Genomic DNA, 144,179 nt, shown 5'->3' with positions numbered 1-144,179 from the left:
GCGGGGAGCGGGCAGTCGGTTCTGCCGCTCTCCTGGGCAGCGCGGTCCTCTTATCTGTGGGTGCCCGTCCTAGGGGCCTCGCTTCCCCCAGGGGACTCGCCTTCTCTCTCCCCAAGGGGTTCTCTCCTCCTCTTTCCCAGGGAGTACTTCTACAGGGACCCTCTTCGGGCACTCTCTGGAGACCCCTCCCCCATTCCCAGTTCCTGCACTGTCTCCTCTCCCCTTTCCCCCTGCAGGCCCAAAGGCTTTGGTAAGGGGGGCAGCTGAGTTGTGGTATACTGTTTTCCTCCTATTATTATTATTATTATTGAAACAGTCACCGAGCTGCTGAGGAGCCGGGCGCCCCCTCTTTCTTGAAAAGGGCATAAGTCTGGGCTCCAAGCCTGGACCTGGAAGCCCTTATCCCCAACCCCTAGTCTCAGCGTTTTGTGAATTTAATTTTGGCGGGAGGGAACGTGGATTGAGAGGAAAGAGAGAGGCCAAGATAATTTGTAACTAGAGTCCATTCCCCCCTTTTTCCTTTTTTAAACAAACATACATACAAAAAAATAAATAAATCTGAGGCGACGGAGGCCGAAAGCAGAGTCCGGATCAGAAAAAAACGCAGTAAGAACTTTTAGAAGCAATAAAAGGCAAAAAATACTACTACCAATAATAAAAAGACACAAATATCTATGCAAGGAGGTTCTGACTGAGCCTAGCGGCCCGGCCCGGCCCCGGAATGCCCCTCCGGGCCCGCGGGCCGCGCCGCCCAAGCGCGGATCTGTGCACTTTGGTGAAGTGGGGGCCGGCGCTGCCCCCTCCCCTCCCCAGGTTCTTACAATCAGAGACTCCGAGATTTGGGGCCCCAGTGCCACTGCCCTCCCCCGCCCTGTCCCCGTTGTGCGTCATGCTGTTTTTTAAAAATCTGTTTCCAAATTTGTATGGAATGGCAAACTGTTGGGGGGTCGGTTTGGGGAGGGAGGGTTTGCATGAAAGACACACACGCACACCACACCGCACGCACACGCAGGCCCAGAGCTGGCGTCGGGGGGCAGAGGGAGGAGAGCTCGCTGCCCCCCAACCCCCCTCAGGCAACTCTATCCCTTCCCGGGACAAGGGTGGAGACCCAGACCTGAAGGCAGCCCCGCCTCTGCCCGACTGTGCCTCTTTGGGCCTCAGGCGCCCGGCGATTTCTGGTGGCTGGAGAGGGAGTTTTTGTCCTAGGCATCCTCCTGGCTCTGGCTGACAGGTGGGCAGGGAGAGGGCTGGGGACTCCTTCTGGAGGTTTCCCAAAATAAAAGGGGCAAAAGGAGAACCTCTCCCCACCGGAGGCAGGAGATCAGACATCCAAACACACGATGCAAAAATGCAAACCCACAGGCGAAACACCCACACACTCACACGCAATTTTACCTTCCTCTTGTAGCGAAGATGAAACTCCCGTCGGACACCCGAAGTGCATTGCGTGTTTCTGTTCAGTTTAATGACGATTAATAAATATTTATGTAAATGAGATGCAAAGCCGGACCGGTTTTTCACGGTGGCCTCGTTTCATTCCGGGCATTGAGCTGGGATTCAACGTGATGAAAAAACAGTCAATGACTGTGTGGTGGCCAGGTAGAGGAACCCTGGAAATTCCTGGGTAGGATTCCCACACTACAAACCCCCTCACACCCACCCACTGGGCACCGAAACAGCTGCACTTGCTGCCCCTCACAGACCTTACACAGACTTACAAACGCCCCCCAGCACAAAGCATTGCGCTAATCTCATTACACTCCTTCAGTTCCCCAACATGCACACGCACCTCTTTTGAAAACAAAATATCTTTTCATCACTGAAAAATAACTAAGATGAGAGCAGTTAGTCATTTTACAATCTTTTGCCCACTGTTGCAAAACACAAACAAACAAACAAACGAGTGTGTAGAACTCAAGAGACAACCATTTGAGCCAGACAGGGATGCTTGTAAACAGAAAAACTATCAGGTTATGAGGATGAAATATTAATGGAAGAAGTCTTTCCAGTCTTAAATTTAAAATTTCAGTGGACTCAAGGGAATCAGCCATTTTCAGCCTCAAGAATATTGAAATTTGTAGAGGTGTTGATGAAGTTGATGGAACACCCCCGGAGTTCTGTAAGGGGGCCTGAGTCTAGGAGCTCACCAGGTAGATAGAGTGGAGCTTGACATAGCCACTAGCTTCCCCTGACCAGACAGCGAGAAGCTTTCTGATACACACCGGGACAACCCCTTTCCTGCCTGGTGCTGCTCCCGGTAAAAGGAAGCCCTCAGGCAGACGGCCCAAGCCACTTCCTCCTCTCAGGCAAGGTAACCTCAGGGTTCTCTGTCTCTGAGCCTCAGGAGCAGAAGCTGCTCTGAACTGACTTCCTCCGCAAAGAACAGCACCCCCCCCCACTCCAATCCAGACACCAGTGCTCACTGGACTATTTGGATAGGGGTCTAAGTCCCAAACACCGGCCATCCCAAAGCCTGAACACACTTAGGAGTGCCACAACGGGCCTGTTTCTGACTCTGCTTATTTAAATTATTTTTTCAAAAACACTTCTGCTCGTTTTAGAGCTGAAATGGAGGTTGTAGTGTTGAGTTTGGGGCTTGAAGTCAGGCATACTGAGGCTTTTAAAGGTTGGCCCCAAGACCCCAAAATGAAAGCACCCTGACAAAGGAGGAAAGGGAAAGGCGCTTGAAGGACTCACTAGGCGCTTGAAGGACTCACTAGGCGCGAAAGGGTCCATCGGATTATACTCTGTGACCTTGAACTCCGCGGCTCGCATAAAAGACCAACCCGAGAAGGCCGGAGGCGGAGCTGGGACCGGGCCGGGAGCTGTCCACTCCCCGGTGCTGACTCCCGTCCAGCCTCTCGCTGTCCCACCCCAGAGGGAGGCCGAGCTTCCCTGGCCCCGGGGAGCGCCACACAGCGTGAGGCCCCTTCCCAATGTCCGGTATGCTGGAATTCTGGAAAGAATTCTCCCACAGTTTTTGGAGAATTTCACTGGAATCCTTTCAAAATTACACCTCCTTCTCTGGAATTCTCATAGGATTGCTTCTCTCTACCGTGATATTTAGAAATGGGCCTTTCGTTCTGAGGATTCACCCCTGTCGGTGGTCTAAGGGTGGGTGTCTTATAGACCTCGAAATCATCCCTGCTTTGGGAGAGAAAGAAATCGGTTCACCTTCAAGCTCCCTCATTTCTTACATGGAGTATGGACCAAAGTGATCATCTCAGACCCAAATCTGAAGGAGTCAGATCTGTTCATGGCATGGGGCATGGCCTGGCAGGAAATGGGAGAGAAAAGGAACTCAGTACACATCCAGAGGCCTGAGTCTTATCCTGCTCTAAGAACAAGGTTAATTGGGTTTCTCTCTAAAAGCTAGTTTTCCAGAGCCTGCTCTGAAGTCCCAGTCCAGGCAGGATTCAAGTGGCTTGGGACCAGAGGCAAAAGATCCCTCTACTTGGCTCCCCTGGGCAGACCACAGACTCCAGAGCTCTTCACTCTTCCGGCTCCTCCAAGCAGCTTGATTCTGTTTTTTAAGCCGGATTCCAGCCCACTCCCAAGGATGCTGATGACTCTAGGGCCACTGTGTCTGCGGTTGTTACTTTTGGGGAGGGGTCACTTTGGGGAGAGGATCCCTAGTGCCTCCGCTTCCTGCGAATCCATCGTACTCACAAGCTGCCCCTTTCCCAATTACTGACCCTTCCCCCACACTCTGCTCTCTAGATACGATTTGTCCTCCCATTGCCCCCCTCCCCAACACTCAGCTTCCCTGGTGAGATGGCGAGGTGAGCAGGAGAAGAAGATGCACGCCGACACGAGGCCCCAAACTCCCCCTCGTAGGTCGTTTCCTCTCCCGCTTGTGCGCGCACAGACAGTGAAACTCCAGGAACAGAAGGACGTGTGCGTGTTGGGGCGGGGGCCGGGTGGGGGTGAGAAAGGGGTCGGAGCAGTGGGAGGGAGAGGGCGAGGGGAAAAGTTGCCAAGAGGACACCCTCCTCGCGCCTTAACCTGAGCAAAGGAATCTCCAAGCAGGAACTAGTCGGTTCGGCTCAGCTCCTGGGGCTGGAGCTGAGATCAGTCTGGAGGGTGTCCTCCCCTTGGTTTTATCACCCCTGTTCAAAGTTCAGAGTTTGGAAGCGACTGAGAAATAGAAGTGTCTCTGTGTTCAGGTCATTTGTATATCAGGGGAAAAAGAGAGGAAAGCACTGCTGATTGTCTCCTCTCTGTTTAACCCTATTCCACCCAGGATCTGAACACTGACCCTCCCCCCCACCCAGTGAACCCCTAGCTCTGGTTTTATCACCCGAAGGGATAGCTCAAGAAATCACTGAGTACAATCTAGGGAAACTGAGCCCCACTGGCATCAGAGACAGGGAAGTCCTGACTCTCCCTAGATTCCGCTGGCTTGTATTTACTTTTCTCTTCTTCCCTTTTATGGGAAGTCCACAAGCTGGGGGATGCAAGGATCTTTCACAGAAGTCAGAGATTTCATTCCCTCTTGGGCAACTTTGCTTCCTCCTCTTCCCCAGAATCTTTAACCTGAAGTTACCTGCTCCTTGGAGAAATCTGTTGATTTGAGGGAACATTGGGACTGAGGGATAGTTCTAGATTCCACAGTTTAATTCTCAAGGAAGGTGGGAAGAAAGAGACAATGGAGGCCAGGCCTGACCAGCCTTGGTCTTGACCTCCACTCTCAGGTTCACCATGTGACAACAGGGGTCAGCCCAGTATTCCTGCCCCTATGTGCTCAAAGGAGAAAGCTTTTTCTTTTGCTGAGATGTGGGAGGGGGCAAATGGGCTCAGCCATCACAACAGGCTTCTCAGCTCACAGCCCAAGACATGGTCACTTTTGTTTCTTTAGTACTGGGTGCCCAGGCACTGGCCACACAGGCCCGTGATGACCTGGGGTGTGAAAATAACCTAAAACACTGCTGCTTTTCCAGATCCTAAAGTGGCTTCTGCCTTTCTATTCCACATTCATTTAAAATTCTGGACCAAGTTTTCCAATTTGAGAAACAGTAAGAAAAGGTGCAGACACCTTGGGAGGGTCATTTTGCTCTCTGAAGTTTTCTCCACCCTAAAGCACTAGGGTAGGAGCTCCTCACTTGTTCCGGAGTGTCAGCCTGAGAAGGCCCTGACCAAGTCTGGGCTCACAAGCAAGAAGGCAACCGTTTCCTGTGGGCAGATGCCAAGGGATGGGAAACTCAGCCCCTTAGTGTAGGGAGAGGAAGCTGGGGTGCTCAGAGGGGGAGACAGCCAGGGAACCCCAGAGATGTTGGCTGTGCCAAGGGAGCTGGGACACTGCGTTGGGTGGAGATGCTGCCCAGATGCGCGCCTGGGTGTGGCTCTGGCGCCACCAGCTTGCCTGCCTGCTCCAGCGCAGGAACCCGGCACAGTCTCCCAGGGTTGACTGAGGCTGCACGGTTCCACGGCCGAGTGTATGCCTGTTGTTCCGTTTTTCGAACCTTTCTGGGCTTCTCTCCACCTCTGTCTGCGTCTCATTCCTCTTTTCGAAATTAATTGAATTAGGAACGGGTCTTTCTGGGGCGCTTCCGCTTCTCGCCTGAGGCTGCAGCTAGCCAGGAGGCCAAGGCTGAGAGGTCAGGTCCCGCCAGGGCCGAGAGAGCCCCCGAGCCCCTTTGGGGACCCGCGTGCCAGTTCCTACCCTCAGCCAAGTCTTCGCCAAGGGCACAGCTGGGCGGGGTCTGGGCAGTCCGCCCGGCTTGGGACATCTGTTCTCGCCAGAGTCGCATTAAAGGCGAGAGGTGGGGGTGGTGGGGGCTCAGAACCAACCCCTCAATCCCAGTCGATACCTGCTTTTTCGACCGCAGGCGGCGGCAGCAGGGGACACTGGACTCATAGAGTTTTTTTCTTTCCCCTTGGGAAATGCGAGCGAATCGTGAGGGGCAAGTGCGGATTTCTCTTTTCCTTCACCTCTCCTGCTTCTTAATCAGATGCCACATCTGGCCTCACTCCTGGAGGGCAACAGGGCACTCCGGCCTCTCGGGAGTTGCCCGGGAATCCCCGGAGGCGCCGGCGCCCAGGATACCACCGGCCGGCCGGGTGCGGAACGGATCCCGCTTGCAGCGAACTAGCGTTCGGCTGGGCTCTGAGGCAGAGGCCGGGGCGCGGCGCGGGGGGTGGGTTAAAAACAACTCAATTAAAACATCGAAAACATTTGGATTTATACTGGGGGGAGGGATGTGCTTTTTTTTTTTTAAATCTGAGAACCACACAGCCCCTAAACAAAACCAAACAAAATCCTTAACTACTGATCATTTTGTAGAAAAAGACAGAAAAATTCCTCAGACACTTCTCCCTTGATGCTTCCACGAGAAAAATTCCCGACTGGCCAAGCCCGGCGCCTGGACACCTCTTTACTACCCCAGCGCCCTGGCGACAAGCCCAGGTCGCCCCCTGCCCACCCTTCGCCCGAGCGTTGGTGCCAGTCTGTGCCACTCAGCCGGTGCCCAGTGCCCGGTGCCAGGCGCGGGGGGGAAAGCGGGGAGGAGTCGAGGCTCCAGCTTAAATTCCATGGCATCTGTTCATTATTATACAGTGAGGATTTTTATATGGACAGCTAAATTAAAGACAGATTTTTGCCAGAATTGCAGATCCCATAAAAATGATGACACAGGATGGGGGCTTTTTCTTTAAAAAAGAAAGAAAGATTAAAAAACACAGTCTAACAAACCACAACCCAAACCTGTGCCCTCTCCTCCAACATCGTGGAGTTTCTTTGCCCCCTTTGCCTGCCTTCTCTTCTTCCACCAGCATGAGCTGCCCCAGGAGAACCAAACCCCAGTGGCTCTTCATGCCCATCCTGCTCGCAGACGCCCAGTGACCAACCAGCTTGCTCCCACAGCCGCCGGGGTAAGGGTGGAGGGAAGACAGGCAGAGGTGGGATAGCCAGGTCAGATGTGGAGGGTCAGGATGGGAACTGTTGCTGGGAAAGAGTGCCAGAAAGGGGAGGAGTCAGTTGATCTGACCTTTCCACCTTCCTCATTCAAAGGGCACGCTGCATTTTGGGCTGGTTGCCAAGGTTGGGCTTTGTCTGGTGAGTACCAGACATGTGGGGTCCTCCATTCCAGGGCACCAGACAGAGCCCAGGTCTCCCCTCTTTAATGGGGAAGGTGATCCACGGATTGGGCACTGGACACAAATTGCCCTGGAGCCGGAGTTCTGGAATTTTGAATTTCAGCATTTCTAGAAGGCTGGAACCTACACCTTGGTGATCTTCTAGAACTTGCAGGGATTTAGAAATTCTGAGTCCTGGGTTAGGACCCAGACTTCCCAGACTCGCTTGGCTCTGGTTGCACTGACTCTAGCTGCCGTGTCCTGGAGTTCGGATATGCTGCTGGGGCCCTGGGGGAGACTGGGAAAGTCTAAGGAGGGGAGGAAAACCAGCCGAGGATGCGAGGGGTGAGGACCACTCCCCGGAGTTCAGACGGGTCCCCCCAAATTAGTGGGAGCCTTTCTCATTTCTCTTTCATTCATTTTTTTTTTCAGGGAAGAAAAATAAATACCCGTGGAGTTCTGTGTCCTCCAGACAATCGTGCTGTCTGTGTCTGTGTCCGTCTGTAACTGTCTGTGTGGCTGTCTGCTCATCTCCCTCAGATTTGGAGCTGACAGAATTCATATCAGAAGAGTGAGCGCAGGGACATCTGTGTGCAGAATGACTGTGCCTACTCGAACCTGCCAATCGCTCCTGGCACGAGCTGGGTAACAAATGCCTGTTACCTCGGAATGCTGGCGGGTGGGGGTGGGGTGGGGGAGGGCGCCTGGCACCACCCGGCTGCCAAGCCCTGCCAAGGCCCCCTCCTGCCCTCAGCGGGCCCCGCCCCCTTCCCTGAGTTGAGGGTCCACGGAATTGGATTGCTCATTAATTAGCAGTGATTAGAAAATTTGGGTGTCTCTCAGCCCGGGCCGGCCGGCTTCCTCGGCCTCCCTAACCTCGAGCCCCGCTCCCCTCCTGCCCTTTCTCCACGTTCTCCGGATTAACTCCGGGTTTCCACTGAGGGCAGGCAGGCGGCCAGCTGGGGATGGGGTGGCTCACGGAATGCAGAGAAAGGGGTCTCTGGAGGGAAGAATTCCGCCGAAGTTGCCAGGAGGAGTTTCCGTCGCGAAGTGTGAGGTTCTGTGGGGAGGGGGTTTGCATAGACGCGGCTGGGCGGTGGGGTGGGGTAGAGAGACCGTAGATCGAGGACGGAGGACCGAAGAGAGACAGGGCTGGGGAGATGCGGCAGGAGGGAAGGAACCGAGAGGCCGGGCAGCGCCGACCCGGTTCCCTCGGCGCCGGGAGTCTCCGAGACTCCGCCCAGCCTGCGGCCGCGACCCCGAGGGCCTCCGCCGCCCCCGGGCCCAGGCCTCCGGCCGCGCTCCCCGATCCATCAGCCGGTTCTGCTGTCGGAGGTGGGGGAAGGGAGGGCGCCACAGCCGGTGCCAGCTTGGGGTGGGGGGTATTGCGAGGAGGGGCGGAGAGCACATCGAAAATTCCGAGACATCTGTTCACCCACGGAGGAGACACCGGGCGCAAGAAGGCTGGGCGCCCCCACCCCGCCGGCTCTGCCCGCGGTTCCAGGGGCAAGGGCGGGACTCCCGTCCCCACCTCACTCCCCACCAACCTCAGCCAAGCCCCCTACCCCCAGCTATCAAAGCTGGCCTGCAGAGCGGGGAGGAGGGGGCGCCAAGCTTGGGATCAGACTGGGGCTGTGGAATTCAGGAGCTGCCGTCCTACTGGGGGGTCCCCAGAAGGGGAGAGTCAGGGACCAGGGGAGGGCTGAGAAGGGGGGAGATCCTGAAAAGGAGACGCGTCTGTCAGAATAGATCTCCACAGAGCACACACAGACCCCCCTCCCCCGCCCCCCCCACACACTCGGATATGGATGCTCCCATTCCTGAAAAAACACAAAACTGGCCCCCTTCACACTCAATCACTTATACGCATTCAAGCAGTTTTACAGATATTTGGTCTGTGCTGGGGCTGGGCTAGATACTAGGGATACACCTTCTTACCCACCGGAAGCTGTGAGCACATTCAGATACTCAAGTGCACAGGCCCAGTGCTGCTCTGACATTCACACAGATTCTTAGTGGGAGGGGCACCTGGAGGGAGGAGGTTCCAGGGGCAGCACCATCCTCCTCCTCATAAGCAGCTTTCCCAGGGGAAGCCAGGACAGGGTCTAGGAGCCCCAAAGCTGGGTGGGCTTGGGGGTTCCAGACTCACTGATGACAGGCACTTGTCATCTTACCTACTCCTTATTGGCAAGAGTCCCTGCACCCAAATTTTCCCTGAGCCAGCTCCAACCCCATTTCCTATCAAACCTTGAGGACCACCTCTCTCTTTTCCTGCTTTGGCCTGGCACCTGCCCCTCCTCCAGGGCTGCCCTCACTGGGCCGACAGAGGCCAGGCCTCTCAGCTGGGAAATGTCCATGTGGTTGCTACTTAAAAACTGATTTATGAGGCCGTGGCGGCGGCGGAGGCTTGGCCTGCAGTCCTGGTAGTAATCAAGGGCATATGCCCATCTCGCCTGGCACTGCCCAGCTTGTGAGCCCAGCCCTGGCCTCTGCTCTCCTGCTGAGAAGGGAAAAACATGAAAGATATCAAGTCTTCTCTCTTTTCAAGTCATCTCTCTCCTCCTCCACTCTCTTCCTTTTCCTCCTCCTCCTCTTCCTCTTCTTCCCTTCCCTCTCTCCCTCCTCCCTTCATCCCTCCTCCTTCCCTCCCTCCCTCTCTCTTCCTTCTCTCCCAAGTGGCACGGACCAGCCTGTGTGCCGGGCTGGCGCTCACAGCTGCAGCCCATCTGCTATGATTGAATGATGACAGTGATGAGACAGGAGCTGGGGGGAATGAGAGGACATGGGGGCTGCCCTGCTACCCCTCATCCCTCCTTGTGCCAGCCCCCACAAGCTTTCTTGACCTCCAGAATGAGAGCATCCATTTGGCCCGTGAAGGGTGGGGAAATCCCGCCCCTCTCGGTAGTGAGGAAATCCCTTTTCCCCCAACTAGATTCCTGAGAAGAAAAAGGGAGACAAGAAAGAAGCAGAAGTGTAGGTAGAAAAAAGGCAAAGGGGTCAGGGTTGGAAGAGCAGTCTGGAAGAAATGCTCCACATATCCACATTCAAACAGGCTTAAACAGGGCGGGGGCACCAGCACTGAGGAGGGTGGAGTGCTGAGGCTCCAACCTGGGCAGAGAGGCACTGATGTAGGTCCGGAGTCCAGATTTTTCAGGAATCCAGGAAAACATCCTCAATGGCCATCAATGAGCACTCTGTTCCCAAGACCATGAGGTTCCCCCCTGGACCCCAGAAAAAAATCCTGGCTCCTTCTCTTCAGGAGTAAAGCTGAATAGCTGGAAATATCACAGTCTTCCACAATGCCTAAAGTTTGGACCTGAGACTGTAGCAAGAAGGTCTAGTCAAATATGAAAGATTTCTCAACTGATCCTAGTATGAAACCAACATACAACGACAACACGGAAACTAACATATATTTGGAGTCTATTGTGTATCAGTAACTGACAAGCATACATGAGCTGACAATCATCTCAACCACCCTATGAGGTTGGGACTCTTGTTATACGACAATAAGGACACTGGGCCACATAGGCCCAGATTTTACCCTAGCTTCTGCTTCTTTTCCTTTGATAGGAAAAAAGAAACAATAATTAAGTCCAAAAATTTTAGGAATACAGCATCCTTTCTTTCCCACTTACTCCTCTCCTTCTGCCTTTCTTCTTCCTCTGTCTGCTCCTCACCCTCAGTGAAGTATCCACTCTCCAGTGAATATCCACACATGTGGTTTTCTCTTCCTGCCACTAGTGCGAATAGGTGTAAATACTCCCAAGGAGGCACCTGCTCTTCCCATCCCACCCACGGGGAAACCACAGAGGCAGATTTGATTGCCTCTGACTCCACCCACCCTCTTTGCTAGGGCAGCTGCTCCTCACATCCATAGTCCTGGTCCATGGGGTATTTCTGCTTGAAGCCCTGGGTGAAGGACGCCATTGTGAACAGCTGCAGGACCAGGCTGGACTTCCAGTCTAATCTGGGCCCCTGGGAAGCTTGAGGGAAGCAATTTGCTCCACCTGGCATACTTCCCCTGACCTTTCCCTGTACACTGGAGTCTGTCTGGGTCATTCACGCCCTCTTTCATTTCTGCCATCAGCATCTCCACCCTCCCCCTTCCTCTTTCTCCAATCTCTATGCTTTTTCCTTCCTTCCTTCATCCTTCTGTCCATATTCACAATTCTTTCTCTTCCCCTCTTTTTTCTCTCTCTCATCTTCTCCTTCATTCTCTCTTGCCTAGATTATATGGTAAACATTTTGGCCCTTGAAATCCTTCCCTTCCAATCAGGAACCTGGACATTATTTGTGTGCCATAAATTTCATGACTAAGATGCTGCCGGTGGGAGATCCATTCTTACTAGACAATTCCACTAGAGGGAAGTTTTTATCTCTTGAGAGGGAGATAGGAACCCATAAGCCAATCTTGTGGATAAGCATTAAGCAGTCACTAAATCCCTGCAATCCCCAGAACAAATCCAGATCAACATTGTTGTCCACTTGCCCAACACAAATTGGGATAAGGAATCATGTAGGGAGCTATTTGCAGGGTCATTATTGGCTTTCCCTGGGGTCTTTCTCCTTCCTATACTGCTTTATGATCCTCCAGGGCAAGAAGGCACCCTGAAAAGGACAAGTTGAGGTCAGAATAAACCACGCATCCTGGATCCCTCACATGTCATTGCGCTTCTACCAAACTCTTCTCATTCTTGGCCCTGAAAGGCAAAGACAGATAAATACTTGAGCCTGATACTGCACTTGGGCAGGAATGGGGAGGCTGGGATCACCTTATGTTTATCATCTCCCTCTCCTAATCCCAGCGTTCACAATACTTTGGTTCCCCTGGTATCTTCTAAACTACCTCTGTCTCTTTCTCCCTTTCCCCTTATCGATGAATTTCTCTCTCCCTTCTTTTCTCTCTCCTCCATTTTTTCTTCTGGTCCATTTCCATCTCTTCTTTCTGTAAGGAGGTCAGTCCGGTTTCAGCACCACGGACAGAGGCCCAGGGTGGGTTTGCCTGACCTGGGCCAGAGCCCAGAGGGTCTACTTCTGCCTGCTGGGATCTGTGCAAGTGGCGACTGCCCACGAGTTTCTTTCAGGGCGCGCGCGCGTGCATGCGTGTGTGCGTGTGACCGTGCCCAAGCCTGTGTGAACGCCTGTGTCTGTGCCTCTCTGGGGCACACGCTTGTGGGCGTCTCCGGGTGCATCTGTGTGTTTGTATCTGTCTGTGCTGTGTCCCCGCCTGCTCCCTGTGTCCCTGGCTGAGAAAGGGGACGGGATGGGGACGCTCCGTTCTGGAGGTGGGGGAGGCAGCGGGTGGCTTGCTATCCCAGCCGGGCCTGGGGGCGTCATCCTTGCCCAGACGTGCGCCAGGCACCATGTGGCATGTGTGCCAGCCGGCACAGGCTGAGGGCACTCTGCCCGGCAATGGGGGGAGGTGGAGGGGGGAAGCAGGGAGCTGGAGACAAGCAAGAAGAGGTGGGGAACGGAGCCCAGAACTCAACTCTGGGGCCAGGCCCTTTCCGTCCTGCATGAACTCCACTCACAGTTACAGGAGTGAAGAAATGTACAAATTATTTGCCTTCATGAGTGCCTAGAGATCCAGATAACCATCTCACACACATATATCCTGAAGCAAACGCACGGGAGGCAAAGCTTTTCTCGCTTGCACACATGTGCATATCCCCTGGCCCTTTTAGTACCAGGTCCTATACAAAGGCACACAAACTCCTTAGCCATTCTCAGCAGGAGGAGGCAAGAACCACCTCTTTGTGTCAAGAACGGGACCCCTCATCATGTAGGTGGGCACTTCCTTCCAGCGACACCAGGCAGTCACTATTAGTGTCTGGGAGCTCCTATAGCAGCTGCTCCTCCCCCAACAAATGGTGCCCTGGGGTTGTCATCAAGGGCACCTGCCCTCTGCACCCAGGTGAGTCTGGGAGGATAATGCTGCTTCTGTGCTTCAGCTGGGACAGAATGAGTGAGAGGGAGGGGAAAGACATCCAAATGGCAACTCCTTCCCATCAGTCATGCAGTCCTCATCCCCCTCCGAGAGGCTGGTGCATTGGAGACAGTCCTTGATGACTCATCTTGATTTCAATACTAACTGGCTCTGTGACCCTGGGCAGGTTATTTCTCAGTGAGATTTAAATGTGACAGTTTATGTAAAAGGCTTAGCTCAAGAGAGCTGTCACTAAGTGGTCACTGTCAGTATTATTATATTAATACTATGGTTAAGCCAGATTGGTTGAAATAATGTAGCTAAAGCTTCCAGCACAGCGTCTGACCCTTAGTGGGTGTTCAATGAATACAAATATAGTATGGATTTAGTGGCAGAATTTGAGGAATTTAGGTAGTTAAAGGGAATTGAGAATGACAGTATTCTCTCTCCAAACTTGAGAGGCATGCACTCCCAAAGCACAGCAGGAGGAATGGAAGTTAGACCTGCAGAGAGGCTGAAGGGCAAGCTAGGAAGCAAAGGAGTAGGGTAGTGAGAGGGAATCCCCTTGTTGTGGGGCACCCAGATCTCTGCCCTTCCTAGATTTTCAGAAGCCTCTAGAGGGTCTCCATTCCAAGTCTGAATCCATTGTCCATGTGCCTTCCTTCTTGTTTCTTCTCTTAGCTTCACTGTCAGTTGATGACACCACCCAGTTAGTTGCTCAAGCCAGAATCCTGAATCCTGAGGTAATCCTTGAGTTCTCCTTACCTCTCAATCTCCATAGACTCTCACCAAGAACCACTGATGGACCCAAAGTCCAGATTCTTCTCTTCTTCTTCAGTGCTTTCTTGCTAAGCCAGGTCACATCACTTCTCATCTGAGTCTCTGCTCCTGTCTCCCACCTTGCCCCACTGCACTCTAATTTCCCAGAGCAGCTAGGGTAATCTTTTAAAAACATAAGCTGGGCCTTCTCCTCCTTGTCTTAAATTCTGCAGTAGCTTCAAAGCTCAGAGGGTAAAGAATCTGCCTGTAATGCAGGAGACCTGGGTTTGATCCCTGGGTTGGGAAGATTCCCTGGAGAAGGAAATGGTACTCCACTCCAATATTCCTGCCTGGAGAACCCCATGGGCAGAGAAGCCTGGTAGGCTATATAGTCCATGGGGTTGCAAGAGTGGGACATGAGTAAATCACTGCCACCAACTTTCTTAGCACATAGAATAAAATCCAAACTCCTTATGTGCTGGGTCTGGTCCCTGGTCCCCTTCCCGTGTTGTTTTCTGCCTCTCCCTCTTCATGCTCCAGCCCCATTGGCCTTTCTTTTCACTCTGCAAGCACTGGAAAGGTCACTTTCCCACCCTAGGGTCTGGGCTGCTTTCTTGGCCTCATCCATCTCCTTGCCTCCTTTCCACTCTTTTTTGGACCGGCTCCTTTTCACCCTTCAAGTCTCAATCTGTCCCCTCACTCACAAGAAAAACTTTTTTGGAACTTTATCCAAAATGGTGCCCTGGCTATTCTCTAGTTCAGCATCCTGTTATTTCCTTTGCAGCACTTAACTCTTGACTTGGTTTTTGCCTGTTTCTCCTGTTGGCATGTAAACTCTCTGAGGGCAGGCTGGACTGAAGTATCTGTTCTGATCCCATGGGAAACTCTGGGCAGAGCATGTAATAGGTATTTAGCCAATGAGTTTGAATGGTTGAACTGATGAGGGCTTTGACATCTTCAAAGTGGGCAGGGAGGGTAAGCAGGTCCTATAGCCTGAGCTCCAGCCTGCCCCATTAGGGGCCTGCTTCATTAGGGGTCTGTCTCATTTCTCTTTCTTTCTCTCAGGGGACCTGTCTGCTGGCAGCCTCCTAATTATATTTTACTTGACTATAAATCTTTTTGTTAAATGTAATTGAAAAATACACCTTTCGAATCATCACATTAACCTAGCATCCACTCTGAGGCAGTAATTAAAGGCTTTCGAGGATCTCCCACTGGCTTGGGAAGAACTGGCTCAGAGAGCATCCTCTGCCAATCCCAAATGTGTCAGCATCAACCCTCCTGCTCCCAGAGAAGGTGGAAGCGCAGGACACACACTGCCCTCAGTTTAGTTTCAGGGGGCCTGAGGTCTGCAGCACTCCTCCTCCTCATTCTCTCCTGGGCTCCTGGCTCAGAGCTGTATCAGGTGAGGAAGGAAAGGGAAAGAGAAGGAACAAATGCTCTCCCAGTACCTTAAACGAGTCAGGTCCCAATCCATCTTTGCAGCTCCCTGAAGACAGGCTGAGAAAACTGATGCTGTGGAAGGCTCTGCAATACGGTAGGGATACAGTCCAAATTAAAAGGCCAAGTTCTTAGAACCTAACTCATAATATTGCCTCCTTTCAGAGTCCTGGTGGTGCCTTTTGTCTAGCCCCTCTCCCTTTCCAGGACTCTAGTTCCTCACCTGTTCTGGTTTCCTAAACCCCAAACTCTGGAGTCATCCTTGACAACGCCCTTTTACACCCCCATCTGATTCAACAGCAAATCTGTCTGCTCTGCCTTCAAAATAAATCCAGAATCTGAGCGCCTCTCATCTCCCCTCTGCTACCACCCTGGGCCAAGCTGCCATCCCCTCTCTCCTGGATGTGTACAGCTTCTGTCCTTGGTCTCCTTCAGTCTATTTTTGGTGTAGCAGCCAGAGTGATTGTTTTCTTTTTTAACTGAAAGACAGTTGTGTACAATATTACAATAGTTTCAAAGAATAGCATTAAAAAAAAAAAAAGAAGCTTTAGGGAATCTGTTGGTCCTGTGGTTAGGACTCCATGCTTTCACTGGAGGGTGCCCCAGTTCCACTGCTGGTCTGGTCTGAGAATTAAGATCCTGAACAAACCAAATAACAGCTTTATGAAGGTATGATTCACTTACTTAAAAGTATGCAAGTCAATAGTTTTTTAGTACATTAACAGAGCTATGTGACCACCACCACAATCAATTTTGGACATTTTCACCACTCCTTAAAGAAACCTATACCCATTAGCAGGCACTCCCCATTTCCCACCTAGGCAACCAAAATAGAACATCACCTTCTCTAAGAAACTTTTCCTAGCTCCCCACACCCAAAACCGCACCTCCTTTCCCTTTCTTTCTTCTTTGCTTTGCTCTTCCTTTAGGGTGCATTGCCACCTAAAGCACTACATATGTTACACATTTATTTTGTTCATTGTCGAGTTTCCCCACTCCACATCATACACAAGGTCCCAGTGGGTGAGGGCCTTATTTATAGTAGCACTCCCAGCACCTAGGACCAGGTACATAGCACTCAGTAAACAAATGTTACATGAGTGAATGAGCTCAATGATTCAGGTGTTGAGATCAGGAATTTCGAAAGTGTCATCCATTCTCTCTAGGGGCTGGCAGTGAAGACTCATCCAAAAAAAAAAAAAGACTCACTGGGGCCAGCTCTTGGTGACTGGATTTCTCTTTCTCCTCCCTCTTCCTTGCCTCCTTTTCTTTCCTGCCTCAGACGCTATTCCCTCCACCCTCTGGGCAATTAACACAAACTCCCTAAACTGTAGATTTGAACTTCCTCCTCCTCTCTTTCTGCTCTGACCAATCCCTGGCTCTTCCCTATCTCAGTCTTCAGACTCAATCCTGGAGAATATCAAATGGACAGTCTTTGGCAGGCTGTTGGGAGAATAGTCGGCCTCCATTGCTTGAGTCTTTCAAGAGGGATGAACCCTCCAGTAAGTGTTCACTTACTGTGCACACAACTTGGGCCAGGCCCTGAGTTGAGAGCTTTGGAGCAATGCTTTCAGATAGAACTTTCTGCAATGATGGAAATGCTCTATTTCTTTTTCTTAAAATTTATTTCAAAAAAAAATTTATTTCAAGCATAGTTAATTTATAATTATGTGTTAATTTCTGTGTATAGCAAAGTGATTGCTCAGTTATGGTTTATCACAGGATATTGAATAGAGTTCCGTGTACTATATGGTAGGACCTTGTTGGTTATCTATTCAATATATAATAGTTTGCACCTGCTAATCCCAAACTCCTGTGCCAGCCCTCCCCCACCCTCTTTCCCCACTGGCAACCATATCTGTTCGCAGTGTCTATGAATCTATTTTGTAGATAAGCTCATTTGTATAATATTTTAGATTCCCCATATAAGTGACATCATATGATATTTGTCTTTCTCTTTATGACTTATACTTCACTTAGTGTGATCATCTCTAGGTCCATCCATGCCGCTGCAAATGGCATTATTTTATTTTTTTTCTTATGGGTGAGTAGTATTCCACTGTATACATGTACCACATCATCTTTATCCATTCATCTGTCGATGGACATTTAGGTTTCTTCCCATGTGTTGGCTATCGTACATGGTGCTGCTGTGAACGTAGGGGTGCATGTATCTTGTCAAATTATCATTTAGTCTGGATTTATGGCCAGGAGTGGGATTGCTGGATCAAATGGTAACTCTATTTTTAGTTTTTAAAGGAATCTCCATACTGTTTTCCATAGTCGTTATACCAATTTACATTCCCACAAACACCCTTTTCTCTATACCCTCTCCAGCCTTTGTTAGGAAACGTTCTTTCTTTGTTCTGTTCAATATGGTAGTCACCAGGCTCTTTGAGATTATTAACCACTTTAAATGTGGCTAAATGTGACTGAGGAAACAAATTTTCAATTAAATTAAATTTAATTTATTTTTAAAAAAACCTAAAGACCCGTTTTTTTCTAATTTTTTTTATGGTCCATTTTTTAAAGTCTTTATTGAATGTGTTACAATATTGCTTTGGTTTTATGTTTTGGCTTTTTACCCATGAGGCATGTAGGAGCTTAGCTCCCTGACCAGGGATCGAACCCCCATCCCCTGTGCTGGGAGGCGAAGTCTTAACCACAGAATCACCAGGGAAGTCCCATAAATTTTATTTAATTTTAATTCATTTAAGTTTAAATAGTCACATGTGGCTAGTGGCTTCCAGTTGGGATTAAGCAGGTTATTTCATTTAATCTTTACAATTATCTTGAGGGATAGCTATGGACGTCTCAATTTTACAGATGAAGAGTAGCTGAAAGTGGGTGGTGTGGTGGTGGTGGCGGTTTAGTTGCTCGGTCGTGTCCAACTATTGCAACCCCATGGACTGTAGCCCGCCAGGCTCCTCCGTCCATGGGATGGATTCTCCAGGCAAGAATACTGGAGTGGGGTGCCATTTCCTTCTCCAGAGGATCTTCCCAACCCAGGGATCAAACCCGGGTCTCCTGCATTGCATGCAGGTTCTTTATCAAGTGAGCTATAAGGGAAGTCCCACACTGGGGGGACCTACCCTTCAATCTAGATCACCTTTTCATAACCTCACCCCCGACCATAGCATTTACTATCTTCTAATATTAATATTGGAGAAGGCAATGGCACCCCACTCCAGTACTCTTGCCTGGAAAATCCCATGGACGGAGGAGCCCCTTGGGCTACAGTCCATGGGGTTGCTAAGAGGTGAACACGACTGAGCAACTTCACTTTCACGTTTCACTTTCATGCATTGGAGAAGGAAATGGCAACCCACTCCAGTGTTCTTGCCTTGAGAATCCCAGGGACAGGGGAGCCTGGTGGGCTGCCGTCTATGGGACCGCCCAGAGTTGGACACGACTGAAGCGACTTCGCAGCAGCTTAGCAGCAATATTAATATTAGAATGGCAAATCACTCCAATTTTCCTGCCTCGAGAACCCCATAAACAGTATGAAAAGGCAAAAAGATATGACACCAGAAGATGAGCACCGGCAGGTTGGTGGGTAACCAATACACTACTGAGGAAGAGTGGAGAAATAGCTCCAGAAAGAATGAAGAGGCAGAGCCAAAGCAGCAATGACGCTCAGCTGCAGATGTGTCTGGTGGTGAAAATAAAATCTGATGCTGTCAAGAACAACATTGCATAGGAACCTGGAATGTTAGGTCCACGAATCAAGGTAAATTGCACGTGGTCAAGCAGGAGATGGCAAGACTGAACATCAACATCTTAGGAACCAGTGGACTAAAATGGATGGGAATGGACAAATTTAATTCAGATGACCATTTTGTCTACTGCTGGGGCAAGAATCCCTTAGAAGAAACGAAGTAGCCCTCATAGTCAACAGAAGAGTCCAAAATGCAGTACTTGGGTACAATCTCAAAAACGATAGAATGATCTTGGTTCTTTTCCAAGGCAAACCATTCAGCATCACAGTAATTCAAGTCTATGCCCCAACCACTAATGCTGAAGAAGCTGAAGTTGAATGGTTCTATGAATCAGATCTACAAGACCTTATAGAATTTAACACACAAAAAAGATGTCCTTTTCATCATAGGGGACTGGAACGCAAAAGTAGGAAGTCAAGAGATACCTGGAATAACAGGCAACTTTGGCCTTGGAGTACAAAATGAAGCAGGGCAAAGGCTAAGAGAGTTTTGCCAAGAGAACACACTGGTCATAGCAAACTCTCTCTTCCAACAACATAAGAGATGACTCTACACATGGATATCATCAGATGGTCTTTACCGAAATCACATTGATTATATTCTTTGAGGCTGAAGATGGAGAAGCTGTATACAGTTAGTAAAAACAAGATCAGGAGCTGACTGTGGCTCAGATCATGAGCTCCTTAATGCAAAATTCAGGCTTAAATTGAAAAAAGTAATGGAAACTATTAGTAAATCATGTATGACCTAAATCAAATCCTTTATGATTATGCAGTGGAGGTGACAAATAGATTCAAAGGATTAGATCTGGTAGACACAGTGCCTGAAGAATTATGGATGGAGTTTTGTGACATTGTTCAGGAGGCAGTGACCAAAACCAACCCAAAGAAAAAGAAATGCAAGAAGGCAAGTGGTTTTCTTAGGAGGCCTTACAAATAGCTGAGAAAAGAAGAGAAGCAAAGGGCAAAGAAGAAAGGAAAAGATATACCCAACTGAATGCAGAGTTCCAGAGAACAGCAAGGAGAGATAAGAAAGACAAGTGAACAATGTAAAGAAATAGAGAAAGACAATAGAATGGGAAAGTCTAGAGATCTCTTCAAGAAAATAGGAGATACCAGTGGAACATTTCATGCAAAGATGGGCACAATAAAGGACAGAAATGGCAGGAACCTAACAGAAGCAGAAGATATTAAGAAGAGATGGTAAGAATATATAGAACTATACTAAAAAGGGCTTAGTGACCTGGATAATCACGATGGGGTAATCACTCATTTAGAGCCAGACATCCTGGAGTGTGAAGTCAAGTGGGTCTTAGGAAACATTACTATGAACAAAGTGGAGGTGATGGAATTCCAGCTGAGCTATTTCAGATCTATAAGATGATGCTGTTAAAGTGCTGCACTCAATATGTCAGCAAATTTGGAAAACTCAGCACTGGCCACAGGACTGGAAAAGGTCAGTTTTTATTCCAATCCTAAAGAAAGGCAATGCCAAAGAATGTTCAAACTACTGTACAATTGCACTCATTTCACATGCGGCAAGGTAATGATCAAAATCCTTCAAGGTAGGCTTCACCAGTTATGTGAACCAAGAACTTCCAGATGTACAAGCTGGATTTAGAAAATGCAGAGGAACCAGAGATCAAATTGCCAACTCCCACTGGATTATAGACAAAGCGGGGAAATTCCAGGAAAGCCTTTGACTGTGAGGATCACAACAAGCTGTGGAAAATTCTTGAAGAGATCAGAATACCAGACCACCTTACCTGTCTCCTGAGAAATCGATATGCAGGTCAAGAAGCAATAGTTAGAACCGGACATGGACTTTGAACAACAGACTAGTTCAAAATTGGGAAAGGAGTATGTCAAGGTTGTATATTGTTACTCTGCTTATTTAACTTCTATGCAGAGTACATCATGCAAAACGCTGGGCTGGAAGAATCCCAAGCTGCAATCAAGATTGCCAGGAGAAATATCAACAACCACAGATATGCAGATGATACAACTCTAATGGCTGAAAGGAAGGAAGAACTAAAGAGCCTCTTGATGAGGGTGAAAGAGGAGGTTGAAAAAGCTGGCTTAAAACTCAACATTTAAAAAAATGAAGATCATGGCATCCAGTCCCATCACTTCATGGCAAAGATGAGGAAAAAGTGGAAACAGTGACAGATTTTATTTTCTTAGGATCCAAAATCACTGTGGACGGTGACTGCAGCCATGAAATTAAAAGACACTTGCTCCTTGGAAGAAAACTATGACAAACTTAGTGTATTAAAAAGCAGAGACATCACATTGCCTACAAAGGTCTGTATAGTCAAAGCTATAATTTTTCTTGTAGTCATGTATGGATGTGAGAGTTGGACCATAACGAAGGCTGAGTGCTGAAGAACTGATGCTTTCAAATTGTGGTGCTAGAGAAGACTCTTGAGAGTTCCTTGAACAGCAAGGCGATCACACCAGTCAATCCTAAAGGAAATAAATTATTAATATTCATTGGAAGGACTGATACTGAAGCTCCAATACTTTGGCTACCAGATGCAAAGAGCTGACTCATTGGAAAAGACCCTGATGTTGGCAAAGACTGAGGGCAGGAGAAAAAGGGGGCAACACAGAATGAGATGGTTGGATGGCATCATTGACTCAACAGACATGAGTTTGAGCAAATTACAGGAGATGGTAAAGGACAGGGAAGCCTGGCATGCTGCAGTCCATGGAGTCACAAAGAGTCGGACATGACTTAGGGACTGAACAACAGCAATATTAACATGAATATTATTTACTAATATATTATGCCTGTCTCCTCAGCCAGAATATGTTACCTGAAGCAAGGATCTTTGTCTGAAATATCCCAGAGCTTCAGGAAGTACCTGGCACATGGCAGGATATCAGTGAAAATCTGTTGGATAAGTGAGCGCACCTGCTCCAGGTACTTCTGCCTCTGAAGGAGTAGGACTGGATTCTCACTGGAGCCCCTTTGCTTCCAAAGTCGGAGTTCTTTCCCTTGAAGTCATTCTCTCTCTCTCTCTATTATTATGTATTCATTTCAGCTACACTGGTCTTAGCTGCAGCTCACGGGAGATTCATTGTAGTACGATGGCCTCTTAGTTGCACCATGCTTGGGGGATCTAGCTCCCTGACCAGAGATGGAACCTGGTCCCCCCCGCACTGGGAGTGTGGTCTTACACACTGGACCACCAGGGAAGTCCTGCCATTTTCTCTTAAGTATTCTCTCCAGCTCCCTCCCAAAGTTCTCTTCCTTAGGGTGACCCTGGGCTGACCCAGGCGTTCCCTGCTCCTGTGATTTCTAGCCCAGGCAGAGACGTGGCTTCTTTTATATGCACTTGGCTATGATACCCATGAATTTTGCTAACTTTTTACCCAAATGCAGCAATCCTCCTCCCTCCAAGGCAGGAGTCTTGGATCTGTTTCTTAGGCTGTTGTGCCAGCAGGTCTCTCCTTTTTCTTTCTCCCTCATCAGAGACTGCTGCTGCTGCTGCTGCTGCTGCTGCTAAGTCGCTTCAGTCGTGTCCGACTCTGTGCGACCCCAGAGATGGCAGCCCACCAGGCTCCCCCATCCCTGGGATTCTCTAGGCAAGAACACTGGAATGGGTTGCCATTTCCTTCTCCAATGCATGAAAGTGAAGAGTGAAAGTGAAGTCGCTCAGTCGTGTCTGACTCTTAGCGACCCCATGGACTGCAGCCTTCCAGGCTCCTCCGTCCATGGGATTTTCCAGGCAAGAGTACTGGGGTGGGGTGCCATTGCCTTCTCCGTCAGACACTGCTACTCCTCCTGTTTGAGGAAGACGGGCTGGACCAGGTGGCCTGGTCATTTCTTCCTTTCAGTGGGATACCCTGGGAGCCTAGCCGCCTCCACCCCACCTCTGGGGATGCAGTGACGTGAAGGTACGTAGGTAGAATCTCCTCCATCCCCTGACTCCCACCCCAAGAGGAAGATGATGAGATATGTCCCCATGGCTGGATGCAGGGCCTCTTCTCTGAAACTGGCAACGGGTTATTCATGAGGCCTACTCTACTCTGACTCATTGGAAACAACCCTGCTGCTGGGAAAGATTGAGGGCAGGAGGAGAAGGGGGTGACAGAGGATGAGATGGTTGGATGGCATCATTGACTCAATGGACATGAGCACACTCTAGGAGAGAGTGAAGGACAGAGAAAAGCCTGACGTGCTGCAGTCCATGGGGTCGCAGAGTCAGACGTGACTGAGTGACTGAACAACAGTGACCCCATTAGGAGAGACAGAAGTTAGACAGCAGGAAGGACTTCCCAAAAGTTAGGAAATGAAGTAAAGGCATGAAGCCTCTTTCCCACTTAAGGCCTAAGAGAATTAAATGCATTCATCTCCTAGTATACCCTCTTGTACATCTTCCTGAATGGCCAGTCACAGGTAAAAATGGCTGCCAGCTCTCCCCTCAGAGCGCCAGAGCTCGTCCCTCTCCAGTTTCTCTTTTCTCCTCCTCCTCATCCCCTTTTCCACATCCCTCAGCTCAAGGCCGCTTGCTGGGATAAAACAGAGGGCCAGCTCCCTGTGTATCCCAGGGAACAGTAAGACATGTCAAGAGGGAAGAGATGACTTCTGACATGTGGCCCAAACACCTTCTGGGAGTGAGGTGGGAGGGCGTCAGGCCAGTCCTAGCTCTTCCAGATCATAGCTGTCTTGTCCAGAGAAGTTGGTCAATTTCTCTGAGCCTCAGCTTTCTCATCTGTAAAATGGGATTAACAGTATTAGCTCCATAGCCACAGCATTATATGAGTTGGACATGGCTCATGGGAAAGTTCCTGGCACAGAGTAGGCACTTAATTATAATCATTATTACTTAGGCTCCAAGAGGCCCTTGTCTTCTCCCCATCGATGAGGGGAGGCCTCCCCTTTCCCAACCTTGTTTTCCATTTAGACCAGAGCAACGATTTCCTTACTGGCTTCTCCACCTCTGGTCTCACTCTGTTCCAATCCAGTCTCTATACCCTGCCAGAATCCTTTTTCTAAAACTCAATCCAAACCCATCAATCCCTTCTGAAAATTCCTCTCAAGTTCCCCACTGCCTACCAGCACACAAGCAGCAGAGTGGATTAAGAGCGTGATCTCTGGGGCCAGACCTGGGGGATGGGGGTTGTTTGTTTATTTGTTTGTTTTTGGCTATGCTAGGTCTTCATTGTGGCATGCAGGCTTTCTCTAGCTACAGCGTGCAGGCTCAGTTGCCCTGCGGCGGGTGGGATCTTACCTCTCTGACTAGGGATCAAACCCACGTCCCCTGTAGAGGAAGCATGGAGTCCTAACTACTGGATCACCAGGGAAGTCTCAGAACTAGGTTTGCTGCTCAGCTCTGTTGCTTTCTAGCTGTGTCTCTTGGGCAAGTTATTTTTAATAACTCTGAGCCTCAGTTTACTCATCTTAAATATAAAATTACAGTACCTGCTTGAATGAAGAAACAAGGCAATAGGTATAAAGTGTTTGACCCACGGACGATGCTAACTCCACCTATTATAACAATATGAAAAAGTCGTAACTCCTAAGAATGGCACGCAAGGCTGTCTAAACCAGTTAGATAATAGGAAAGACTACCGGTTTATAGGGCAGGAATGTCATGATGAAGCAGCGGGTCTGCCTGTCCGACCTTGCTTCTCCCCATCCTCCCCACGCACCCCACGTTTCGACCTTGCTTCTCCCCATCCTCCCCACGCACCCCACCTTTCGGTTGGCAACTGCGCTACCCTCCCCCATGCTGAGGCTTCTTTCAGTGCCTTTGTCCCTGCTGCTCTGCTGTCTTGAATGCTCTTTCTCTCCTCACCTTCCTGGTAAACTCCTCCTCATCAGATAAGACCTCATTCAAGCCTACTGCCCTCTGCGAAGACTATCAAGGCCGCTGAGCAGGCTGGGTCATATTCTGGTGCTTCACCATTCTAGGCCTGACCTCTGCTCAGCACCGGGTTTAGAATCACATACTCCAGGACCAGGTTGCCTGGGTTGGAATTCTAGCTCTGTCACTTCTCAGCTGGGAGACCTCAGGCAACTTGCTTCACCTGTCTGGGCCTCAGTTTCCTGATCTGAAAAGTGGGGTAAGGATAGCAGTGCCTCTCTGATAATGGTGGGAGGAGCAAATGAGTTACTATGTATAAAGAATTTGCTCCCACATGTGGCAGAGTAAGTGCCCAGTAAGAGTAAGTTGTCCTAATTATTTTTCTAGCCTTTCTTGCTTTTCGGGGCAAGGCTTGGTCTACATGCGGGTCTCCCTCACTAGACTGTGAGCTCACAGGACAAAGGCAGGAAATGAATCATTGGCTGGTACAGAGTAGACATTTGGCACCTCCACTTGGATGGACAGTCATGAAGGCTCTCCTTCATCAAGAACTGTCTCGTTTGTCCCTTAGGGTAATTCTAAGCTGGGTACTAATATTCTTCCCATTTTACAGATGAGGAAATTGAGACCCAGAGGTAAATGCCTTGGAGCCCAAGTAAGTGAGAAGCAGCAGAGTCAAGATCCACTCTTGTACCCAGCTGACTCCAATCAACCCCTCCTTCTCCCACCCCTGAGCCTTAATTTCCTCATCTCTAAAATGGGGTGATAGCTATTCTTCCCATCTCTCAGGTTTATGGTGTGGGTCAACATAAGTAAATGTGAGATCTTGAGGAAAAATAGGTTGGGATCCCCGTTAGGAATGGGATAATGCTTTGTCTAGGATAAAAACAAGAACTTTTTAGGGGTGAAACTGAGGAGTAGCTGAGTCAAAAGGCCCCAAAGCCCCAATTCACCTCTCTGCCTAGGGTTTGTCTGGAGCGTGGGGCCAATTCAACAACCTGGGCCCACTGCCAGCCCCTCCACCCCTTCCCCCCAACCCACTGCCACCGGAAGACAATGGTGGGCAGGCCCAGCCTTTGTGAGAGAGGTCAGGCCAGTTAATCGTGGGCTGGGCTGGGGAGGGCCCGTAGTGGGGACGGGGAGAAGGGAGAGGGGTACTACTCGTGGGGACAGACAACAGAGGGTCTGTGAGGGTCGGAGGATGTGGGAGGCCACGCGCCTCAGGAGCAAAAGCTTGAAATAGGCTTTGGGGAGCGTTTCCTCCGAATGTAGATTTGAGCTCCTATTAAACTTGCCAAAAATTTGTGTTAGCTAATGGATTCTTAATTCTGTCTAAAATGAGAGAGGGAAAATTATGCCATTCATCTTGTATTGGTTTGAAATTACATCTGACACCTAATCGATCATACTGTGGAACATTAACTCTTTGGAAAAGACCCAACTTTTCCTCTCTCCCTCGCTTCCAGTGCTCTCCAGCCGCCCCCACCCTCAATCCCTTCCTTTGTATTTCATTAACTAAGCAAAGCTCTGGCTGTCTCTGGGGGTGAAGGGTGGGAGTCGGGGAAAGGGTTCATTTGAATCAAAGGAGATAAGCAGGCCCCCAATCTTTTGCCCAAGACCAGAACCCCAGCTTCTAACCTTCAAGTGACCTCCTCTATCTGCCTGCGTTTTCCTGTGTGTCCTGAGATCTGGAAACACGGAATGGAAAGCACTGGGGTGTGGGGTGACCTCAGAGCCACCTTGGGGGCACCAGGGAGAGGCAGGGAGCCAGGCAGAGCTGAGCAAGCACCTGGGGCTGGGGCAGGGGCCGTGGCAGGGGGCTCACCTGCGACTTGCCTGGCAGATGGGTGAGGAGGAGGAGGGCAGATGACAATAGATTTGCCTCTGGGGATCCTGATAAGCTGTGACTGAAAACCCCAACCCCAGACCTGCTTTTCCAGGAGGAGGACTTTCTGGCAGCAGGGAGAACCCACTGGAGGCCGACAGACCTGGGCTAGGATCCTGGCTTCACTGCTGATGAGCTGTGTGACCTTGGGCAAGTTACATAATGCCTCTGAGTCTCAGTTTCCTTCTCTGTCAGAGCAGGATAATAACACTGGCACAGGGCTTGGGTGGGGACTGGATGAGACAATGCAGGTAAAACAGGATGTTTTTACCTGGATTTTTTTACCCACCGCCTGGCACACAGTAGGTTCCCAATAAAGCCGACAGTCAGAATTCAGTTCACTTCTGCTTCCCCTCCTCCTTTCCCCATCCCCAGCCCCATCCTTCTCTCCCACCTCCAACTCCCCAGCCCCTCCCTCAGGCAGACACAGCACTGGGAAGCCAGGTCAGGTCAGGTCATAAGGACCAGTCAGTATCTCCTCCTAAGAGGACATCCAAAGGGGTCCCCAGGGCTCTGCAGGACTCCCAGACCTCTTCCTTCCCAGGCTCCTTTGTCTCCTCCAAAAGTTGCCGGGGTTGAGGCTTACACAGAGAGCTCTCTTAGCCATCCCCTCCCTGCCAGGAAGGTAAGGTCTCTTGAGGAAGGGGCTCTCTGGGCAGTGAGACCAGGAGGAGGGGCACTCCAGCTGGGAGAGAGCCACTTGCTTCTGCTCAGGCATCTCTGAACTCTGCCTGTGGACTCCCAAGAGCTCCTCCAAGGGTGTCCCTGATCCGGACACCCCATATTTATTGGGGCAGGGGTAGATTGGGTCAGGAGGGGGCTTGATCCCTCAAGAGGAAGGGAAGGCAAAGGGAGCCAGGTGGGTGTGAGAGAGGGGACGGGGCAGGACATGCCGCCACCTCTGTTCCCCAAGGGGTACCATGGCCTCTCCCTTCGGCTGACTTGGGCACTGTGGGAGGAGAAGGTTCCAGGCCCTTCCATGTCAAGGGGTAATCATGGAAGGAACATAGCATGCTGATGCTCCCTGGTGCAGGACAGCCTGGGGGGCTGAGATGCCTCTCTTGTGGAATCTGGGCTGTTGCTGGACCCTCTCAGTATAGACTTCACTCCTGTTACACACCCACAAATATCAGAATAAATAACTGTGCAGATTAAGGGCACAGGCTGCCTTAAGTGACAGTCAAGGTCACACAAGGACTCATTAGCTCCTGTCAGGTACCTGCTCCAAAGACAGGAAGAAATGGCCTAGAATTCCCTCACGTGCTTTTGGGCTCTGTGGAGGAGCACCAAGGCAGGGACCAAGAGGGACGGGGGAAATCTCATCCAGTGCCCTCATTCTACAGAGGAGGAACCTAGGACTCAGAAAGGGGGTACAGCTGGCCAGGGCCGCAGGGCGAGGCGGGCAGCTGAGGATGCGGGCCTCTGGCTCTCAGTCCACTGCTCTTCCCCACTCACATCACGAGTCTGAAGGGACATTTTCCGGGTCACTTGTCCAGCAGAACCTACACTGTTTCTGGGGAGTGGGCTGGGGCTTTGGGAGTTAGTGAGGACAGGGGCAGAGGGAGGCTTTCCCTGAAGAGTGGAGGGCAGAGGAGGCTGGGTGGGGGGTTCCTTAATTCCCTCTCCCACCCCAACACACACAAACACACAGAGGCAGAATTTTATTTCCAAATGTCCCTTCTCTGGGGAACTTGCTGTTTCCCAGGAGACGCCTGGTGGAGATGCCCCTTCCTGCCAGCCTCCCTGGCAGCCACTAGGCGGCTGTGGCTCCCTCTTCTGCCTAGAGACAACGACGAGGAGGCCACAGCAAGGGTCCCACGTGGTCTGTATTAATAGACAGTGAAGCCCAGGCCTATAAGCGCCGAGGATGGAGCGGTCCAGCCAGGGGCAGGTGGGCAGCTAGTCAGTAGGTAGACTGAGGAAGCAGCTCACAGGGCCACACTGATCAAGGCCCTGGACAGCCTGGCACACCTTGATACATGTGCTGACCTGTCTCTGGTCACCAGAACGGAAAAAAATCCTCCCTGACGTCTTTTTTTTTCCCCTAAACTGGGAATGTTTTTGACTGTGTTTTTACCTTGAATATGGAAGTAATACATGATTGTTATAGAAATAAGATTATCCCAATAAAACAAAATAAATAAAAGCTCCAGGCTCAAATTTCAGGATCTGTCTTTTCCTTTGAAGGAAGGCAAACAGCCTTTGGCTGAAGAGTCCAGGGCAAGAATCTGCTGTGTTTGGGAAGGATGGGGGAAGCATCATGACACTGTGGACTGCTGTATAAACTTGAAGTAACTACCTTTGTATTGGAGAGGCTGACATGTGTGTCTGTCTGTCTTCCCCCCAGATCAGCGGCTTCAGAGTAGAGCTCTTCCCATCCACTCTGTGTTACTCCCACACTCCCACCTGCTAGGTGCTGCAGTGTGGTCACCCAAGACATATGAACTGGAAGAATAAATTAATGAACTCACCGATAAGGAAACACCCTCAGAGATAGACACTGCATTGCTAGAGTGGCTCGGGTCAGGTTCACAAACGAGACTGCCACAGGTCTGGAAAAACTGGCCTCCAATCCTTCACCAGCTTCTTCTTTCCCAGGGCTGAGGAAAGCTAAAGGTTGGAGTATGAGTTCTTGCATAAGAGATATTCCAGTTTGGGCCCTGGGATAGGACAGGGCCCAGGCACTAGAGGGAGACTGTCATGGTTTGCAGGAAAGAGGCCCCACTCAGAGGCGTGGACAGCCTGGTGTGAATTTAGAAATTAAGTCTACACTGGATTAAGCTCCTCAGCAGGAAGATCTGACAAGCTTCTGGGCTGATGAATGCATCCATGTGCTGGGAAGGTGGTGCACCCTAGTTCCACAAGGACCCTTCTGGACCTTGCCCTGGGTACCTCTTCATTTGCTTTCTGCCATTCTTTATAATAGACTGGTAAATGTAAAGAGAGAGAAAGAAATTAAGTCCATACCATGCCAGTGAGGTGGAGAGAAGTTTTGCCCCTCCACCCTGACAAGGAAGTAGCTCTGGTTGGCATGTTCCAGGTGATCTTGCAATTAAAAAGGGATTTAAGCATAGGAGGTGGTGCTAGTGGTAAAAAACCTGCCTGCCAGTGCAGGGGATGTTAAGAGACACGGGTTCAAGGGAAACTTACCTCCTTCAAGGAGAAAGCAGGTATCCACCCAACACAGCAGCAGGGATGGGAAACCAGTCCTTCATGTCCTTTTCTCCTCCTTGCCAGAGAATTTAAGTAGGGTCTGGCCATCAATATATTATCCCATTCAGCCATCGATAACTGTCAGGGAAGTTTTAACCCCATTGGACAGATGAATAAACAAAGGCTAAGAAAGGTAAGGAAATGGCAACCCACTCCAGTGTTCTTGCCTGGAGAATCCCAGGGACGGGGGAGCCTGGTGAGCTGCGGTCTATGGGGTCGCACAGAGTCGGACACGGACACGACTGAAGCGACTTAGCAGCTTAGCAGCAAGAAAGGTAAAGTGACTTGTCCAAGTCACAAACCAAGTAGCTGAGCAAAGAAGACCCTCTAGTCTCAAGTTTGGCCCCCAGATGCTCTTTCCACTGAAGCCTCACCTCAGCACTTGGTTTCCTGGGGGCGAAGATTTCAGCCAGACCACCCCCTGCTAGATGTGGAAACAGGTCCTCTAGAGGCCCCTGGCCTTCCTTTGAGCTCAGATCCTTGAGTGTCCCGTGTGGTTTGTGCAGACCCTGTCCCCACTTCCCCTAAGAACAGTACGTAAGGCACCCAGGGAAATAGCTGATAAGGCATGTGCCGCCCTGTCTTGGCCCATGGATCAGTGCTCCTCGAAGATGTCACCTTTGCCATTTTGCCAAGGTTTGTTCTACCGAATTTCTCAGTCCATCACTGCGCTCCCTCCCCACCCAAACCATCTGTACCCTCCTGGGGAAGGGGCAAAACCTTTGCTGAGGGCAGCCCGGGAGGCCGGCGCGGCGTTGTTCGTTGCCCACAGAAGGCATCTTGGATCCCTGGACGGGAGTACAGAGCCGGACTCAGCTCCGCTCCTCGCCCTCCCCGCGCACCAGGGGGTAAAGGCCGGCCGGCTCTCCCTCCCCGCCCTGCCTGGCCTGTCGCAGCAGAGCACCGGCAGCCCGAGGAGCGACTGGGGGCAAAGGCCGGGGAAGGGGCCCACAGATGCCGCCTCGGCCCCCCTTCCTTGGCCGGGGCCCCCACGGTGTCGGAGAGCAGGAGGAATCAATCAGGATAATGAAGCCGCAGCCTGCCACGCACCGCGGGGGCACTGAAGAGCCGGGGCCGGTGCCAAGTCCGCCAGACGGTTCGGAGGAGCCGAGTCCTGCGCGGCCCGGCGGCGGCGGCGGCGGCGGCGGCGGCGGCGGCGGCGGCGGCGGCGGCGGCGGCGGCGGCGGCGAAGAAGAAGACGAAAGCCGGGAGTCGGCACGCGGAGGCCGGACGCAGCCCTGCGCAGGCCCCTGGCAACCGCGCCTTGGCAACCGGGACGCCCAAGAGAAATCTTAAAGCTGCAGCGCCTCTTTCCTCGCCGCCGCCGCCGCCGCCGCCTCCGCCTTCTGGATCCCAGGAGAAAGGGTCGTGCCCTTGGTGGTGGAAGTCAAGCTCTGTGCCTCTGGGAATTTGGGGGTCCGAATCATACCCTCATTAGTTTGTTTGTTAAATTTAAATCGAGCCTATGCGCCCAAGCACGGGCTAGACACTGGGGAGGGGAATGGGCAGTGATTAAAAATTGAACGAGGTTCTGCCAAGAGGAGTTCACAGTCTAGCGCGCAAGGCAGACCAGACTGGCTGAGGCGAGCAAAGCCTTGTGTTACCCAGGATGAAGGGCTTCGCTGGAGGGCTGAGGGGCTGTTACAAGATACTCTCACAGCACCTGCCTTGCTCCAAGCTATGGGCTAGCTGCTTTCTTGTTACCCACCCCCACCAGCTCTGTGAGATGGTATGATTGTCCTTACCGATCCCATTGTAAAGATGAAGAATTAGAGGCTCAGAGAGGTGAAGGGACTTAGCAAAAATCTCATTGTGCGTTTCGGACAATCTAGGACTGATTTACAGGACATCTTACCCTGGCCACTTTTCATTACATCATGATGTCTAGAAAGCTAGACTTGAGTGAGGACTTCCCCACACAAGTTGTGTAAGAAGCGAGGAGAATGGGTACCTGAAATCACAGATGGCTACTTCTCCCTTCTGCTTCCCACTACCCTGACCCTGTCTGCCCTGTCCTCATGGGTAGACCTGTGTGTGGGCAGAGGGCTAGAAGCAGTGACCTCCAGGTGTCCCTCTGGTTCTGTGATTTGATATTTCCTGCCTGAAGTCCAGGCATTGTGCCACCCCTCTGGGCAGCAGTAGTTGGCAGGGGGCTACAAACTGGGGGAGATTCCAGGCTTCTGAAACAAGGGGTCAGGGGTGATGGGGGAGGATTAAAGAGGAGGTAAAGGATCTTTGGCAAAAGAAAACCTGAGTCAATATCATTAGGAAGGCTGGGCCTCATCTTCCTGTCTCTTGCCCACCTATCTTTCTCTTTCTGCACATTCATTCAGGTAAGAAGTCTGTGCCAGGCCTGAGGTAGGCTCTGAAGCTGTTGGTGAGGCAAAAATCATGCTGTCTTTGGAGCCAAGCTCATCTGATTTTTTTTTAAAATTATTATTAACTATTAATAATTTATTTTCCTTTTGGCTGTGCTGGGTTTTTGTTGCTGCATGTGGACTTCCTCTTGTTGTGGTGCCCGGGCTGCTCATTGTGGTGGCCTCTCCTGTTGCGGAGCATGGGCTCGAGATGCACATGCTTCAGTAGTTATGCCACGTGGGGTCTAGAGCGCAGGCTCAGTAGTTATGGCACAGCAGCAAGACCAGGGACTGAACTTATGTCCCCTGCACTGGCATGCTGATTCTTAACCACTGGGCCCCCAGGGAAGAAGTGCAAGCCCCTCTGGTTTTAGAGCCTGCTCTGTCCAGTGATCAGCTATGTGAGTTTGGCCAGAGGACTCACTCTCTCTGAGCCTTATACAGTTTCCTTATCTGTGGAGTAGAGGCATTACTATCTACCTGTCATAGTACCTTCACCATGAGACCTAAATGCAGTGAGAAAAATGTCTGTCTGGGGTCTGGCGCGAGGCAAATGCTCGTCAAATGGCACATTGAAAGCCATCTTTGCTTATTTGGTAGTCTAAAGATGTGTCCCCATCCTAATCCCTCAATCCTGTGACTGTGAACATTACCTTATCTGGAAAAAGATAAGGTAACTTTTGCAACTGTGATTAATCTAAGAATCTTGAAATAGAGCATCCTGGATCATGTGGGTGGGCACTAATGCCACAGTGTCATTATAAGAGAGAGGCAGGGGAGACGACACACAGAGAGAGCAGAACGCAATGTGAGACAGAGGTGGAAACTGGAGTGATGTGCCCACAACCAAAGGGAGGCCAGCAGCCACTGGAAGCTGAAAGAACAGACTCTCCCTGAGAGCCTACAGAGATAGCTCAGTCCAGCTTCCACCTTGATTTTGGCCCAGTGGAACTGCTGTTGAACCACTGGCCTCCAGAAATGTAAGCGAATGCATTTCTCTTATAAGTCACCAGGGTTGTGGGAATTTGTTACAGCAGTCTGGGGAAACCAATACACTTGCATTGGAGATTCCTTCTTGAACAAAACCCAGTACCTGCCCTCTAGGAGTCACATTCTAGTGGGAAATGAGAGAAGTACACAATGCATAGGGATGCCCAGAGGGTGGAAGAGTAAGGTAGGTACGGCTGTTGCAGTTGGAGAAGTTACCCAGGTGAAGGGCTAAAGCAGGAAAGCATACAAACAGAGGAAGCGGTGTGGGTAAAGGCATGGGGTAGGAGAAAACATTGCCGTCAGGAAACTGCCCGCGTTTGGAGTGGCTGGTGCGTGGGGATGCGGGGGTGGCATGACAGAACTGCTGAGATGGGCGGCAGGGGTGAGAGAGCCAAGTAGCTTCCACCCCTGAATGGAATCAGCCCCTCTGTCCTGGACTGGCACTGGGCAGCAATCAGAGAACCCCAGACTGTCGGTAGTGGATAGAAGCCTTAGATTATCCAGTCCAGCCCTGCCATTTCATATGTAAGGAAAGTGAAGCCCAAAGAGAGAGTCCATCCAGGGAATAATCTAGAACAAGATGGCCACACTCTGGCCTCTCTCTCTCCTAGTGGCATCCAGGATCCTACTTCCCCAAACAGGGACTGAACCCATGCCCCCTGCAGCAGAAGAACAGAGTCCTAACCACTGGACCACCAGGGAAGTCCCACTCTGGCCTCTGTGGAGCCTGGGTGTCCCATGTCTGAGGGTCTCAGAGACACTGCCTGGTGGTCCCTCTATAGCCACGTCCAAAAAATCACAGACTCTTTGGTCTCTAAACAAAGAGGGGGTTATTTGCATGTAATTTACATGTTGCTAATTAGATGAGAGATGCAGATTCACTCAGCTCCTTCGCTTCATGTCCCCCTGTCCCATCTCACCCCTATTGAGTTCTTCACCCTCAACCATCTCTTGAACCTTAGTAACTTCTCCCATAATTCCAGTCCAGGCCCTCAAGTTCCCCTGTATTAAGTGCTTGGTCCTGCCTGGACAAAGGCAGGACCTGGCGCGTCTTTAGTATCTTCGGCCTGGGTGGAGGATCTTGGAGCATGTTGCAGTAGAAAGGGAGGTGATGGGTTTTTTCAGCTCGAGTTTTTCTCTGAGAATGGGGAGTGGTGAGCTCTGACTCCCTGTAGCCCAGGGGCCATCTAACTGGAGCTGTGGAGTGAGGAAGAAGGTGCTCCTTGGGGATCTGGTGGGCAGGTGCCAGCTGCATGCCCCAGGCCTGCCCCAAGCCTCTTGGCTGGCAGCCACACCAGCCCACAGAGGAGCTGGCTCCGTCTTTGAAGGAGGGGGGATCTTGGAGAAGGTCAGGGAGCATCCCTTGGCCTGGCGGCCTAACGTGGATAAGGTTGAGGTGACTGTGTGAGTTACTGTGGATCCTCCAATGGAGACAGCGCATCCAGATTCTGGGGCTGCCATAACCCAGTGCAGAATATCACGAGGCACTGCGTGAACTAAGCACAGTGTCTCCCTGAGGGTAGGCACTCAATAGAGGCTTTCTGATAATGGGGAGACAGGTCAGCAGGAAAGGGAGTCACAGAGAGGCATGGATTCTGTCTCCCTCACTTCCCATCTGCCCCCTCTTCCCTCTGAAACCAAGGCTATGCCTAGAACCTCTCTCAGATCTCTGAGAGAGGTGAGATCTCCAAGCCTGTCACTGGTGGTCACCAGAGAAGGCACCACGCTGCAGCCATGACAGGTACAGAGGATGAGCTCAGGTGCCCCCACCCCCATCCTGGCAGAGTTGCTGTGGGGCCGTGTCACCACTATGGCAGACTCAAGGTAGCTGCCAGGGGAATGTTAGTGCATTAGGATTCTTGGAAAAACCTGAGCCACAGCTCTGGCTAGCAACTTGCAAAAGCCAGCTTGCCCTGGTTAGAACAATGGACTGGATATGGGAAGAAGGACTCCTTGCACGTGTGAATGATTTTTCTCCTCAGATGCGTAATGTACAAGGTACGTGTGTAGGTGCTAGGTGACGTACAAGGTGTGTGTATAGGTGCCACAGGGAGACGCAGGAAGCATTCCGACCTGCATGCCTAGCTGTGCGTACATGTCCCAGGGTGCACAAGTGTATGCGGCATGTGAGTGTCTTCATGGGATGCCACCTTTCTCTCTGCTCTGCTCTGGGCCTTCACTTCTTGGTTTTTGGTAAAATGGGACATGAGGTAGGAATGCCAGTCTCACCGTCCCGAGCCCTGTTCCCTTGTGTAGAGGTTCTCTGCTTCCATTTGCCCATGACAGCAAGCAATGAATCCCTTCCCAGTCCTGATCAGGGGAAAGGGAAGTTTCCAGCTCCTTACTGGCCTAGATGACTCCACCTCATACCAATTCCTTCTTTGACTAGTGTGTCCAGTGACACTCCCTCATCTAGAGTCCAAATGAAGGGGAGAAGTGGGACGAAGTGAGGTGATGCTATGGGAGTGGGGGTAGGAAGGGTGGATCAGATACTGTTCGATTTTGCCTGGGTCCCTCTGGAGCACTGCTGCTCATTTAAAATTCCGATTTAAAGCTGAGCGGCTCTTTAAATTTCCACATTAGCATGCCGCCCTGATGCCAGGCCAAGATGTTGGGATGGATTTGGCAGGAACGCCTCCAACAGCGGCAAGCAGCAGCATTTGCCAGCAATAAAACAACGCATGAATAAAAGAAGGCTGGCTTGGCAGCAGCAGCAGCCCAGGTAGCTGAGTGAATCAAGGAGGGGCCCTTGCGTTCAGAGGCTCAGAGGCATGAAGGCCCGGGCAGGGTAAGCATGAGTGTAGGCCTCTGCAGCTGTGTTGGCCCTCATTCTCAATCTGTGCCTGCGGTGGAATCTGGGGTGAGGGCCCAGGCAGGATGGGGGTTCCTACCCTGTGCCTGTCTCACCACCTCCCCCTCCACAGGATTATCTTCTTGGAGGGGACAGATGTTGCTTCTGATGAGGACACAAGGACTTGGCCCATAGCCTGACTTGTCCTACTTCATTAGGAGCCAAGAGAACAGGTAGGGTCAGAGAGCAACACTGCCTAGAATGGCTTCCAGATCCATGACCCTGGGTGCCCGGTGCTGAGGGGCATGGTCAGGTTAAGGGGGCTGGGTGAGAGGCTGCCATGGGGACCAGGTATTGGTCCTGAGTTGGGTGGGAGAGATGCTCTGGGCTAGGTGATTGGCTAGAATGAGGAATGGCCTGGGAGAGCAAAGGGTTGCTGGGCTTGGTAACTCTAACTTTCTGCAGACTCAGGAATATTATTTGAGGTCAGATGGCAGGGGCAGCAAAGAGGTCAGATAAAGGCCTGGACTGAAAGCTGGCCACTCCTAGGGGCCATTTTGGCCACTCCTGCTTCCCAGGGTCTAGAGAGTTCAACTCCAGAGGACTTGAGGCTGTGGATCCTGTGTTCCTCTGTTCCAGTCACCTGGCTGAGGCTCACCACCAGCACCCCCGACCCCCGACATTGCAAGAACAAGCAGACTGTCCTGCTCTTATCATTCATCCCTGCCTTTTGGTCAAACCATCTGCTTCCCTGAAGCCCAGGGGAAGAAGACAGAGGGGTGGGAGCTGATGGTCTCTACAGTCTCAGCTAAGGCAGAAAAGAGAGGTTTTATGCAGAGTACCCTTCCCTGGTGGCACTCCTCCTTCCGTCATGAGTGACTTCTGGCCCCAACATCCAGAGACGTTGTTAGGACCCTGAATTCTTTTAGTGTCTAGAAAAGCTGGAGAGCAGATAGGCAGAGCCAGGTTCCGTCAGGGCAAGGGCCCCATATCCAGGACCTGCCCTGGCATGGCCTGGCCTGGCCTGATAGCTTTTTCCAGGGAGAATGAGGTACCTGGCCTCCCAGGCACCTTGCTGCCTGTTCCACCCATTGCAGGAGTCAGCTCTGGGTGGGGGAGTAGCTAGGAAGCTGAGTTTAGGCCAGAAAGCTTTTTGTCCTTTTGTCATTTTTTTTTTTCCCATTCATTCAACAAATATTTACTAAAGAGCTGCTTTATGCTAAGCACTGTGCTGGGCACTGGGAGCCACTGGTGAACACGGACACATATAGTCACTGTCCTTGTAGAACTTTCCATCTGGAGATGGAAATAGGATCATTATTCAAATGACTGCACCAATAAGTATGAAATAACTGTGCTAAATGCAATGAAAGAAGGATGTACAGTACATGAAAGTACATAATCGGGGGACTTGGCTGAGTCTGAGGAGTTGAGGATGAGCTTGCAAAGGAGACAGAGAAAGAGCAGCCAGAGCGGTGGGAGACTGGCACTGACATCACAGACTCAGAGGAGGAGGTGGTCAACTGTTCCGAGAGAGGCTGCGAGCTCGTAGGACACCTATTTGCCCTGACTCTTCACCTGCTAGTTGCGAGTACAGGTATGGAAAGGCACTGGCGTGGTGCCTGGCTCACAGTTGGCGTTCTGTAATGTTAGCTCCCTCTCCCCCCTCCCTAAGCTGAGCCTCCTTCCAGGGACCCCCGATTTCTGGAACAAAGGAACTGCCTTGGCTTAGCCTCCTCTGTCAACTCAGGCCCCAAGCCCCAGCCATCCAGTCCTCAGTGCGGGACTCTGGGTCTCTCCACATTAGCCTTTCCACATTAGCCACTTTACATAGTGCTCTCCCATCCCCCAACCCTTCTTCCTTTGCCCTGGTCTTCCATGAAGAGGGGCTGGGGTCTAGGTCTCTGAGAAAGATGGCATTCTGGCCCTGTGCTTCTGGGGCTGAGTCTGAGAAGAGAGTTGGAATCCTCAGCAGCTCTCAAAGCTGCCCGGGGTGAATCTGAGTGTCTTAGGTAGGGAGAGGGAGTAGTGGGGAGATGAGGAGGGGGGCTGCCCACCCAAGGCGGCGTAGAGCCCAGAGCCTTTTCCATTGCAGACACCCCATCTGTCTCCCACAGAAGGCTCGGGTTGGAGGAGGTGCCGAGAAGGGGGGTATAGAGGGTGAAATTGTACAGTCTGTAAGCGAGCACAATGGCAGGGGAAATGCTGACTGGGGATAAGCGTGGAGGGTCACAGTGGGGCACTGACAAGAAGAACTAGAGGTCAGAGGTTGGGAATGGAGGTGGGGGGAAAGGACACCATGTGCTACTCTCCTTCGATAGCTTTGCTTTTGATTTAAAGCTCCCTACCCCACCGAGGAGAGGGCAAAGAATCACACTTTTCTGGCCAACAAACTAAAGGTGTTCCTAAGCCCAGGACCAGGCTGGACTCATGATGCCTCCCTCTTCCCAGCAGTCAGACCTTTGCCAAACTTTAAAATAATATTTTAGTTAAATTTGATAGCTTCCAAGGTGTTTCCTTTCACATTACGACTTTAACTGATCCTGCTAAAGTCCAGGGAGGTAAACGTTATTTTTGATCTACAGATAAAGCAACAAGGAGTTTAAAAGATGGAGTGAATCACTTGGATCACAGGACAATAGGAGAGGGGACCTAAACGCAGGTTTCCTGACGCTACCTGCAGCCTCTAGGCCACTCTTGGGCCTTCCGTGCTCTTCATTTTTGCCCATTATTGTACTGTTTCCCCTGCCAGGACAAGTCTGCCAGGTTTTCTAGTGGAGAGCTCAGAAGATCATCCCTGAAAAACCCAGTTCTCACTGGACACACATCCACACGGCACCCTCTTCTTGGACACCAAAATCCAGACATTAGAAAACTGGACATCCCCAGAGGGATGACCCTGCCATATACGGAAATACAAGAGTGCTCTAGCTGGGATGTGGTGAGGATAGAGGGGCAGGGCAGGGTGTGGCAGGTCAGGAAACATCCATTCCAGGTCCTGAGTGGACCCCTGGGAGTCCCTTTGGACACCCCCTCCCCACATTCCAAGTCCTAAATACTATATTTTTTCCTCTCTCTATACTTAAGAGAATACGATCTCACAGCTTTCCTACCCACTCCCCTCTGTTCTCCTATTCTTCCTTGTTTGGAAGTTCTTCCTCAGGTGTAACTTTATAAAGCTGCAGCTTATTCCTTCTAAAACAGGTGCCAAGGGAACCCAAGACAGGGCTTCAGCTATTAAATATAAATAGACAAGGGAGGGAAACTGAATATAGAGACAGATATTATATCTCTCAGTCCCTGTGAGTTATTAGGAAGAAGGCACCAGTGGTTGCTAAGCAACAGGTCTCCATAGAGGACAAGGCACCTAGAGGAAAAAGGCACCTAGAGGAAAAAGCCTCCTTTGATGGAATATTGGGGTGAGAGGGTAGGGAAGGTGGGGTTGAAGGGCTATAGCCTGGCAGGCAGGTTTTCTGGGGAACCGTGGGTCTGTCCTCCAAGACCAGCCCTAGTCCCCAGGCCTTAGCAAACTCTGCCTGTATAGCCTTCAGGATTGGTGGAAGGAGGAAGGCCTCAGGCACTCCTCCCTTCCTGCCAGGAGGAGGGAACCTGGTTTCCATAGCAACCCAGAAACAATCCTGGCCTTACTTTGCTATGGCTTCTCTATAACCCCCTCACGGAGCAGCACCTCTCATACACCCCTTTCTCTGACCCCCAGCTTCTGATTTGAGAGGGGAGGGCACATAGGAACGTTATGGGTGGGGATGCCACAAAGCTGGTCACACTTGGTTTATTAAGTGACTTATTAAGACTCTAAAGGGGGGAGGGAGGTGGGAGGGGGGTTCATGTTTGGGAACACATGTAAGAATTAAAGATTTTAAAATTAAAAAAAAAATAATTGTAAAAAAAAAAAAAGACCCTAAAGGGGGAGTGACTTTTAGGAGAAAGGACCTCCAGGTGTCCTCTGACCCCTGCACCTCCGAAGAGGTTGAAAAAAGCAGGGGCAAATGGTGGCATCCGATGCAAATTCTGGGCCCAGCTTTCCTTTCTAAAGGGCAAGCACAGACTGGGGTTGGAGGTCAGGAAGAAAGAAAAGGCAGGGTCTTTTTTTTTGCCCCTTGGCCCCCCAGGCCCCCATCCTCCGAGACCTGAAGTCCACTGTCGTCAAGCCGGGAGAATGGAGATACAGAACATTAACGTATGTCAAGTATAAGTGAGTGGCACCGAGGGGCATAATCTGTTTTTCTAATATGACCACAAGCAGAGTGTTAGAAGAATTAGGCCGACAGCTGCTGGTTTTCCCCCTCCCTTCCTACCCCCCCCCACTCCTCGCGCTCCCTCTCCCTTCCTCCTCGGCGTTTGCACACACCAATGGCAGCCGAGCCCTGCTCGAGATTTCTCTTAATCTTCCTCCGCCATCCTGCGCTCTTTCCGCAGGCGGTGCTGCGAAGCCGGCAGAGCCCCGCGTCACACCTTACTGCTCTCTGAGATTGCTCCACAGAGAGCTCAAGGAGATGGCAATTCGGCGCTGATGCCGGCTGGCAGCAGTTGGGAGAGGGGAAGGAGAGAGGGAGAAAGGGGGGGGGGGGGGAAGTTGGCACGGATACCAAGTTTTTCCCTCGAGAGACATGGTTGGGGGGGCGGGAAGTGGAGAAGAAGGAAGAAAATGACACAGAGAAAAGGAAATAAGGGAAAAGAGGCAGAGGAAGAGAATATTAAAGTTCTCTCATTCACAAGTGGGCGTCCTTGGCCCACCTCACTCATGACCCTCTACAAATCATACCACCTAGTTGGGCTTCCCACATTTCTCTCTCTTCCCCTCAGCCAACCTGGAAGTCAAAGCGGCCTAGGCATGTTGTGTGTAGTGGTGCAAGCGTGTGTGTGTGTGTGTGCGTGTGTGTACGCCTGTATGTTGTCTCTGTTTTGGATCGCAGTAGAATGCAGTATGTAAATGAGATGGTTATTACCGCAATGTTCATCAAGCTGAGCCGAGAAGACATTAATAGCCTGATGAATATGCATGTGAATTTGTTAATTAAGTTAATTATTCTGCTGAAAATGCATTCGTCTTCCAAGGACATTTTCCCAATGATTTTTACATGCTCTAGCCATTAGTCATGCTATATTTTATCAGGGAAATGAGTTTGCTTAAGTTGTAAAAAAAAAAAAAAAAAGAGAGAGAGAGAGCAAGAAGAGAAATAGAGAAAGGAAGAGGGAAAAAATGAAAGAGGAAAGAGGAAAACGTGTTCAAGTTGAGTCGGAAGGCATCTGAGGCTAGCCTTAAGTTTGAGGCCCAGCTGGGCTTTTGAAGCCTGTGCTCGATTTATGGGTATCTAACTCTAAAATTTTTGCCCTTTTTTTTGATGAAACTTTTTTTTTTCCAGTGCCAAATTTCCAACACATTAATTAATTGTTGTAGCCAATTAACTGTAGTTGTGCAAATGAGTTTAGCACTAATTACCATGCAGTGCCTGTAATCACATAAAAAACTTGCTGAGAGAGAGAAAAGAGGAATGGGAAGGGAGTGGTGGCAGGAGAGGAGAGTACCTGGAGTGGAGGGGCAGCCAAGGGAAGGGCAGAAGCAGAGGTCTTGGGATTTCCTGGTTAGGTGCCATCTTGGCTTGAAGGGCAGGTGGCTGTTTCCACATTCCAGATCTCTGTAAAAAGTGGCCTCCTTTTGTCTAAGAACTTCTACCCAGGGAATTTCCTGACTGTCCAGTGGTTAGGACTCTATGCTTTCACAGCCAAGGGCCCAGGTTCAATCCCTGGTGGGGGAACTAAGGTCCTGTAAGCCTCACTGTGGAGCAAAATGACAAAAACAAACAAATTAAAAACAAAAACAAAAACCCCACCAACTTCCACCCCCAAAAAAGGTTTAGAATGGATATCTCTGATTATTTCAAGAATGCAAAGTACTCCTTATAAATTCTGAAGCCCTCAGTGTTTATCCCCCATGGGTGGAATTGTTGGATAAGGATGGAGGGTGTGTTGGAAGAAGATTTGCCATTTCTGATGGGCCAAGGGAGATGGAGAAGAATGATATGTGCTCTCAGCTTGGTTCCTGAGCTGTAAGTAGACAGGGAAAGTTGTTATAAGTCCACCACAGCCACTGGAATAGGCCAGGGGAGCAATGGTAACAGCAACTGTAAAAAAAAAAAAAAAATCCGGTCCCAGCAGGAGGTGGGAGGAGGCAGCCTTTGGCCAGACACAGCTCCCAGGAGGAAAGCCAAGCTTTCTCTCCTGAAAGCTGGCATCTCTGCCATTCATCACGTTTGGGCTGACTCTAGGTTTCCACCTGTCAGCTTCTGCCAGTGCCCAGAGGCTTAGGGATAGACCAAATGATTCTCTAGCTCCTTCTGACTTAGCTGTCCATGATTTGGAAAGAAACAGCAGTGGTAAAGGGAGGACTAAATGTGAACTGGCTTTTATTTTAGGCAGATAAAGACTTGTTTTTTTTTATTGAATGAGTGATGCTTGTAGTTGCCAAGGCCACTATGTACAGAGAAGAGGGGGAGAATTTTATTTCTTAGTTTCTTCCTTCTTGGACAGAGTCCTTATGATTTCCTCCTTCATGGCCTTGAGCCGCTCTTCATGGTGCTTGCGGGCTTCCTTGGTCTTCAACCTGTGGGCCTCAGCCTGGTCCACCAGAAGCTTCTTGTAAGCCTAGTCTGCCTTCAGCTTGCAGATATGATCCACAAGAATCTGCTTGGTTTTGAACATATTACCCTTCACTTTAAGGTACAGGCTGTGATACATGTAGTGGTCAATCGTCTTAGGTTCACAGTATCTTCTGAGAAGCCGGCACAGAATTCTCAGCTTCCTCATCCAGGTTACCTTCTCATCGGAGCACTGGCAGTACCCTTTCCCTTACCTGTGCCTATGTGCATCCCATTCCAGTGGGTCAAGGTGTCTTCCCAGCATCGGGCCTGGTAATGGACCATCATAGTCTTCCAGATCATCAGCCCATCTTTGATCAGCTTCTAGAACTGCTGATGTGAGGCGGCACTGGTGATTTCATTAGTCTTATTGGGGCCTAACCAGACCTTCTTTTTGCCACAGCAGAGGATGCTGAAGGCAATCCTCTTCTGAAGCCTGAACACACTTTTGGTTGCAGCCGCAGAGGCAAAATGATGAACTGGCGTTTTTTTATTTCACTCTGCTTCCCTCGTACCATGTCCCAGACACTGAGCCTGCCCAAGGTGTATGTGTCTGTGTGTAAATGACCTATAGTCCCCCACCACACTAAAAAAAAAAAAAAAAAATTAAAATGCTATTTCTCCTTTACTATTAAAATGCTCTTTCTGCCCTCCACCTGTCACCCCAGAATAGAAAGCTCACTTGTCATGGGACTCAAGTTTCCTCAGACCTCATCAGAGACACTCAACTTCACATTTCCAAGGACAGCCTTGGCTATTTATCCTCTGATACATACCCAAAGGCTGAGTTTTCCCTTTCCCATTCCAGGTCCCAGGTCTGTGGAAAGACTGCTCACAGGCTTCATCCACTTCAGCCTTGAAGTGTCAAAGGGGAAATGATTTCAAATGCACAAGCTATGTTGCCCCCTGCTTCAGGATATGGGCACTTGGCGTGATCAGTTGTGTCCCAGTCTTTGTGACCTGTGGAGTGTAGCCTGCCAGGGTCCTCTACCCATGGGATTTTCCAGACAAGAATACTGGGTTGGGTTGCCATTTCCTGCTTTAGGAATCCCAACCCAGGGACTGAACCTGCGTCTCTTGCATTTCCTGCATTGGCAGGCAGATTCTTTATCTTCATGACACTGCTCTTATAACCTATGAAGCAAAGTTAGCAGTGAAGACCTGACTGACCCAGGCTGCTCCAGTGTTCTTTCTGCCTCTGACATCTCTCTTTTGGTTCTGCCCACATTGTCTTCCCAGCAACCTCAGTCAAGGTCTGAGAAAGCCTGCTGTAGTAGAAAGAGCCCTATTGTCTTGAGTCCCAAGCTCTTCTTTTGCCATTTAACAGCATGTGAGCGTGGGATAATCACTTATGAGCCTCAATTTTCCCTGTCTATGAGATGGAAGTAATAGTAGGTGCCATGACTGAAGGGTTAAGAAACTTAATAATCATGAATATAAAACAACACTCAGGACACCAAGAATAGGCTTTTTCATTAGTTGCTAAGTGAGTACAAAGTCAGAGCACAAAGTGTTCCTTTTTTCAAAAAACTTTTAATTTTATTGGAGTATAGCTGATTTACAATGTTGTATCAGTATTCTTTAACAGACTAATGGTTAAACATGGTACATCTGTGGTACTTCCATATCTTGAAATAAAATAAACTACTGATATATTAAAAAACTCGGATGGATCTCCAGAGGATTATGCTGAATGAAAAAAATTCAATCCCCAAAAGTTACACAGTGTATGATTCCATTTTCAAATGACAAAATTTTAGAAGTGGAGGATATATTAGGGGTTGTCAAGGGTTAAGAAAGGGGTGACATAGAAGCGTGATCATTAAAATGGTAACATGAATCCTTGTGGTGCTGGAACTGTGGTAGCAGATTTAAGAATTTACAGAGGTAATAAAATTGCATAGAACTTAATATATACACATATACAGGTAAAACCAGGGAAATATGACTAAGACTGGTGGATTGAAATAATGGCAATATTCTGGTTGTGATGTTATGCTACAGTTTTACAAAATATTACTACTGGGTCAAAGTGGGCAAAATGTATAAGGGAACTCTCTGTATTATTTTTACAACTGCAATTACCTTAATTTTTAAAAAGGATATGATAGATTATTAATGTTTCTGCTGGGTATAGGAGAGAGAAGGGCCTGCCCTTGTGTTCCCACTGCAGAATTCCAAAGAGGAAGATTAAAAAATATTATTCTCATTGCATCAATAAAATGATTATAACTATGGGGAATGGGGTATTTGTATCTGTTGTACCAGTAATTCCACTCCCTTGAATTTACTTTAAAAATTACAGGAAGTTTTTCACAAGAAAAAAAGAATTCTGTAACTATTATGGTGATGGATGTTAACTAGACTCCCTGTGACGATAATTTTGCAATATATACAAATATTGAACCATTATGTTGTAACCTGAAACTAATAAAATGTTATATATCAATTCTACCTCAATAAAACATGAAAAAAAAACCCACAAAGTTTTATGTGGTAGGATGTTCATCATGGTATCATCTGTAACAGTACACATATCTAAATGATTAAAATAGTGGATGAGCTTTATAATTCATGACATATCCAGGTGATGACATAGTCTATAGACTTTAAACATACTTAAAAATATAATACACCAAGTACAATGCCAGGTAGTTCTTCATTTTACTGAGATGTTCTGGGTATTTAAAAGAGCTAATATAGGTAAACGCACTTACAAACTATAAAGTGCTTGGCAAGTGCTCTGTGTTGCTATCTTTTTATTTTGGCTGTGCTGCACAGCATGTAGGATCTTAGTTCCCTGACCAGGGATGGAACACACATGCCCCCTGCAGTAGAAGCATGGAGTCCTAACCACTGGACCACCAGGGATTTCCATTCCTGTGTTGTTATCTTACTGGCTGTCTCTCCCAGTTCCATTCTAGATGAAGTTGTACTTCCAGGCAGGATACCACCCGAGGAACTCCTAGCTGAAGTCATGGGTATGGGGAAACTGACTTCTTCTGGAGTGTGACTCAAAGAACTGGGGCTACTTCCTTTCCAGGAGACTGCCACCCTGTTTCAAATCATCAATAAAACTATAGACATTACCCCCAGCATTTGCACAAACTCACATTTGGCTATAATTCCAGGGGATGCTTAAGAGTCTTTGAAGAAATGTCAGCCCTGATGACTCTGAAAAAGTAGTAGACTCTACTGTATCAACCGCTAGTGACTGAGCACCTACTCAGTATCAGGCACTTTCTGAGGTACTTTACACATATTATTTCACTAAATTCTTTTCACCATCTTAAAAGGTTATCTGCATTTCACAGACAAGGAAACTAGGCCTAAAAGAGGTTAAGGGATTTACCAAGGTAGCACAGCTAGTAAACAGCAGCACTAGCATTGGAGCTCAAGGCTGTCAGCCCGTAAACTTACAATCTTACAAACTTAGACCACACATACTAGGTTTAGAACTGAGGAGGAAACTGCACTGAGGTACACGTCTGGAGGAGCCCCAGAAAATTACCCCTGTTCTTCCAGCGTCCCTTGGGTAAATACAGACTTAAAACCATCCAAGGCAAAAGGAAAGTCTCTAAAGAGAAGTAGGTCCATTCTGAAGTCTTATATCCCATGAGTAAGTTTTTCCATATATCTAACCTCTATCGTCTCTGCTAAAATCCTATCCCTTTACCTCTCTTGTTTCCAGTGGGGATGGTGAATATATGACATGACGCCCCTCCATGAAAGGTCCTGGGACCAGAGGGGATAGAGGAGTTTCTCTTTCCCCAGGACTGTTGAGGCCTTAGTTCCCTGGGATCTTCCCCAATGTATCAAACCAAACAATGAGCAGGAGAAAATGGATTAGGAAACTAGACCAAGGAGATGAGCTTGGAGGGTGGCCTGGGACTCCCTCAGAACCTTAGTGCTGGGCTCGGGTGAAGTTAAGGTGGGCTGTTTTGCCCACCAGGCTCAGCAGCCAGTTTCATGTTTGACATCTACTCAGCCGTGGAGGTCCAGCCAGCATCGTTCATGCCAGAGCCTCCTGTTTGACTCAGTATGACATCTCTATAGAAAGGAGGGGTCCGGGGGATTCTGCCACTCTGCATTTACTCCTCCTGTGTCAATACTACTTTGCTGTACTTGCTCAGGAGCAGCCAGTCCACTGGGGAGGGCGGCACTTAGAGATACCCAGGGAAGAGAATAATCTTGTGAGGAGAAGCCTGGGATCCTAAGACTTTTCTCTCAACATGACAGTCAGGAAGGAAACTGGGGCCTGAGTCCAGACATAGATTGGGAAGAAGAGGTGTCTTCCATCCCTCTGTCTTTCCTTCCCTCCTCCATGCACTATTCTACCCTGCTGGGACCTAGGCACGCCCACTGCTCACTTTGGCTTCCCTTGGCCCACCTCTCTTATGGACAGGAGAGAGTTAAAGAGATGGTATGGGCAAGCCATAAATTTCCCATCAGTGTGGGGAGGGGAGGACTGTTGGCAGGGAGGGGGGTAAGCTGGGGGGGGGGGTGGGGAGAGCTGGGAAAAAGCCAGGAGGTTGTCTCTAGGTAACAATAAACACTGCAAGCAAGGAGCAGCTGTTACACTTACTCTCCCTGCATCACAATGCTGAAATAACACTAATAAACCAGTGTGTCCAATGCACAGGCATATACACACTCAGGGCCAAATCCTGCTGTACCCCTAGAGCTGCCCTTTGCTTCAGGTCAGGGGCCTTGGTGCCAGTGGACATACTTATCTTGGCCTTGCTATACTTATGTGGAAGATGAGGACTGATGAGTCAGTCTCAGAGCCAGAGTGGCATTCTCAAAAGAAGGAGGGTTTCAGAGGCTGGGGATTCTGGGTTCAGAACTGGAGGGCTTTCACTGATGGGAAGAGGTCAAATGGGGTAAATCTTGGCTGGGAGTTGGGAGGAGCAGAGGAGAGTGACAGAGAAAAAAGTGTAGCAAACAGACAACTACTTACCGTGTCTTCTCAGACTGGAGGGCAGGAGGTAGCCAGAAGTGGAGTCAGCTAAATGGAGGTGGAAGTTGAAGGAGGGTTGAGGAGAAAGAAGGTTTAAGAGGTGGTATTGGGGAGTGATCCTTGTATCTCCTGAGGTTGAACTCCCCACACCTGCCTACACCCACCTGGTGGGCCAAGCCTCCCCCTTACAGCACCACTTTCGTAGCAGAGCCAGGTGATATGTCAGTTCAGTACAGGGTTGAGCTTTATTATGGGTGTTCCAGCAGGGGTCCCTGGGTTTCTGATGCTGCCAGGAGGAGCTGGGGGAGTGGAACTGGTCACATCTCCCTACACAAAGAGCAGCTGGCCTGTCCCTTTGTCCAGTCAAAACTGTCTCTGGATTCCAAGGAGCATCCCAGCAGAGGGGGCCCTCATCCCTGCTGGACAGCAGAGCTGCCATCAGTGACAAGAATAGAAATAGGCAAATGAAAACTTAGGTTCTCTCAGAGAACTCCCCTCCAATTCTTCTCTGAGGTTAGGAGGAGGATGCTTATTAAGTGTCTAGATACACTGGTATCCAAGATCCCTATTTCCTTTTGCTGAAACAGGGAGGCCCCTGGGACTGTGGTCTGGGGCATGGCTAGTTCTCCTGGTCCTCTTTCTGGCCCTGTGCTGCTGATGTGACCTTAAACATAGTATTTTATCATCCCCCTGATTCAGAAAGTCTGGAGAAGATGCACATCGGCTACTTGGCCTGTAAGGGAAGAGAAAATCAGCACCTTTGAAGACCACAGTTTCTGTTTCCAGCAAAGAAAGTATAAGACCAAGTGGTAATCCTTCCAGGTTCCGGTCTTAAAATAGTGTCCCTCTACTTAAAAAAAAATTTTTTGGGGGGTGTCAGCTGGGTGCCCAGAGCTGTGGCAGGCAAGAGAGGACAGGGAGCAGTAGCTGTGACTGCCCAGGAGTGCTGAGCTGCCCAGCACATTACCCTGTGTGTGTAGCCCAGGGACACAGTAGAGTAAGACTAGCCTCTCCTATCCTTTCCTCACTGAGAAGCCTCTCCCTGGGAATGCTCAGCATTCCCTGCCATCTTCTCTCCCTTTTCCCTCTCTTCTTTCTTAGCTGGGGTCTCTCCTTGCCCTACAATCCAGATGAGAGACCTCTATCCACAGAGCGCAGAGTTGGGGAGAAATGGGGCAAAAGGGAGTTCTAACAGGCCTGGATGCCTTCTCCTCTTATTGTTATGAGTCATCAGAACCTTGAGCTCAGCTGGGCTGCCAGCAGCCTTCTCCCTCCCTAGAGCCACTCCAGCCAGGCAGACAGGCACCTACAGGACCCAAGAGCCCACCATCTTCCTACTTCCAGGGCCACAGTCCCCTTCTTCATCCCTAGGAATCTGCACCACAGACACACTGAGATGAGTTAGAAAGAAGTGTGAGAGACCCCAACGTGTGCTCTGTGCTGTAGCAGAGAGCCAGCTGCCTGTACGGCAGAGCAGGATCACCAGCCAGGAAACCTGGCACAGCCTGGGCACAGAGCCTTGTCACCATGTGAGAGGGTGCGTGAGACAGGATGGGGTAAGGAGGCTTTTTCAGGAGCAGGCATCTCCTCCTGGCTCCCTCTCTGGTCACTGTCTCTTCTCCATGGCTTATCTCCCCAGGTATTGATGGACATCATGGCACTGCCACCTCTGAAATGTCTTCCTTCACCTCCTCCATGTCTTTGGGAGTTCTGCATGATAACCTTCGAGGTGTCAAGGTGGGAGGGTCAGACATCCAGCTCTCTTACCAACCAGTGGGACACACAGATGGAGAAGGAGGAAAGGAGCCCCAACAGAGTAAAAGTTAAACCTGGACCAACACAGAGTCCCTCAGCAACCCCTCTTCTCTAGAGTGCAGGGGATACTGGGTACTGCTACCTCTGCTTTCACTTACTTCAAGTCTATCCCTCTTTCCCAGCAAAAGCTCAGGGTTACTTCTGGATTCCAGAGCAGGCTCCAGGCTCTGACTCCAAGGCTGTAGATATCATACCCTTGGTTAAATATTGAGAGTGTGAGGCAGGGCTAGTGGAGATTGAGGGGAGGGAAGTCTTGTTCCTGAGAGAAACATCAAGAATCTATCAATAATTGAATGGTTTAAGGGCCTTTTAGCTCCTCCAGTATACCTCTAATCCTGGAGTAGGGGTAGACAAAGGGTGAGAAAGAAGGCCTTCAGAAAGCCTGACGCCTCTTGTCTTTCTCCACCGAATGCTCTTCTATTGCTCTGTTTCCCTAAATAAGAGCCATCTAATAAATCCCCTCAACAACACTCAGTACGAATAGCCTGCTTTAAGTTAGGTAGCAATACCCCACCCAAAGGTGGGACTATAGGCCTCAGTTTCCAAATTCCCCCTCTCTATATTCCCTCTTTCTGGCTTCTCCCTGACCTCCGCCACACCTCTTCCTGCAGGTTCTTGGAAGCAGGGGCAATGCAAGGCAGCCTTCTCATCTTGTTGGTAGTAGAAAGGGCAGAGAATCAGACAGCCAAGGAGATGGCCCTGAGGGTCTAAGAAAAGGGCAGAATGAGCCTGGGGGCACTTAGAAAGGCACATCTGGGTCTTTCCTAGGGACTTTGGGGATATTAAATGCTGAGTGTACTGAGATGAGAACATATTTCTGGGAGTACGGGATAAATGTTGGGGGCTTGGAGAGTGTGACAAAGTCTCTAAAACTCACACAGCTTTCCAAGCTCTCTGCCCATCCTTGTCCAGACCTCAACTTAGTCCCATGAAGCACAGAACAAACAATGTTGAATTTTTTTTTAATGTTGACTTTTTTTAAGGAAGGAAGGAGATGCCAGGAAATGCCCTCTTTGGCAACGTAGTGGACAAGTCACTTCTCTCCATAAGTCCTTCTTAACTCTAGCATCTGAACAGTGAAGGAGGTGGGGGTGGGGATAGCTGGAAACATGCCCCTCTCTCCAGTGTTCATCAATACCTTATAGAATTGGACGGGGCTTCACTAAGAGCTTTGGGCCATCAGTTCAGTTCAGTCGCTCCAACTCTTTGCGACCCCATGAATTGCAGCACACCAGGCCTCCCTGTCCATCACCAACTCCCGGAGTTCAGCCAAACTCACGTTCATCGAGTCAGTGATGCCATCCACCCATCTCATCCTCTGTCGTCCCCTTTTCCTCCGGCCCCCAATCCCTCCCAGCCTGAGTCTTTTCCAATGAGTCACCTCTTTGCATGAGGTGGCCAAAGTACTGGAGTTTCAGCTTTAGCATCATTCCTTCCAAAGAACACCCAGGGCTGATCTCCTGTAGAATGGACTGGTTGGATATCCTTGCAGTCCAAGGGACTCTCAAGAGTCTTCTCCAACACCACAGTTCAAAAGCATCAATTCTTCGGCACTCAGCTTTCTTCACAGTCCAACTCTCACATCCATACATGACCACTGGAAAAACCATAGCCTTGACTAGACGGACCTTTGTTGTCAAAGTATGGTGCTGCACAAATACAGGGGCATTTCTGACTCAGCTTTCAGGGCCTTAAGTTTTAATTCTCTCTTCTTGGCCTAGACATAGGACAAGACCACGCCTTGCTATATTTTGGGGCATAATTTTCTCTACCAGTTTTTACTGCAGCAGAAAAATTTGTCATAAGATCTCAGAAAAAGCTCAATATTTAGTCGCCATTGGGGAATCTATATCTTGGTTAAGGAACTGGGGAAGTTGATGTATTTCCTCCCCTGTGCCTTTTAGAATACAGTAAAAGCTCATGGGAGTGGGTAGTTCTGGAGGATCTGTCTCCATGAAAGCAAGGGAATGGAGATGCCTTCTGGAACAGACTGTATGAGGGAAATGTCCCCCCAGTAATGCACGCACCTTACTCCCTTAAGTTACTTTCAAAACTCAGGGGTCAGAGACAGGAGACTCCAAGAAACAGAAAATAATACGCTGCCAAACCTTTCCCCTTGACTTTGCTCCCAATACCCTACCTACCTACATTTTCTGGTGTTCCCAGGAATTCCCCAAATCCAGGAACAAAAGCAACTCCAGGACAAGATTCAACTGTTTCCCTTCTCTGGGTCTCCGTTTTCACATCTGTAAAACGAAAGGTTTGAAAAGATGAGCTCCAAGTTCTCTTCCTTACAACAGTAAGGGTCTATGATTCATATCCCAAGGCATCAGCCCTCATTTGCAAGTAATTTCCATGGCACTTATTTTATGTCTAAACGCACAGAAATATCTCTGAATCCTGCCCCTCTCCTCCCTCTCACCAGAGTCTCCGGGTCTTTGGTCCTTAGCTCTTATCTTCACCCTTCAAGGACCTCAAAGCTCTGTCCTCACCTTCCTTTCACAATTTTACAGCACTCACTGGGACAAGCTCAACTGCACAAAACTCGGGAACAAGAAAATAGCCTTACCTAATATTCCTGGCTGCAATATGGGGGCTCAGAACTGAGTCAACTGGTGAGGTTCCATCCTTTTTGAAGGTCCTGGCAATTGGGGGGAAATCCTAGTGCCTCTCCTCCTCCTCCACCTTGCTATTCTCCATGCCAGAACGCAAAGTGGCCAGTGATTGATGGGCCTGGGTTCCTGGTAACCGCACCCAGTGGCCCAATCCTCCTCCCCTACCCAATCTCTCCCCTGTCCCTATTCAGAGATCAGATTGTCTCATGTTGGTCCCTGAGGTCCCATTAATTAAAAATACATCCAATTAAATGGCAGGTGAAAACGTGCTATTGGAGCTCTCCACCCCCCCTGCCCCAGCTTGGTCCCCCCCACCCCCCTTTTAAGGCTCAGCTGTGCTTTGAGCTGAGAAAAAAAAAGAGAGAGAGAGGAAGAAAGAGGGAGAGAGAAGAGGAAGACATAGAGGTGGGGGTATGGGGGAAAGCTATTTGAACCTCTGCCAGGGTAGCATGTGCCAGCCTGGGAGGGTGGCACTGTGCCCTGGTGTCTAATTTCTGGAGGTGTGAGTAGGTTCAATCAGCTGGGTACCCACTTCCATTTCCCTTAAAGGGGCAGAGGGAAGTCAAAGGTTGCGGCTAGCTTTACTGCCCTCCTTCTGGGTTCGGTGAATGAAAGGTAGAAGTGTAAATGGTAGACGGCCCTTAAGACAGGGTATGATGTTCAGGGGTTGCAAGAGGCTGAGGCTTCTATTCTTGGTATACTGCTCTTCCCCAAACTGCAAAGAAGATAACGAGAAGCATGGTGGGACCCAGGTGGCAGGACATGGCAATGCTCCCAAGCCAGGCTGTACCTACCCCTGCCCACAGGAAAGCTGAGAAAAAAATGGAGGGAGGGAGGAAGAAAGGAGCCATGATTTGGGTGGGAGCAGACGAGTCAAATAGGATAAAATATACCAGCATGGACATTTGCGTGGGCAGCACCTTATAAGTAAGAGGCTCTGGAGGGACCTACTTGTTCTTTCTCTGTACAAAAAGAAGCAGAAGTAGTACAAAGTCACCTCAACCTGGCAGGCTGTGAGTAGGGCATCTTTTCTCCTTCACATTTATGGTGTCCCCAGCATTTTGTAAGGCATCTGTCCTGTCCTCCATCCCTCTAAACCCTTCCGGCCCCAAGCAAGGCAGAGTTAATAGGCACTGAGAGCTGTTGGGTGAGGAGCTACAAAAAAAGGAGTAACTAAAAGTGGCACTCAGAATCCAGGCAGTACTGGGAGTACCTGCCAACTGAGGGCCCCCTCCTGGCCTCCCTGGCAGTCTCAGTACCTCCTCACTTCACTTTAACGCTAATTGGAGATTTTAATCTGCGCCGCTGCTCTGCTCGGGGTGCTGGGGGGAGCGCCAGCTGTGCAGCAATTCCAGCAGCACCGACTGTTTAATCAAGCTGTCCTCCTGGGGAGGGACCCTCGGGCATGGGGGTAGGAGGGAGGAGGAGAACCTCTGTCATCTCCCTTAGCCTGTTCAGCATAGAAGGGCTTCCTGGAGACTGAGGACCAAATGTGGGAGACCTTATCCCCACAAGGGCTCCATGGCCCTTGGATCCTTAGTGGAGCCAATACACATATGGGAGCACCATGAGGCTTAAGGGCTGAAGCAGTCCCCATCCCATCCTGCTTTCTGACACCTTTTTTGGCACAGAGCCCCAGAGTGTCCTGGGTGTCCTTTTGGCACGCAGGCTGTAAGTATCTTTCAGATCATCTGAGCTCTGCAGGTTTGTGCTGGGAGAAGTGATGGGGGCATAGAAGGTTGAACTTTGCTACTCTCTCAGTCTTCTCAGTCTCTCCCTTTCTCTTAAGTGAGCTAACTCTTTAAGAGCTACTTCTCTTGAAACAATTATCATAAGAGACTTTTTTTTTTTCTCTCTGAAAACCCAGATACCTCCAAACTCTGGGCTGGAAAGTGACTGTCTAGAGGCTGACGACAGGTGGAGCTTGTTACACCCCTAAAGAAAGAAACACCTGTACAAGGTGTTTGGTGCCTAAAACTAGGAGGCTTCCGAGGTTTGACTGGGAATCGACATGTCAGTCCACTAGGGAAGAGCATTCAGGGTCTCAGGCCATTTTTAAAGGAAGATCAAGTGCAAGAACAATGAACTATTCTGGCTCCTTGGGCCTCTGAACTCAGGCTCTCTGGGTATTTTTCTCACCTCTGTCTCAGGGAAAGAGTGTGGTGCCCCCCTCTCCCTTCACCCAAATGCTATCTGCTAAGGGGCAGGAGTTTTAATTGGTCAGCAGCGCCCTCGTGTGGCAAAAACCAAGGCTGTAGCAGCCCAAGTGGCCCAGAAGCTTTGAGGGATCAGACATCCAGATTGACAGAGGGGTAGGCACGGTACTCTAGGTACCCAATACTTCCAGAGACATTTCCTACTTTCGAACACCTAACTCTCCATCCATCCCACCCTAACTGCCTCACCTCCAATTCAAGGTATGTGCCTACCAGGGGAGGGGGCACCTTACCCAGAGCTGGCATTTGCTTAGGCCTACTGCTTACACTGTCTGGATTGCAGGGGTGAAGAGCCATTGCTGACAGAGGAGATCTAAGGTCAAAAGGGTAAGCTGATATCAACTACAATGGCAGGAGAGGCTCTGGAACCCCTACAAACTCCCTACAGGTGCCAGACAAGAGCTGCCTTCTGAGCTGGAGACTGAGTATTACTTACTGATGGGTTCTGCCCTACAGTGATCCATTTGCTACTCCCTGGATGTGTCTGAAAATGAACAGGGACAGACTCTTAAGAGTCTGATATCCTTGTCCTCAGGAATGGACACAAGATAAGAACCTTTCCCTCAAAAGATTCAAGTTATTCCCCAAGGTTCCAGGCCATAGGGTGGAATGCACATTTGGGACTTCAGGCTTCCAGCCCTAAGAGAAGGGCTGCCTGTCATTAGACCCTAACACTATCCATTTACTGTTCCCTTCTTCCCTCACCCACTAAATGGGAGAAATGGTTTTGAATTACAGAAAAGAGGATGGTATCTAACATTAGGAATGCCACTCTAAAAATTAGGGCTGGAAGTCACCAAGCCAGAGAGCTAAGTAAACATGGCCTTCCCCTTGTTTGGAGATATTTAACAATAGAGAGAAATATTCCCAGAGAGAAATATGATCCTGTTCGGGGTTGGAGGGTAGGGAGAGGAGAGGACCTACCTCGCCAGAAGAAGGGTAGGGGTAGGCACTGTAGGTTGGTGCCCGGCTCAGTTCTGGGCACTGAGGATGGGAATAAGCAGGCTGGCAGACCTCTACTTCCGGTGTCCTGCACAGTGTGTGGACAGGGGGCATGGCCCATCAAACCTGGGAAGGATGTGGAGAAATTGATGAGAAGTAGTAAAAAGGGACATCAATGTCCTATCCTCAGAAGAAAGAGAAAATAGCTTTTAATGGGAAAAAGAAGTCAGGGTTATATGTGAATGACATAGTGGATGAGTGAGGCAGGTGTTGTAGAGAGGCTGAGAGTAACCAATATTAGCATCACATTATTGAGTAATAGCTGATCAATAGATAAGAACAGGGATGAAATGATCACTAATGTCAATAAAGGGGGTTACCCATTCTAGCCAGGAGGGAGGAACTGCTAATCAGAAGGTAGGACACTGGACTTCCCTGGTGGTCCAGTGGCTGAGAATCTGCCTGCCAATGCAGGGCACATGAGTTTGAACCTTGGTCTGGGAGGATTCCACATACGGTGGGGCAACCAAGCCTGTGTGCCACAACTACCGAGCCTGTGCTCTAGAGCCTGCATTCCCAACTAGAGAGGAGACCCCAAACTAGAGAAATCTGATGCACAGCAACAAAGACCCAGCACAGCAATAAATGAACAAATAAAATTTTATTTTAAAAAGAAGGTAGGACACCATAGTAGAGTCAAAAAAAAAAAATTAAAGATCTCCTAAGGCAATAGAAATAAAAGCAAAAATAAACAAATGGGACCTAATCAAACTTATAACCTTTTGCACAACAAAGGAAACAATAAACAAAATGAAAAGACAACCTACAGACTGGGAGAAAATATTTGCAAATGATGTGACCAACAAAGGCTTAATTTCCAAAATATACAAACAGCTCATACAACTCAGTGACAAAAAAAAAAAAACTCAGTTCAAAAATGGGCAGAAGACCTAAATAACCATTTCTCCAAAGAAGACATATAGATGGTCTACTGACATGTCTCTATTGATACATGAAAAGATGGTCAACATCACTAATTATTAGAGAAATGCAAATCAAAACTACAATGAGAGACTTCCCTGGTGGTCCAGTAGTTAAGAATCTGCCTGCCAATGCAGGGGTCATGGGTTCGATCCCCGGTCTGGGGAGATTCCATATACCATGGGGCAATTAATTAATGTGTCACAGCTACTTAAGTCTTCATGCTCTAGAGCCTGTGCTCTGCAACAAGAGGAGCCACTGAAATGGGAAGTCTGTGCACTGCAACTAAGAGAAACTCCCGCTCGCCACAACTAGAGGAAGCCTGTGCGCTACAACAAAGATCCAGGGTAGCCAAAAAAAAATTAATTAATTTTTTAAAAACCTACAATGAGGTACCACCTCACACTGGTCAGAATGACCATCATTAAAAAGTCTAAAAATAACAAATTCTGGAGGGTGTAGAGAAAAGGGAACCCTCCCAACACTGTTGGTGGAAATGTAAACTGGTGCAGCCAAGATGGAAAACAGTATGGAGGTTCCTTTAAAAACTAAAACCAGAGTTATCATTTGATCCAGCAGTCCCATTCTTGGGCATATATCCAGACAAAACTATGATCTGAAAAGATGCATACACCCCTATAAGTTCACAGTAGCACTATTTACAATAGCCAACACATGGAAACAACCTAAATGTCCATCAACATATGAGTGAATAAAGAGGATGTGGGACATATATACAATGGAATACTGCTGCTGCTACTGCTAAGTCGCTTCAGTTGTGTCCGACTCTGTGTGACCCCATAGACGGCAGCCCACCAGGCTCCCCCGTCCCTGGGATTCTCCAGGCAAGAACACTGGAGTGGGTTGCCATTTCCTTCTCCAATGCATGAAAGTGAAAAGTGAAAGTGAAGTTGCTCAGTCGTGTCCGACTCTTCGCGACCCCATGGACTACAGTCCACCAGGCTGCAGGAGGCATCCATGGGATTCTCCAGGCAAGAGTACTGGAGTGGGGTGCCATGGAATACTACTCACCCACAGAAAAGAATAAAACAATGCCACTTGCAGCAACATGGATGGACCTAGAGATTATCACACTAAGCGAAGTAAGTTAGAAAGAAAGTCAAACACTAAATGATATCACTTATATGTGGAATCTAAAGATATAGAGTGCAGACTTGCCACTGCCCAAGGGGAAGGGAGAGAGATGGATTGAGAGTTTGGGACTAGCAGAGGCAAATTGTTAAATATAGAAGGATTAAACAAGATCCTATTGCATAGTACAGGGAACTATATTTAATATCCTAGAATAAACCATAATGGATAAGAATTTTTTAAAAAAAAGCTAAGGTAACTCCCCTGGAGATCTTTGGGACTAAGAACTTCCCTGAGACTGTATGTGTGTGTGTATAAGTGTTAATCCCTTATAAAAGCAGCCCAGTGACCTCTGATTAGCTTAAGATCCCTACCTGGCTCGAAACTCTGTGAAATAGAGTGAATTTGCCAGGACTCCGGATGTCAGGTAACTAATGGACATTACCAAATTCCTCAGGGGCCATTCCTCCTCCTGCTGCTGTCACCTGTAAAAGAAAATGACATGTAACATTAGACATGAGATAAGGGGCCAGACACCAAAAAGCGTATATGCTCTTTCACTCAGGGAGCATGGCCCTAGTAGGTAAAGTGATGACGATGATCACCACTCTTCTACTTTACAGAGCTGAGAAGGATTCAGATGAACCTTAAGTACATGCCCAAGGACAGTTTTAAGTTTTCTAAGATTCCTAACTCCAGGCAAGTAGCTCCCAGTCTAGTAAAGTAAAAACTATGCTTCCTATAATTAAGAGAGAAATTGGGAATTCAACATAAAAGGAAGCTCTGAAACCCAGAATTATAAAGGGCAATGAAGGTTCGATATGAATGCAAAGTTAATGCAAGAAAGTGACTCAAAAGAGGATAACTAGCTTTAGATTAGATAATCAGATTGTTCTGAAGCCTCTCTTGTCTAAAACATCTTGAAGAAAGGCTCAGGACTTCCTATGAGACAGAAAGGAGGTTTGTGGGACAGTAGATTTGACACAGTTTGGGCAGGTAGGTTTGTATATTCCCTATGTAGGGATGAATCTGCATCGGGACCAACTTCACATTTCTCCTGTGCTATCAACCACGGTATGATGGAGAAAATGTAAAGATACATACTGGGATCTATTTGTCATCGGCAATCGAAACTCATTTGGCAAACCCCCTGCCTCTCTGACCTACACCTATAACCTAGACCTAGATCTATCTCTAAGCTGCCTTTCTCCTAAGATTTTGCTTCCAGTTTAGGAACTAGTTAGCATTCCCCTCCTGGCTCAGCGGCTCCCAGACTCATATACTCAGAAAATAAGCATTGGAAGGGACATCTGGGAGAGGTCCAAAGAGGGGAAGGGAGTCTCAGCACCAGAGTGAGATGACTTTAGAAACTTCCATGCCTGTCAGCCCAGTGAGCACACTATTCAGGACTTAGGTCACTGTGGAGCACACCACCTTCTTTCCGCTCCACCAAAGAAGAAAACCAACAATCCAAAACTAAAAACTAAGGGAGAGGAGTAGAGCTCCCCTAGCCCCCAATTTGCCTGTAATCTCAGAGTATCTTATTTTACTAAGAGTTCTATAATCCCTTCTCTCATTCAGCAGCTCCCCTTAGTTTCCCAGCAACTGAGATGTTTTCTTTCTCTTTTCCTTCTGATTATTTTCAATATGCTTTATTATAATGCAAAGGAGCATGAGTTGAAATTTAGGGTAAATTCCTCACAAAATCTCTGAGGATCTTTTCGTACTATTCAACCCCTGGATGATGGCTGGCAACAAGCTCCCTGAATTTGGGGTAACTCTGAGGCATCAGGATCTTTGGTTATGACTTGCCACTTGCTTCCCAACGAGCCAGAGTTCTTGACTCTAAATAAAAATTAGTCATACAATTTGCATGTCATTGGGTCTTTGAGGTAAAAACATAAAAAGCTTCCCAGTTTTTCTACTAAGTTTTTAACCTAACTTTCTTCCTCAATCTGTCCTTCCCCTCCTGACCTGCCCCTCAAATCTCACAGCCTTACTTTCTTGAGGAAGCATAGGACTGTCAGGAACTGATGATCTTAAAATTGGAGGCTCTATACTCAATAGATTAAGATCCTAGACTCTTGGCTTCTAGTCTTGGCTGGCTGCCGCTCACTCACTGTGAGACTGTGGACAAGGCACTTCCCTTCCCTAAGCCTCAGTTTCTTTCTCTATAAATTGGGAAGTTGAATTAGATGGTCTTTAGTTTCCTTTCTAGCTCTGGTCATCTATGATTCTATCAGGAAGAAGACATACTGTCCTTCCATCAGGAAGTGAAATATTCCTGCCCTTCATACTTTTCTCTCAGGGCTACAGCATAGAGAAGCTCCTCTGTAGATACCTGCCTTCTCAAACTGGCTTAAATTAAGGGACAAACAAGTGAGTTCCAGCAGGAGGCCAAACTCCTTTCATTATGAAGAAATGTTAAAAAGGTAATCTAATTTTAACCCTGAACCTTGACAAAGCAGATGAGACAAGGTGGGTATGGGGCACAAAAAAAGCATGACACCCACCCTGCCCCCAACACACAACTTATGACTGTTTAAGAGTCTGAGCACACATTTGGCCTTGCCCTAGGGAACTCTGTATAACCAGTGACTGCTTAAGCCAATACAACTGTGTGTGGATGGAAGAAAGCAAGGACATGTGTAAATACTTCCAGAGCATAGGTGTAGATGTCCAATCAATACACATACACTCATCCTGTTCTCTCTTACTTAGGCCTATATGTGCTGTTTGAGAAGCTATTGTGGGAGGGGACACCGCATCCTGGTCTTTCCCCTCCCCAAAGTCAGAAAGGAAGAGACAGTGAGGCAGGAGCTACTTGGCTTCCTATAAATTGTTTTGTCCTTCCTCACAGCTGCAATCAGAAGCTAAGGGCTCCCGCAGGCCTTGTTCTGATCTGCTGCAGGCGATGGAGGGTTTTTGAAACCGAGAGGACTTGGCTGCAGCCCCGTTTCAGCTGCCATTGGGGCTGGCTAATGGGCTCATTCTGGAAGACCCCCGCCTGCTGCACTAAAGAGTCCCCCGCCGACCCCCTCCCCAGTCCCAACCCAATTAATAAATGGGGGCTCCCACTTTATGGCTCTGGGAGAAGGAACCAGAGATACAAATGACCCCCAGGGAGGGAGAGAAAAAGGCCTTCCAAGAATCAAGCCAGAGAATTGTGCATCCACAGGCACATGCTGCCACAGGCTAGTCATATCTCATTTTCAAAGCATTAACGGGGAAGAAACTGGCAAAAAACTGTATTTTCTTTCCCAGATCCAGAGTGGGATAGCATTCTTGAAGTCTGAGGGTACACCCCAGGCATCAGCTCTCTTCCACCTGGTTCTCCAATCTGAAAAAGGCAGAGTGCAGGTGACCATCTGGGCACATAGCACACACTCAACTATTTTCCAGGGGCTATCTCTCCTACTAAACTCTGCAATACTGAACACAGACATATCCCATCAATATTTGGTTAATAAACATTTTCTACTTCTTAAAAACAAAGCAACTACCTCTTTCCAAAATCTCATCACCATGAACAGTATAAATATGTCCTGAGGTTATCAACCTTAGCCTATCTTTTTTATTTCTCTCCTCACATCCAAACTATCATCAAGCCTAGCTAATTCTACTGACCCCCTCCCTTTCTTCTCCTTCCCCTTGTCTTAGTCTAGTTGCCGCTCTTAGGGCCTTACATCTGGACAAGAACAATAATATCCTAGCAAGTTTTTCTGCTTCCATGACCTAGTATAGCTGCAAAAGTCCTGAACATTGTGTTCATCTCATCATGCTCTATTCTGTTACTGCTTACCAAATCAAATTCAAATTCCTCATTCAGGCCACCAAGATTGTTCCTTCATTTCCTAATATTTTTTCCTTTATTATCCTGACTACTCCATTCATAGCCCTCTGCACAAAACACAAAGAAACTTTCTATAAGTTTTCTCTCTCCAATCACTTTCCTCCCTCTGTTTCATGTCCTCTATCTTCACTACCTTCAAAGAATCTTTTCTGGTTAACTCTGCATTTTTCCCATTATTTCTTTGCTTTGCTTCCCTCTGTACTAGGTTATTGTTTTATTTTATAACCTGCATCAGTGTGTTCACTTATAAACACCAATCTCTCCACTTCCCACTCAAGTTTAAGAGTCATCTCTCACTAGATCCAGAAGCTTCCAAAGATGAGACCCTCCCATAATCTTCCCCAGAAGTTGCCCTGTACTCAGGACGTGATCCAGCTGATGATATTATTGCTTCCCATAGAAGCAACCCTCATGGTATAACTCTTGGAATATCATATCAAACAACTACATCAAATACAAACTTATTTTTGTACAATGTCAACTCTCAGGCGGCCATATGCCATTATCAACATTGAACTTGGTACTGAGTCTTTCCAAAATTACAAATTGTTTCATGACTTCAAAGTGTGTTGCAAAACAAAACAAAAATATTGAAAAAAAAAAGTACAGTAACCATAGGACTTTATCTTCTTAATGCATAGTATATATACTGCTTTCTTTGAAGCCCCCTTAGGATGAGAAGTCCCATTTTGTTCCCTAAGGTTAATCCTATATTCTCAGGTCATGACCTGATTTTCTAGAATGCAAATCAATCCCAGAGGCAACAGTAAGGTTGTTTCCTACCAGCCTTGCCTGTAGCTGGTCTCTGACCATCACATTTTTAGAAGGTCCCTTGGAATAGAGAAGTTATTCATGAGTCGTCTCGACTACTTAGGAAGTACTTCCTGAGAATAACTTCACTTCCAAATACTGACACCACTTCCTCTGGTTTAGCCCTGTGTGATTTTGTTGTTATGTCGCTAAGTTATGTTATGTCACTAAGTCGTATCTGACTCTTTGCAACTCCATGGACCACAGCACACCAGGCTCCCCTGTCCTGTGTGATTTGACAGGAAAAAGTGACCTGCTACCTCCTTTTATCGCCTACATATTGCTCAGAATAATAAGGACTTGCCTTTTATCCTTTCCATTCTTTAGCCTCAAGGTGCTTAATAGTCTAGATAATAAAAGCAAAGGTACTGTGATACCTAGTATATAGTAGGTTCCAGACAACGTTAGTCACCATTTTCTCCCTTCTTACTCCCAACACTTTCTCAACCTTTCTGGGTCTGTTTTTTCACTGCCTAACGATGCCACTAAACTAGACAAATTAATGCCCTTTTTGTAGCTCTAGCATTCTCTGACTCAAATTCATATATTCTGGTTTGTTTGCTCTTCTATGCATCATCCTCACTTGTATCTAAAATGAAGGGGAGAGGAATAATATTATAGTTTCCAGGTTGACCTAAAACATATAAAACCACCTGCAGGGGAATGTTAATACTCCAAGAATACAAATAATTTTTAGCTTGGTATATCCATATCATTTCCTCCTTAATCCTGGAATAGTCTCTTGAACTACGTAGACAGCAGTGCTAAGCAAAATGTCCAAGATATAAATTATTTGCTTAATATAATCTAGTTTCCCGAGTGAAACTGTCTGCATAGCATCCCCCAGTTTAAGGGTTTCAGGCCGATCCTCCAACCATAAAGGTAACACTACTGTAATCAAGGGGATGCTTTACTCTCTAATGGGGCCTCCTTGAAATAAACTGTGAATCTTTACTGCAATTATTCCCTTTCACTACCCCAACCACAATTTTACCTACCACTCTCATATCTTATCTCTTCTTTATAAGCAATTATACACTGTTTCTTTCTGCAGCCCCACTACCAGACTTCTCCAGTTCTCCCTTCTTTATTTCCATTTCCCTTCTCATATTGCTTCATTTTATATGAGAACTTTGGTCCCCTAACAGAAATTGCAAATACTAATTCAAGGCCAAACCTAGAAGCTCCTAAATTTATAAAAGGGATCAGACTCCTAAGTTTTCTCTAGCTCTCTGAATTCAGCCTCTTTTGTCCAGTGTCAAAAGCATTCAAAATTGCATTAGCCTCGGTGGAGAGGGTTATCCGTCCACAAGCTGATCGTAACCAAGGGTGTCCCTCATCAAACACAAGAAGAGGGATCCTTTCCCTAGACAATCCATCAGAAAGGCTCCTAAAAGACAAGACACTTAGCTGGGCTCTTCACTTTGCTCTGCTACACTGTAGCCTTTTAAAGGTCTCTCCATGCTGCTTCCCTCAGGGGTGATTTTGGACTTGGATAAAATGTCCTTCACTCTTTTGGAACTATCAACATGATCTTCAAGTTACAACCATACCAGAGCACAACATCCCCAAAACCAACTATTCTCAGGTCCGAAGGAACTTATGTCTAAATGAGTTTATTTCATGGTTATACCTTCTCATTCCAGAGAACTATTGTGTGGCTGAGGGCTGCCTACGGCTTTATTAACAACTACCCACTTCAGTTCAGTTCAGTTCAGTCACTCAGTCGTGTCCAACTCTTTGTGACCCCATGAATCACAGCATGCCAGGCCTCCCTGTCCATCACCAACTCCTGGAGTTCACTCAGACTCACGTCCATCGAGTCAGTGATGCCATCCAGCCATCTCATCCTCTGTCGCCCCCTTCTCCTCTTGCCCCCAATCTCTCCCAGCATCAGAGTCTTTTCCAATGAGTCAACTCTTTGCATGAGGTGGCCAAAATACCCACTTAGAGAGTATTAAAGACTAACTGCACATCAATCTCTTTCTTTCAGCCTTGGACTACTAATTCTTGAGATAAGAGATATGAGAGCAATCCAGCGGTCAAGTGTTTTGGCAACCTAGTGATTAATCATCAGGGCATCAAAGCAATCCTCATGTGCTCTCTCTTTCACCAAGCTTTACTTCCTAGAGACACCATCTGCAACTGAGCTATTAGCAAAAGCAAGTTTCAGTATATAAGGGAAGAGAATGAAGTGAAGGTTGACCAGTTAAAGAATTTCTTGTACTCCACAACATAAAGTACTGCAATAATTAAAAGCTCCTTTCATAGCTCTTAGCAATAAGAAAGTTATTTTGCTTTTTCTTTCACCTTTCACCCCATTAAGTTTGTCTCCTGAATTGCTTCTCACTACCCTTAAAAACTACAAAGCAGCAGTAATTCTAAATTCCTTGCAGGATTAAGCAATCAATATCTCTGGCAGGACTAAAGCATGAGAACTGGGAAGTGAGTGGAGAAAAGAAAATAGGAAATGAAGTGGATGGACAGGAGATGGAGAGCTAGCTGCACATGAGAGGTGTGGGAGAGTACCACAAGTGATTCCTTTAGGTGTCATACTTCCCCCACTGGCTTGGAGTAAACTCTCACTTGAGTTTATATAGAAACTATATAGGCTATATAGGAACACTAGAAATGCCACACCTGGACAGAAAAATTAAAGTGTCCAGGAATGCTCACCTTGCCTCTCAGGACAACCAGAAGACTTAGCAGTTCATTTCTCCTTTGGAATGTTTGACTATTTACTTGCTTGAGGAACTCCCCACATCCATTTCCCCTAGCCCTTCAGGATGACTAAGTTGTGAACAGAGAAGTAATTCAAAACCTTAAAAAAAAAAAAAAAGTGTCAAGCTACGGGGCAATCTTTAATAACAACGAAAATCCCAGTTCAGCAAAAACTGTTAACTTACTTGAGGCATTAACCTTACCACACAGTTAAGGATGCCTATCTTGGAAAAGATAGTGCCTAAGAAATTTAGGTACTGAACAGTATGGTTCCTACTTAGAAATAGCCTTGAGTGTGATGGAGAAAAAAGTCCAGTTTAGATAGGTCCTCAGCTTTCAGGCCAAGAATTGAAAATGGTCATTGCTACGAAGTGGAAATAATATTCTCTACTAGGTTGAAGTTCACACTCCTAGTCATGAACTTGCAGTATAAAAAGACTGAAAATGAATTCCTTTTCTCTGGAGACTAACAAAAAACACAAGACTCCAGGAACTGGAACAATCTTGAGCTCTCCATTCTCCTTGGGTAAAGGTATGACAGCCCACAGGCAAGGGAACATCATACTTAAACTGTGGGGATTCAAAAATACACTGGCAATCCTCATCATCACCAGTTTTTGAATTATATTTCTTCCTAATTTCCTTGTTCTGCTGTACTCCTTAATCTTGTGATTGCTTATTCCACACACAACTTCCTGATACCTATGTCCCCTCTTCTTGTCTCCTGATAGTTTTTTTCCTGTCCTGTCTACTTATGTCCTAACTAGCAGGACTGCAGCAGACATTACAAGGGAAAGTTTAGTCTTCTGTATCTTAAACCATGACAGAGAAGGGAAAGCAATTTTCTCCTCAGTTGGAGACAGGGAAAGTTTTGGAAATGACAGGAATTTTACCCCTATCAACAATTTTGACTTACTTCCTGGATTGGCAATGTATCAGGAAATCTCAACAGAGCTGGGAACACTAATCCATCCCCATGCTGATCCTACTCATGGTAACAGAGGAACTGGTGTGGGGATGAGGGTCTCTGATTGAAGAGACTATTTTTTGGTCTAAACAGCCTCATACCAACTTCTTTTGATGACAGTTGAGCTCAAACCCACTTACCTCTCCTTTCAGAAGGAGTCAGGGTACATGAAGCTCAACTCTTTTGACGGCCTGGCACCATCATTACTTTTGTACAATGGTTTTCTACTTTAGAAAGTCACATCTTATGGTTTCCCCCAATTCTTGTTTTCTAGTTCCCAGTATAATGTTTTGAAGCACCTCTTCAAACCCTAAGAACTTCTTCTTCTGGTAGTCTATGAGTCTACAGAGATTCTGAGACAAAGCACCCCTAGGATAAAGTGGAGGAAAAATGCCCTTTATACATATAATTAGATCTGCTCAAAGGGTACAAATTAAGAAGTAAATGCAATGGAGCAAAAGTGGTATAGTAACAGGAAATATTTAATTTTCCAATCTCCACTTTCCATTTTTATAAACTGAAAGAAAAAATTTAATATATTACAAAATATCTGTACATAAACAAAGTAAACCCAATGGGAGGCAAAACAGAGAGAGAAAGGAATACAGTGTCAGTAACCTAATCAGGGAGAATGAGGTCGCAACTGACACTTTTCTGATGCAGCATTCTCTCTCAAAACCTGCTGGTAACCATTTTAGTACTGTAACTATATATGCATATTACACACACACACACACACACACACACACACAAGTGGTTTGGGTGATGTCTATGGCATAAGCTACAAGAAGTCCTACTTACAAGTTTGTGCTAACTGCCCTGCTTTTAAACTTATAGATTTGATGTTTTCTTCAAATTCTTATCATTCCAATGGACAGTTGAAGAAGAAACTAAAGAAACTGGGTCAAGCAAATCTGTTTTCAGAACCACAAAAATGATCATGGTCAAACCAGTTTTGCCTCTCACTTGTGAACAGAGTCAGATTTCTCATCTGTTCAAAATAATATGTTTCATGGACTTAATATCTCCCATGGTTCAATAATCAAAACCACTTCTGAATATAATTAATTTGGTTTGTAATTTTCTAATACCCAAGTAGAAATTCTGCCAAACCTTTACTTCCATCACATTTATAGATAACATAGCTGAAAAATTAACAAATACCTTTTCTTCCTCCACACAAGATATTCCAGGATATTTGAGTTTCTTTGTCCCTTTGCCTTTAGAAATAGTCAAAATTGCCAAATCTTTTCTTTTCAAAGGTTAGACTCCCAAATTGGGGGTGGGGGTTGAAATGGGATCATACATACACACAAACGCACACCACACACATACACACTCACCCCATTACCTAATAGAAGGGATAGGGGAATGGAGACTTAAGTATATTATTTAGAATATTTGGCATAATTAAAAATAAGGGTTGGGGAGGGAAAAACATTATTGGTGACTGCTGATAACCAAAATACAATTAAAATACATAAGAGATTTTATTCATATTTGATGGAAAACCAATTTTTCTCACTGGATACTTTTGAAAGGATCCAGGCTTAAGTTCTCTAGTCAAAAATGGCAGAGTTGGGCCCAATGTCTTTAATTCAAATATTCTAAAATACAAAGGCCCATGTCTGAGGACTAAGAAGTCAACAGACAAAAGGTTCAGATGGACTTTAATGCAATTTACCAACAGCATGTCAGTGAGCCTAGCAAATCTAACTGGACTCACTGGTATAAAAAGCCATCAATGCCAAAATGGCTAGAAGTTTCTCTTTTTAATCAATGATTGGCCCTGAGGGCAAGGCCAGACCAAAACCCAGAGGATAATAAAGAAATACACACACCAGATATCTGCCTATTTCAGTAACAGGGGAAAATAGTCTTCATGTAAGTATCAGAAGAGGATTCTTCTTTCTTTACATTTTTTTTTTTATTAACGCATCTCTCTCTCACAAGTATTGTTTATTTTTTAATATATGAACTTGGCATTGAAACATAAAACTTTACTTGAGTTCTGTAAACTGTTCTCCAAGATGCTGAAACACATTTTGCCTTTTCTTTGTAAAGGGGGGCTAACCTACATTCCACAAGCATCTAGGTCTGTGCAGATAATTTCTATAAATGTGTATGTTTTAAAAACACATTATATGCTGGTACTCACACACAACTGGAAGCCAGAATGAGAAACCTCCCAGGTTATCCCACCCTGAAAGTCTTCCCCTCTTTCATTTTCTGATAATAAAGCAAAATTCTTGCTATGAAGTTATAATTTAACCCCTTTTACCAAAACCAAATCTCTCTAGAGGAAAATCTTTAAAAGAATTGACAGGATATTCATGCTGATATGTGTGTATGTCAATACTGTTCTTTCTTATGGGATACTCTTTTAAAATTACTTTTTTTAAAAAAGGTCTCAGGTAGTGATATATCTTCAGAAAAATATTCACCCTATACTAAGTTACATTTCCATGTATTTTCAGGATGTATTTTTTTTCCTCTTTGACAATATTACAATGCTCTGTTTCAAAGGTTTTTTTTTTACATAAAAAAATATGTGTAAACAGTATGCTAACTGATGTTACTAACCCTCCAGGTATGGAGGGATCATCTCTAACCCTACCTCAGCAGCAATGTCCTAGGCTGTTCGCATCTACAAATCAACTTCACCATCAGAACATGGTTTAAAAAAAAAAATTTAGAATTGAAGATTTACAGAGAACAATATAGGAGTTTGAATTTCCTTTCCTTTATTTCAAAAAAAGTAAAGAATTATCCCAGGTTCTTGGGCATCTCAACAATTAATTTTTTTTCCAAACAAATGCCTCAAAAAGAGAGCGATAGAGAGAAAGAGAAAGTCTATAAAGATGGGATAAAAAAGGTAAAGAGATGGGATAAAGTCTACCTACTTGCCCAAGAATGCCACTTTCTACAACCTGCTTCATGTGCAGGGAGGGGGGTGGGGGCATGTCTTATCTCAAAGTGGAGCAAACTTTAAGAACGAGCAATTTATTTGGAAAAAAGGTATGTTCAAGATGCTCAATGGGTAAAAAAAGAGTTCACTTGAAAGCAAAAATGTGAGATGGTGGAGAGGAAGGAAACATTTATTTAAACCAGCCAGTCACTCTGTTTCCCTTAAAGCAAAAGCCTAAGAGCAGCTCAAATTCTGTGACCACTATTCTCTTAAAAAATAAAAAAACAAAAAGGAAAGAAACCAAAAAACCTAAATTCAAAAGAAACCATTAAAAAAAAAAACTTTAAGAACCTCTCCTGAGCCATCTCAAAATTGAAACTGTTTCCTTCTTCTGCTCAAGAAGTGCAGGAAATGAACTAATTAAACATTTACTTTTCAATTTAATGACCCTCTCCATATTCTCTACTTGTATTTACTAGGTAGAGTTGAAGTAAATATTCTGACTATATCCCATCCAGGAGGAACTGGTGCCAATATCACTATTTTATAAGTCGCTTGCTAGGAGCAAGTGAGCAAGGAATACAACAGATAGCTTTGCAATAGCCAAATGCAGATGATTACCTCGCTCTGGCAAATTATTTCATTAAAGGTTCAGAGGACTGGATGGAAGAATGGATAGGGAAAGGATCTTTCAGGACTCTGAAGTCTCTAGGTTAGTAAGGAACTCCTCTCCCTCTTCCCCCTCTTGGAGGGACTCTCGTAGGCCCCCGATACACTTTGCCATAAGCAGAAGACTGAGCTGAGGACCCCCAGTTAAGGCTTGCTCCTGAGCTGCTGGTCCCAGTGGTTCCTGGCCCCAGCTCCCCATAGTTTTGCAGTTTGGTCTCTGCATGTACCACAGAGTTGCTGCTTCCCTCAGCCTTCAGGAATGGTTGCCCGACCACTGAGTGTAATGCTAAGGGGACCCTGGCAAAACGGAGGTCCTGGTCCCCTGGGAACTGCACTGACCCTGTGCCCTGGTAACTGCTGGACTCCCCAAGGTGGCTCACAGAGCCCGAGAAGGTCCTGTTCTTCACCAGGGTCTGGGCCAAAGATTCTGTCAAGGCTGGACCAGAGTTGCGTTCATCAGTGTCAGTGGCACTGAACCCTGTTTCAGGCCCGTCAGTGTTTCCGTAAGTCCTGTTAGGATGGGGTCGGGTGGAGTAATCCATTGATCTCAAGGCCTGGTGCTCATGTGGCAGGTGGCCAGGAGGCTCTGCTTCAGGCTGGGATAAAAGTTGCAGCAAGGCGGCTGTCACGGCTGGGTTCAACTCCTGGGGGGCGCTGGAAAGATCGCCTTCAACCAGAGGGGGTGGAGGTGGCGGCGGTGGAGGTCCGGGGGGCTCAGGGGGCCTCTTCTCTGGTGGAAGAATGTGAGGAGGACATGCTGTGGAAGGGTTACTTCTTTTAAACACCATCTTAAAAATCACATGTGATTATAAACACAAACACACACACACACACTGCCCAACATAAACAAATATCAATACAAGTAACCAAATATATATATAAAGCAAAAAACCTTGGGATCAGGAAATCGCAATTTATAAATAAAATCAAGCGATTAAAAGTAAAACAGTTGCATTTTGGATCTAACAGCTGGTGTTAAAATCATGTATTTCAAACGATTGTCCTGATTTTTGTCTGAGATCTCCTCCATTTCCTTCCTTAAGGAACTGTTCTAATATGTAGGCTGTTGGTAGCCTCCCCACCCCTTTTTGCTGTTGGATCAAAACATTAATGAAAATAAAGTAGAAAGAAGGAAGATGAGAGGAACAATACATATGCTGTGGTCACATATCTAGGACATAATCTTGCTGTACAACAGGAAACTTTGTATGGACTTAGCTAACACATTTTACAGAATGTTTGATGATATCAGGTTAACACGTAAAATAAAGCTAGAAGAATATACAGGTGAGATGAAATTGGTAAAAACCTTTCATTACCATCATGTATACATATACACTTGCTTCTCCCAGTTTGAGCTCCTTCTGCCCATAATCACAGTCTGAGGAAAACCACCGTACTGTCATTCAGCTTCCTATGTTACAGTAATTATAAAAAGTCACTACAGCAATGTCATGCAGAATGGGCTGTTGATAAACATTTGTTTATCTTGGAGACAGTGAGAAGAATATTTAGAAATGTATTGAACTAATACTATACTCTATCTTTCCAAAGGTCTTACTAGAATCATTCCTTAGACATTTTGTTACCCACAACTGGATTAATTTGCCTAACCATGGCAATCATTGTCTGATAATGAACTCCTGCCAAGGCAAGAGACTAGAAATGTAAAATGGTGTGAGTTTGAGGACACACAAAACCAAGTAGTCAGAAGCATGCCTTTAGAGTTGGGAGTTACCTTGCTGAAGAAAAAACTGTTTTGGGATATCTTTCAAATGACTGATTTTTCTGTTCCCTAATGAAGCATATTTTTAAATGTTCATATAATCAATTCTTTATTATGAGACAGTGATATAAAGTCATTACTCAGGCAAGCCAAAAGTAGTTTTTATAATTATAACAATTAGGTATTTTGGTAGCATATATACCACAATTCTATTCTGCAAAAACAATCAGTAAAGTAAGCATACCCTTAGTGGGCAGATGAAAGTATGCTGAAAATACTACAAAACTGTTGAGCAGTGGAGGATAAGGTCAGGTGCTATACGTAAATACAATTAGGGTGACCAAGAGTCCCAATTGCCTGAGACTGAAGAAGGTTCCCAGGTTTAAAACTTTTGGTTTTAAAACCAGGACAGTACAAGGACAAGTTGATCATCCTATATACAGTACCCACTCAATTTTTTGTTAACAGACTGGCTGGCTGACTAGATGGTAGAGAAAGCTAAATTAAAGGATGAAAAATTAGCTATAGAAAACTCACAACTTGAAAAGTAGACATCCAAAAACAGGAGAGCTAACTGGACTACAAATATCTATAGATTTCAGAGTTTTTCACTATCAACACTACACATCTCACTACATAAGAACATCACAGTACCAGTTATTTTAAAAAGTATTTTTGGTCTATACATGAAATGGAACACCAGTTTTTTTGTTTTTTGTTTTTTTTTAATACTAAGGGCAAACAACTTTAAAAATGCCTAACTGCAAAAATGGACAAAGCTAAACTTATTTTCTTCCATCTATACTACATTTCATATTTAAACTTTGCCTTTCATACAAATAGTTTTAGTTGTATTTCAATAGAACTAATTCTTGAGCTCACATTCTTTCACATTTATGAGAGGATGAAAACTATTTCAAAATAGCAAAGGCAGACTGGTTGCAAAGAACTATTAAAGGCTAATAAAACATCTTAAGAATTAAAAATAAAGATCACATTAAAAAAAACATAGTTATAAGATTTAAAGTGTTAACAATATTGCCAACCCTTAACAGTCTGTACCAGTGGTGAGAGGGATTAATGAAATATACAAATAACTGAAAATTTCACTTTAGTAATTAGATTCAACCATAACCATTTCTCAACAAGTACAGAATAGCTAAGTGAAGTGAAGTCGCTCAGTCGTGTCCGACTCTGTGACCCCATGGACTGTAGCCCACCAGGCTTCTCCGTCCGTGGGATTTTCCAGGCAAGAATACTGGAGTGGGTTACCATTTCCTTCTCCACAGAATAGCTAAATAGTAGCCAAAGTGATAGATTTTTACTTTCTCTGGCTAACTCAGTCTGCCCTCTGGTGGAAGTGCTGATGAACAGCAAAACAGCCACATAAGAGGTAGCAGGATCAAGATAGAGGCACAGGAGAGTCACCAACTGGATAATCCAGAAGTGAATGGAATAATTAGGGATGGCATTTTTACTCTCCTCTGAAAAGTGAATCCAGTAATTTCTGGCCATGAGCTAGGCCTAAACTTTAGTTCATTTTCACCATTTGGCTGATAAGCTTGTTGACTTAATTACTGGGCGAATTTCTTTCAATCACTATGCCATTTAACTTGAATAACTTCTTTCAGTTATTGATCATAATTTTTTTTTTTTGGTTGGTGAGGGGGTGGGTGGTGGTACAAGGGAGGAGAGTATGAGAGATGAGACAAACACACCTGCTTTAATTCTAGATTGGCTTTCTCTGTTATTCCACATCCCAGAGTCTCTTAGAAACTATTGGAATTGTTATGACAAAATAGCAAAGTGAATTAAGAAACACATTCATTAAGAAAGTACAGGAATTCTAGTTCTGCCTCTGCCAATAATATGGTGACAGTAGTGGGACCATAGATAGGCTTATTTAAATTCCCTAGATTGCAGTTTCCTTATCCACAAAGAGGGTAATTTATTTGTTACCTTTTTTTTAAAACTTAACATACAATAACTTATTTGATCCTGTACCAGTGGAAATAAGGCATATACTCTGCACCAACCAATTTGAAATGTGAATGCAACACTCTAAAAATTGAAGGTTAGTGTACTCCAACAGCCCTTGTACATCTTCTCCTTTCCCCAATTCATGGGGTCTTCATGGACAGCAAAAATTTCCAAGGAGTTGAAAGCACTTACAAATAAGTAAAGATTTTAGAAATAAAGACTGTGAATCAGAATTGACTAGAAAATTTAAACTTCTTTTCCCTCTAATAAATTGCATGCTGTGCTTATGTAAGATCAAGTTATACATATTTCCTTTTTTCGATTTTAAAAAAATAATAGTGTTCAGTTCCTAATCTGGGGTCCATTCACTTATCCTTCAGGAACACAGATTTAAAGAAATCATTTTTATATGCTATTTTTTGGAAAGGAAATGTACGGTGTTAATTATCTGCTTAGAAATCTTCTCAAATCATTCTTTGGGAGATTAACAATGATATTTTATTAGGGCTTTCTTGACTGTATGTTTCCAGGAACTCAGTACCTAGCATCCACTGTTCTAGAGTACAAGTGGCTATTTGTACAATCTGATAATGATTTGCTTGGAAGGCAGATTTTCAAGTGCTAGTACTAGTTGACCACCACACACACAGTGGTTCAAGATGCATCACTAGCTATGGCTGTGGTTTTCTTGTGTGAGAACACAGGGACTTTACTTACCTACTTCCTAGGAAATGGAAAAATGGAAAAACAATCAGTATACGAAAGGTGCTTTAAGAAGCTTTGAGACTTAAATAAAAGAAGTTGGGCAAGAAATACATCACTTGGTGCTATGTTCTTCTGTAGACTAAGTTACAGAAAAACTGAAACTGAGGCCACTGATGTGAAAAAGAAAACATTAGAGACTTTTAAGAGGATCAACAGCACCTGAGCTCAATGAGATTCATGACCGGTCTGTTTACCTGCTGCCTCCTCCTGTGGCATTGTGGGAGTTCTTCGGGGCCCCTGTGGCCCACTGTTCTTGTCACTGTTGCTTTCCTCCAGGTTGCCTGCTGGCTCCTGGGTTTTCATCAGTTGACTCAAAAGAACTGCCAACATATTCTGCATGTCAGCTGGTGTGCTTGAAGCTTCAGGGGTTGTCTGTTCTGCTGAAGGTTGGACCGCTGGGGCAGGGGCTATCTCCTTCAAAGATTCCTCTGGGGCTGTGGGCTCTGAGTCCTGCTGTTGGGAAGTGGCAGCCGTTAGGGCACTGATGGATTGGTTCAGGGCCTCCAGCTGCTGTTGCATCTCTGGGTTGGAGTGGATGTTAAGCAGCTGCGCCATCTGAGGAATGCTCAGGTCCGTTTGGCTCTGCAGCAGGTTCAGTAACACTGCCAATTCACTTTGATTCAACTGCTGTGTGATATCACCGAGGCCTGTGGAGAGACAGTGGAACCAATATAAGAGGATGAGGCAAGGCAAGGCAAGGACCTTTGCTGTCTTCAACTGACAAGAGCAACTTACAATATCCAATGAATGAAGTTTCATTTTGAATATCTCATTTTTCATGCCTCCAATTGTGACACATTTGTTACTCTTTATATTTTCACTTAAAAATACAGGGACTAATTAAAATATCTCTGTATTGTGAGTACAAGTGACTTTATCTATATTCTTCAAGGTCAGTGATTTTCAGCCCTTACTGTACATCAGGAGAGATTTAAAATTCAGAAGCCTTAGGTCCTATCCCTAGAAATCTGGCAATTGTTCGGAGGTGTTTATGTTTAAAGCTTTTTAGATGATTATAATGTGTAGCCAGTGTTGAAAGCCACTGTTTTAAATAGACAATGAAGGAAAAGTGAGCCAAGGAAGGAAGTTGTAATTCAGAAAAAACAGTTGTACCACAGGAGAGCTACTTTGTTGCTTATAAAAATTCATTATTACACAGTTTTGGATATATTTAGATCAAATAACAGTCCACAGAACTAACTGCATTTAGCGACTGTGATTTAACATGATTAAATTCTAAGGTCTTATCAAATCTAACACAGACAGGGCTCTAATTATATGTTAGTGAGCCATGGGTAAACTAATCTTTAAATTCAGCTTACCTAATTCACTAATTTATGCCACACACTGAATTGAGATATTAGTTTTCAGGATAGGGAAATAATCTATTTTAAGTTTTCTAGACCACACGTATAAAACTGGGCTTATCTCCTTTTCCCCTTACATAATGAGGATACCAAACTCTCTACTAATTTTTCAGTGGCTAAAAATTAAAACACACGCACAGACACAAATCCTTACACTTGACCTTCAAAATCTGCCAAGTGCTTAATAAAAGCACAAAGGCTCCTTCCCAGCACTGACCTATTGCATCCCCAGCCCCAGGTTCCACCTTGCCAGGAGCAGGCTGAGGTGGTGCTGGGCTGCTGTTCTTTACAGGCTCAGCACTTGTCCCTGAGATAGTTTCTTTTCGAGAGGCTTTGGGTGGAGGTGGCTCTTCTACCAAAACACCACTTTGTCGCTGCCGTCGCCGTTTCTTACTCCATAATTCATGGCAATCCTGCCAGTGGGGGAGGCTGGAAAAAGACAAAAGGGGAAATGTGTGTGGGAATGTGCACTACTGAGCGAATGGAGGAACAAGAGATTAAAATGGGAAGGCAAAGAGCAAGGGGAAATGGAAAGGATAAAGAAAATATTAAAATAACCAGAAAAGTTAGTAAACAGCAGCAACGTAAATAGAATCACGGCATATGGTAGTCTGAAGAACTAAAGATCCAAATGCCCAAAGGATTTCTTTCTACAGTGAGAAATGAAGATCTTGCTAATAACAGAGACACACCTGCTCTATAAAAATGTCCATATTCCAGTCAAATGGTTAAGTTTCATAACTGTTTGTGCTTAGCATAACAAAAATTAAGGAGACTTTTTTTTTCTTGGTCAAATTTTAATAGGGAATAAACAGAACAAAGGTGACTGCCTTCTTAATATTTACAAAAAGCCCAGGCAAGGTAGTAATTTAAATCTTGGAACCACATGAGCACACTGTAATTAAACCATCTCTGTGTAAAATCAGTTTTGTGTTACTTGGTCTCTAAGGACCAAAAAACTGGTTCTTTTTTCTTTCTGACCACTGAATTTCCATGACCGAATATTTTCATTTGTGAGGTTTAATACATTTCTGGACTTTCCAATACTCAATAAATTCCAGTAAGTTAAATCTTACCACAACACAGATTACCACAGCCAAAATTTCCAATTTTTGCTAAAAAGCTTACATACTTCAGCCACATTCAATGCATCAAAATTCAAACACAATAAATGAATTAAGATATTTCTTTGGATTATCAGATTTGTAGTTATTACCTGTTCATATACTAACATCTCATACATTTAAGATACAGTATTCCTATAAGAAAGAAATGCCCGTAAACTCGGACGTGAAAGTTATAATGCTGTCAGTGAAAGTCCAAAGGTTTCTATCAGAATGTGAGATGGGGAGTGTAGAACCTCTGAGGATCCCAAACAATAGAGAAAATTAATAAAATTCTGATAGAAGAAAGACACATTCAGAGACCATGTTTTCTATATAAAAATTCAGGACATATGGCCTGATAGATAAACTACTGGTTCGATCCCTGGTCAGAAAACTAGATCTCACATGCCACAACCAGGAGTTCTCATGCCACAACTAAAGATCCCACATGCCACAACTAAGACCTGGTGCAGCCAAACAAATAAATATTTTAAAAAATAAATACATAAAATTAGGACTGTTCTTGCACATATGGGGTAACATGATCATTGCAGATATAAGGAATTAAAAAAGATGAAATTGTTTAAAAACCTCTCTATTTGGTTGGCCACTGCAGCTTCTTTTTTAAAAAATCTATTATTTTTAGTTTCTCAGGTTTAGAGTCACTACAAGGCCACCACCACTTACTCTGGAGGATCCATTTTGCTGAGCTCAACATCTTTAAGGAAATCACTCTGTAGAGTCTGTTCAGCTGTACAACGTTTGCTAGGATCTAACGTCAGCATGTGGTCGAGTAAATCAAGTGCTGCTGAAGGAATGCTGTGGAAAGGAAGAGCAAAAGAACAAGTTCACAATGACTCCAGTTCTTAAGCCTGTAACTTTATGCCAAAGGTCTCTGAATTTCCAACTCCATGTAAAAACCATGGGAAGGGAGTTGGAACCTGGCTAAACAAGAAAGCAGATTTGCTTCTACACAGGATTCAAGAAATGCAATAGTACCACAGGTAGAAAACATGAAGCCTTGAATGCAAGACTATGATGAAACTCATAATGCTCAAAAATAAAATGTTTTCCTACAGTGTGTTGGCATAATAAACTGGGATAGCACTAATTCCCCAGGACAGGAAAAAGCTAAGTCCAAACAACAGCCAAACACATAAGCAAACAGATGTACGTATTTGTCAAACTCACAAAGAGAATTCTTCTCGTAGGCGCCTTCTATATTGCTTCTTCGGTTTCATTGTATTGAAGTAGGGCAGCTTGATAACATCAGGCCACACAGCTGGACAAGGGCTACCACAGAGTCGACTGAAAACAAAGCAAAAAGCAAGAACAAGGAATTGAGTGAGCATTATAAATTTTAGCAATTCTAGAAGCAGAAATGATTACCTGCTCAGGTATGGGGGCTTTTGGCTTATTAAACTAAAAGGCATGCAGAGAGGTAAAACCTGACCTCACTGCTTTAAGGACAGAGGAGTTGGTTAAAAAATAGTAATGAGAAAATACTGGCACAATAGTCTAAAATGAATCACATATTCGGCTTTGTAAAACATGTTCTTAATGTCCCACATACATTTTCATTACCAGTTTTGTTCTGTTCAGTTAGCATTAATTTCAAAGAGCTGAACTGGTCCTATAACATCCTTGTTGAACTAGCAGAGGAGAGCTTAAGACTGGAATTCTAATGGAAAACTGAGTTTACTGCATAACACATAATGGGTTATACACTACCTTTTAAAAAAAGTGTATCTTAGCTTGTCATATTCTTCTCTTTAATCTTATTGCAAAACAAAACAAAAAAACAAAATTCAAATTCCATCCCAATCCCAGACCTTACCCAAACCCTCTATTAAAGGCTCTTTTTTATAACTATCTGTTTACATGATGCATCACTTACTAAACTCTGAGTTCTTTGAAGGCAGGGACCTATTTCTGAATCCTAAAGTTAAACAGTGATAGGAATTTGTTAGAGAATAGGCTCAATGAATGTTTGCCGAATAAAGTTGATCTTAATCTAACCTAAATAAGAATAAACAACTACTCTGAAAACAGCATGCTTTTACATGAAGAACTAATAAAAACTATGCAAATTAAGTAACTGAAATACAGTTACTTATATATATAAGTATGTATGTGTGTGTGTGTGTGTGTGTGTATATATATATATATATATATACACATACATACATATACATACATACACACTTTTTGTATACAGCCCATGACAAAATATATGGTAAACCTGACTGAAGAGAAACTTACTTGGACATAAGGAGCATAAAATCATTTAGTAGAATGAATGAAAAGTATTAGAAATTAGAGGATGAGATTACTGATCAACCTTGGGCACTCAGAGCACATACACAGCTATACCTGATCAGTTCTAGCTGAGCCAGTTCCAGATTGGCTTGAAAAATAGGCTTCTTTGTGAATAGTTCCCCAAGAATGCACCTAGAAAGAATAAAATTGAGAGGTCAGAAGAGAAATCCCTGGAGCTTATTTAAAGTGTATTTCAATAAACTTTTATAGTGTATCAGGTTGCATCTAATATACTAAAAAAGCCCAAAACTAAGGGCCTGACTTTCATAAAAGAAAATAATTCTTATGGTGAAAATAATATTAAAGATTAAGATTTGCTGGTAGATCAAATTTTTGCCACCTATAAAAGACAGTCTATAAGTAGAAACAAGAAGTCAAGGGACTTTCCTGGTAGTCCAGTGGTTAAGACTCTGTGCTTCCAATGTAGGGGGCATGTGCTTAATCCCTGGTGGGGGAACTAAGATCCTATGTGTCACATAATGTGGTAAAAAAATAAAGAAAAAAGGAGTCAAGAGTCCTTTTTCTACCAATTCCACTGTAAATTTAAGGAAATAGCTAAACACTAAAAAACTCCTCACTTCAATTTTACAAAGATGCTGAGCAATTCCAATAAGAATAATATTAGCCTTTTTCTTCATCTGCTCTGCAGAATGGGCACTATATACAGCCCTCTTGACATTATATTTGTAAAGTTCATTGTCATCAGTTAGAATCAGTTTCAACAGGACTTTCAAATATGCTTAAATTCTTTCACCATTTTGAAAAGGCCTTTCAAAACTATATTGACATATTTACACAGTCTCCAAGTATCTCTCGATAAATTATTTACTAATTATAAAAGGAAAACTAGTAACTATTTAGTAGTAAAGAAAACAACACCTTAGCTAAGTGACCAAAGCAACATCGCCAGAAAAAGGTAAGCAGGGTTCATGTGAGTACAAATGTAATACCGTAAAAAGAACACTTCTGAAATATGAAAGAATGAAATTCTGCCATCTGCAACATGGATGGACCTAGAGGGTATTATGCTTAAGTGAAATAATTCAGACAAATACAGTATATTACCATTTATATGTATAATCTAAAAAATAAAACGAATGAAAGAATGTAACAAAGAAGAAACAAACTCACAGATATAGGGAAAAAACTAATGATTACCAGTGGGGAGAAGAAACTGGAAAAGAGCAATCTAGGGGTAGGAGACTATGTATAAAATAAATAAGCTACAAGGACAGGAATACAGTCAATATTTTACAGTAACTTGAAATGGAATATAATCTACAAAAATTCTGAATCATTATGTTGTATACCTGCAACTAATATTTTAAATTAACAAAACTTAAATTTCAGCCAAAATCAAAACCGAAAAAAAGCCAAGTAACTGTTCCAGATTAAGAATGAAAACTAAATGTAATATGTGCTACTAAACTGGATCCTCTATTACATGAGGTATCGTTGCCAGGACATTATGAGCGTACTGACAAAATTAGTGTGTGAATATACAGAACTACTGGAGAAGGAAATGGCAACCCATTCCAGTGTTCTTCCCTGGGAAATACCATGGACAGAGGAGCCTGGCGGGCTACAGTCTGTGGGGTCACAAGAGTTAGACATGCTTTAGCAACTACACCACCACCACTACCATATAAAATTACTTTCAAATGGTTCTGGAAAAAAAAATATATATATAGTACACATATACAAACATACATTTTATTCTATGAATATACTGTATGTTATATTACATATAAGTACATATATATATTATATATACATACAACACACACACATATATAGGTATAAAATATATGAATATAAAAGAAATGTAGGGCTTCCCTGGTGGCTCAGTGGCAAAAAAATCTGCCTGCTGATCAACGCAGGAGTCACAGGTTCAATTTCTGATCTGAGAAGATCCCACATGCTGCAGAGCAACTAAGCCTTTGCACCACAATCACTGACACTGTGCTCTAGAGTCTGGGAGCCGCAAGTACTGAAGCCCATTAGAAACCACCACGATGAGAAGCCTGAGCACTGCACTAGAGACTAGCCCCCGCTAGTCCCAACTAGAGAAAAGCCCATGCACCAATAAGTCCCAGCACAGCCAAAAATAAATAAATAAAATTATTTAAAGAAGGAAATGTGGCAAGTTAAAAATCAGTAAAACTAACATAAATAATCTTAAAATAATTATGTTGAGTAAAAGCTGCCAATGTGAAAAAAGAACATGTACATTATGCTTCTGTTTACCACAAAATTCTAGAAATATAAATCAATCTAAAGAGCGAGCAGAAGAGTGGGTGTGGGGAATGGGATGATGTGGACAGTAAAGAGGGACTACAAAGGAACACACGGATAATTTTGCAGCACATTACTTTGGTTGTGGTGATGGTTTTACCAATGTCAAAACTTAAATTATACACGTTAAATATATGCAGTTTATTATAAATCTCAATTGAAAGGTTAAAAAAAATAGTAAATCTGAATAAAGACTATACTAACATTCTTTGTACTATCCTAGTATCTTTTCTAATTATTTCAAAATAAATTTAAAACATGAAAAAAATTACATCAATACTCTATACTTTTTTATACCTGAAATATTTTTTTCAAAATGTGAGGAAAGAAAAAAAAAAAAAAGGACAACAAATCTCTTTTCTGGCCTGTGTTCTGAAATGAGATTTATTTACAAATACTTCTGAAACCAGTGTTTACAGTCAGCCCTCCATATCTGTAGGTACCATATCCACAGATTAAACCAACCATGAACTGAAAATATTCAGAAAATAAATTCCAGAAAGTTTCAAAAAATCAAAACTTAAATTTGCCACGCTGGCAACTATTGGAGCATTTACAGTGTTTAGGTATTATAAGTAATCAGAGATTATTGAAAATACAGTGGAGGATATGTGGGAGGCTGTGTGTAGGCTATATGTAAATACTACACTATTTAATATAACACACTTGAGCATCCCCAGGATTTTGTGTGCAGGGGGTCCTAGAACCAACCCTGCTGTGGGCACGGAGGGATGACTATAATACAGTTTAACTTTGAAATTCTTTAGCTTGACAAAATTTGAGAAAGCAAACAAATGTAGCTTTTAAAGTTATCAGCAACTTTCTTTAAGCATTTGTTAACCTCAAATTCTTACTTCCAATAATTTCTCAAACCTTATCCAGAGAAAAAAAGCATAAGCAAAATTTGTTTCTAATATTAACTGCCAAATCAAATTCCAAATACAGTGTTATCACAACAGGTAAAATAAAACACAGAAAGAACAACCCTGCTGAGTTTACAGACTCTAGGTACAATGTGTTGTACTAGTCTGTGTGGTTTCTCCCTTGATTTTCACCCTGAACTGCTCTGCTCCATCGATTAATTCTGCCAAGAACATCCCACAAAAACATCTTCAGAGAGACTACCACAATCAACAAAGTATTAAGTGCACATCAAAAGTCAAGCAAAATCTCAGTTCAATGAGTCACTGAGCTTTTAAAGAAAGCATAATTTTCTACAATTTTAATTTGCAACTGTGTTTTTGTGTTTTCAGTTTCTAGTCCTTCAGTGAGGAAGACATTGTTATGTAATCAACACTTGGCTACTGCACTGAGGTGGTAGATTGCACAGAAATACCAACAGAGCTATGAACTTTCCCTGTGCATCTTAATGGGGCGTTAACTTTACAGCCTAGCTGTGACAATTTAAAAGCTAATACTGTTAAAGCAAATAGTCCAGAACACAAACACACCCAGCTTGAGTCAGTAAAATTTAACTAAAGCTTCATTTGAGTTGGGTAGGCTACTACAGAAATTAAGCTCTTTCTCCATCACCCTTTTCAATTTTGAAATAAAAGCCCCGTAGTTCTCCTTTGAACGAATGACATTAATAGAGGAGAGAAAGAATGGAAAAAAGTGGTATGCTCCCTGTTTAGTATATGTGTCAGAATCCTAAAGTATGGAGGTCAAGGTCAGTGTGCATAAATAATACAGCTTAAGAAACAATTAACTAACATGACCCATTTAAAATGTCTATGCCCCTAACATACAAACTGTGGTCTCTAAATATAATTTTCTACTAAAAGGACACCTTAAGAGAAATGGCCAATTCCAGGTCTGTGGCAGGAAATGAACTAGATGAGACTAGAACCAGAAAACAATAGAGGCTATCAATTCCACTATGGTTGAGTCAAAAGGTCCCAAGAATTAACCTGAATAAACTCCCAATGACTGAAGTCTAGACAGTTTGAAGAGGAATAAGGATGATAACTCTAATGAATTAAAACATGTCAAATATGTTTAAATCCATGAGTTCCTAATGACACTAAAACCCAAACCCCAAACAACCTCTTCTTTGGTCATCTTTGGAGGATAACAGTAAGCTACCTTATTATTTTGAGAACTAGTAAATAAAATGAAAGATTTAAACCGTTAATAAAACCCTTTAAAAAACTTTTTTTTTGGCCCCACCCAGGTGGCTTGTGGAATTTCAGCTCCCCGACTTGGGGCTGAACGCATGCTCTCACCAGTGAAAATGTGGAGTCTTAACCACTGGACTGCCAGGTAACTTCCTAATTAAGCCTTTTCAATATCATTTGTACCCAAGGTTAGCCAAATAGATAACCTTTCTTTATTCCAAGAAAGAATGAAATGATTAGAATATCATACCACAAAAATCCCAAATGAATTGATGGATGCAGACCACTAATAGCTAACAACACTTCCAAACGAGACAATTATATATTATTACATAAAGTGGTGTGTGTACATGTAACTCCACTCCAATAGGGATGAATATTTTATTAGACATTGTTTAGAACTGCCTGTGTAAGAGGATAATAAAAGTTGACTAATTTGCAATGAATTTTTAAAAATTGTTTTTAAATTTTCTACAGATAATGCACCCAGTTATTGCCTGTACTCTGGACAAGAGGCTCCCACCGCTTTCTACCCCCAACTAGGATATACAAGTAACTATGTGATCTGTCAGAAGTATATAAAACCACCTGTAAAATAGTTTCAGGGTCAGTGGGTATTGGGAATCAGACCTGCACTCACCTACAATTTATAGGAAATAAAAATAGAGAACTATGCAAAAAAAATCACCATGAAGATGCAATAATCAGCAAAGTCTAGATGGTGAGAAACTCTATAGGACAAGTAAACCAATTTCTTCTAAAAAAAAAAATTATAAGGAGGGGGGACCTAAGAGAGATGGAGGGGGAATCTATAATTAAAAGATGAGATATCAATTGCAGTCTATGAATCTTATTTGAAACTATGTGTCTGATATTAAGAAATATTTCACAGATTTCTTTGAACTCTGGCTAAAAGTTGATCCCTATCCTTCTGAACTTAAAGAAGAGCTGCAAAAAAACAAATGGAGAGATAAAACACGATACAAGTTCATCAGTATGTGAGTTACAAACAAAAGATGAAAGGAATCTTACCCACAGCTCCAAACATCTATCGCTGGTGTATAACGCTCCTCTCCCAGCAGAAGTTCTGGAGGTCGGTACCACAGAGTAATAACTTTGTTTGTATAAGGACGGCTGAAAAGTAAAATACAACCATGACATAAATTTATAATGGTTTCTGATGAAAAATACTTATATAATTAAATGCAAATTAAAACAGCTGTCAATTGGAGATGGGATCATCAAAACAGCTCCATAGCAACCCAACAGTTCAAAAGTAAACTGGACAGAAGATGATGAAGAAATAACTTCCATTCCAATTTGGGTTGATTTATTTCAGTCTAAAGCAGGTTCAAGAATTCAGAAAGAATTAAGTGTCTGAAATCTAGGTGGTAACACATTTAGAAAATTATGGAACTCTTCAGTTACTGCAATTTACAGAATACTAGCATATCCAAGAATAAAAAGGACTTTTTCCTATTTCCCATATGTAATTTTGATGAATGACTCACCTCTCTTCAGAATTATAGAGCCGAGCAAGTCCAAAATCTGCTAGTTTGATCTGACCACTGTAAAACAAAAATAATTATTTTCATAAGTAACAACAGGAGCTTCCAAATTACACTTAAAAAGTCAAGTGCTGGAACTTCCCTGACAGTCCAGCAGTTAAGACTCGGAGTTTCTGCTTCAGAGGGCACAGGTTCAATTCCTCATCGGGGAACTAAGATCCCACATGCAACAAGATGAGACCAAAAATATAAAAGTTAAGTGCTAATTTAGGAGTTAAAGGAATTACAAAAATGAATTTTAACCTTTTAGTTCTGCTCTTAATGGTAACTCTCCCAGATTAAGTTTCTTTGACCACACCACTCCGCAAAGCCTAAGGGAGTTTTTTTTAAGACTACTATTATGTTTTTGGATTTGATTCCTTAACTAAATATTTCTTTTACTTCTTGGCAAACAAAAGTGACTAGAGCCTGCTAGATTAAATACTTACGGTTGGGAAAAAATTGAATGGGCTATTTCAGATTAAGGGAGATTTAAGAGGCCTAACAACTAAATCTAATTCATAATCCCTGATTGATTCTGGTTTGAACAAATTAGCTCCACAAAAGACTGTTTTTTTATTCTGGCCACGCCATGGGGCTTGCTGGATCTTAGTTCCCCGACCAGGGACTGAATCTGGGCAACAACAGCAAAAGTGCCAAGTCCTAACCACTGGACTTCCAGGAAATCCCTACAAAAGATATTTTTGACATAACTGAAAAAATATAAAATATGGACTGTTAGAAAATAATATATAATAATTTTGTCAGAGATTTAGAGTCAAACATCCTGATGTAATTTACTTTAAAATAAGTAAGGCAGAAAAGCAAGGGAGCAACTACAGCAAAATGTTAATTGTTATATAATGTTAATGTTAAAGAGACCACATCCATGTTTCACTCTGCTAAATATCCTTCCTTTGACATTGAATCAAGTAATATTTTAATAAAATGCAACACAAAATTCTGGGAAACTATTTAAACTATAATTAACTATTGGATTAATCATACCTATCTCAATTTTTGTGTACAGTTTGTGTTACCTCTTGGGGAATGAAAAGCCAGTTGACTTTTTTTAAAGGACTGGGGATATCTCAGGTGTTTGATAGCTCAGATCTAGCAGAAAAATGAGATAGAAGAGGGGGGAAAAGGCTATTCTATGAGGTGCTCCTCAAAATCTGAGCAATAGGACAAAATATTAAAGCCAGGTAACTACTACCAACAAAATTTTACATTAAATCAACTCAACATTCCTAGTAAAGATTATGGGCACCTTACCCACTTGTCCCATACCTCATCACATTTTAAGTTCAATTTATAAGCAATTTTTGAGAAAAGCAAAAAGGAAAGACATAGCTGTCTTGACTCCTATATTGAGACAAAAAGGGTTCCTCAAATTCCTTGGCATCCTTACTTTGACCCCAAGACTCAAGGGAAATTCTACTATGGTACGACTTAAAAGTTAAAATGGCAATAGAGGCACTTTCTCGGTGATCCAGTGGTTTAAGAATCAGCCTGCCAATGCAGGGAACACGGGTTTAATACTTGCTCTGGGATGATTCCATTTGCAGCAGAGCAACTAAGCCTGTCCACCACAACTACTAAGCCCACACTCCGCAACCAGAGAAGCCACCACAGTGAGAAGCCTGCACAGTGCAGCTAGACAGTAGCCACTGCACAGTGCAACTAGAGAAAGTCCAGGTGTAGCAACAAAGACCCAGTACAGCTAAATAAATGAATAAAATCAACAATTAATTAAATTTAAATAAATAAAAATTTTAAAAAGATGGTGGAAATGATAAAATATATTTTAAAAAAAGCAACAGATATATGGCTATGGAAAATTAGGCTAGACCTAAATATTACCAGAACCTAGTTTATTTCCTAATCCATCCCCACACCCTCTTACTCTCAGTAGATAACCTTTTTCACTGGAAACATGTCATCTGTTAGGTGGGAGCTATTTAACATTGTTTTACCTATACTTATTTACACCTCTAACCTTGTTTTCTCCCTTTCCTTCAATTACAGAAAAAATGTGTCAATCTCTTTTCCTGTTCAAGGATAATCCATACTACCACCTCTGGCTTTGATGCCATCTCCTCTAAAATCTCAATCCTTTAAATTACTTTGGTTCTTTCCTGAATCATCAACTTTCCCCTCTTTATTGACTTTCATTTTCCTTAGCATTTAAACATGCTCAAAGCTCTGCATCCTTCATAAAAAATTAACAAAAACAATTAAAGTCACAACTACAATCACCTTCCCACTAATTATGCTACCCACCCACTTACCCCACACTTTTACCACTCACCTTTTTTATTCTCTTCTTGGGTCCTAAAACCTATTTACATCATCTATAACCACTCATTCCTTAAACCTGCTAATTTTGCATTCATGATATTTCCTTATTTTCTTCTGATCTATCTGACCAGTTTCTCAGGTTTCATCTTCTCATATCTTTTCTATGCTTGGTAACTCCTGAATCTACACTGCTAGTTTGAAACTTGCATGTGATCATATGCCTACTTGGTATCACTACCCTGGATATATTATAGTACCCTGAATATATTATAGTATGGGGTTTCCCCTTTCACCTCATGCATCCTATTCTTCCTGTATTCCCTATATTGACCACTGTGCTGCCCATCTAGATAGTTTCTCAAGTGAGAAATCTTTGAGTACACTGATTGATTCCCCACCATTCACTCTCTCAAGTCTGCTGATCTACCAAGTCCATGCTGTCCATCCTCTACTAGCAATGCCTTGGTTAGTTTAAGTTCAGACCATTTCTTATGACATTTTTAATAAGTCTATGTGCCCCTAGTCCACACCCTATATAGGGACCATTCAGTGATTTTTCTAAAGCAGAAGACTAATTGGTCTCTCCTATAGCTAAAATAATTTGGTTTCATTTATAGTTGTGTAATTAAGATAAACATCACGAAGCCCAACCCCCCTCTCCTCCCTCTCTCATCAACTGTTTTCCCTTCTTCATCCAGCTGAGGACTCCTCTCTAAGCCATCTCACTCAAAAGTCTCCGTGTAGACACTGAATGGGCAAGAGCAGAGGCTGGTTGGATCAGACTAGACTATGAGACTCCTGCAGCCTGCTTAGAAAACTGAAAAGAAAATTCACTTTAGTCTAGAAGCTCACCAGCTTCCTGAACTTGGGAAGTTAGGGACAGAGAGGGGCTGGACCCACCAGAATGGACACCAAGCAGGACTGCAATTATTTCCTGGCCTGACACATCCCTCAACAGAAGAGCAAAAGGAACAGACGAAAGTATATTAAAACTATAGTCCAGAAAACTGAAAGATGATAACCATCATCATTAAAGTTTTTGATGCATTATTACTGTATATATAGCTGGTTTTTAAAGTGCAGCTTTAATAAGAATTGTGGTGGGTCACAGATATAGTGATAGAAAGGAATCTTTTAATATCACGTTTTATCTCATAAAGGTATTTAAGTATAAATAATAATTTTACAGTAATTTGGACAATTAATGAAATGCATTAATTATATAATTTGAAAACAAAAAATTAACCAGCACCTCTTAATGGCTGTCTCTTATAAATAAAATTTAAATTGGCTTCTTGCAACTGTCCAGCTTCATCTCGCCATTATGTGTTTCACTCTTCTTGCCCTAGCAATACTGACTCCTTTTTCAGTTTTTCAAACATGCTGTTATTTTCACATTTATGTGCTTTTGTAAATTTTGTGAATCTGTAAATGTGAATTTGTAAATTCAATCTCTTTTGCCTAGAAATGTAACCCTCTGTTGTCATTCTTTCTGGTAAATTCCTGTTCATTCCTTGAAATCACATCTTCCCAGATGCTCCCAAATCTGGGGGTAGGGGGAAGTTTAATAAATGTTTACAGAAATAAGCAATTTGTTCAGCTTCCCTACTAAATGCAACTCTCCAGGGACCAACCAACATGGGACTTTAGGTGCTAAAACCAGGACAGTCCTGGGCAACCCTGAAGAGTTGGCCACCCAACTCCACAAAGATAGGAAACATGTCATAGTCATTCTATATTCCCATCTATTAATAGATAATGTTTGTTAAACAGAACTGAACAGAAATATTTAATACAAAGGATGCATCGGACAAGTTCAGTTCAGTTCAGTCGCTCAGTTGTGTCCGACTCTTTGCGACCCCAGGAACTGCAGCACACCAGGCCTCCCGGTCCATCACCAACTCCTAGAGTTTACCCAAACTCATGTCCATTCAGTCGGTGATGCCATCCAACCATCTCATCCTCTGTCGTCCCCTTCTCCTCCTGCCCTCAATCTTTCCCAGCATCAAGGTCTTTTCATAGGAGTCAGCTCTTTGCATCAGGTGGCCAAAGTACTGGAGTTACAGCTTCAACATCAGTCCTTCCAATGAAAAGCCAGGACTGATCTCCTTTAGGATGGACTGGTTGGATCTCCTTGCATCAGACAAAGGTGGTTATGAACAGCCTAATTACCTACAGAACCAACACTGGCCTTATTTCAATGGTTCCAGACTTGCTTTTTATTCCTCAATATGTAGGGCTATTACTCAAGGCTACTGTGAGTAACAAAGGATATCACCAATTCACTTTAAGCAAATAGCCAAAGAGGAAGGAAGCAGATGATAAAAACTTCTGAAGGATTAACACTGTTCTTTACCAAATTCCTGTCTGCCTATACTATTAAAACCCAGGAGTAAGTGCTGGCAGTGGAGGAGAAAGGGACGACAGAGGATGAGATGGTGGGATGGCATCACCGACTCAATGGACATGAGTTTGGGTGAACTCTGGGAGTTGGTGACAGACAGGAAGGCCTGGCGTGCTGCAATTCATGGGGTTGCAAAGAGTCGGACATGACTGAGTGACTGAACTGAACTGAACTGAAGTGCTGGCAGAAAGGTCAGTCCCCAACTGCATCTGTGTTTACTCTGAAATTTGATAACTAAGAAAGTCTCAAAAGCAGCTATAAGAGCAGGTTTCTCTCAATGAAACAAAGGAGAATTTCTTTAACTCAATGTGTGTGCGAATCTGCCTAGGACCACAAAAGTATTAATAACTATGGCAAAAGCTCTCTGAATATTCCTGTAGGATGTGAGTGATTCTCTAAAATGTTTGCATTTAAAAAAACCTTTAAAAATAAAATAAAAAATACCTTTATAATCCTATCTCCTTTAGCTCCTTACCAAGACTGAGTCTGAGACTCTGCTGATAAAAGTATCCCATCACAAATTGTTCCTAAGGTACAGACATCAGATGTACATAAACACAAACACTGCATTATTGGGTCTATCTATAACTCTTTAATTAATTAGCTGAAACTAAGGGTGTCATGGATGGAGGAACCTGGTAGGCTGTAGTCCATGGGGTTGCTAAGAGTCGGACATGACTGAGTGACTTCACTTTGACTTTTCACTTTCAATGCATTGGAGAAGGAAATGGCAACCCACTCCAGTACTCTTGCCTACAGAATCCCAGGGATGGGGGAGCCTGGTGGGCTGCCGTCTATGGGGTCGCACAGAGTCGGACACGACTGAAGCGACTTAGCAACAGCAACAGCAGCAGAAGGGTGTCAGAAGAGAGGGAGAAAATGCTTAACCTCATATGGTTACTATGTTACCTGTTGTTCAGCAAAATGTTAGAACACTTAATATCCCGATGCAGGAAATTCTTTTTGTGACAGTAATCCAATCCTTCCATTAGCTGTTTCATGAATGACTTGATATGGTCCTCAGAAAAGTGCACCAAACCAGATTCCAGAAGTCCCATTAAGTCATGGTCCATATATTCAAATACAAGGTAAAAGGCTCCTACATAGGATGAAAGAAAAAATTTAGAAAAGAGAAAAAGGATGCTGAAATAACGATGCCTTAATTTTTATATAATTTTGGAGTTGACCATAAGCTCTCTAGAAAAAGATGTTTAATTCTATATATGAAAAAACGAAAACTCCAGCAATTGAGTAACTTGCCCATTTTAATAATAAATAACAAAGCTACTATTTGAATTAATCTTCTGACCTACAGTCTGGTGCTCTTTGGACTACTTACGTCTTGAAGGGGACAACTCCCCCAGTTAGGTTGTATAACTAGTCTTTTATGATCTAAATCAGTTGGCAAATTACAGACTGCTTGGGGAAAATCCCTTCTGTCTACTGCTGTAAATAAAAGTTTTATTTGTAACACACAACCATGCCCATTTGTTACACACTGTCTGAGACTACTTTTGTAGAAGTCTTTACAGAAGTGCTAACAGCACTCACATAATATGCCAGAGGTGCAGACTATTAATGAAATTTATAGTATTTAAGAATTGAAAGAAAAATGAATCATCCAATTCAACATCCTACATTTAAAAGTAGGTAAAAGGCTAAGAGAATTGTAAAAGATTTGAAATACACATTATCTTTACACTTTCAGCATGGTGCATGATAGAGGCAAATTCTGTAACATAAGAAACACTAGACCTTCTATCCGGTCTAAAATTCTTCTCTCAGTAACATAAAGGCATGGATTCTTAGTCTAGAGGGTAGGCTTCAAGGACTCTGAAATAGCATATAACATTTTAAATTTTTTTGAAGAATGAATCCATGAGCTATTTTAAAAGGTCCACAACTATCAAAAAGTTAACAACCACTGGATTAAAGGTATACCTTAGCTTTAGTTAAGCCCTCCTACAAAAAAAGAAAACTAAAATTGCAAAAGAGGAGTGGATAAAGGATACAAAGGGACAACTCAAGAAAGAGAAAAATAAGCAAAATTCATAGACAAGGGAAAAAACTGAAATGCAATCCAAAATAATGGTATCACTCATACTTCACCTCAGATGACAGTTTTTTAAAAAGATAAATTCAACATTATGGAGGATTAAGTGAGATGGGACTCACTGGTGGGACATAAACTATTATGCAATCTACAATTAAATATGAAAATTCCTTTCACCAAATAATTCTATTTCTAGGAAACTATATTAAGAAATAAATCAAAATGCAAAGATTTATGCAAAGATGCTCAATGCAGTGCTATTATAATATTTTTTTTAACTGACAACTAATTGCTCAACAAGGACTGGTGAAATTAAATTTGGATTCATTTATCTTCACGTATAGTCATTAAAACATGTTAATGATACAGGAAATTACTTATGACAAGTTATAAAACACTAAATACACCTTGATCTCAGTTATGTTAAAATAAATACAATATCTATGAAGTACCAGAAAGAAATATGCCAAAATATTAATACTATATAGTGATCTTCTATGGATGGTAGTATACTGGAAGGGAGTGGAGGAGAAGTGATTGCCATTTCCCTTTTCTTATTCATCTATATTTTCATTTCTTCCACAATAGGTATGCATCACATCCATTCATTCACTTATTTTTTTGTAATTAAAAAGAAATTTATTTTTTGGCCATTCCGCACAGCATGTTAGTTTCCCTGACCATGGATTGAACCTGTGCCCACTTCAGTGAAAGCATGGAGTCCCAAGGAAGTCCTCAATTATTTTATGATTTTTTTTTTAAGAAAAAGAATTTGAACAGTATATAGTAAATTACTTATACAGTACAGAATGATATGGATAAAAGCAAGCACCTGTCCAAAAGCAACTAATTAACATTTTCTTATGCATCTTTATATTATTTTTATAATCAGAAAAGGTTAAAAAACACACCCAGAAATATACCTAGTATACTTAATTCTATTCCAATCTAACTTTCATAAATTTATCTAAGCAGAATTTCCTTTTCTTTAAAACTACTTCTACCAAACTCAAGAGATACTACTCCCTTAATGCTAATATCTCTGAGGCTCTGTAAAGAAGTACAACTTAACTTTAACCAATACCCTTCTAATTTTATGTATTTCAATCATATTTTCTCTTAATATCCCAGGGTATATTCAAATATGCCATCTCTTTACAGCTGCCCATTTCTAAATCTTCAGATTTATTTTAACAGAAGTTGGCTGGATGTCATAGATAGACTACAACAATCTTACTGCCCAAAGACAAGTTACAAATCCAGGAAAACCACAATGTGACCTGAAGAAAATTGTTTTAGAAATATCTGCTTTTTAAACTGTGAGCACAAAGCTACGTTTAAAAAAAAAAAAAAAAAAAGATGCATATAAACGAAGGAGGGCTTCCCAGTAGCTCAGCCAGTAAAGAATCCGACTGCAATGCAAGAGACCCCGGTTCTGGGTCGGGAAGATCCCCTGGAGAAGGGCTAGGCTACCCACTCCAGTATTCCTGGGCTTCCCTGGTGGCTTCAGATGGTAAAGAATCTGCCTGCAATGTGGGAGACCTGGATTTAAACCCTAGATTGGGAAGATCCCCTGGAGGAGGGCATGGCAACCCACTCTAGTATTCTTGCCTGGAGAATCCCCATGAATACAGTAACCTGGCGGGCTATAGTCCATGGGGTGGCAAAGAGTTGAAAACATGATTGAGTGACTAAGCACAGCATAAATGAAGGAAGGATGAAAAATTGAGAATAAGTGTCTAATCTGGGTTTTAACTTTCATTACTATTATTATAATTTGTGAAAAACAAAACAAAACAAAAAGAACACTTCAAAATGTTGCTTGGAGGAAAATCTTACATTTTTTTATGTGCTCGCCTTATTAGGTGTTACAGGACTCTTAACTGTAATGATTAACAATCATTTCAAAGTGTAAGAGTACACTGATGAGGATGGACGGACATTTTATAAAATATGCACTGTTCAGCATAAGAGCAATGTATTAACATCTTAATTTTGATATGAATTAAAGAAGCTGGATTTGTTCAGTACAACCTGTTAAAAAACACAAACGTGCAAACAAGCTAAGAAAGGGAAATAAAATGTACCAATCTACCATACAGAAACATGATTCTTTGCTAGTACCTTTGTCCTTCTTGAAATCCAGTGCATCCTGCTTATCCGTGACAATTTCCTTCATGTTAACAACACTTCGGTGGATCAGCTGACGAAGGATTTTGATCTCACGAATGGCTGTGATTGGGAAGCCCTCTTTTTCATTGTCCAGTCTCACCTTCTTCAGGGCCACTAGCTCTCCTGTTACAGCAAATTCAAACAGTTTTATCATAATTAGCATTTTCTGGCCACCATCATCAATCAACCAATATATGCTCTTGCTCTGATAAACACAATGCCTACTTTAATGCTACATGCAAGATATTTTATAGTTTTTTTTTTAATCCCCAGGTTCCCTTTCTTATCTTTGATTTTTAAATGACTTTAAAATTTTAATTTAATATTCAATTAGGCCTAAAAATTTTGGATTATTAAAATATACCAAAAATTCAACTACTTCATTTTATTTTCAAGGACTAACTCCTTACCAAACAAAGAGCAACTTACAAATTTTATTTTTACCTTTTCTTAAATCTCCCAAAACATTTTCAATGGACAACCAGAAGGAAGGTTTTTAGAGGGTAATAATCATATTATGCTTTTGGAAAATTTTGGTCTATTTGTAACTTTTGGAGACCAAATTAGAACTCAAAGTTTACTTTTGCTAAATCCACTTAAAGCAGCAGTACCACTAAATTTTTAACCTTCTGACATCTAGAATTTTTTGGCATTATTTACCTGTGTCTTTGTCCTTGGCTTTATATACCTGGCCATAAGTTCCCTCTCCAATAATCCCAATAATGTCAAACTTGTCCACACAGCGTTTCCCCCAGTCACTTTCTGTTTGTCTTCTTTCTCCGTAACGCGGACAACAAATTCTAAAAAAGGCAAAACAAAAAAATAAAACAACCAAAAAAGTTGCTCTAAAAATTTAAGTGTTTTTTTTTCTTTTTTTCCTGCATCACACAGCTTGTGGAATCTTGTTTCCCAACCAGGGATCAAACCCATGACCTTCAGTGGATGCTTGGAGTACTAACTAACCATGCCAAGGAATTCCCTAAATGTATTCAAAAAGAACAAAACAGAATTCTTTTATGATGATTTCTCTGATTCCTGGGTCTTTTATCAGTTTCTTTATTAAAAAGGCAGGAATCAAATAATATAAAATAAATAGTAAACGGTCTCTCACAGTAGCTAAGATTTTTCCTTTTTTTTTGCTTCAGGAAGACATAAGATCAAATAATAGAATTGCTGCTTACTTTCTAACTTCTTACTGGCTTCCTCAACTATAGAATGGGAAAATAATCCGTACATCATAGGGTTACTATAAAAGTAAAACTTAAAACTTTGGCAATAATATATGCTCAATAAATGGCAACCGTTTTTCTTACTAAGAGAAGGCGGCTAACAATCAGAAGATCAAACTCAGATTCTACTACATTATGACATGGCAACTCATGTAGTTCAGGGGGAAAAAACCCCACATCTATTAATTCCTCATTAATATGTACATGGTTGACATCCTCTCAATAAACCGATTTTTTTCTTCTTTAATACTCTAAGTAGTATGAACTCAAAAGATACTGTGGGATCAATGTTCATGGTAAACTTGAACTTGGGAAATTATTACTTTTCTAAAAAACATGACAAGGTATCTGGGGATGTAGATGAAAGAATTTTATCTGTGAAAATAAAAAGAGCTACATTAGGCCCAATCCTCTATGATCCTAATGGTGTAGGTTGTGGTCCAAAGGTAGGGATGGATCCAGCCCAAAACTCACTTTGGTCTCTTTTTGTATGGTTGCTGAGGTGGTGTGATTGCCTTTGGTTCTGGAGAGTCTGGGGGAGATGGATCCCCACCAGGGAGCTCTGGAGGGAGAGGGAGGTCTGTGAGTAGGTGACGTGGTCTTTGTTCTTTCTCTTTCTTCACAGGTTTTGAAGGTAGAGTTTCTTTCGGACTGAACAACAGAGAGGAAAAAAAGAAAAAGATCACAATTACTTAAAGAATGTGCAAATAAAACTCAAAGATTGTAATGTCTGGTTAGTAAAAGATTACAAAGATTTTACTTTCAAAGGGAAAGCCCCTATAATATAACAAAGAAATGGAGTTTAGTCACAGTTAAAGAGACTTGGATTTTGCAAAAAGAAATCTATAGTATATTTTAAAAAAAACAGAACTGGGATATTATCTGTAGAAACTTTAATAAACTTTTTAATGTCCTCCCAAAGAAGCTATCTGGATTTTTATTGAGATGAAATAAAATACAGGAAGTTATAATCTTAAATTTGCAAAGCACCATGGCAACCTGCGTAGTCACCAAACCTGCTCTAAAGATTTCAATAATGATGGAAAGCCCAACAGTGTAATACTACTATGTTACTAAAGATGTGGAGAGAAACTTGGAAAAAGCAAAGAGTATTTTAGAATGTTTTGTAAGAAATACAGCTAAGCTGGAAATCAAAATAAATGAAAAATTCACTGATTTATTCTACTGGTTGGGAAGAAAAGGCAATCATATTCAACCACCCAAAATGGATAAATAACCCTCAAACTAAGAATCTAAGGAGAACGAGTCCAAGAGACTATTTCAGAATCATTAAAGCACTGGTGGCTCAAATGGTAATGGTTAAAGAACCTTCCTGCCAATGCTGAAGACACGGGTTCAATCCCTGGGTTGGGAAGATCCCCTGGAGAAGGAAATGGCAACCCATGCCAGTATTCTTGCCTGGGAAATTTCCTGGAAAAAGGAGCCTAATGGGCTACAGTTCATGGGGTCACAAGAATCAGACACGATAATGACTAAACAACAACAACAAAGTACTGGCAGCAGAAAGCCTCTCCAACAAATTACAATAGTCAGTGGGGGAACAAAAGGGATGGCTTTTCTGGAATAGATTATAAAATTCAATTTTCAGATCCAATTTTTTAACCACCTCTACTTATGAGTAAAAGAAGGATTTTGTGCCATGCATGTCCTCAGAAAAAATAGGCAGCATACTAATTCATGTCTAGAAATAAAACCATGATAGTCTTTTGTATTCTATCACAGTATCAGAAGATTAAAAAGGATCTGAGAATCCTAACCACAGTAGGAACATCTTCTATTTTTTCAGCAAGTGGTTATTAAGAGAAAATTTTCATAAATACTTACATAGAACCATAAACACATCTAAGGGATAATACAGCTATCCCTTGCAACGTATCTTTTTAAAGCATACTGCTACCTTCAGTGTGTAAAATACAATCTCAAAAGCTACTACTTCCTATTATTTTTCATCATTTTAATTTCAAAAATCATATAAAATTACAGAATCTTGTTTGTACCATATTAACCAGAACTGGGGTAGTCAAGGTAGAGCAAAACCATCATCTGAAATTTTCTGTTAAATTACTGATAGTGATGAACACACACCAACTTGCAGTAAGATTTTTCTACCCTGAAACAAAGTCTTAAACAAAAGAGTTACCAGAAAACTCTTGGGTCAGGATGTCATATAGATTTTAAAAATTTCCCCAACTTTTAAGACATTTAGAAAAGAAAATTCCTAGTTTTTCAATTACTGTGTCAAAATACTTTTTATAAACTTCAATTCATGATTCAAAAATAAAGTCTAGCTTGGTTCTGTGTCACTAGAATTAAATTAACTGAATTCTTTCACCATCATTTCATGTAAGTTTATTCTATATTTTACATTTACATCTTATTTTCTCCAAAATTTACTTTATGAGTTCAAATATTATTTGCTATTGTGAAAATGTACATTGCTTCTGAAAAATTGTATTTCAGTCTGTTATTTCAAAAAAGAATGAGTGTTTGATGGGATATGTACTACCAGTTTAGAGCACACAAGTTAAACAGAGGTTAAATTTTGTTTCAACAAATTCCACATGTATCAAAAACCTTGCAATAATGATGCATAAAATAAAAATGATAAAATTCCAATGCTTAGCAATATTATGGTCTTTAGCCTTTAGTGTAGGGTACTCACTAAAATAAACCTCTATATAGTTCTAAGAACATATGGTACACGCAGAAAGGGTCTAACATAGTGGAAGAAATATTGTTTGAGAAGGCAATGGCACCCCACTCCAGTACTCTTGCTTGGAAAATCCCATGGACAGAGGAGCCTAATAGGCTGCAGTCCATGGGGTTGCTAAGAGTCAGACACGACTGAGCGACTTCCCTTTCACTTTTCACTTTCATGCATTGGAGAAGGAAATGGCAACCCACTCCAGTGTTCTTGCCTAGAGAATCCCAGGGACGGCGGAGCCTGGTGGGCTGCCGTCTCTGGGGTCACACAGAGTCGGACACGACTGAAGCGACTTAGCAGCAGCAGCAGCAAGTCATTACTTGAAGATTCAGTACCAGAAAGAACAGATTCACCCTATCAATATCAGTATTTCCTGCTTCTCCATTTATACCAGCAGATGGGTTCACTCATGGAGACAAGGTTGCATTAATGCCTGGGTATAATTTAAAAAAAAAAAGTCAAATCCCAGAGGGCTCAAATTTTAGAATACGGATAAGTCTCTTGGAATTTATGATGCTGAATTTATTCTGTAGGTACAATGTAAACACCTCTGAAAAGTCTTTACTGTTAATAAAAAAAAAAAAAGAATTTACATATGAACTACACATAAAGAAAATTAACTTTATTTTGGGCCATGTCACACAGCTTGTAGGTTCTCAATTCCCTGACCAGGGATGGAACTTGGGCCCATGGCATTGGAAGCTTGGAGTCCTAACCATTGAAAAGTCAGGGAATTCCCCAAAATTAATTTTTATAATTTTCAAAATTTAAAATAAACTACTTTAAATATCCCCATCCCTGATGGCTCAGTGAATAAACAATCTGCCAGCAATGCAGCAGACATAGGAGTCATGGGTTCGATCCCTGGGTTGGGAAGATCCCCTGGAGGAAGAAATGGCAACACTAGTATTCTTGCTTGGGAAATCCCATGGATAGAGGAGACTGGGTGATTAAACATGCACTTTAAATATGGCCATTTATCTCATTCCTCTTAAAGAAGGTTGTTTAAAAAGTGATTTATTTTTATAAACTTTTATTAAAATTTGAATGAACACATTAAAAACATTCTATTAGCAGTCTAATAGAATACAAATAGAAAACAAGCATTCTATTAGCAAAATCCTAAATTCAAACCTGAACGTTTAATAGGTCTTTTATACAAGAGTTCAGTATTTTAAAAATACAGCCTTTAAGAATCCTGTAGACTTAGACATAGCTGTTCATGGGGATATGCTTCTTTTAAGGAGATCATCCATATGCATGCGGCTAAATTGCTTCAGTTGTGTCCAACTCTGTGCGACCCTATGGACTGTAACTCCCCCTCCTCCAGGCTCTGTCCATGGCTCTGTCCATGGGATTCTCCAGGCAAGAATACTGGAGTGGGTATTATTCTTTATTTATTCTTTATTCAAGTCTGATAAACTCCAGATAAACCAGGCTATGCAAAAAATAGAGAAGAAAACAACATTTTAAAAACTCTCTATGGTTAACTGAAAATTTAAAGGAGGGTATAGAGATGAGTGGACTTCCCAGGTGGCTCAGTGGTAAAGAACCTGCCTGCCAATGCAGGAGACATAAGAGATGCAGGTTTGATCACTGGGTCGGGAAGATCCCCTGGAGGAGGGCATGGCAACCCACTCCAGTATTCCTGCCTGGAGAATCCCATGGACAGAGCCTGGAGGAGGGGGGGAGTTACAGTCAATAGGGTCACACAGAGTTGGACACAGCTGAAGCAATTTAGCCACATGCATATGGATGATCTCCTTAAAAGAAGCATATCCCCATGAATAGCTATGTCTGTGAAGAATGCATTATATCAAAGTGGATGTTTGGAAGCCTTTGCTTCTAGAAATCAAGAATTGTAGACTATGAATCAGAAAGGTTTTTGCAAATATCATTAATTAAAATTCACTCTTCTATTATACTTCTGCTCAATATACATACTATACACACACACACATACACACGCACACACACACATTTGAAAGAGAGATTAATTCTTTTCCCAAAAGGACAAATCCTCTAATGCAAGCTTTATATCATCCATGTGACAAATAATTTCTTAACTACATGCCCAATTTTATTTCACACAAGCCCTGACCCTGGTTCCTTCAGCAGTTTTACTTATTCAAATAATCAATATTTAATGACTACATTCTATGTTTTATGTTTAAAGTACTATAGGCAATAAAAGGAGAAGGCAATAGCACCCCACTCTAGTACTCTTGCCTGGAAAAATCCCATGGACAGAGGAGCCTGGTAGGCTGCAGTCCATGGGGTCGCTAAGAGTCGGACACGACTGAGTGACTTCTCTTTCACTGTTCACTTTCATGCACTGGAGAAGGAAATAGCAACCCACTCCAGTGTTCTTGCCTGGAGAATCCCGGGGACGGGGGAGCCTGGTGGGCTGCCGACTATGGGGTCGCACAGAGTTGGACACGACTGAAGTGACTTAGCAGCAGCAGCAGCAGCAGGCAATAAAAAGATGTATAAGTCACATTCTCAACATTTAAGCTCCTGCAGTCTCCTATGAGATAAAGTACAGAGGAACAGAAGTTCCATTCACAACTTTCAGATTTCTTCCTAAAAAGTCTTCTTACATAAAATTATTTTTTCAGGACTTCCCTGGCAGTTCAATGGTTAAGATTCAGCGCTTCCTATGCAGGGGGCACAAGTTTGATCCCTGGTTGAGTAACTAGGGTCCCAAATGCCACAAGGCCAAAAAAACCTTTTTTTAAATTAATAAACAAATGTTTTTCATGTGAAAGGTGCAGCTGTACATGGAAAGGGTGCACCAAATAAGTAAATGAAGACAAAAACAGAAAAGCCATCTTGAATTTTAAGTTAGTACATAGTGAAAAAATAAAATTGATATTGGAAGAAATCTTCACTTCCATTTTTCTACCTTTAATAAGGACTATTAAATGAAACAGTTATACTTTTGGAATCAGAATATGTAACAAAAATAATTTTTCTCACTTCTCTCTCACGAGTGTTCTTAAAGACAGCTACACATACTCAAATAATCACTGAATGATCTTACTTTACCCTTCATTTACAATCTGGAAGACAGAAATCTCTATGTGCCTTCTATCAAAATTGTTCCACCTCTGCAAATCTGCACTCTACCGTGACTCATGGTAGATAGGTTCAATGTCTACTTGGTTAGCCAAGTAAACATTTCAAAAGGAAGATTCCTAGCCACACTGATATGATTCTAGCCACTATGTAAACTAATATTTAAACAAGGTTCCCGTGGAAAGACAGTGGCCTAGGTTCCCTCGGGATGACTTCTTTTTCAACAAAACTACAAAAATATATATTTTGTATCTATGATAAGTATATTGTGTACCTCAAACAAATTTTTCTACATAAATTTCAGGTTCTTTTCTTCTCCTTTGTAGTTCTCAGGATGTGGCAGAATTCATTAATACCTATTAATATTAGAAAGAGCATGTGGAATTTTTCTTTAAAATCATATTTACCACTATATATAGTAATGGAGCCATTCACTTAAATAATCTCTTTTCCCATCATTTATTGCACTTGCACCTTCTAAAAAAGCACAGAGAATAGTCTGAAAAAATATAGATCTAAAGGGCTGAAATGTATCACTATTTAAACTACTGCTATCACCTGGAAAGTAATGGAAGCTTGGGAATTGGTCTGGGATGCACTGACTGATAATATTTATTTCTGTGCTTACGATGAAAACTTGTTGTATTAAGTGAAACTCATATTCTCTATAACAAGAGGGCAGAATCTCCATAGAAAAACAATAACCCGAAGACTGCCATGGTATATGTCACTGCTAAATCAAGTTTGTTTGGTTGCACTTGCCTAGCTAGGTCTGCCAAGAAATTAAACAAATATATTTCCCTAATGCCTTCCATGAAATCAGATTCATGCTTCAAATCATTTCAGGTCTCAATAGTCAGAGGATTCATTAAAATGAAAGCTCTTCTTATCACCACACTGTGAATTTATATATTCTAATTAGCAAAGACTCTACATATTGTTCTTTTGCTTCTTAAGTATAATTTTTTTAAAGCATCAAGATGGAAAAAAGTCGATATAAAAGACATTTTTGGGACCACTTAGGATATTAATAATATTATTATTGATATGCTACTGATATTATTCAATAAATGAATGTTTTTTAGGGTGATAAAGGTATTGTGATTATACAGGAAAGTGTTCTTGTTAGGAGAGACATGCTAAACTATTCAAAAATGTCATAATATCTATAGTTTAAAAAAATATGGCAAAAAATTAACAACTGGTCAATCTAGCTGAAGGGCATACAGGTGTTAATTTTTCTGCAGCTATGTAATACTGAAATTTTCAACATAAAAATTTAAGGAGAAAAACATGATTTTTAAAACTTTAAATCAAAATTATTGATAAATACTCTTGTGAGAAAAAGGATTACTAGACCTCAAACTGTAATTCTCTTTTCCTAATCATGTCATACATAAGGACTTTTTCCACTGAAAACCAAACATTACAGGTATTTCCTATTCATGAAAGCATTATAAACAGACATGCATCAGAAGAATTTTGACAAAGCCTTGAGAACAAAAACTACATTACACTTAGATCAAGAGGGTTAAAATTTCCCAATTAACTACAGGACTTACCTATCCATGTCATCATCTCCCAGTAATAAGGGTGGGAGGGGCAGAGGAGGCAACGTTGAAGTTTTTAGGTGTGGAATAGCAGCTGTTACAGATACTTGAGTCTTCACAGAAACCTGTACAGGGGGCTGAGAATTTGCCTGAGAGGACAGAGTAGATGTCCTTGGATGAACAGAGGGGGGCAAAGTTGAAGTACTTGAAGAAAGAACCTGACTAAATGTTGGCTGGGGAGGAGGCAGAGGTGGCTGCTGTGGAATAGCTGGCAGTGGAGGCAAAGGTGGCAAGGGGGGTGTCTGTGGTGGAGGGGTAGTAGTTGGTAAAGGAGGTGGAGAAGTAACTGTGGGAAGAGGTGGAAGGGTCTCCTTTTCAGATGTCTCTGTCTCTTTTGGAGTAACAATCTCCTCTTTCAGTGCTACAGGTTTAGAGTCTCTTGTTCCCTGTACTTTCGTATCTTTAAGAACAGGCTGCTTCTCAGAGTTCTCATCCAACTTCACTTTCCCTGTATCTAAAGAATTTTTGACCTCTGTGTTAAGATGTGTTACATTCACCAGTTCAGTATCTGGGGCAGATTTTTCCAATTTTACACCTCTGGGTAACTTTTTAGGCTCCAAGCCTGAATCCTTAGCCTCCACTGAACTGTTCTCTTTTCTAGGCAAAAATATAGGTGAACCCTTGGATTCCTTCCCATCCATTTTTGCTGCTGCAGCAGCTGCTGCTCTTTCCTTCTTTTTCCTACTGAGTTCAGCTCCCAAGCTGGAGTTCAACGGAAGCCTGACAGGTGAGATACTGGAATGTCGACTGCGTGACCCGGATCTCTTCTTTTTACTATGAGAAGATGAGTGTCTTGAATATGCAGGACTTCTACTTCTAGACTTCATTGATTTTCTACTGGAAAAAGAAAAAAAAAAATTAAATCGATAGACTACAGCAATATGGAAGAAAAAAGACTAAACTATGAAGAATTGTAACTAAAAAAACCCAGTTTGAGTACTTAGCAATCTTAAAAATAGATTGTTGTTGTTCAGTTACTCAGTCCTGTCTGACTCTTTGTGACCCCATGGACTGCAGCACACCAGGCTTCCTTGTCCTTCACTATCTCCCGGAGTGTGCTCAAATTCATGTTCATTGAGTCGGTGATGCTATCTAATCATCTCATCCTCTGCCACCCTCTTCTCCTCCTGCCCTCAATCTTCCCCAGCATCAGAGCCTTTTCCAATGAGCTGGCTCTTCGCATTAGGTGGCCGAAGTATTAGAGTTTCAGCTTTAGCATCAGTCCTTCCTATGAATATTCAGGATTGATTTCTTTTAGGATTGAATGGTTTAATCGCCTTGCAGTCCATGGCACCCACTCTCAAGAGTCTTCTCCAGCACCACAATTCGAAAGCATCAATTCCTTGGCACTCAGCCTTCTTTATGGTCCAGCTCTCACATCCATACATGACTAATGGGAAAACCATACCTTCGACTATACAGACCTTTGTCGGCAAAGTGATGTCTTTGCTTTTTAATATGTTGTCTAAGTTTGTCATAGCTTTCCTTCCAAGGAGCAAGTGTCTTTTAATTTCACGGCTGCAGTCACCGTTTCCGAAGTGATTTTGGAGCCCAAGAAAATAAAATCTGTCACTGCTTCCATTTTTTTCCCCTTCTATTTGCCATGAAGTGATGGGACTGGATGGTACCATCAAATAATAATAATAATAATGTATCAATATTGGTTTATTAATTATAACAAATATAAGATACTAATATTAGGGGAAACAGTTTGAGGATATGAAAGAATTCTCTGTACTAGCTTCAGAATTTTTCTATAAATTTAAAAATGTTCTTTACTCTAAAAAATGGATTGGAAGGAAATAATCCTTCATGGTAACATATTTCAGTCATATAATCTAAAAATTATCCACTACTTATTCAAGTGAAAGAAGATGGATGGATATTTTTTCCCATATCCATATTCATGATTACTTTTAGAATTTTGGTTTAAATATCTGATAAAGTGAAAACATGATTTTTAAAAGTCACACTTAATGCTAAACGTAGTAACTAGCACACTTCACTAAAACCTAAAATTTTAAATTAGAGAGCTATCTAATTGAGAAATCCCAGGAAAAGATTTTGTTCCTGAATCCTCAGTTTATAATTAAGTTGTGCCTATACTAAACAAACTCCCAAGATACAAGCCTTAGGATTTACAAACTACATAAACTGGAGAAACTGTCTTGACAAAATAATTTATTAGACGTTCTTAAAACTATGATGACTTCTAGTACTTTCAAATATAAAATGATTTCCAATAAACATTTTAGAAATTCATAAAGCAAGGTATTACTGCATGCTCAACTTGTTTTCTCCATTATTAAGAAAGGATTGGAAAGTAAAATCTGGGAATCTAAAAGGCAGATTATTCTAAATTAAAATCCAAGCCCCTCTTAATTCTTTTTGCTTTTTAATGAAGTCAAATGTACTACCGGCCTTCTCAGGTAGTGCTAGTGGTAAAAAACTTGCCTGCCAATGCAGGAGACATAAGAGACGCAGGTTCAACCCTTGTGTCAGGAAGATCCCCTGGAGGAGGGCGTGGCAACCCACTCCAGTATTCTTGCCAGGAGAATCCCCATGGACAGAGGAGCCTGGGAGGCTAAAATCCATGGGGTCACAAAGAGTCGGACACAACTGAAGGAACTTAGCAGGCACACAATGTATCAAGTATGACTGGACAAAACATAATTTGCCCAATAGTCTAAAACAAATTGTTCCCATTTCAGATCTTCAATATCTCCCTTTTATGGTTGATCATTGGTAAGACTGATGTGATTCAAAATGTTTCAAAACAAACAGCATATACATGGTAGGGGAAATAACTCACATGATGTTAGTCATGATTTTCTTATACCCATAATGCCTTTTGGAAATTTCTTCCAAAAGTTAATTAATATATAAAATAATCACTGGAATCAAACAACAACATTTATATGAACATGAGGATACAAGACAATGAAACTAGTTAAATGGATTTACTAAATACCCAGTTACTCTTAAGAAAACTAATACATCTGTAAATAAAGTGGATAAAACAAGAGGCTTTCTCTAAATTACAGACTGGGTTGAAACTAACATTATCTTAGGAAAACACTAAGTAATGTCAGAAACATGCCCTACAACCCACTGTTTCTTTAATCTTTCAGCATGACTAAATCTTCCTAAAGAACTCTACTACAAATCCTCTAACTTCTGAACAGAATCTTACTGTAATAGGACATTTGGATGGCTCTAAGTTACATAAATGTTAAAGTTGAGGTTCAGATCCACTCTTTAAGGGAAAAAGGGGGTAAAAAAGGGACAACAAATAGGTAAATTGTCTTCAAAGAGTGAACAAAACTGTCTTCAATAACAAATGTATTTTTTCCCTGAATTAAGTTAGGTTCTATCCATTTGAAATGAAATTGCTACTATTAATCACTACTAATTTGGTGGATGCAAAGATCTTCAAAGTTTCTCTCAAAGCATTTTCAGTCTTTAAAAATGATATCGCTTGTTTAATTCTGACTGTCTCTCTCAAGGCAAAATAAATAAATAAATAATAATAACCCAGAAGACTATAAATCTGTATATTCCCTACCCTAAGAAACTGAATGAGGAAAAATATGTACATATGCACATATCGCACACCTACAAACATGTAATGCTCTTTACTAGCCAACTAAAAATGTGCGTGTGACTCCAGGATTATTATTTAGTGTTTATATTTGTGTCCTATAGGATCATGTTGTGTTTTCAATTCTTTCTTGATTGATTTTTACCATTACTGCACTAATTTCAACTAAGTGAGTATAAGCTTTGTGCAGTGGCAGTATCGTAGCCAATGAGGTTTATCCGAGGCACGATTATTGCTAATTGAAAACTTTTCTCAACTAAGTGAGTATAGGAAGAGAGAACTTGAGATTTGGACCCAAAAGGAATTATTGCAAAAGCAGCTTGTTTTTACTGAAACTTGTTTTAGCCTCAATGTGGTTTTAAAATATTCTGAGACTATTTCTTAGGCATCCTTAAAAGAAGCTAAGCAATTTTACAAATAGTACACTTAAGACATCTACCTCACTGTATATAAACTGACTTCTCATTCCTCCAGAAAAAAAAAGTGAACTCTAGTTAACGGTGTACATGCTAAAGTGTTTATAGTGAAGTATACTGATGTATGCAACTTACTTTGAGATGAATCAAAACAAATGAAGATGGCTTGATGAAGAGATGGATAGAAATGATAAAATGTATATCAAGTATTAATTGTAGAATCTGGGTGGTACATATTTGAGTCCTGACTACAATAATAAAATGCAGGGGGAAAGCCTAAGGAACTTCATACTCTGACAGCTAGGAACTCTTTTAACTTGATGAATTCAAACTAGTTTATGAATAATTATAACTTTAAGTCAGCAAAAATTACTCACATTTACATATAAAAGACATGGCATGGATTTTTTTCTAATTTCTCTACTAGTTTTCAACATTTTTCTCACTCACTGATAAAATTTACTGAGCAGGCACTGTACCTGACTAAGCACTCATATTTACTAATTAAACCTCACAACTCTAGAACTAGGTAGTTATTACTCTCATTTCACACACAGAAAAATTAAATTATATGTCAAAGGTTACAAAACAAGATTAGGATTCCACTCAGATGTAACTCCTAAACTTAAGTTCTCCTTTTGTGGAAAATGATAAGACTACAAATAGGGAGGTACATACACCTCATCACTTAGGAACAAGAACAGTTTTCTGTAGACAATTCACTCCAACTATTAAATTTTAAATTAACATGGCTTTATCACAAAAAATATCACAGTGAAGATACTATTAGCATTTTTTAAAAGAAAGATTCTGAAAACTGCTGTGGTCACAAGATAGTCAATGGTGATGCTTGTAAAGAAAATCAAAGTATCCTTGGAACCAATTTCTGCCAGGTTATAACATAAAAGGGAAGAGCTCAGCTTAATTCCCACCAGAAACATCAAAGATGGGAGTCTTTTGTAAGTTATCAAAAAAACTGTCTATAAAGAAATAAACTTACAGGTTTGGAGACACAGTGGATGGACAATGCAAATGGTAGATGACCTAGGAAAACAGCCTCAAATAACACAAATGAAATCTCCAATCAGGTCCAATAAAGCCTAAAGCACTAATTCCAAAGTGAATTTTGAAAAGTTAAGGCAAAGCAACCGAAATAACTGGATAAACTCTGGGAGCCAGTATCAACTCCATGCATTCGGTAAGCAGAAGCCTATGATTTTTCTCACATAGGAGCTTACAGCTGAAGGTCCCAGCACTGGAAGTACCTACCTTTATTTAGCAGCTTTAGACATGTGAACTCTCCTCTTCAATTCTGGGTTAAGGGGAGACCAGTCTCACCTACAGCAAACTGTTCTAGCCAACAGCAAAGTGTTCTAGACAATGCCAAACACTGGGGGCTTCCACAAAATGTTAACAGGTCTAATCCCCAGTTCCTCATAAGCCACAGTAGGAAAGCACGGACTGTTAGACAAATAGCTCACCTGGAAAGTGGGCTCCGGCTCAGAGAGCGCTTGCTCAGAAAAGGGCTGCTGGACCGCCTTCGACCGTAGGGACTGGGTGATCTCCCACTGTAAGAGCCACTCCTTTCATAGCTGGAAGAACGTCGCCGGCTATAGGGACTCACAGACCTCTGTCGTCTACTGTAGGGACTGGGTGACCGAGTGCTGGACTGGTAGGCGGAAGGCTCCTTGTAAGGTGGGCTGATTGACTGCCTTCTAGAGGTACTTCCCGGACTCTTCTTGTAGGAGTCATAATTGCTAGAGGTGTGAGATCTCGGGGGACTAAGGTCATAATCTTGGCCGTAAGAAGCTCCGGAGGGGCTATCATCTTGCTTGGGACTGTCGGACCACTTCCGGTGGGGACTCCTGGATCTCCGTTTAGGGCTGTCCACGGTTTTGTAACTTTTGGGTGTTTCCCTTTTCCGATGACTTTTACTTCGGTCTTTGTGTCCCGATTTCAACTCACGTTCTTTCCGGGTCTTCTCCTTATGGAGTTTGGATGACCTGGATTCCTTGTTGCTGCTTTTCGAGATCTGAGCCTTCCCGTGGTCATCATTCTCCTCATTTGAACGCTTTGAACTTCCTGATATCCGGTCCTTCGTCGAGCCCGACTTGCTGGAGGCTTCCAGGTTTTTTTCTTTCTCTGTCTGCTTAGTTTTTAATAAGTCGCGAGTACGTCGGTGCTGGTGGTGACGGTGTTTATGGAGGCGGTCACTGCGATCAGTCCCGCGACGTTCATCATTTTCCCTCCGGTCCAGTTTGAAAGCCAGGTCGTCAGAAAAGGTATCGGAATCAGAGCTAATGTCATCATATTCCACCAAAGGTTTGATAACTGTGCCCAAAGGTGCTGCTTCGGGTGTCACCAATCCCATGTCTTTGGAGTGCTTGGACTTATGCCGCTTGTGCTTCGACCCCAAGCGGTGACGCTCTCTGCTGTTGGAGCTGCCACCTCCCGATGACGGCTGCAAAGTTCCAGAAGCTCCCCCACTCCCGTCCTTCTTGCCCCCATGTCTCTCTGGATTGGGCATTCCCTTTCCCCTGGCCTCAAAAAGGGGAAAAAGTTCCCCAGCACTCCAAAAAGTAACCCCCACCCTCCCCCCCCAGCCCCACGCCTACCAAAGCGCCCCTACAAGGGGGTGGGGAGGGAAGGGACGGTAGTCCAGGCTCCTCCTCCCTCCCGTCTCCTCAGCACCCTCCTACATGAGGTGGGGGTGAAGGAGCCAGGGAAGAAATGAGAGTTCCTCAGCAGTGGAGTTGCGAGACAACGAGTAGCTGCTCGAATCTGTTTCTCCTCCTCCCCACGCCGAGCCAGTCCTCAGGCCCAGACGCCGGGGAGGTCGAAGAAGTAGGAAGCCGACGGCTCGGTGCTGTGTGGCCGACTCTGGCTCTGGGGCCCTGTGAGCACTACGCGGGCCCTTCCCCTACCCGGTAGCCCGGCTCGGGGCGGCTTCCTGTCGCTGGGGTCCCGCGGCTTAGGTGCCTCACGCCCCCTTTGTCCCTCGCTCCTGAGGGAGCCCCTTTTCTAGCTTCCGCCTCACCTAAGTACCTCACACACTCGGCCCCTCACACAGACTCACAGTCACACACTAGGTTAAACCGAAACGGCACTAGGAGGAAGGCGGGGGGAGGGGGTAATCCCAAGAAATACCGCGAGAATATTCAGTAATCTCGCGGTATTTCGTGCTTCCCTTTCACCTCTCGCCGCTGCTAGCTCAAACAACGCGAGAGCAGGTCTCCAGCCAGAGGAGTATTCCGCCAGATTCTCGCGATAAGAATGGGGCTCGCCATTTGAGCAAAACTTTATTAAAACGAACCAGAGAGAATTTTTTAATTTGAAACTTTATTGATAACTCATTGAACAAATACATAATCCGCTTCGGCGCAAACTAATTTTCGTGTGCGTGTGTGTGTGTGTGTGTGTGTGTGTGTGTGTGATGTTTAGTCGCTCAGTCTTGTCCGGCTGGTTGCGACCTCTTGGACTATATCCGGCCTCTGTCCTTGGGATTCTCCAGGCGAGAATACCGGAGCGGGTTGCCATTCCGTTCTCCAGGAGGTGTTCCCCACCCAGGAATCGAACCGGGGTCTCATGCATTGCAGGTGTATCTTTAACGTCTGCACCACCAGGGAAGCCCCAATTTTTGCATACTCTATACAACTTCTTTAAGTATCTGCATGTTAATATTGTCAACTGGATAAAGGGCGAATGTGGTACTATTTCAACCCAAGTCCGTAAGTATTAACAATTCTTGCAACTTGTGTAGCCTATACAGCTACGTGCTAAATTGTTACTGACTCCCATAGTACCCTGCAAAACACGATTTGCCTCCATCCCTGTTTTAAAGATAAGGAAACCCGTCTCTTTTTCGTGGCGCCTCGGAGGCTGTCGGCTGCTTCAGAATGAAGCTGAACATCTCTTTCCCGGCCACTGGCTGCCAGAAGCTCATTGAAGTGGACGATGAACGAAAACTTCGTACCTTCTACGAGAAGCGTATGGCCACAGAAGTTGCTGCTGACGCTCTGGGTGAAGAATGGAAGGGTTATGTGGTCCGAATCAGTGGCGGGAACGACAAGCAGGGTTTCCCCATGAAGCAGGGTGTCTTGACCCATGGCCGAGTTCGCCTGCTTCTGAGTAAGGGGCATTCCTGTTACAAACCAAGGAGGACTGGAGAGAGAAAGCGCAAATCTGTGCGGGGTTGCATTGTGGATGCCAATCTGAGTGTTCTCAATTTGGTCATCGTGAAAAAAGGGGAGAAGGATATTCCTGGACTCACTGATACTACAGTGCCTCGTCGCCTGGGTCCCAAAAGAGCTAGCAGAATCCGCAAACTTTTCAATCTCAAAAGAAGATGATGTCCGCCAATATGTTGTGCGAAAGCCTCTGAACAAAGACGGTAAGAAACCTAGGACTAAAGCACCCAAGATTCAGCGTCTCGTGACTCCCCGAGTTCTGCAACACAAACGCCAGCGTATTGCTCTGAAGAAACAGCGTACTATGAAAATAAAGAAAAAATAAAAAAATTTAAAAAATTAAAAAAAAAAAGAAAATAAAGAAGAGGCTGCAGAATATGCTAAACTTTTGGCCAAGAGAATGAAGGAGGCCAAAGAAAAACGGCAGGAGCAGATCGCCAAGAGACGGAGGCTGTCCTCCCTGAGAGCTTCTACTTCCAAGTCTGAGTCCAGTCAAAAATGACGTGTTCTGAGAGTGACAAAGCAGACCAGACACCAAAAAAAAAAAAAAGAAGATAAGGAAACCAGACTCAGATGCTCTCACTGCCAGGACCCCAGGTTCTATCAGTGGTGGAGGAACTAGGATCCCACAAGCCATGCATCAAGGCCAGAGAAAAAGGAAGACCTAACAACTTTTTAATCATCTGTAGAAGTAAAATTAATACTGTCAAGAAAAAAGAAAGAAAAAAAAAGTATACAATTTAGTACTTGAACGCAGGTGTGGTGACTTACTCATTGCTGCAAAAGGGCCTGGATGTGAAGGTCTCCACCAGTGTCTAACATTGATGGCAGATGGCAGGAAATTTAATGAGTCAATTAGACAAAGTGACTGGTCAGCTTTATTGAACATTGGCATGAGTTCAGCAAAATTACTCTGATCTTTCTTTTAAATGAGATCAAGTATTTGACCTAGGATGCACCCGCAACAAAATGGAAAAGTAGAGATGACAGAAGTAATTGTGATGTGTCAAATAAAACCTTGAAGAATAAAATTCATCATCCAAATTAATCCACCATCATATCAGCAGTAGAAACTTTGAGTGATGGGGCTGAATTTATTTTTTTTGTCAAGTAAATCCTTTGTTTTTAATTATTTTTATTTGGAGGATAATTGCCTTACAGTATTGTGTTGGTTTCTGCCATACATCAACATGAGTCAGCCATAGGTATACATAGTCTCCTCCATCTTGAACCTCCCTCCAACCTTCCAACCTGTCCCACCACTTATCATTCCAGCAGTAGAAACTTTATTTTTTCAATGTTAGGTTAGTTTCTGCTGTACAGCAAAGTGAATCAGTTATACATTTATATATGTGTGTGTGTGTCTTAGTCGCTCAGTCGTGTCCAACTCTTTGCGACCCTGTGACTGTAGCCCACCAGGCTCCCCTGTCCATGGGGATTCTCCAGGCAAGAATACTGGAGTGGATTGCCATTCCCTTCTTCAGAGGATCTTCCTGACCCAGGGATCCAACCCTGGTCTCCTGCACTGCAGGCAGATTCTTTACCGTTTGAGCTACAGGGAAGTCCACGTTTACATGTATCTACTTTTTTAGATTTCCTTCCCACTCAGGCTACCAGCCACCACTGATCACTCAATAGGGTTCCCTGTGCTATATGGTCGGAGAAGGCACTGGCACCCCACTCCAGTACTCTTGCCTGGCAAATCCCATGGATGGAGGAGCCTGGTAGGCTGCAGTCCATGGGATTGCTAGGAGTCGGACACGACTGAGCGACTTCACTTTCACTTTTCACTGTCATGCATTGGAGGAGGAAATGGCAACCCACTCCAGTGTTCTTGCCTGGAGAATCCCAGGGACAGGGAAGCCTGGTGGCCTGCCGTCTCGTCTCTGGGGTCGCAGAGTCGGACACGACTGAAGTGACTTAGCAGCAGCAGCAGTGCTACGTGGTAGGTTCTCATTAGTTATCTATTTTATACATAGGAGTGTATCTTTTGGAGAAGAAAATGGCAACTCATTCCAGTATTTTGCTTGGAGAATTCCACGGACAGAGTAGCCTGGTAGGCTACAGTTCACAAGGTCACAAAGAGTCGGACATGACTTAGCAACTAAACCACTACCACCACAGTGTATATATTGTTGTTCAGTCACTCAGTTGTGTCTGACTCTTTGCGACCCTGTGGACTGCAGCATGCCAGGCTTCCCTGTCCATCATCTCACGGAGCTTGCTCAAACTCATGTCCATCAAGTCAGTGATGCCATCAAACCATTTCATTCTCTGTCGTCCCCTTCTCCTCCTACTTTCAATCTTTCCCAGCATCAGGGTCTTTTCCAATTAGTCCACTCTTCACATCAGGTGGCCAAAGTATCAAAGCTTCAGCTTCATCATCTGTCTTTCCAATGAATATTCAGGGTTGATTTCCTTTAGAATTGACTGGTTTGATCTCCTTGTAGTCCAAGGGACTCTCAAGAGTCTTCTCCAACACCACAGCTCAAAAGCATCAATTCTTTGGCACTCAGCCTTCTCTATGATCCAGCTCTCACATCCATACATGACTACTGGAAAAACTATAGCTTTGACTATACTGACCTTTGTTGGCAAACTGATGTCTCTGCTTTTTAATACACTGTCTAGGTTGGTCATAGCTTTTCTTCCAAGGAGCAAGTGTCTTTTAATTTCATGGCTGCAGTCACCATCTGCTGTGATTTTGGAGCCCAAGAAAATAAAGTCTGTCACATTTCCATTGTTTCCCCATCTATTTGCCATGAAGTGATGGGACCAGATGCAACGATCTTATTTTTTTGAATGTTGAGTTTTAAGCAAGCTTTTTCATTCTCCTTTCACCTTCATCAAGAGGCTCTTTACTTCCTCTTTGCTTTCTGCCATAAGGGTGGTGTCATCTGCATATCTGAGGTTACTGATATTTCTTTTGGCAATCTTGATTCCATCTTGGGATTCATCCAGCCCAACATTTCACATGATGTACTCTGCATAAGCAGGGTTACAATATACAGCCTTGACATACTCCTTTCCCAATTTGGAACCAGTCTGTTGTTCCATGTTTGGTTCTAACTGTTGCTTCTTGACCTGCATACTGGTTTCTCAGGAGGTAGGTAAGTTGGTCTGGTAGTCCCATCTCTTTCAGAATTTTCCACAATTTGTTTTGATCCACACAGTCAAAGGCTTTAGCATAGTCAATGAAGCAGATGTTTTTCTGGAATTCTCTTGCTTTTTCCTGTGATCCATCAGATGTTGGCAAGTTGATCTCTGGTTCCTCTGCCTTTTCTAAATCCAACCGGAACATCTGGAAGTTCTCGGTTCACATATTGTTGAAGCCTAACTTGAACACTAACTTGCTAGTGTGTGAAATGAGTGCAGTTCTGTGGTAGTTTGAACATTCTTTGGTATTGCCTTTCTTTGAGTTTGGAATGAAAACTGACATTTTCCAGTCCTGTGGCCACTGCTGAATTTTCCAAACTTGTTGGCATACTGACTGCAGCACATTCACAGCATCATCTTTCAGGATTTGAAATAGCTCAGCTGAAATTCCATCACCTCCACTAGCTTTGTTCATAGTGATGTTTCCTAGGCCCACTTGACTTCACACTCCAGGATGTCTGGCTCTAGGTGAGTGACCACACCTTCATGGTTATCTGGGTCATGAGATCTTTTTTGTGTTGTTCTTCTGTATATTCTTGCCACTTTTTCTTGATATCTTCTGCTTCTGTTAGGTCCATACCATTTCTCTTTTATTGTGCCCATCTTTGCATGAAATGTTCCCTTTGTATCTCTAATTTTCTTGAAAAGATCTCTGTCTTTCCCATTCTATTGTTTTCCTCTATTTCTTTGAATTGATCACTTAGGAAGGCTTTCTTCGCTCTCCTTGCTATTCTTTGGAACTCTGCATTCAGATGGGTATATCTTTCTTGTTCTCCTTGCCTTTCGCTTCTCTTCTTTTCTCATATATTTGTAAGGCTTCATCAGACAACCATTTTGCCTTTTTTTGCATTTCTTCTTCTTGGAAATGGTTTTGATCACCGCCTCCTGTACAATATTACAAACCTCTGTCCATAGTTCTTCAGGCACTCTTGTCTATCAGAATATCGATCCCAATCTTTCCCCCACCCTTTCCCCCTTGGGAGTCGTAAGTCTGTTCTCTACATCTGTGGCTCTATTTCTGTTTTGCCAATAAGTTCATCTGTACAATTTTTCTTGAGTCCACATATAAACAATGTTATACAATATTTGTTTTTCTCTTTCTGACTTATTTCACTCTGTATGACAATCTCTAGGTCCAGCCATGATTCTGCAAATGGCATTGTTTCATTCCTTTTTATGTCTGAGTAATATTTCATTGTATATGAACCACATCTTTGTCCATTCCTCTGTGAAAGGATGTTAAGTTGCTTCCATTTTATTTTAAATTAATTTTATTGGTATGTAGTTGCTTTACAGAAACTTCCTAAAATATTTTATTTATCTACGTATTTGGCTGCCTGGGGTCTTAGTTGCGGCACTTGGGGTCTTCATTGCATCATGCAGGATCTTTTGTGGAAGCGGTCAGACTCTCTAGTTGCACCACAATGGGCTTAGTTTCTCTATGGCATGTGGGATTTTAGTTCCCAGACCAGGGTCAAACCCTCGCCCCCTGCATTGTAAGGTGGGTCCTTAAACATTGGAACACCAGGGAAGTCCCAAATCCTTTCTTAATTATCTGTTTCCTGTTGAAGCAGACTAGAAAAACCCCTAATGAATGAAGCTTGTTATTTTTTAGAATACCTTCCATTTCTACAGCACTTTTCAATTTTCCACAGAAGTCTTTTAAACCTGTCAAGTAATACCAATTAAACAAATAAATAACCTGATGAGGTGACCAGGATGAATATTATTATATGCAACTCCTAAAGGCTGAAATTGAGACTCAGAAAGAGTTGGAGCACATTTACACTAGTAGTAAATGACAGGAGAAGGGACAGCTCTTTCTGTAATCCTAAGCACTGCATTTTTCCCCCCTCTTTTTTGGCCACACTGAGGGACTTTCAAGGGATCTTTGTTCCATTCCATATATAATAGTTTGCATCTGCTAATTCCAAACTCCCAGTCAAACCACCCTCACCCATCCTCCCATTGGCTACCACAAGTCTGTTTTCTACGTCTGTGAGCCTGTTTCTGTTTCACAGATAAGTTCATTTGTGTCATATTTTTTTTCTTTTGCCACACCTTGCAGCATGTGGGATCTAAGTTCCCCAAACAGGGATCCAACTTGTGTCCTCTGCAGAGGAAGTGAAGAGTCATAATCTCTGTACCACCAGGGGAGTCCCTGTGTTGTATTTTAGATTCCACATATAAATGATATCATATGGTATTTGTCTTTCTCTTTCTGACTCATTTTGCTTAGTATGATAATTTCTAGGTCCATCCATGTAGCTGCAAATGACATTGTCGTTTGTTGTTGTTCACTCACTCCGTCGTGTCTGACTTTTTGTGACCCCAGGGACTGCAGCATGCCAGATTTTCCTGCCCTTCACAGTCTTCCAGAACTTGCTCAAACTCATGTCCATTGAAACTGTGATGTTGTCCAACCGTCTCATCCTCTGTTGTCCCCTTCTCCTCCTGTCTTCAGTCTTTCTCAGCATCAGAGTTTATTCCAATGAGTTGACTCTTCACATCAGGTGGCCAGGGTATTGGAGCTTCAGCTTCAGCATCAGTCCTTACAATGAGTATTCAGGGTTGATTTCCTTTAGGACTGACTAGTTTGTTCTCCTTGCTGTCCAAGGGACTCTCAAGAGTCTTCTCCAACACCACAGTTCAAAAGCATCAATTCTTCGGGACTCAGCCTTCTTTATGGTACAGCTGTCACATCCGCACATGACTACTGGAAAAACCATAGCTTTGACTACACGGACCTTTGTCGGCAAACTGATGTCTTTGCTTTTTATACACTGTCTAGGTTTGTAACTCAGATTCGAAAACTCAGCAACGGCCACAGGACTGGAAAAGATCAGTTTTTGTTCCATTCCCAAAGAAGGGCAATGCCAAAGAATGTTCAAACTACCATACAATTGCACTCATTTCACATGCCAGCAAGGTCGTGATCAAAATCCTCCAAGCTAGGCTTCAATAGTATGTGAACCAAGAACTTCCAGATGTATAAGCTGGATTCAGAAAAGGCAGAAGAACCAGAGATCAACTTGCCAACATCTGATGGATCATAGAAAAAGCAAGAGAATTCCAGAAAAAACATCTGCTTCATTGACCATGCTAAAACCTTTGACTGTGTGGATCACAACAAACTGTGGAAAATTCTGAAAGAGATGGGAATACCAGACCAACTTACCTGCTTTCTGAGAAATCTGTAGTGGTGGTGGTTTAGTTGCTCAGTTGTGTCCAACTCTTTGTGACCCCATGGACTATAGCCTGCCAGGCTCCTCTGTCCATGGGATTTTTCAGACAAGAATACTGGAGTGGGTTGCCATTTCCTTCTCCAGGGAGAAATCTGTATGTAGGTCAAGAAGTAACAATTAGAACCGAACATGACAGACTGGTTCCAAATCAGGAAGGGAATATGTCAAGGCTATATATTGTCACACTACTTATTTAACTTCTATGCAGAGTACATCATGTGAAAAGCTGGGCCGGATGAATCCCAAGCTGGAATCAAGATTGCCAAAAGAAATATCAATAACCTCAGATATGCAGATGATACCGCCCTTATGGCAGAAAGCAAAGAAGAACTAAAGAGCCTCTTGATGAAGGTGAAAGAGGATAATGAAAAAGTTGGCTTAAAACTCAACATTAAAAAACTAAGATCATGGCATCTGGTCCCATCGCTTCATGGAAAATAGATGGGGAAACAATGGAAAGAGTGACAGACTTTATTTTCTTGGGCTCCAAAATCACAGCAGATGGTGACTGCAACCATGAAATTAAAGACACTTGCTCCTTGGAAGAAAAGCTGTGACAACTTAGACAGCATATTACAAAGCAGAGACATTACTTTGCCAACAAAGGTCCATATAGTCAAAGCTATAGTTTTTCCAGTAGTCATGTATGGATGTGAGAGCTGGACCATAAAGAAGGCTGAGTGCCAAAGAATTGATGCTTTTGAGCTGTGGTGTTGGAGAAGACTCTTGAGAGTCCCTTGGACTACAAGGAGATCAAACCAGTCAATCCTAAAGGAAATCAACCCTGAATATTCATTGGAAGGACTGATGATGAAGCTGAAGCTCCAATAGTTTTGCTACCTGTTGCGAAGAGCCAGCTCATTTGAAAAGACCCTGATGCTGGGAAAGATTGAAGGCAGGAGGAGAAGGGGATGACAGAGGGATGAGATGGTTGGATGGCGTCACCAGTTGGCATCATCAGTGGACATGAGTTTGAGCAAGCTCAGGAAGATACTGAAGGACTGGGAAGCCTGGCATGCTGTACTTGACGGGGTCACCAAAAGTCAGACATGACTGAGCTACTGAACAAGAAAAGTTTGTCATAGCTTTTCTTCCAAGGAGCGAGCGTCTTTAAATTTCATAGCTGTTGTCACCATCCAGTGATTTTGGAGGCCAAGAAAATAAAATGGCATCATTCCATCACACACACGCACACACCCCACACGTCTTGTTATCTTGTTATCCATTGATCTGTCAATGGACATTTAGGTTGTTTCCATATTTTGGCTACTGTGAATAGTGCTGCTATGTCCAGATACATGTCCAGTAGTGGGATTGCTGGATCATATGGCAACTCTAGTTTTTTGAGGATCCTCCTTACTGTTTTCTATAGTGGCTGCACCAATTTAATTTCCCACCAACAGAGTAGGAGGATTCCCTTTTCTTTAAGTCTCGACAGGATCTGTTATTTGTTGCCTTTTTAATGATGCCCATTCTGACCAGTGTGAGGTGGTACCTCATTGTAGTTGGGTTTTTTTTAAAGATTTATGTATTTATTTATCTTGTTATTTGACTGTGGTGGGTCTTTGTTGTTGCATGTGGGCTTTCTTTAGTTGTGGTGAGTGGGGACTACTCTTGTTTTAGTGTGAGGACTTCTCATTGCAGTGGCTTTCTTGCTACAGAGCACAGGCTTTGTGCAGTCTGCCTGTGGGTTTCAGTCATTGTGGCTCTTGGGCTTTAGAGAGCAGGCTCAGTAGCTGTGGTGCATGGGCTCAGTTGCTCCACAGCATGTGGGATCCTCCTGGACCAAGGATTGAACTAGTGTCCCTTTGCACTGCAAGGTGGATTCTTAACTGCTGACCCATCAGGGAAGCCACTCATTGTAGTTTTGACTTGCATGTTTCTCTAATAATTAGCCATGTTGAACATATCTTTCTGTGCCTGGCTGTCGGCCATCTGTGTGTCTTCTTTGGAGAAATGTCTCTTTAGTCTTCTGCCCATTTTTGCTTGGGTTGTCTTTTAGTTATTGAGTTGTATGAGCCATTTATATATTTTGGAAATTAAGCCCTTCTCAGTCTCCTCATTCTCAAATGCTTTCCTCCCAGTCTATAGGTTGTTTTATTATTTTATGGTTCCTTTGTTGTACAAAAGTTTGCAAGTTTGATTAGGTCCCCTTTTAAAAATTTTTTGTTTTTATTACTATTGCCTTGGGAGACCGACCTAAGAAAACATTGGTACAATTTATGCCAGAGAATGTTTCGCCTATGTTCTATTCTAGGAGTTTTATGATGTTAGATCTTTAAGCCTTTCAGCCATTTTGACTCTCTAAATTTTTAAATACAAAACATACTATAAACTGCTGGTATTGGTCCAACAAATGGTGAGGACTGTGCCTTTGTAGAATAAGGAATGCTTCACTCTACAGGAAAACTTTGAACTCAGAAATTCCAGGGCTACATGATTTGTTTGTTTCATGATCTCCCAGGGCAGGGAGTCAGGGTAACTCTGGGAAGCCCAAGTGGCCGGTCAGGTAATGACTGTAGTTTCCCTGTAAGTCCCCCAAAGCAAGTCAGAAAGCTTCTCTTTAGGCTCTACACAAGAAGAAATATTTAACTAAAGTTATAATAATTTCCCCTCACCCCAAGTCCAATTTGTTAGTTTAGATTTTGGCTTTAAGAGCCTTTGAAGTCTCCCTCAAAGCTTACTCATTTAAAATCTGTCCATGGTCCTCTTCTTGGTGTGTGTATACCTTGAATTACTTTTTGTATTTAATGACATGTCTGTCCTATATTTTGACTTTTTGTTTTATAAAAATTGATGTCTTTTTAAAAAAAAAATCTGTTTATTTTTATTTTTGACTGTATCGGGTCTTAGTTGCAGCATGGTGATCTTTGTTGCAGTGCTCAGGGTGAGTTGCCCTGTGGCATGTGAGATCTTAGTTCCCTCACCCACTGGGGATCAAACCCATGTCTCCTGCCTTGAGAGGCAAATTCTTTTTTTTTTTTTAAATTTTAAAATCTTTAATTCTTACATGTGTTCCCAAACATGAACCCCCCTCCCACCTCCCTTCCCATAACATCTCTGTGGGTCATCCCCATGCACCAGCCCCAAGCATGAGAGGCAAATTCTTAATCACTGGACCACCAGGGATCTTTACTTTTAGAGTACAAATTTTCAACAATGTCATTTCATCTGCATTTTCAGATGAAAAATAGTAACTTCTCATTCTATTTTGTGACTAAAATTTGGTAAAGTTTAGTCTGTTTTCAAGTTTTATATGGTTTAACAATTCCTAGCTACACTAGTACAGTATTTATTGTTCATTTGAATAAAGAGCTTGCATGAGAAACTGTAGCTGTGTATTCAACAGTCATGCTTTGGACATGAGTAAATTAACAAAATATTTCTGAGTGCCTACAGTTTCAGTGACCAGTCATATTTTCAGAACTCTGAATCAGGTGAACCCATCAAGGGCTAGGGCTGTGTCGTCAAGTGTATATTACCAGCTTCTAATACACAGGTATTAGGATTCCACAGATGCTTGTTGAAACAGCATTTTAGTTTAGTTTTTGTTTTTATATTTTGGCTGCACTGGGCTGTTTGTGGAATCTTAGTTCCTGAACCAGGGATTAAACCTGGGCCCTTGGCAGTGAAAGCATGGACTCTTTTAACTACTGGCCCACCAGGGAATTCCCACAGCATTTTAAACATGAACTATCTTTGGAAATTCTTAGTTGGATAAATTCTCTCTGTACTTCTTCAATGTTAATATTGCTAGATTTATATTCTATAATATTTGGAACATACTTTTGTACTAAAAAATGTAATTATTTAAAATTAAAATTTAACTGAGTGTTGTTTTTAAAAAATCTGACAACCCTGTCAATTTGCCTCTACATATGCATTGAGTCTGACATTTGTCAGGAACTAGGCTAGGCAGTATCACTAGACTAGACAGTAGTGAAAGAAATAGACCCAGTGCAGCCGCCCTCCTAGATTTGATAGTTTAGCAGGGAAGAAAGACATTGAATACATCATCATGTACTTAATTAAGTACTGAAATAGTATAACAGAGGACCTTATTAAGTCACAGTTTAGAGAAAGTTTGCATCTCTAGTCCAGATCAAGAGACATTTACTTTGAGAACTATATAAGAGGGCCTCAGTGAGATGAGGGGTAATAGAGAAGGGGAAAGCCTTCCTGCAGTTAAAAAGGCCTGTTCAAGGACCTTGGGAGAGGAAGGAGCGAAGGAATTGTCTGCAGGTGGAAGGTCAGTGTGGTTGGGATTTGGCAAGGGGAGAAGAGCTAGATTGAGAGAGGAATGTTAGGACCAGTAAAAGATTTGCCTACTAAGCCCAGGTACAATGCTAGGTAGTGGGGATTTCGAAATGAGAAGCAATTACTGCCTCAAAAAACTCTCTGTGTAGTGACTGAAAGGAATGAGGGTAAGAGGAATAGACAAGAAGTAAATTTTAATTCTGCTTTCAAGGAGCATGGTTATACATATCTTTGTTGAAATAAACATGTCACAAATAAAGATTTGTTCTTATCTGTCTGTTCATCTGAACTGTAGTTACCAGCAGGAATTGTTTTGGAGGATGTTTGCATATCATTTTTGAAATATGGGGAAAAGTCTGAGACTAAAGAGCCAGTGGAAATCCATTGCTAAATATCCTTACAGCAAATTAGATAAAATCTGACTTTTCAGCAGTTCTTCTCAAGAATGTATTTCAAAAAAAATAATAATAATAAAGAAAAAAAAAGAGTAACCTTAACTATTTTAAGAACTTCCACCCAGAGGTAGTAGAATTGTATTTTAGCCTGGTTCTTGTTCCAATGGGCAGGAACTTCTAAATTCTCAGCATTAATCCAGATTTCTCTTCGTGAAAATTTACTGATACAAAAGACAGGACCACACATTCTTTGTGATTTGTAGTGTAGAGTGTGAGCTAACCTGCTTGCTTTTACTGACTACAAAAAAAATACAATCCATTGTGAACACCTTTGGGATCCTAAATATAATTGATGACTGCTGAATATTCATTGGAAGGGCTGATGCTGAAGCTGAAGCTCCAATATTTTGGCCACCTGATTGACGCGAAGACTCCACTCATTGAAAAAGACTCTGATGCTAGGAAGGGTTGAGGGCAGGAGGAGAAGGGGAGGACAGATGATGAGATGGTTGGATAGCATCACCGACTGGATGGACATGAGTTTGAGCAAGTTCTGGGAGTTGGTGATGGACAGGCAGTTCATGGGGTCTAAAAGAGTCGGACACGACTGAGCGACTCACCTGAACTGATGACTGCTGCAAACAAGTTTTTCTTAACTCAAAATCTTCCACATCCTCAGAAATATCGAAAATGCTCAAGAAAAATATTTCTGAAATTAAAAAGGAAATTCGGTCATGGAAATTAAGTGTACTGGGCTACCTTGGGACGTCGTGTTACAAAGACCCAACGTCTAGTATCTCAATAAAGGGAAAGTTTTAATAAAATATTCCTAACAGCAATATTCTTCGAAAAGCTAGCATTTCAGTAAAGACAGCTGGGGCTTTTACTTTGCAAACTGCTTGAAAGCCAAATCGAAACTGCCAACTTCCACAGAGGTGTTGAACACTACCACCACACAAGCTCCACGCCTAGCTCCGAGAAGTCGGAGACAAACCAGAGAGCAAGCAGGGTGGGGATAATCTCGCGAGAAGCAACGTATAAATCATTTTTCGCGATATTTGGTACCCAGCCCCTTTCCCCTCTCTCTCTCGCAGGATCACGGTTAATCTCGCGATCTTTTGGAAGTTCCGTTGGGGAAGATGGCGGCGGCCGCGAGCACCCTTCTCTTCTTGCCGCCGGGGACTTCAGACTGAGTCTTCCCTGGAAGAGTGGGACTGCAGGTTCCCTGCGTCCCGGGAGCCCGAACCAACTTGGTTCCTCCATTACTGGTGGGGAAGGGCATATCCTCTTGTGTAGGACTTAGGCCCTCCCCGCCGTCAGGATGAAGGCTCAGGGGGAGACCGAGGGTGAGTGACTGAGGGGGAAATCAGGGGGCGGGACACAGCTGGGGGAGCCAATGCCTCCGCGGGGGCCACTCTCCCGAGGGCTCAGGATCTAGGAGGCGGGATATGTCTGAGTTTTAGATTCTGACTGCCTTCCTTGGTGATGGAGAGCTTCGACTTTGGGGAGATGGGGGCTCCCAACTTGAGTGTGAAGGTTTCCTATTTGGCAAGGGGCAACATTTGGGCCTCAGGGCATTTTTTAGCCTAAAGAGATGGGAGACCGGGCAAGTGAACGTAAAACTTTCTTCTTCAAAAGAGAAATCTGAATGATGACATAAAACAATAATAGGACGCTATATATCAAAGTACTGTTAGATGTTTTTTCGTGAATGAAATGATTAGGTCCTTATGGTATTAAAAGCCAGTAGTTTTCAAAAATGTCACAGCTTTCATATCTTGTGGTATTGTATATTTTTTAAATGCTTTTAATTTTAGTCTTTAAATATCTGAACTAAGAACTGTTGAAAAACACTTTTCTGTGTAGCTTTATATTCTCTAAAGTTCCACATTTCAGCTTAGATGCTCCCTTAGCATTTTGGACATAGTTCTGTTGATACACGATTATTTTTTTGTCTTCTCCAATGTACTCTGAGCTTTGTAGAGCAGGATCTTGCCTTACTCATCATTGTATAGTCCTGGGCACATAATGTTGTGTTGTTGTGTTAGTCACTCAGTCGTTTCCGACTCTCTGACCCCAGGGACTGCAGCCCACCAGGCTCCTTCGACTATGGAATTCTCCAGGCAAGAACACTGAAGTGGGTTGCCGTTTCCTTCTCCGGGCACATAATAGTTGCTCAAAAAAATGTTTCACTGAAGCGTTTTTGTAAAGATTTATCGTCGGCCTTCTTTTTTTTTTTTATCATCGGCCGCCTTAAGGGAGAGAAGGGAGGTGTGTTTGAAGGAGAAAGAAAAAAGGGTGCAGAGGAATGACAAGTGTAAGTGGAATCTTAGTGAGGCAGGAATTTTGTCTAGTTTGCTCACTGCTGTATCTCTGAGATGTAAAATAGTGCCTGAGTGAATGTCTTAAATGTGGGAATTGCCAAACATTTCTCCAGAATTATAAACTGAATGAAACAACCCCAAGAACAGTTTTCCAGAAGATGAAGGCCTTGGAGGGAGGAGTTGAATCTCGATTTGAAGATGTCACTACTTCACCTTTGATTGCTGACATTCTGTTCATCTTTCAAGACATCTTTTCTGTAACATCCCTCAACTAATTACACACTTTTCCTCCTTTGAATTTTGATAGTAATGTGTCTCTATTTTTAAGAGCATATCTCATTTTGCTTTGTGTGATGGTTATTTTCACATTAACTTATCCACACCCCCTCACAGATGTCATCTCAGGCATATTGTATTTTTGCACTGCTGGTCTCCAGCACAGTCCTTGCTCATGTTAAGCAGTTAAAAGAATTACAGGAGTGTTGGAGGTTGTAGGAGGTTCCTTCAAACACTATCTGGGATCCATTCTTTTCTACCTTTCTCTTACCTTTGCCTGAAACTCATCCTTTAGTCACTTGACATTTCCTTTGTTCGTATAGTTTGAATTCGAACAGGAAATAGCTGAATGGCAAATAAAGCTTGTTTTCTTGATAATACTTACAAATTGATCTCTTAAAATTATGTGAAAAAATTAAGAAAGTCTCTATTTTCACATTGAAAACCAACTAACTATAGTAAGGCCATGTTCAAATGTATGCTCTGCATATGTCATGGAAAGGATTTCATGCCTATCATGAAATTATTTTGTCATTAAATAGTAGTCTTGATCCTCAGGACTGGAGGTGGTTCTTTTTTTGCTTCTCATTAAGTCTGAAGAGAAAGCAGTCCCCTTCTATAGTGTTGTTAGATTAGGCCCATAATTTCTGTCTACTTGTTATTAGAAATGAGTTCTTTGTGTATTTTGAAGTAAATGATATTGGATAAGATTTTAACTTGAGTTCATACCAGGATGAAGTATGGGAGTTTTGTTTGCAAGAAAAACTGTGGAAGGTCTTGAAAGAAGAGTTGCTAATAATTTTTTCTGATTTATATCTTAGAGTCGGAAAAGCTGAGTAAGATGAGTTCTCTCTTGGAACGGCTCCATGCAAAATTTAACCAAAATAGACCTTGGAGTGAAACCATTAAGCTTGTGCGTCAAGTCATGGTGAGGACTATGGTGAACTGGATAAAGTGTTGTGCTTAGAAAATTATTTGATAAGCTAAGTTACCTATGTGGACTTTTTCTAGCTAGTTATTATGGTGTGTCTTCAGTTTTATTTCTCATAACATCATACGTACATGATGGCTTTCAACTTTTAAGTCTACCTAAGAAGAAGATATGTTAATAGAATTGTGTTAATCATGAGTTATAGTAAGCTGGGATATTTTAGGCAAAACTTGTAAGAAACACACTTATAAAGCATAATTAGTTTCCTAGTGACCTAGTGTTTAGGATTCCCAGCTTTCATTACTGTAACCTCGGATTCAATCCCTGGTTGAGGAACTAAGATCCCACAAGTCCCACAGTGCTGGCAAAAAAAAAAAAAGATACATGTGATAGCCTGATATAGAGAAACATTTACTTTTTACTTCCTGTCAAGCTCCTTGATTCTAATGTGTTAATACTTTCATTGTATCTATACTGGTAGTAGAGTTTGCAATCATTTTTATTAACTTCACTTGTTTACTCTGGGACTTCCTCTACAGTACTTTCTCCTTCCTGAGGCATTCACCAGTATGGGGAGCCCTTAGTTAAGTGGTAAACAGGGAGTAGGGTGAGTGTATAGCACAGCACTAGTAAGAGAACTGAATTTGCTGTCAAAAAAACCTTTATTTTAATCTTGACTTCACTACTACCTGTGTAACCTTGGACAAATTGCTTGTTTTTTCCTACCCTCAATTTCCTCATCTAGGAGGTAGAGACACCAGTTTGAGTAAGATGAGCAATACCAGTTTGCTTTTTCGCATAGTTTTGCTGTAAAGATCAAATGAGATAATGAACACCAAAATGTCATGTTGCTTAGAGATTTCCATAACTAAGTTCTACAGACATCTTCTGACTCAGGATTGTATACGTAAAAAAGATTTGTAGTTTTTTTTTTTTTTAAGTCTTAATGAGAATTTTTCCAGTCTGGGTATTCAGAGGTTGTCATTTTTGTACTAGAAGGCAGCCATATTCTAGTTTGAGATACCACCTCTAAATGATATTGTCATTAGAGAAACATCATGAGCTAGAGGACTCCAGGTGGCTACTAAGACCCTCTCTTGGGTTACCAGTTCTTGGTTTGGTCACCAAAGCTTCCATTGTCTACTTGTCACTTTTGCAGATTCAGAAACCTGCTTTTATTGGTATGTAAAAGATTTTGAAGAATTTTCAACAACTCTGTGTGTGCATGCTAAGTCTCTTCAGTCATTCCCAACTCTTTACGACCCTATGGACTGTAGCCCACTAGGCTCCTCTGTCCATGGGATTCTCCAGGCAAGAATACTGGCGTGGGTTGCCATGCTTTCCTCTAGGGGATCTTTTAAACCCAGGGATTGAATCCATGTCTCCTGTGGCTCCTGCACTGCCGGCAGATTCTTTACTGCTGATCCACTGGGGAAGCCGTTTTAAAACTGACATACTAACAAAATCTCAGTAGATTAATATGAAAGTCAGAATGCCAGTTTATTAATGAGGGTTTGTCTTTCCAGTTACCAAAATACTGGTATCCATTGCCTAGAGCAATGGACACAGTCCTTGTCTATTTAAGGTATAAAGGAATCTGGATTATTAATTAAGCAGATGTTTGGGAGCATGGAATTAGAGCCAAGAAAGATGGATTTAGGGCATGGAAAAGCCTCAAAACCTATCCTTGTATCATAAAACTGCTGATACTTCTGGGGACTAGAATGTTGTACAGAGAGAAACTGCTTCCTTGGATAGGTTTAGAAAAATTATGCCAAATTTTTGCTCTTTGGATTTTTGGATTATGTATCTTGTTTCCTAGAGTCAGTCTGTTGGGTGGGCCAAAAATTTCATTCTGGTTTTTCCGTAACATCTTACGGAAAAATCCAAATGAACTTTTTAGCTGGCCCAGTAGTTTAAGGTTTGGTTGTATTTCTTAGATTACATGCATATCACCTTATTAGGTTTGGGAATTGTCAAATTTGAGCCACCCCATTGTGAGTCTTAGGATATAGTCATCTTCTGCAGGAGGCTGATTTCATTTATTACATTTTGATTCTTCTAATTTTTCCCTGAAAATTATTTTAGATCTGGAAATACCTTTGTTGTAGACTTTTTTTTTTTGGTTGCACTGTGTCATGTGGGATCTTAATCCCACAGCCAGGGATTGAACCCACGTCCCCTGCTTTGGAAGCATGAAGTCTTAACCACTGGACCACCAGAGAAGTCCTAGATGTGAAAATATCTTTTTCTCCTTTCATGGATATGGATATGGTGTATCTATGTATTCTGTAGATTAACCTTTCCTCTTTTGTATAGATGGACAAAATAACAATTAAAAATTTATAGATTATCTAGAATATATAAGAAATACAGAGTATATAGACTACTTCATAATCTGTAGACTATCCTGAAATATTATTTCTAGAATAATATATGTGTTTACCAAAAACTATTGGCTTGGTTAATTTTTACCTCAAATGTTTTCCTATTTTAATATAGGAGAAGAGAGTTGTAATGAGTTCTGGAGGGCACCAACATTTGGTCAGCTGTCTGGAGACATTGCAGAAAGCTCTCAAAGGTTTGTAAACATTGTTGAAATATGCCAACTTCTTAAAAACGCTCCAGTTTAGGAAAGACTTTTATACTTATATACTAGAAATATAAATTGAGATAGATGGGTGTCACTCTTGATTTCATTATGAAGTTGAGATGAACTTTTACCTGAACTTTTTTTTTTAACCTGAACTTTTGAAACATCTATTTTTTATTCTATTTTGAAGGCTGGTAGAGACTCAAAAAATAATTGATGAAGGGTAACTAAGATAGCATATTGGAGGGGAAAATTTTTTTCCTTCACATGTTCTCTCCTAATTAACTCAATAAGAAGATGGACTTTTTGACTCTAAGACTTTTACAGTATTTATTAACAGTGTTTTCATAAGAAAATGAAAAAAGGAAAGAAAAAAATGTTTTTAGGAAAGCAAACATGAAATTTAAGTCATGAGCTTGATTATTCAAGCTTATAATTACTACTTCTGTCTGGTTTTGAAGGAAAATGAAAGTAAAAACAGACAAACAGGTTTTACACTGATTATCACAAATGAGCTGGGATTGAATCCATACCCGCTTTAGCACTAGATGACCAGCAAGTCCCTAAGTATGTCTTCTTTAAAGATAACTTGTCCCAAATGAGTAAAGAAAAAGAGAAAGGAGAAAGGTCCAGTTTTTTTCAAATAGATTTTTTTTTGGACCCTTATTGCTTAGGCTGCAGCTAAGCCTTATCAGTGAGCTTTTTGCAGATTATAAGCATTTGAACTATAGATGAGCTTTGTGCAGATTACAAGTATTTGGACTATTGAATGTGTTTATGGCTTTGGAGGGACAGATATACTTCTCAGGATGTTTCTGTCTTTGAAGAATACTATTTAAGTTATTTGGAGTATGCTTTGTGATTTCCTTTTTTTCACCCTTTTGTAGTAACATCTTTACCAGCAATGACTGACCGTTTGGAGTCTATAGCAAGACAGAATGGGTAAGTAGTATATCTGTAGGCAGAAATATTTAACTTAGTGTTGACTTTGGGTGGCTTTATTTATGTGTCTTCTATTAATTTTTGTTTTGATTTGTTCCTGCTAGACTGGGCTCTCATCTCAGTGCCAGTGGCACTGAATGTTACATCACGTCAGATATGTTCTATGTGGAAGTGCAGTTAGATCCTGCAGGACAGCTTTGTGATGTAAAAGTGGCTCACCATGGGGAGAATCCTGTGGTATGTGTTGATATTTCACTGGAATCTGTGGGGTTTACTTAGGGACATTAATTTTTAAAGAAATTGTTGGGGTTTGAAATAGCTTGGGTTTAGGTTTTTTCACGAGCCACTGTAGAGATGATGTGATGGGCTACAACATCAATAGCTGTAGAGTGGAATTTAGAATACTCTGGGTCCATCTCTGACATCATCCAAAGGCTTTGACAAGAAGAAACACCAGAGGAACTTTTTCCAATTCATATCAACAAACATGAGCCGCAGTTGAACAATAGGTGCTGGGGATACAAATAATTTAAATTCCTATCCTCAAAGAACTTATAATCAAGAAGGACAGATAATCTTGTATATAGCTAATGTCTCTGAAAAGCCCTGTAATAGAGAGGAATGTAAAAGGTGTATAACCAGACAATTGGATATGAATTCCAAGGATGGCTTTAAAGAGAGGTCCTAATGTTTTAAACAAGCAACTGAAAGTTGATTCCTTTATAAACTATTTCAATATATTTGATTTTTAATTTTCTGACCCAACCCCATGGTTTACCAAGTAGGAAGAAGATATCTTTGATATCTTAAATATAAGGACCTTCTATAGCTTTAATGTTTTTGTTATAAAGCATGTGTTATTAATAAAAAAAAAAAACTTTTGATGTCTTCAAGCATCTTAAAGTAGTTTAGAGTTTTAACATGATTTCTTTAATTTCAGAGCTGTCCAGAGCTTGTACAGCAGCTAAGGTGAGCAGCTGACATTTACATTCCCTTTTATTGGCAGACAGTGCTGTTCTTTATAGTTACATTTTGAGAATGGTCAGAATTTACTTTTCTAAGGAACAACTTTATTTTCTTGGGTCAAGATTTTTCAAAGTCTGTACTTGATCACTTTCAGAATTGACTTAGCTTTTTTTTTTTTTACACTCTATTCCATCTATCCTAGGATTTCCCAACCTTGACAGTATTGCCATTTTGGGTTGGGAGATTCTTTGCTCTAGGGGGTTGCCCAGTTCATTCTTGGATGTTAAACAGCATCCCTGGTTTCTCCCAGCTAGTTAGGATCTATGATAACCTCCTGATCTGTGACTTTGATTATCTGTGATAATCAAAAATATCTCCAGATATTGTCAGACGTCCTCTGGAGGACAAAATCACTCCTGGTTGAGAACTACTGAGTTAACTGTAGGAATTCTCTGTGGAACAAAAATAAACAGAACCTAATTATTGAATTAGAGAAAGCTTGAGAAAATTGAGTCTATACTATGGAAAGAACTTTTTTTCACTTTGAGAAAAATTGTTTTATATTTAAGGTTTATGGGTCCCAAATCGTAGTAAAGTGCTAGGCTTGAAGACAGTCTCTTTTAGTAATTGATGTTTTTTTGTCATTGGCTTATCTTTCCTCCTTTAATTGAGTGGAGATTTCCATGCTTAAATTTAAACCCAGAATTAACTCTCTGGAAATTTGAGAAAGTTGTTACATCAATTTTATGTTTTAAATATAGTGAAGTTATCAGATACGGAGGAGTCTTAAGGGTTTAACATTGAGAAATAAGTTTTACACTCAGCCTTCCAGTGATCACTTTAATGTCCTTACAGCCAAATACACCAGATTTGAATGAGCTTTGAGAAATTGCAATGCAACATAAAAAATAACCTTTTATGATTTCATTTACTCAATAAGTCTAGCAAAGATGTATTATCAGAATAGTCCAGGAAACCAGTATTTCTGGTTCTAATGTAGAATAGGAGACTGTACCAGTTTATGAACTGATGGTGTTCTAAAGTTAATTTGTAAGCATGTTTGGAAGTGGGAACCTTAGAAAGAATATTAGTCTTTACCAGGTATTTTTAATCACTCTGTATAGATGATGATTTTAAGGTAAGGAATATATTTTGCTGTTGCTCTTGTTTCTTTTTAGTGTCTTCATGGCACTTTGGGCAATAAGTATTCAATAAATGCCTGATCAAGTATCTGACATTGTCAGAGCAGTACAGTTTTCAACAGACATTTTTTTTTTTTTAGGTTTGAAAAAGGATATAGAGACTTAGAATTGTTGAGTTGTGTTGGATTCCTGCCTATAAAAGCTTACTTGACTAAGAATCCACCTCTGAATGTTAGGTTTTAGGATGCCAGGATTCCTGGTAGTAGTTTCTTTTTCCTGGGGTAATTTGTTATAGGAACATTTTAAAATATATCATTTGCCTCCACACTACCTATTCTGCCTTTGCTTAGGTCTCCCATCTCTCTCCCACTGTTCATTTCCTTTCTCTGCTCTTACTGTATACATGAAAGTGTCCTATCTTCCTAATTTATTTACTTCCTTTTTCTCTCTAAAAGATTTTTTTTCCTCATGACATCCAGTCATCTCAGTTACAAATTAAGAGGGGAAGTGATGTAAACTAAGTCTCATTACTTAAGAACAAATTAGTATATGAGGTAACAGGTCTTTTTTGACTATCTTTTATACTGTTTATTAGCACCTTCTCCCAAAAAATGGAGCAGAGAAAGGAGAATATTGTATTTTCTTTTGCAACTTTTGACTGAATCTAGAAAACTCGGGGTGGGGGGAGTTAAAGCAAATTATTAAGATTAGTTTATATAGCCTTGATTTTGGGGACTTTGCTGATAAGATTGAGTAGTAATTGTATGTTTTATTCTCTTCCCTCTCTCCTCTTCCCTGAACATCTCACAGGGAAAAAAATTTTGATGAATTTTCTAAGCACCTTAAGGGTCTTGTTAATCTTTATAACCTTCCAGGGGACAAGTAAGTATTTTTTGCTTTTGTTTGAAAAATTAGTATAAATCTATAAATCATTTTGTACTTAGAAATTTGCCAAGTCTTCTGCCCTAGCTCATTTCTGATTTCTATTCATACTGACAGTCTATAACTCAGCTTCTAACTTAATGTCTTTTAAAGATATTTTAAATAAACAGTATCTGGATTAATGATTATAGTGCTAGAAGGTAGATTACAATCCTTGAGGTATCTTCAGCATATTGATTTCTAGGCTGAAAGAAATTGTCATGGGACTGGTTTTATATTTTTAACCTACCTGGGATTCTGCTTACTTGCTTGGTCTTTTAAGTAGAGATAAAAATTAGTTTTGGTAGATCACTAATGATTTTTATTTATTTATTTATTTATTTTTTAAAATATCTAAGTTGCCTCCAAGGTAGATTTGCTCTCTAGGCTTTCAGTGTTTGTGTATATGTATATTTGTTAACTAATTCTTGTTCTGTTTACTTTCTAGCAAATTGAAGACTAAAATGTACTTGGCTCTCCAATCCTTAGAACAAGATCTATCTAAAATGGCAGTTATGTACTGGTAAGACTGGCTAAAGTATCAATTCTCTTTGACCTTGTTCTTAAAAGTTTTTTTGTCTATGGTTTACTAGGCTTCTGTTATTTAAAAAATATGTATTATAGATGTATGTTACTGCGCATCTGTATTTTACCTGTACTGTACATCTTGTCCATATCCTTTCACTTCCCAAATGATTGCATTCCATTTTCTGAATATCAGTATCCCTAAATTGTTGGTTGGTATTCCATAGGTTTTATGAGAAGACTTGTGAAACCTGGCCTCCCTTCTGATAAATAATAGTATAGTTGTAATTTTTGTTCACCATATTATACACTCCCCTGGTATATTCTCAGAAATAATCCCTTCACCTTGAGGGTGAAATATAATTGTTAAATGCCCAAGATAAAGTCATTAGGATAGAATTAAAAGATGTATAAGGGCTGAACTCATTATCACATTGTATACTAATACCTTCAGGGCTTAAATGTAAATAAACATAGATCATTTGTCTTGCAGGAAAGCAACCAATGCTGGTCCCTTGGATAAGATTCTTCATGGAAGTGTTGGCTATCTCACTCCAAGAAGTGGGGGTATGTGATGCTATTTTGCTTTAGAAAAAACCCTAATTTTTAGTGGAAAGATTACTACTTAAAATTTCATCTTGGTTTTATAAGCAGAAGGTGAAAATTACTAGTCATTTGTGATGGTTTTCTTTCTGTTTAATTGAAATGTAGTTGATTTTCAATGTTGTATTAGTTTCTAGTATATGGTAAACTGATTTAGTTATACATACTTTTATTCTTTTTCCTATTCTTTTTCCTAATAGTATTTATTACAAGATACTGAATGTAGTTCCCTGTGCTATACAGTAGGACACTGTTGTATAAGTTTGTATCTGCCAACCCCAGACTCCACATTTACCCCCTCTCTCATTTGTGTATTTTTCAATGGTTTCTAAGGTGTCAATACTTGCCCTCCCCTAGTTTTCTTATTTTTTAATTGTGAAGTAAATTGTTGCTGCTAGAAATAATACTTACGCTTCTGTCATATTTCACAGGCTGCTTTGGATCATGAGTTCTCACATTTTAAACTATTTTCTTGTATATAGGTTTATAGGAAGGGAATATTTTTATTTGTAAGTTACCTGATAAAGTAGTGATAAGTTTTATTTTTCATAGGTCATTTAATGAACTTGAAGTATTATGCCTCTCCTTCTGACCTGCTGGATGATAAGACAACATCCCCTATCATTTTGCATGAGAATAATGGTAAGACTTTCACTATAAAGTAACTAAAGGTTTTGCTCAGCGTTTAAAAAATATTTTTAAAAAGTTGAATGCCCAGACCTGCCTGTACTTTATGGTTTGCTACTCCCAAGTGAATATGCTATCCCTGTCAAAGTTTTCCATTTCTACCAGAGTTTGCTTCTGATACATACATACACATTCATACATATATACACATGTATATATACATCTGTTGCCGTCTAGTTGCTCAGTCGTGCTCGGCTCTTTTGCGACCCCATGGACTGTAGCCTGCCAGGCTCCTCGTCCATAGGATATACATACATAATAAAAAAGCCTAATTGGTCCTTTTGAATGAGTAAATGAGTGAATGAGAAAATGTAAATGATCTGACTTGAAATTTGCTTTAATCATTACTTTAAAGGTAAAGAAGTTAACCAACTTACTAAAGAACTAAAATAATGGATCTTACTTTGTATTTGCACTTTTTTTTGGGTGCACCACATGGCTTGCTGGATCTTAGTTCTTTGACGAGAGATGGAACCCCATGCCCTTTGGAGTGAAGGCACAGGGTTCTAACCATGGACTGCCAGATGGAACCCCATGCCCTTTGGAGTGAAGGCACAGGGTTCTAACCATGGACTGCCAGGGAATTCCTGTATTTGCACTTTAATAGACTAAAACCTAATGAAAAATGGCCTAATACCTCATTTTGCTCCCCTTTTAACTTCAATCATTGACTGTCTGGAGTCATAATTCTATTTAAATGCATTCTGAAGTTGGAGAAAATAAGTTAATATTGGTAATTGGTCTTTAAATGTTTTTTTCTTTATACTGCATTGTTTCCTATATTTTGTATTATTTACTAACAGAATTATTGGTTTGTTAGAAAGGTACTTGTAGCATTTCTAAGTTATATAGGTATAGAATCTGATAATTAAGGCTGACATATTACATAGAAGCTAGCTTTTTTTTTTTTTAATGTTAAGATCCTTATAATTTGTGTTACTCTGGAGAATACCTTTTTTTTTCTTTTTCCCAGTTCCTCGATCTTTGGGCATGAATGCATCAGTGACAATTGAAGGAACGTCTGCTATGTATAAACTCCCAATTGCACCATTAATTATGGGATCACATCCAGTTGACAACAAATGGTAAGTGAAATATAATTCTAGGGTAGCAAAGTCCATTTTTTTCAACTTTAAGCCTAGTAAGAAACAAGTATTACTTTGACTTGGCTCTTCCCACACTTGACTTTCTAGGGGTGAGCTTTTTGTTTTATCCATTTGATTTCTCTTTTCGGTATTTGCATGCTCCTCTTTGAAGTCTGCTCATAGAACATAGGTTTATCGTGAGAGAAAAGAGAACTGCTACTTCCACTGGCTTAGTGGTTTAGTGGTTGCTCTGTGGGATTTTCTTATGGGACTTTATGTTGATCTGGAGCTATGTTGGAGTAATATTAATAACTACAGAATGTGTTTCAGGATAGATGTTCAATAAGATACTTTAGGGTTAACAAATAGGATATTTTGGAATTGGGGGAAGGAAGTTCAAAGAGTGAAGTTTGATAGCCTTTGTATGTGTTTATATGATACAAATGTGTCTTGAGTGTTGAGATTTTTCATTTTTACATCAATTCAGTATCCCAATCCTCCACTTTTTTTTTTTGAAGGACTCCCTCCTTCTCCTTAGTTACCAGTGCCAACAGTGTTGATCTTCCTGCTTGTTTCTTCTTGAAATTTCCCCAGCCACTTCCAGTATCTAGAGCATTTGTTCAGAAAATTCAGAACTGCACAGGTGAGTTTTAAGAAGCATCAGAAGCTAACAACTGTTATAAAAGTGAAAGCAAACTTCAAATTCACATTATCTTAGCCCTCTTTCAGTCTTGACCTCAAAAAACCTAGTGATAGGTATAGATATCATGGTGTTTTGAACTACTCAATGCTTATTAGTAAGTACTTTTTGAATAAATGAGTGAATGAAGGGAAAACTGAGCTGTCAACATTTTCATTTTACTGTGATTATATTGATCTTTGCTGTTCCAGGAATTCCATTGTTTGAAACTCAGCCAACTTATGTACCCCTCTATGAACTGATCACTCAATTTGAACTGTCAAAGGATCCTGACCCCTTACCTTTGAATCACAACATGCGATTTTATGCTGTAAGTAAGGCCTTATGGATTGCTGTAGATTATGCTTGGACCCAAGATCAGAATGTTCCTTTTATAGGATACCTGAGATCAGAAGACATTCTTTTGGCTTACCAGATCATGTCCTGTTTTCTCAGTCAGGCAGGAAATTACAGATATCTTTGAAATGCACTGAAAAAGGACATAACTTCCAAGTTAGGAAACAGTGTACATTGAATTGTTGAAATTTGAAATGAAAGTCTCTTAATGGTATTCTAAACTTTTATAAGCTTATAAGTAGGTATTAAGAATTCTTGCTGTTTAATCCTTTCAAGTCCTGTGAACTTCTGATCTACAGAGTACTTACAGAGAAGAAAAGTACTGGAATGAGTGAATTAAGGACGGTTTTAAAACCACATCTGAACTTGAATTTATTTGAATGTTTGACAGTAGTCTAAAGCAACAGTTCCTCAATTCTGGCTCCATTATAACTGTATAGGATGTTATTAAAAATAAAAATTTTGCACTTACTGTTCAGGGACCCTTTTTATACAGATTTCTGAGGTAATTTTTATGTTAGCTAGGTTAGGAAACCACTGGCAGAACATTTACAAAAAAGGGGTCTTTTCAGCCAAGTGAGTGATTGGCATTTAACGTCAGCTGACTAGTAATTGACTGTGGAGCTTTACTGTTCAACAAGAAATTGCTGATTTTTGAGGAGTAGGGTGTTTGGTGTTTTTTTTTTTCAGGATAGTTTGTGGTTGGAGTACAGTGGCTGAGTAAATAGCATTTGTTCCCTTTGTTCTTTTTGCCCAGGCTCTTCCAGGTCAACAGCACTGCTATTTCCTCAACAAGGATGCTCCTCTTCCAGATGGTAGAAGTCTACAGGGAACCCTTGTTAGCAAAATCACCTTTCAGCACCCTGGCCGGGTTCCTCTTATCCTGAATCTGATCAGACACCAAGTGGCCTATAACACCCTAATAGGAAGCTGTGTCAAAAGAACTATTCTGAAGGAAGGTACTGCCTTTTCTTTTGCTGTATTTACCGGCAAATGGTACTGATTACTCTAGTAGTTCTCTAATTTGGTGGCTCATCATATCACCTGTGGAGCTTCCAAAACTACAAATATTTGGTTTCCATACCAAATGAACTTAATTAGAATCTCTGTGGGAGGAGCTGGGAATCTAGTTTAAGCTCTGTGGATAATTTTGATGGAAGCAATCTGTACATTGGCATATGGAAACTACTGAGTTTTTTTGCAATGGACTTACTATTTTTCTGCATGCAGTGGTGTAATTGGGTACCTAGGGCCCTGAGTCTTGCAGCAGATATATAAGGTATAATTTGAGATTTTGTAGGAAGAGAGTTCTTGACACCTAAATTTTAGGTTGTTAGGCAGTGCTTCTCACGTTTTAATCATGAGTATATTTTCTCCACCTTCTTTGGAGAATTTTGTCATACAGCTTAAAAACAGGTGAGACCTGTGCTTTTTCTTTCTCTCCCAGGATTCTGGAATGCTGATGTTTTTCACAGTTTCCTCTTAGAAATCTTGATATGAATTTTGGCTGCTCTAGTTGATCATAGTTAATTTTTTACATTAGTTGTAAACATTTCAGTGATAGAACTGTGCCAAATGGTAGGCGAGAAGAAACCCAGAAGGTAAATCAGGACATATATTTTATGGGAATGAGAATTGTTCCAGAAACGAAAAATTTTGGAAAGTTGAAGTAATGACACAGAGCATGTGCAAGTATCCTTATGACCCTTCTGTTTCATGTATCTCAATCCTAGGAGATTATCCACATAGCTTTAGAGCATTTAAAAATGAGTTTTTGTGAGATAGTTATGAAGTTAGTCCTACAGAGGTGCATACTTTTTCCCAAGAAAGTATATAATTCTTGTCTCTGGGCTTTCAGCATGTTTGGCTTAGAAACCAATGATGATAGTTATATGTAAGTATATTTCGCATAAATATATCATTTTAGATTGTATTCTCTACATCCATGTTTACCAAACTATGGAATGTATAGCTAAGAGCTGTATACTAGTAGAAAGCAGGGTTTATGACAGTGATTCTGATGTCTGCTTATCAAATAGAATGAGAAACTCCTCTTGGACACATTTATTTTCAGCATTGATTTTCAAGGCAGGATGTTTATGTCTGCCAAGGACTCTTATCAATTTAGGGATTAAATATCTTCATTTAAAAAAACTGAAGTTTACTTTGTTTTAGAGTATTTATAACATAAACTGTTAGATTCTTAGGAATCTGATTTCTTCAATCACCTGTGAGTGCCAGTGGGTTTTATGTTTTTAAAAAAATATGTGGGATTTAGTTTCGGTGAGGGAGAGAAAGGATTTCATAATTAATGATTACTATTTACATATCTCAAGTCTTTTTATCTGGTTGATTATTTTATGATCCTTTTCTTTGCCTTTTAGATTCTCCAGGGCTTCTCCAATTTGAAGTGTGTCCCCTCTCGGAGTCTCGTTTCAGCGTGTCTTTTCAGCACCCTGTGAATGACTCCCTGGTGTGTGGTGAGTTATGTGGGTGGCTAGCACCTCTCTCAGGGTAGCAGTTTGGTCCTTTTATCTCTTGAAAAGTCAGAAACTGAAGCCAAACCCATCCTAAACACCTCCTATATGTTTTGTTTTTCAGTGGTAATGGATGTGCAGGACTCAACACATGTGAGCTGTAAACTCTACAAGGGGCTGTCAGATGCACTCATTTGCACAGATGACTTCATTGCCAAAGTTGTTCAAAGGTAGCACTGGCCCTTTTTCATCAGAGTACCATTAAGAGGTGTATAAAGAATGCTGTTTTCAGTAATAAATGAATTAGAAATTTAGGAGGAAGGCATTTAGTCACTGCTTTGGATTCACACATCGCTGCTTTTGGAACTAGAAGCAATATGAGTTTTTGATTTTATAAATCTCATGAGAGTAATAGGAAGTAAAGTAGGTAACTTCAGACCCAGTGTTAGGGCTCTTTTACGAGGGAGAGAGCTGAAAAAAGATGTAGATCTTTTTTTCACTTTTCCTCTGTGTCATTTTTGTAAAAAAACACATGTAATATGTCAAACAGCAGTATGTGGGAAGATACTTTAGCCATTCAACTTGCTGGAAGCATGAATATGTAATTAATATGTAATTTCAAGATTTTTTAGAGCAGGTATGAGTGGTCTGTTTAGTAAATAAAAATAAATTTTATTGACACATAAGACATGCCTGTAAATGAACACGTGCCTGTTCCTTTATATACTGTCTATGGTAGCTTTTGAGCTAAGATGGCAGAGTAGTTGGACAGAAACCATATAATCTTAAAAAGTCAATGTATTACTATCTGGTCTTTTAAGAAAGGTTGTTGACATAGTCTAGAGCAAATTGTTTTCAAACATGTTTATAAACATAAATTTATCTGTAACATAAAAAGTGCTTTGCTTTAAAATAAAAAGGATTTCCTGCCAGTGGTGGTACTTTTCACAGTATAGCTTTGGGGTGATTTAAGCTATTTAAGTATAGAATTTGATGGGTCAAGAGATTTTTCTAGTGGTTCATCAATTAAGATAAATTGTATATACCGTTACACCATTAATCATATGTGAAGTCCCCAAAGGAGGGCATTTTCTTACTGAGGTCATTATTACCAGTTTTATTTTAGTTCAGTATGGTATCTAATTATTTGGACTTTTGTTTATAATTGGTTTGTTTTTGGTGGCATGTCAAAGAAGGTTGATGATTGCCTCCTGGTCCAGACTTTTTTTTTTTTGGCTGCTCTGTGTGGCTTGCAGGGTATCAGTTCCCCATCCAAGGATTGAACCTGGGCCCTCAGCAGTGAAAGCTTGGAGTCCTAACCACTAGACCACCAGGGAATTCCTTCCAGATTCTTTTTATTTATTTATTTATTTATTCATTCATTCATATAAAATATTTATTTGGCTGTGCCAGCTCTTAGTTGTGGCATGTGGGATCTAGTTCCTTACCAGGGATCAAAATCAGGCATCCTACGTTGGGAGTATGGAGTCTTAGCCACTGGACCATCAGGGAAGTCTTCCTCCAGATTCTTGGGTATATCCAAAGCTCTGGCATTTTACAGAACTGCTCCTGCCTTACAGGTTATCTGCCTTACCTGAAAACTGTTTATTGCAAATCTTTACTTAAGACAAAAGTAAAGACTTTATCTCAAATGAAAAATTGGTTTAAGTAGCAACTAGTGCATTGTTCATTTTGTTTTTCCATCTTATTTTACAGATGTATGTCGATTCCTGTGACGATGAGGGCTATTCGGAGGAAAGCTGAAACCATTCAGGCCGACACCCCAGCACTGTCCCTCATTGCAGAGACAGTTGAAGACATGGTGAAAAAGAACCTGCCCCCGGCTAGCAGCCCAGGGTATGGCATGACCACAGGCAACAACCCAATGAGTGGTACCACTACACCAACCAACACCTTTCCGGGGGGTCCCATTACCACCTTGTTTAATATGAGCATGAGCATCAAAGATCGGCATGAGTCGGTGGGCCATGGGGAGGACTTCAGCAAGGTATCTCAGAACCCAATTCTTACCAGTTTGTTGCAAATCACAGGGAACGGGGGGTCTACCATTGGCTCGAGTCCGACCCCTCCTCATCACACGCCGCCACCTGTCTCTTCGATGGCCGGCAACACCAAGAACCACCCGATGCTCATGAACCTTCTTAAAGATAATCCTGCCCAGGATTTCTCAACCCTTTATGGAAGCAGCCCTTTAGAAAGGCAGAACTCCTCTTCCGGCTCACCCCGGATGGAAATGTGCTCGGGAAGCAACAAGACAAAGAAGAAGAAGTCATCAAGATTACCACCTGACAAACCAAAGCACCAGACTGAAGATGACTTTCAGAGGGAGCTATTTTCAATGGATGTTGACTCACAAAACCCTATCTTTGATGTCAACATGACAGCTGACACGCTGGATACGCCACACATCACTCCAGCTCCAAGCCAGTGTAGTACTCCCCCAGCAACTTACCCGCAACCAGTACCTCACTCCCAACCCAGTATTCAAAGGATGGTCCGACTATCCAGTTCAGACAGCATTGGCCCAGATGTAACTGATATCCTTTCAGACATTGCAGAAGAAGCTTCTAAGCTTCCCAGCACTAGTGACGATTGTCCACCCATTGGCACCCCTGTTCGAGATTCTTCAAGCTCTGGGCATTCTCAGAGTGCCCTCTTTGACCCTGATGTCTTTCAAGCCAATAATAATGAAAATCCATACACTGATCCAGCTGACCTTATTGCAGATGCTGCTGGCAGCCCCAGTAGTGACTCACCTACCAATCATTTTTTTCCTGATGGAGTAGATTTCAATCCTGATTTGTTGAACAGCCAGAGCCAAAGTGGTTTTGGAGAAGAATATTTTGATGAAAGCAGCCAAAGTGGAGATAATGATGATTTCAAAGGATTTGCATCTCAGGCACTAAATACTTTGGGGGTGCCAATGCTTGGAGGTGATAATGGGGAGACTAAGTTTAAAGGCAATAGCCAAGCTGACACGGTTGATTTCAGTATTATAGCAGTGGCTGGTAAGGCTTTGGGTCCTACAGATCTTATGGAGCATCACAGTGGTAGCCAGAGTCCTTTATTGACCACTGGGGACTTAGGGAAAGAAAAGACTCAAAAGAGAGTAAAGGAAGGCAATGGTGCCAGTAATAGTAGTCTGTCAGGGACAGGATTAGACAGCAAACCAGGGAAGCGCAGTCGAACCCCTTCAAATGATGGCAAAAGCAAAGATAAGCCTCCAAAGCGGAAGAAGGCAGACACTGAGGGAAAGTCTCCATCTCACAGTTCTTCTAACCGACCTTTCACCCCACCTACTAGTACAGGTGGATCCAAATCTCCAGGCAGTTCAGGAAGATCTCAGACTCCCCCAGGTGTTGCCACACCACCCATTCCCAAAATTACTATTCAGATTCCTAAGGGAACTGTGATGGTGGGCAAGCCCTCTTCTCACAGTCAGTATACCAGCAGTGGTTCTGTGTCTTCCTCAGGAAGTAAAAGCCACCATAGCCATTCTTCCTTATCTTCTGCTTCCAACTCAGGCAAGATGAAAAGCAGTAAATCAGAAGGTTCATCAAGTTCTAAGTTAAGTAGCAGTATATATTCTAGCCAAGGGTCTTCTGGATCTAGCCAGTCCAAAAATTCATCCCAGTCTGGGGGAAAGCCAGGCTCCTCTCCTATTACCAAGCATGGACTGAGCAGTGGCTCCAGCAGCACCAAGATGAAACCTCAAGGGAAGCCATCATCACTTATGAATCCTTCTTTAAGTAAACCAAACATATCCCCTTCCCATTCAAGGCCACCTGGAGGCTCTGATAAGCTTGCCTCTCCAATGAAGCCTGTTCCTGGGACTCCCCCATCCTCTAAAGCCAAGTCCCCTATCAGTTCAGGTTCTGGTGGTTCTCACATGTCTGGAACTAGTTCAAGCACTGGCATGAAGTCATCTTCAGGGTTAGGATCCTCAGGCTCATTGTCTCAGAAAACTCCCCCATCATCTAACTCTTGTACAGCATCTTCCTCTTCCTTTTCCTCAAGTGGCTCTTCCATGTCATCCTCTCAGAACCAGCATGGGAGTTCCAAAGGGAAATCTCCCAGCAGAAATAAGAAGCCGTCTTTAACAGCTGTCATAGATAAACTGAAGCATGGGGTTGTCACCAGTGGCCCTGGGGGTGAAGACCCAATGGACGGCCAAATGGGGGTGAGCACAAATTCTAGCCATCCTGTGTCCTCCAAACATAACATGTCTGGAGGAGAGTTCCAGGGCAAGCGTGAGAAAAGTGATAAAGACAAATCAAAGGTTTCCACCTCGGGGGGCTCAGTGGATTCATCTAAGAAGACCGCAGAGTCTAAAAATGTGGGGAGCACGGGTGTGGCAAAAATTATCATCAGCAAGCATGATGGGGGATCCCCCAGCATTAAAGCCAAAGTGACTTTGCAGAAACCTGGGGAAGGTGGTGGAGAAGGGCTTAGGCCTCAGATGGCCTCTTCCAAAAACTATGGCTCTCCACTCATCAGTGGTTCCACTCCAAAGCATGAGCGTGGCTCTCCCAGCCATAGTAAGTCACCAGCATATACCCCCCAGAATCTGGACAGTGAAAGTGAGTCAGGCTCCTCCATAGCAGAGAAATCTTATCAGAACAGTCCTAGCTCAGATGATGGCATCCGACCTCTTCCAGAATACAGCACAGAGAAGCATAAGAAGCACAAAAAAGAAAAGAAGAAAGTAAAAGACAAAGATAGGGACCGGGACAAAGACCGAGACAAGAAAAAATCTCATAGCATCAAGCCAGAGAGTTGGTCTAAATCACCCATCTCTTCAGACCAGTCCTTGTCTATGACAAGTAACACAATCTTATCTACAGACAGGCCCTCAAGGCTCAGCCCTGACTTTATGATTGGGGAGGAAGATGACGATCTTATGGATGTGGCCCTGATTGGCAACTAGGAACCTATTTAAAGCAAAAATATGGCCAGAGAAGAACTAAGTGTATAGGCAAATCACCATAAGGAGTGAGTCAGACAGGTCTGATTTTGTATTTAAGAATCTTAAATGGCATGGCTTTGACACCAAGTGGGATGAATTTTGAAAGGCATAGCCGGACCCTACTAAAGAGACCATAGGGTTTGATTCTGGTTACCACAAATCACTTGTTCCTTTGCCAGAAAAAAAAAAAAAGTTTTAAAATATTTGCTTATGAAAGGGAGGGGGTGGGAAGGGCTTAGGGAGAGGGAAGGGTGGGAAACAGTTTTGTGGGAAATATTCATATATATTTTTTCTCCCTTTTTCCATTTTTAGGCCATGTTTTAAACTCATTTTAGTGCATGTATTTGAAGGGCTGGGCAGAAAATGAAAAAGCAATACATTCCTTGATGCATTTGCATGAAGGTTGTTCACCTTTGGGTAGTTGTCCATTGAGGCAGGGGCAAATGAACGACTTGGGTCATTTTGGACACTTAAGTAATGTTTGGTGTCTGTTTCTTAGAGGAGTGATTGGGGAGGGAAGATGATTTTAGCTATTTATTTGTAATATTTTAACCCTTTATCTGTTTGCTTTTATACAGTGTTTTTTCTAATTCTATGAGGTTCAGGGTTCAAAATGATGGGAGGCAAGGAGGCTTATTTGCTGGTAGGGAGCTTGTGGCTTATGCTGGTAATGTAGTATCAAGCTGAAGCAGATCAGTCAGAGCCCACCTTTGGAGTCAAGTAGAAAACCAAAATGGTGTTTTTGTTATAGGAGGTTTTTCATAGGGTTCAGACATCATAGGAATATTAGGAGTTATCTTTCTGTGGAGGTATTGATTTATAGTTTCTTTTTCCTTTAAAGAAAGCTCGGCTGGCTTTTTGGGATGTAAACATGTTTTCAAATGCAGTAAAGTTTAAAAGTGGGATAGCCTCCCTGACCCAGTGGCATGAAAACCATTACAGAATTCATAGTTCTCCTATTTCTACAATGTGCCAAAAGTCCACGTCCCAGCATTTTGTTTGTAGGAGAACTGATGCCATTCCTGAGAACTGGGCTCCTTGTTTCCCTTCATCACAAGGATAAGGAGTCCAGACTTTAATCACTCCACTGTATGCTCCCTTAGATAAAACAGTAAAAAATTTGCAGCCATAGTTCACTTAAAACAGTTTTCAAGCTCACTTGAAGTAATGGGGGCCTGGAATGCTAGGTGGGCATGAAGATAAACCCTTGCTACTATGTAGCAACACAATTGGACCTTTTTGGAAGAACAGGTCTGAGTCTGGATTCTGGGGGACATCAATAAGAAGCCCTTCTCATACATATAGAAATCCAGGAGACCATTTGAGTGCAACACAAGTTCTCAGTATTTGGAGGGTCCTCTCAAAATTCTGCGGCCTTACTTTGATTTTGACACCTGCACTGTGCCATTCCTGATGATTCCATTCAGGATCTGTATCAGCAGGATGGGGCACGATC

The 144,179-nt window shown here is 42.9% G+C and overlaps 2 protein-coding genes, 1 non-coding gene and 2 pseudogenes across 4 annotated transcripts; 3 read left to right on the top strand and 2 right to left on the bottom strand.

The window, feature by feature from the left end:
- Positions 1-42,491: 42,491 nt before the first annotated feature.
- LOC138083643 (large ribosomal subunit protein eL19-like) lies at positions 42,492-50,053 on the bottom strand (annotated as a pseudogene).
- Positions 50,054-67,664: 17,611 nt separating this feature from the next.
- CDK12 (cyclin dependent kinase 12) lies at positions 67,665-108,515 on the bottom strand. 2 transcript variants are annotated; one of them, XM_068976067.1, is made up of 14 exons: positions 107,470-108,515; positions 101,924-102,808; positions 95,033-95,209; positions 93,990-94,129; positions 93,282-93,452; positions 90,014-90,203; positions 84,364-84,420; positions 83,885-83,986; positions 78,495-78,572; positions 77,313-77,429; positions 76,809-76,940; positions 75,233-75,444; positions 73,843-74,295; positions 67,665-69,934 (listed from the first exon to the last, which is right to left on the bottom strand). In XM_068976067.1, exons 1-14 carry the CDS (start codon positions 108,513-108,515, stop codon positions 69,222-69,224), a joined length of 4,473 nt encoding a protein of 1,490 aa, XP_068832168.1. In that variant the 3' UTR covers positions 67,665-69,221. The 2 variants fall into 2 exon arrangements, with proteins under 2 accessions (XP_068832168.1, XP_068832169.1); XM_068976068.1 differs by having other exon boundaries at positions 67,665-69,907.
- Positions 105,751-105,897, top strand: LOC138084965 (U4 spliceosomal RNA). Its single transcript, XR_011145355.1, has one exon. It is a non-coding gene; the product is annotated as a U4 spliceosomal RNA (small nuclear RNA).
- Positions 108,516-109,884: 1,369 nt separating the features above from the next.
- On the top strand, positions 109,885-110,677 carry LOC138083988 (small ribosomal subunit protein eS6 pseudogene; annotated as a pseudogene).
- An 11,700-nt stretch (positions 110,678-122,377) lies between these two features.
- MED1 (mediator complex subunit 1) lies at positions 122,378-142,841 on the top strand. Its single transcript, XM_068978991.1, has 17 exons — positions 122,378-122,574; positions 124,650-124,756; positions 127,262-127,340; positions 128,240-128,294; positions 128,399-128,531; positions 129,235-129,263; positions 131,213-131,284; positions 131,772-131,846; positions 132,342-132,415; positions 133,004-133,093; positions 134,112-134,223; positions 134,742-134,866; positions 135,115-135,233; positions 136,017-136,218; positions 137,644-137,739; positions 137,861-137,966; positions 139,453-142,841. Exons 1-17 carry the CDS (start codon positions 122,550-122,552, stop codon positions 142,682-142,684), a joined length of 4,731 nt encoding a protein of 1,576 aa, XP_068835092.1. The 5' UTR covers positions 122,378-122,549; the 3' UTR covers positions 142,685-142,841.
- The last annotated feature ends 1,338 nt before the right edge of the window (positions 142,842-144,179 follow it).

This window comes from Capricornis sumatraensis, chromosome 8 (assembly GCF_032405125.1).
Source record: "Capricornis sumatraensis isolate serow.1 chromosome 8, serow.2, whole genome shotgun sequence".
Taxonomy (NCBI): Eukaryota; Metazoa; Chordata; class Mammalia; order Artiodactyla; family Bovidae; genus Capricornis; species Capricornis sumatraensis.
The sequence above is the reverse complement of the archived record's forward strand: the minus strand, read 5'-3'. Positions and strand labels throughout refer to the sequence as shown.

What these genes read in the sequence shown, in the direction of transcription:
- CDK12 (XM_068976067.1), bottom strand. Translation starts at nt 108,515, where the DNA reads ATGCCCAATCCAGAGAGACATGGGGGCAAGAAGGACGGGAGTGGGGGA. An exon ending in GGAGATGATGACATGGATAG is followed by an intron (nt 95,210 to 101,923) that starts GTAAGTCCTGTA and finishes TCTGTTGTTCAG; the next exon opens with TCCGAAAGAAACTCTACCTT. An exon ending in CCATACAAAAAGAGACCAAA is followed by an intron (nt 94,130 to 95,032) that starts GTGAGTTTTGGG and finishes TGCCTTTTTTAG; the next exon opens with AATTTGTTGTCCGCGTTACG.
- MED1 (XM_068978991.1), top strand. Translation starts at nt 122,550, where the DNA reads ATGAAGGCTCAGGGGGAGACCGAGG. An exon ending in TCTATAGCAAGACAGAATGG is followed by an intron (nt 128,295 to 128,398) that starts GTAAGTAGTATA and finishes TGTTCCTGCTAG; the next exon opens with ACTGGGCTCTCATCTCAGTG. An exon ending in AAAATGGCAGTTATGTACTG is followed by an intron (nt 131,847 to 132,341) that starts GTAAGACTGGCT and finishes TTTGTCTTGCAG; the next exon opens with GAAAGCAACCAATGCTGGTC.